The 144,179-nt window shown below is 44.0% G+C and overlaps 3 protein-coding genes and 2 long non-coding RNA genes across 11 annotated transcripts; 2 read left to right on the top strand and 3 right to left on the bottom strand.

Moving 5' to 3' along the window:
- Positions 1-39,761: 39,761 nt before the first annotated feature.
- Positions 39,762-53,315, bottom strand: SPRYD7 (SPRY domain containing 7). Its single transcript, XM_006268327.4, has 5 exons — positions 53,129-53,315; positions 52,531-52,647; positions 50,929-51,095; positions 48,033-48,135; positions 39,762-40,790 (listed from the first exon to the last, which is right to left on the bottom strand). Exons 1-5 carry the CDS (start codon positions 53,232-53,234, stop codon positions 40,693-40,695), a joined length of 591 nt encoding a protein of 196 aa, XP_006268389.1. The 5' UTR covers positions 53,235-53,315; the 3' UTR covers positions 39,762-40,692.
- Positions 53,316-58,088: 4,773 nt separating this feature from the next.
- Positions 58,089-66,937, bottom strand: LOC132251586 (uncharacterized). Its single transcript, XR_009463608.1, has 3 exons — positions 65,294-66,937; positions 63,535-63,722; positions 58,089-62,524 (listed from the first exon to the last, which is right to left on the bottom strand). It is a non-coding gene; the product is annotated as an uncharacterized LOC132251586 (long non-coding RNA).
- A 106-nt stretch (positions 66,938-67,043) lies between these two features.
- TRIM13 (tripartite motif containing 13) lies at positions 67,044-82,719 on the top strand. Of its 6 annotated transcripts, XM_019491361.2 has the most exons (3): positions 67,044-67,239; positions 70,575-70,640; positions 81,487-82,719. In XM_019491361.2, exons 1-3 carry the CDS (start codon positions 67,213-67,215, stop codon positions 82,717-82,719), a joined length of 1,326 nt encoding a protein of 441 aa, XP_019346906.1. In that variant the 5' UTR covers positions 67,044-67,212. The 6 variants fall into 6 exon arrangements, with proteins under 6 accessions (XP_019346906.1, XP_006268390.2, XP_019346907.1 ...); XM_006268328.4 differs by lacking the exons at positions 67,044-67,239; positions 70,575-70,640 and adding an exon at positions 77,654-77,756; XM_019491362.2 differs by lacking the exons at positions 67,044-67,239; positions 70,575-70,640 and adding an exon at positions 77,774-78,068.
- A 1,975-nt stretch (positions 82,720-84,694) lies between these two features.
- On the top strand, positions 84,695-89,297 carry KCNRG (potassium channel regulator). The gene is made up of 2 exons (XM_019491366.2): positions 84,695-85,278; positions 87,512-89,297. The coding sequence occupies exons 1-2, from the start codon at positions 84,698-84,700 to the stop codon at positions 87,762-87,764; spliced, it is 834 nt and encodes a 277-aa protein (XP_019346911.1). The 5' UTR covers positions 84,695-84,697; the 3' UTR covers positions 87,765-89,297.
- A 37,763-nt stretch (positions 89,298-127,060) lies between these two features.
- On the bottom strand, positions 127,061-143,404 carry LOC102569969 (uncharacterized). 2 transcript variants are annotated; one of them, XR_002091442.2, is made up of 4 exons: positions 143,181-143,404; positions 138,433-138,525; positions 129,960-130,413; positions 127,061-127,739 (listed from the first exon to the last, which is right to left on the bottom strand). It is a non-coding gene; the product is annotated as an uncharacterized LOC102569969 (long non-coding RNA). The 2 variants fall into 2 exon arrangements; XR_002091441.2 differs by lacking the exon at positions 143,181-143,404 and adding an exon at positions 143,025-143,155.
- Between the last annotated feature and the right edge of the window lie 775 nt (positions 143,405-144,179).

A 144,179-nucleotide genomic window follows, 5' to 3' on the forward strand; every position in this document is an offset into this window, starting at 1 on the left:
AGGGATCTTGGAGTCATAGTTGACTCCAAGATGAACATGAGTCATCAGTGTGACAAAGTGATCAACAAGGCTAACTGCACTTTTTCATGCATTAACAGATACATGATAAACAGGTCCAGGGAGGTGATGCTTACCCTCTAGGTGGCACTGGTCAGGCCACAGTTGGAGTACTGTGTCCAGTTTTGGGCGCTGCACTTCAAGAGAGATGTGGAGAATCTTGAGAGGGTTCAGAGAAGACCACTCATATGGTTAGAGGCTTGCAGGCAAGGCCCTATGAGGAGAGACTGAGGGATCTAGATATCCAGCCTTCACAAGAGAAGGCTCAGACACAAGAGAAGGCTCAAAGATGATCTTGTGGCTGCCTATACATTCATCAGGGGAGGGCAGCAGGGACTAGGAGATGCTCTATTTACTAGGGCACTCCTTGGAGTAACTAGGAACAATGGCCACAAATTGACAGAGAGCAGATTTAGGTTGGACATCAGAAAGAACTTCTACACAATAAGGGTTGCCAGAATCTGGAATGGGCTTCCAAGAGACAGGGGGGAACCACCTCAAGGGGCCCTTCAGCCTGCAGGCTTACTTGCCCTTCAGCCTGCAGACTTACTTGCCCTGACCAGTCAAGATTCAAAGGATCAGTTTGGCAGCAGCTGACCTTCCTACTCAGCAGGGGTCCCCCCTGGGCTCCACCATACAGCAGTCAGCTCACACTGGGCTTTTCTAGAGCCCCAGAGATCATATACCCAGAAGCCCTTTACTTCACAGCCACTTCCTTGGGGCTTGGGACTATTAAAAACCTAGGTGACTGTGGCATCGATGCCTACACAGTCAAATGGATTGCAAATTGGCTGAAGGGTCATACTCAGAGGGTGGTGGTGGCCGGGTCATTTTCGACCTGGGGGGAAGTGGGCAGAGGAGTCCCCCAGGGCTTGGTCCTTGGACCCACACTGTTCAATTTCTTTATCAGTGATTTGGACGGCAGGGTGAAAAGCAATCTGTTCAAAATTGCTGATGATACTAAAATTTGGGGTGAGGTGGGCATGCTAGTAGGGAGGGAAAGACTGCAGCAAGACCTGGATAGGTTGCAGGGGTGAGCTAACAAAAACAGGATGCGTTTCAATACGGACAAGTGCAGGGTGCTGCACTTGGGCAGTAGTAACCGGCGGCACACTTATAAGATGGAAAACTCCCTTCTTGAGAGCACGGAGGCAGAAAGGGATCTTGGAGTCATCATTGACTCCAAGATGAACATGGGCCGACAATGCGAGGTCACAGTCGGCAGGGCTAACCGGACCTTATTGTGTATCTCAAGTAGGGCCAAGGAGGTGATCCTCCCCCTCTACGTGACACTGGTTAGGCCGCAGCTGGAGTACTGTGTCCAGTTCTGGGCGCCCCACTTCAAGAGTGATGTGGACAACATTGAGAGGGTCCAGAGGAGGGCCACCTGCATGATCTGGGGACAGTAGGGCAGACCCTACAACGAGAGGCTATGGGACCTGAACCTGTTCAGCCTTCACAAGAGAAGGCTGAGGGGGGACCTGGTGACCGTCTATAAACTCACTAGGGGGGGACCAGAAGGGTTTGGGGGAGACCTTGTTTCCCCTAGAGCCCCCTGGGATAACAAGGAATAACAACCACAAGTTGTTGGAAAGTAGGTTTAGATTAGACATCCGTAAAAAGTACTTCACAGTTAGGGCAGCTAGGATCTGGAACCAACTTCCAAGGGAAGTGGTGCTGGCTCCTACCCTGGGGGTCTTTAAGAAGCAGCTTGATGCCTACCTGACTGGGGTCACTTGAGCCCAGTTTTCCTCCTGCCCAGGCAGGGGGTCAGACTTGAAGATCTACAAGGTCCCTTCTCACCCTACTTCTATGATTCTATGACAGTGTCAAAGGCCTTGCTGAAGTCCAGAAAGACTACATCCATGGCGACACCTGCATCCAATGCTTTTGTGACCTGATCATAAAAGGCAATCAGGTTGGTCTGACATGACCTGCCCCTAATGAAACCGTGCTGGTTGCCCCTCAGCATCATCCCCGATGCCAGCCCATCACAGATGTTCTCCTTGATGATCTTCTCAAAGAGTTTCCCCAGGATTGAGGTAAGACTGATGGGCCTATAGTTGCCCGGGTCCTCCCTCCTCCCTTTTTTAAAGATGGGGACCACATTGGCTATCTTCCAATCATCTGGTACCTGGCCCAAGCACCACGAGCGCTCATAAAGCCGTGCCAAGGGCCCTGCAATAACTCCTGCTAGCTCCCTCAACACCCTAGGGTGGAGAGCAACTGGACCTGCTGATTTGAACACGTCCAGCCCCTCCAGGAGCACTCTAAACCTTAGGTCTGGAGGCGTTCCCCTCGAGTCCATCATGAATCACGGTGGGGGAGTCCCGGTCCCTGCACAAGAAAATGGAGGTGAAGTATTTGTTAAAGAGGTCTGCTTTCTCCTCTGACGCAACCACCAGATTGCCCAGCGCATCTTGCAGGGGCCCCACATTTCCCGGTGCCTTCTTCATCCTCCCTATACATTTGAAAAAGGACTTTTTATTATCTTTGATCTTGGACGCTAGTCCTAGCTCTATGTCTGCCTTAGCTTTCCTAACAGCCCCCCTACAGGCCTGAGCAGTGGAGGTATACTCTTCTTTGGAGATAGCCCCCCACTTCCACTGGGTGTACGCCACCTTTTTGGCAACCAGGCATTCCCAGATGTCCTTGGTGAGCCAGGGAAGCTTTTGGGCACTCTTGCCCCCCTTGCTTCTTATTGGGATCATCATCCCTTGGGCCCTGAGTATCATCTCCTTAAGGAACAACCACTCATCTTGGGCACTGAGTTCCCCTGCCCTCGAGAACCTCAGCGCCTCTCCCACCAATCTCCTCAACTCGTTGAAGTTGGCCCTCTTGAAGTCTAGAGCTACTGCCTTGCTGCAGGCCCTTGTCACCCTGTGCTGGATGATGAATTCCAGCAAGCGATGATCGCTATCACCCAGGTGGTCAAGGACCTGGGGCCCCCTTACCAGATCATCGCCTGTGGCCAGGACCAGGTCCAACAGGGCATTTCCTCTGGTGGGACTGTGCACCTCCTGGGTTAAGTGGAGGTCCTGCATCTCGGCCAGGAACCTCCTGGAACAGTCCGACCTGGCTGACTGCTCCTCCCAGCAGATGACCGGGTAATTTACATCACCCATGACGACTACATTCCTTGCCTTAAGTGCCTCTGCAAGCTGGCTCGAAAATTCCTGGTCCAGGTCCTCCCCTTGGTTGGGGGGGGGGGGGGGGGGATCTGTAGTAGACCCCCACCATTAAATCCCTCTCCCCACGACCCCCTTGTACCTTGACCCAAAGCACTTCAGCTTGCCCCTCCTCTGACCCCATTTTGCTGGCAGAGGATGTGTATTGCTCTTTGACATAGAGCACCACACCCCCTCCCTTCCTTCCTTTCTTCTCTATCCTGCCTGTAGAGCCTATAGCCCCTAATGCTAACTGCCCAGTTGTGGAATGAATCCCACCACGTTTCTGTAATCCCAACTATGTCTGGGTTTGAACTGGCTATTCTGAGGACGAGTTCCCCCTGTTTGTTCCCCATACTATGAGCATTGGTATACAGGCATTTAAGGCCTTGCATAGCTGCACGTGCCACCCCCCTATTAGGAAGACTATCTGGACCACTGTTTCTTACCTGGGCACTCCTTGCATGTGTCACCTGTCTTGCTTGGGTGGTGTCTCTACGTCTTCCTGCGGCCCCCTCTCCCGGCGAGTCTAGTTTAAAGCTCGCCATACGAGATCAGCCAACCTGGAAGAGAAGACACGCTTGCCTTTAGGAGAGAGGTGAAGCCCATTCCACTCCAGCAAGTCCCCCGCCTGAAAGCATGGGTCATTATCTAGGAACCCAAGGCCCGCCTGGTGGCACCAACTCCGTAAGCACCAGTTGACCTCGCCAGTGCAGGCCTCATGTCACCGTCCCTGCCTACTCAACGGAAGAAGAGAGGAGAATACCACTTGTGCCCCCGTCTCCTTAAGCTTGGCCCCCAAAGCCTCGAAGTCCTTCATAATGTGGTCAGGGTTTCCCCTGGCCACGTCATTCGTTCCCACGTGGATGACAACCATGGCGTACTGTTCTGCAGGTTGGATGTAGGCCAGAATCCTCTCCGTGATGTCCTGAACCCGAGCCCCAGGCATGAAGCAGACTTCCCGCGTCATGGGGCCAGGCCGGCAGATGGGACCTTCCAGCCCTCATAGGATGGAGTCTCCGATGATGAGGATCCGGTGTTTCTTCCTGCTGGTGTTCGATCTCTGCCCATTCCATGTCGCGTGGGGAGTGGCATTGTCCCTGCCGGAGGCATTTGCTCTGTCTTCCTCCGTCACAGCTGCCACGGCCTCAAACCTGTTCCCCAGGTGTACCTGGGGAGCTTCCACCACTCTAGGCTGAGCAGCTCTGGATCTGGACACCTTCTGCCACTCCTGCGTTGGACGCGTCTCCTGTGGGGGCTGTACAGTGGGTGACCGGGCCTGCAAAGAACAGAGATAAGCATCAATTACATCCTCTGCGTCCGTGATCCCCCTCAGCCTGGAGCTCCCTCACCTGCTCCTCCAGGGCCCCAAGCCGGGCACAGGAGGGACAGGCAGGGGGACCACCAGGCCCGCCCCACCCCCCACGACCCCACCGAACCCCCCCCACAGACAGGGGGGCAAGGGGCCGCCAACCCCGCCATGAGCTCCGTCTGGGTGGAGCCCATGGCAAGGCCCCTGGCAACGGTGCGCCACATCTGCACCACGTCTGCAGAGCTGTGTCTACTGCTTTTGCTTGCTAAAGGTGTCCCTCTGGGCTGCTACCTCGTGCCCGCCTTACGCGAACGCCAGCGCGTGCACTGTTCGCGCGTGGCTCGGAAGCACGGCTCACTGTTGGGCGAGCTAAGAGGGCTCCGAAGGACTTCCCCTTCGGATCTGCCTCAGCTGTGCTCTACACTCTGCCCCACTTATCTTAGGGGGAATCAGCTGTTGCTGCCCCCTCTGCTGTCTCCTTGGCTACTGCCGCTGCTGTTCGCCGCCTGCTGCTGCTGCCTCCGCTGCTAAGGTAAGGGGGCACACGTGCATGTGTGGCACACGTGCACCCTGCTCCCTCTGCTCCTGATCCCCAGTTCTTGGAGGATCAGGCTTAACCAAACCTTTTATTTGAACAATAAAACAACAGCCCTGCTATCAGAAAGCCATCCGGCTGCAGCTCACAGCAGAGTAAGTAAGAGAACGTCACCTTCTGCTGGAGGCCCTGGCAAGGGGGTACCAGTTACAGTCTGAGCTGTCTTCTCAGGTAATGAATTTCCACACTTGTCAGTGATATGAGCTTAGGGCTCCACATTAATTACATAATACAACAAAACATAATGTTGGACCTAAGGTCCACAACTTATCCAGTAAAATAAAACATAACATACAGAACAGCTAATCAGAGAGCAGGCACAAGGGCCGGCTACTATGCCCAGGTTAGTTGTCCTCCTAGGGCTGAAAAGCGCCCTTGTGTGGCCTATTTAACTACCAATGCAGAATACATCTTGGGATGTAACTTAAGACAAACACACAGCTGATACAGAGCATTGTCCTAGAGGCCTACACGTGCACAGAGGAAGCGACTGTTCCTGGGCCCAGGAACATCTAAGGTACAACCTTCCAGGGGGCCCTCTGAATCTCTTACATTGATCACTGATCTAGCAGCTGCAAGAACTACAAGTGCAAAAGCCTGGAAGAGAAGAGACACTCCTAAAACCACTAGTTTCAAAGTTTGGGAAGCTTTAGTAATGTAAAAGTTGTTCTATCAAGTTAGTATTCTATAGGAGAGAAGAAAAGATGCTTACTTAGAAATCTGGTGCAAATTGTTGGAATTTGCTAAAAAAGAAACTTTTCCTGCCTTCAAATCAGAAAGGTGGAGAAACTTTTTGAATGTTGAAAGAAAATATAAGTTCTATGAGCTAACACTTCAGAACAAATTTAGAATATATTGAAAATCTAAAAGCAGAGATGAGTAGAAGATTTGTATTATGCAGAGTTGAAATAGAGGGTTGAATTATTATATAGAAATGAAGAACCACAAAAGCTTAACATTAACTGAAACATAAAGGAACTCTCTGACTGACAGAAAGAGAAGAAAAGAAAACAGGACTCCTGTGGACATTGACTTGGGTTAAGGGAGCACTGTTGATGGAAGATAAACATCTATCTGTGTGTATGTTTTAGGGTAGTGGGAGCCAATCTGTTTTCAGTAGGCATGCCACAAATTAGCACCACCTCCTCCCTGAGTGCCACTCCAGTCCCCTTCCCCTGCTCAATGTGCTGCTCTGCTTTCTGCCTTGAATGCCTTTCCCCTGCTGCATACCAAGCACAGAGGCTGCTTGTGTCACATGGTGTAGGTTGCCCACCGCCCCATTTTAAGGGACTGGATAAATCTTTAAATGTTACATTTATTATTTAATAAGTTGGATTTGATAATAACTAAAGTTAAAAAAGAATGGAAACAAAAACTCCTTAAACAATATCCCAATGTAGCCTTGCCTGCTAAATGCATGCCCAAATAGGAAGGTCTTGCAGTGTTCCTAGAAGTTGTCCATGCTTGGACTTTGGCAGGCCTCAAAGGGGAAAGAGTTCCAGAGTTAAAGAGCAAGTGGTGGGAGTGAACTCCTGTGTGTTTTTGTCAAGCAAACTTGACCTGATGGCAGAAGGTTTCTCTTGGCTGACCTTAGGGATCAGGGTGGGGCAAAAGAGAGAAGGCAGTCCCTTTAATATGTAGGGCCCAGGTGATTCAGGCCTGCACCTTGAATTGCATCTGAAAAGCTACTGGGAGCCAGTGTAAACTCTGGAGCAGACTAAGTGCTGTTAAGCAGTGTTGTCCTCACAACCCACCCCTGTCAGGAGTTCTGTACCAGGTGCAGCTTCCAGATAGTTACCAAGGGCAGCCCTACATTGTAGGTGTCTAGGCTCTAGGTTACAAAATCATGGATGATGGTGGCCACATCCAGACCTGAAAGAAATGGTCACAGCCTTTTCACCAGATGTAGCTGGTAAAAAGCTCTCCTAGCCACTGTCTCCACCTGAAGATCCAGGTATAGCAGAGGATCCAGGAGCACCCCAAGGCTGTGAACCTGAGTGTCAAGGGAAGACTGAACCCTATCATTAATAGGTGTCCCAGGCCCTCCCCTCCTATCCCCTCACCCACCTGGCCAAGCAGTCTGCCCACCACTATTTCCTTGTTGTCAGCTTCAGTTGGTGCACTCATATCTGATCTACCTGGTACTGGGAAAGGACCAAGACTGCAGGGGCCCAGGTTAGATGAGAAAACAAGATAGAGCTGGGTATCATCAGCATGCTGATGGCACCTCTAACTAAGAGAATCTTTTGAGAGTACATTTATTCTTGTTAAAATTTGCTGAGTTTAAAAGTATAGAGAATCTCAGCACTGCTTTCTTACTTTAGTGGAATAGGTTTATGTTATCTTTTAGTTTTGTATAATGCTCTGAAAACATGTAAACACTATACAACTGCTGCAGTCAGTATTCTTATCCTATAACTGGAAGAGCTGGTGAACCAATAGGCTATGTGACCTTGGACAGATCCCCTTCTGTGCCAGCCACATCAGGGATGTGAACAGGGGAGATCTCTGACCTGCGTTAAAGTGGCAGAACTGCACTTTTACTGGGATATCTTGTGTCACTCTGGAGGGTCTTAATCTCATGATAAACCAGTTGAAAAAGTACACTTTTGCCAATATAGGCATGTGCAGACAAGATCACTTTTCTGACAGTACACCAGTGTAGCTATATACCATTAAACTCTCCATCTGTAGAATGGCCATGATAATGCTTCCTTTCTCTTGCCTTTCACCTCTTTTTGACTGAGCCAGGCATGTCAAATCCATCTTATGGAGAGGTCTAGATTCTCCTTGCATGTCTCCCATGGGCTAGGTTGTAAGTTTAGGTCTATACACTTCCTTCCTCCCACAGCAGATCTGCCAATAGAAGGTAGCAGAAATATCAAGTGTAGAGAATTACTATTATTATTGTTATTATTATTGTTGTTATTATTGTTCTGCCCTATGCAGAAAGGCTCGGAGTAATTCTTAGCCGTTATTAATTGTTGCAGGATTTTTCAGTAAGAAAATCAATTCCCTTGTAAGACTGTTTTAGTTTCTGCCCTTACTTTCTATTCTTTCCCTTCCATCTTTAAAATCTGTGGGGAAGATGGCACGGGACAGTGGTGGGAGTCTACTACAGAGCTCCCACCCAAAGTCAAGAGATTGACCAGGAGTTCACCTGGGAACTAGCTGAGGCCGCATGCTCCAGGACCACAGCTGTCATGGGTGACTTCAACCCAGACATCTCATGGGAGGATCACTCGGCAAAATCCAAGCGGTCGCAAAGCTTCCTATCGTGCATGGATGACCTCTACCTGATTCAAGAAGTCTATGGGCCAACAAAAGGTAAAGCGCTGCTTGACCTGGTACTGGCAACTAGGGATGACCTAATCAGCAACTTAGTGATCAATGGGAAGCTGGGTGACAGCGACCACGAGCTGATCACCTTCACCATCTGCTTTAAAGCTGGCAAGTCAGTCAGCAACACTGAAGTTTTTGACTTCAGGAAAGCTGACTTTGACAAGCTCAGGAGGCTTGTCAGTAAGGCCCTAAGGGACCACGACCCCAGGGGGAGGGGAGTTCAGGAAGAGTGGTTGCTCCTCAAGGGAGCAATCCTCAATGCACAAGCTAATTCTATTCCATCTCAGAGGAAAGGCAGCAAGAGGGCACAGCAGCCCCCCTGGCTCTGCAGGGATCTAGTAGACCTCCTGAGGCTAAAAAGAAAGGCCTACAAAGGATGGAGGACAGGATTCACCTCCAAGAAGGAATATTCTGCACTAGTCTGGTCCTACAGGGAGCAAACCAGGAAAGCCAAGGCTGCAACTGAACTCCAACTAGCCTTGAGCATCAAGGACAATAAAAAGTCCCTTTTCAGATATGTGGGGAGCCAGAGGAAAAGCAGGGGCAACATTGGACCCCTGCTGAACCAGATGGAACATCTGACAACTGACGCCCAGGAAAAAGCCAACCTATTAAATGGGAACTTTGCGTCGGTCTTTCATCAGTTCCACGGGACGCCCATGCCCACTACGGGATGGGGAGGTCCAGGTGAGGGAGATCCCCTGCCCTCCATCAATGCTGACCTCATGAAGGAACACCTTGAGAGGCTGGATACCTGCAAGTCAGCTGGCCCTGACAATCTACACCCCAGGGTACTCAAGGAGCTGGCGAGCATCATAGCCCAGCCCCTGGCATGGATCTTTAAGAACTTCTGGTGCTCTGGTGTAGTGTCCGAAGACTGGAAGAAGGCCAATGTGGTGCCTATCTTCAAGAAAGGGAGGAAAGTGGATCCAGAAAACTACAGACCCATCAGTCTGACCTCTATCCCGGGGAAGGTCTTAGAAAAGTTTATTAAAGAGGCCATTCTTAACAGACTGACTGACAGCAACATCCTGAGGGATAGCCAGCACGGGTTTGTTGCGGGTAGGTCTTGCTTGACCAATCTTATTTCCTTTTATGACAAGGTGACCTATCACCTGGACAAGGGAGAAGAGATTGATGTCCTAAATCTCAACTTCAAAAAAGTCTTCGATCTGGTATCCCATGATCACCTCTTGGTGAAACTGGCTACTGTGGCCTTGGCTCCACCACGATCCGCTGGCTGGGAAATTGGCTCCGTGGTTGGACCCAGAGGGTGGTAATTGATGGAAGTCAGTCACCATGGTGCCCTGTGACCAGTGGAGTCCTCCAGGGCTCTGTCCTTGGACCCGTATTGTTCAACATCTTTATTAACGATGCGGACATTGCAGTCAGAAGTGGACTGGCCAAGTTCGCCAATGACACCAAACTCTGAGGCAAAGCATCCACACCTGAGGACAGGAGGGCGATCCAGGCTCACCTGGACAGGCTCAGCAAATGGGCAGACGAGAACCTGATGGTGTTTAACACTGAAAAATGAAAGGTTCTCCACCTTGGGAAGAAAAACCTGCAGCATCCTTATAGGCTCGGCAGTGCTACGCTGGCGAGCACTATGGAAGAAAGAGACTTGGGGGTCATCACTGACCACAAGATGAACATGAGTCTTCAATGTGATCCTGCGGCTAGTAAAGCGAGCAAAACACTGGCTTGCATCCATAGATGCTTCTCAAGCAAATCCCAGGACGTCATTCTCCCCTTGTACTTGGCCTTGTTGAGGCCGCAGCTGGAGTACTGCGTCCAGTTTTGGGCCCCACAAATCAAAAAGGATGTGGAGAAGCTTGAGAGAGTCCAGAGAAGAGCCACGTGCATGATCAGAGGTCAGGAAAACAGACCTTATGATGACAGGCTGAGAGCTATGAGGCTCTTTAGCCTGGAAAAAAAGTGCAGGCTCAGGGGTGATCTGATGGCCACCTATAAGCTTATCAGGGGTGACCACCAGGATCTCGGGGAACGTTTGTTCACCAGAGCACCCTAAGGGATGACAAGGTCAAACGGTTATAAACAACTGCAAGACCTTTTCAGGCTGGACATAAGGTAAGCAACGAGAAGGCAAGAAATAAGGGGTCCCTTGGGACTCAGAGCGGGGGGGCAGCAAAGGCACCAGTTGCAGGGCTCAAGTGCCTATATACTAATGCTAGGAGCATGGGGAACAAGCAGGATGAACTAGCGCTCCTGCTTGCACAAAACACCTATAACTTAGTAGGGCTAATGGAAACCTGGTGGGATTCATCCCACGACTGGGCAGTACATATTGAGGGTTATAGATTGTACAGAAAGGACAGGGTGGGGAAAAATGGGGGAGGGGTTGCGCTCTGTGTCAGTGAGCAATATACATCGACCCTCATCAAGACGGAATCAAAGGATGAGGAAGTAGAAAGATTGTGGGTTAGGCTACATGGGGGGCAAGGAGAAAGGGATTTGGTGGTAGGGGTCTGCTACAGACCCCCACACCAAGGGGAAGAAATAGATTTGGTGCTCCTGAGGCAGCTCTCGTAGACCATAAAAGCTAAAGAGGCGGTAGTTATGGGGGACCTAAACTACCCAGACATCTGCTGGGAGACGCAGACGGCAAAGTCCCACCGTTCACGCAGGTTTCTAACCGGTGTACAGGACCTGCACCTGACACAGGAGGTACACGGTCCCACTAGGGGGAATGCCTTACTGGATCTGGTACTGGCAACGGGGGATGACATGGTAGGGGACCTACAGATCGGTAGCCATCTGGGGAACAGTGATCACCTAATAATAGAATTCACCATAAGACGTCGAGTGGGTAAGGTAACTAGTAGGGTGAAAGTGCTAGACTTTAGGAAAGCTGATTTCAATGAACTCAGGTGATTAGTCAAGGACGCACTGCAGAGTAGGAGTTTTGAAATGATGGGAGCCCAAGAAGGGTGGCTGTGCCTTAAGGAAACGATCCTTTGGGCACAAAGCAAGACGATCCCAATGCGAGGAAAAAGAGGGAAAGGGGCCAGGAGGCTTCCTTGGCTGACCAGAGAAATCCAGGGTAGCCTAAGGGCCAAAAGGGGAGCACATAAAAAGTGGAAACAGGGAGAGATCACCAAAGAGGAATATACCTCCTCTGCTCGCGCTTGTAGGGAGGCAGTTAGATGGGCCAAAGCTACCATGGAGCTGAGGATGGCATCCCAAGTAAAGGACAACAAGAAATTGTTTTTTAGATATATAGGGAGTAAAAGGAAGGCCCAGGGAGGAATAGGACCCCTGCTAAATGGGCAGAAGCAATTGGTGACAGACGGGGGGGACAAGGCTGAACTCCTCAACGAGTTCTTTGCCTCAGTGTTCCTAAGCGAGGGGCATGACAAGTCTCTCACTGGGGTTGTAGAGAGACAGCAGCAAGGCGCCAGACTACCATGCGTAGACCCTGAGATGGTGCAGAGTCACTTGGAAGAACTGGATGCCTTTAAGTCAGCAGGCCCGAATAAACTCCATCCGAGAGTGCTGAAGGCACTGGCCGACATCATTGCAGAGCCACTGGCGGGAATATTTGAACGCTCGTGGCACACGGAAAAAGTCCCGGAGGACTGGAAAAGGGCCAATGTGGTCCCCATCTTCAAGAAGGGGGGGAAGGAGGACCTGGGAAACTATAGGCCAGTCAGTCTCACCTCCATCCTTGGCAAAATCTTTGAAAAAATTATCAAGGCTCACATTTGTGAGAGCCCGGCAGGGCAAATTATGCTGAGGGGAAACCAGCACGGGTTTGTGGCAGGCAGATCGTGCCTGACCAATCTAGTCTCTTTTTATGACCAGGTTACGAAACACCTGGACACAGGAAGAGGGGTGGATGTCGTATACTTAGACTTCAGGAAGGCCTTCGATACAGTATCCCACCCCATACTGGTGAACAAGCTAAGAGGCTGTGACTTGGATGACTACACAGTCTGGTGGGTGGCGAATTGGCTGGAGGGTCGCACCCAGAGAGTCGTAGTGGATGGGTCGGTATCGACCTGGAAGGGTGTGGGCAGTGGGGTCCCGCAGGGCTCGGTCCTTGGACCGATACTCTTCAATGTCTTCATCAGCGACTTGGACGAGGGAGTGAGGTGTACTCTGTCCAAGTTTGCAGATGACACAAAGCTATGGGGAGAAGTGGACACACTGGAGGGCAGGGAACAGCTGCAAGCAGACCTGGACAGGTTGGACAAGTGGGCAGAAAACAACAGAATGCAGTTCAACAAGGAGAAATGCAAAGTGCTACACCTAGGGAGGAAAAATGTCCAGCACACCTACAGCCTAGGGAATGACCTGCTGGGTGGCACAGAAGTGGAAAGGGATCTTGGAGTCCTAGTGGACTCCAAGATGAACATGAGTCGGCAGTGTGACGAAACCATCAGAAAAGCCAATGGCACTTTATCGTGCATCAGCAGACGCATGACGAATAGATCCAAGGAGGTGATACTTCCCTTCTATCGGGCGCTGGTCAGACCGCAGTTGGAGTACTGCGTACAATTCTGGGCGCCGCACTTCAAGAGGGATGTGGATAACCTGGAGAGGGTTCAGAGAAGGGCCACTCATATGGTTAAGGGACTGCAGACCAAGCCCTACAAGGAAAGACTAGGGAAACTGGACCTTTTCAGCCTCCGCAAGAGAAGGTTGAGAGGCGACCTTGTGGCTGCCTATAAGCTCATCACAGGGGCACAGAAGGGAATTGGTGAGTGTTTACTCACCAAGGCACCCCCGGGGGTTACAAGAAATAATGGCCACAAGCTAGCAGAGAGCAGATTTATACTGGACATTAGGAAGAACTTCTTCACAGTTCGAGTGGCCAAGGTCTGGAACGGGCTCCCAAGGGAGGTGGTGCTCTCCCCTACCCTGGGGGTCTTCAAGAGGAGGTTAGATAAGCATCTAGCTGGGGTCATCTAGACCCAGCACTCTTTCCTGCCTATGCAGGGGGTCGGACTCGATGATCTATTGAGGTCCCTTCTGACCCTAACATCTATGAATCTATGAAGAATTTCTTTACTGTTCGAGCCCCCCAAGGTCTGGAATAGCCTGCCATTGGAGGTGGTTCAAGCACCTACATTGAACACCTTCAAGAGAAATTTGGATGTTTATCTTGCTGGGATCCTATGACCCTGGCTGACTTCCTGCCCCTGGGGCAGGGGGTTGGACTCAATGATCTTCCAAGGTCCCTTCCAGCCCTAATGTCTATGAAATCTGTTTTCAGGGCTTGTGTACACAGGTGGCCTGTGCTGAAGCAAAGCCAGTTGCATTGGTCTAAAACAGTGGTGCTGAACTTTTTGGTTCCATGCGCTAGATGAGGGGGGTGAGGACAGTCTACAGGCCAAATTGAGGCTGGAGTGCTGGGAGCGGGTCTTGGGACCTGGTAACAGCCCCTCCTGCTCCAGCATGCCAGGATTGGATCCTAGGGGCCCAGCACCACCCCATTGCACTCCCATCTGCCGAGACTGGTTCCTGAGGGACTCATGAAGATTCATCCCTGGGGGCCTGGCATTGCTCCTCCTGCCCAAGTGCACTGGGGTTGGGTCCTGGGGGCCTGGCACCACCCTATCTTGGCCCTCCACCTAGGGATTGGGCCCTGGAGCCTGGCATCTCCTCCTCCCAGCCTCCCATGCGTCAGGATGGGTCTCCAAGGCCTGGCACTGACTCTGCCCTGCCCTGCATGTACCCAATCCAGTACCCAATCCAGCATGGAGGGCCCAGGGCTCCCCATGGGTCTGGAAATCTGGCAGCGGGGAGGGTGCCACTGCTTTCCCTCCACCAAATTTCTGGACCCATGGGGATCCCTGCAGGCTGGATGACATAGGGCTGTGGACTGCATCTGGCCCACAGGCCAAGATAGATCACCCCAGCTTGAAAAGATATGTGTATATGGACAAATGTACTAGAGGTACACTGATATATCAGTTGTATATTGGATCAGCACTGATAAAAGGAAAACTAACTTTATCGTCTTTCAGCTTTGTTTGGCTGGTGTAGCCGATAATGTTCACTGATAAATATTACATGCCTTCTGGCCAGGGCCCCTGGACACCACATGAATGCACGCAGCTGCATACATGCACGTGGCCAGGAATGCAGCTGGGCAGCATGGAGAGCAGCAATCTGCAGGTAAGTCAGTGGAGAGGAAGGGACATGGGGGAGGGCGAGGGCACAGATCAAGGCCTCCACAGTGAGGAAGGCAGTGGGGCAGGGGCTGGGGGTGCTGCCCAGCAAGGGCAGTGAATGGGATCTGGGGCTGGGACGGGGAATAGGATGGAGCCATGGGAGGCTTTTCTAGGGGGTGGTGGGATGAGGGGGTGGCTCCTTATTGCTGCATGCACCCACTGTGGGAGGCATGGGGGAGCATGTGCCCCCTGCAATTTTGTGCATGGGGTAAATGCAGGCTGCTCACTGTGGGCTTGGGGCTGTCTGCCCTGCTGCCTTTGCCCTGGGGGCCCCACACTGGCTGCAAAGTCCCTGCCCACCTGGCAGCAGTGGAGGTGGCGAATTGTGCCTCCTGCTGCTGGGTGGGCAGGGGGCACATGGATAGTGCAGGGCCCCCAGGGCAAAGACACCAGGGTGAAGAAGCCCGGGCCCACAGCAAGCAGCCCATACCTACCCAAGCCCCGCTTGGCTCAGCTCCAGTTAAAAGCATCCCCTCACTTAAAAATGGTGGTGGCAGTGCTTAAATTAAAGCTCATTTGACAAGCTTTAGTTTAAGTGCCCCCAGTGCCATTTTTAAGTGCAGGGACACTGATCCCCTGGGTGAGCCACCCATGGCTCTGTCCTACTCTCTGCCCCTGTACCTGCCCCTGTCCCAATCCCTCTCTCACCGTGAGTCCCCAATCTGCTGCCCACATGCCCTTCCCTCCCCCACGCCCCTTCCCCTCCACAGTGTTAGCTGTGGGGAGCTGCTCTCCAAGGTGCTCGGCTGCATTCTTGTAAATCAGTTATCAGGCTGGTATTGGCTGATATGGCTGGTTAATAATTGGCTATTGGTATTGGCCAAAAAAATCTTTATCAGTGCACCCCTAAAATGTACCACAGGGTAAAAGGCAGCAGGGTTTGCTGTGCATCAGCTGTTCCACAATAATTGCCCATGTGCATTACCCTGTGGTAAATGTAAAATAATCTAAGGTAATTTACCCCTGTCTTATTGAGGTCGAAGAGGCAATGGACTAGCTCCTACTTACTTTGGAAGAACATGGACATAGGCAGTTACTGCAAAGATTTGGCACATGGCAAAGACCCTGTCCTCTTACTACATACTAGACACACCTATACAAGACGCTATGTTGCCGTAACGACAAGCTAGGTTGCTGTAGCTCATTGCTACAGCAATGTAGCATCAGCAGGCATGAATTGTGATGCCAACACTAGTGTGCAGTAGTGTGGAAAAAAACTCGTGTGGTGTTGGGACTGCACAGTAACATTAGTTACTGTGTTACTGTGCAGTCATTTAGCACTTGCTTAAGCAAGTACTTAATGTACTTGCAAGCAACTGCATGGACATAAGCAGCTACTGCAGATTGTACTTAAGCAAGTGCTTAATGACTGAATAGTAACAATTGTGCAGTCTGGCACACGTGAAGATGAGCCCAGGAAGGTTTTCAGATGTCCGTGCTTATGTCCCTACACTGCAGATTGCTCATATGGATATAATTGGCCATTTGCTCCAGGAATAACTTCTCATCAGAGCAAGATGCATTACAATATTGTTCACATGGTTCCATCTGTGCTGTGAAGTATTTTGGTATTCTGTCAGCTACCTTCCCCCGCTGTTTTGCATCTATTGCAACTAGCTGGCCTATTTACCCGAGATCACAGTAACCAGAAGCCACATCCCCATTGAAATACTGACATACAACCAAGTTACACCCCTGTGCTAATGTGCTCCAGGAATCAACATATCTACCAGGGACATGTCACTTTTTTTGGATAGCATTATGCTATGCTTGACCATCATACTTCCAGCTGGAAGCATGCTAAGGTCCTGGATCTCCTTGTCCTCTGAAGGGAGGCAAAGGTACAGGAAGTCCTAGTTTCTGAAAAAAAGAAACAGCATATTTGAGGATATTGCTATGGGAATGGCTAAAAAGAGTCACAACAGGACATCATTCCATGTTGCATATGTGCAAGAATTTGAAGGTGACCTGAAAGAAGGTTAAAGATAAAAAAAGATTTCCAGCTCTGTTTTACCCCATGTCCATCCTATGAAGAACAGGTTAGAGTTTTGGGATAGGATGCCAGCATAGACCCACACTTTGTCTCAGACATGGCTGACAAACAGAAGGACATAGTGAAGTGTAGCTGCATTCCACAAAGATACACATAACAGTCAGCAGCTCTTGGGTTTAGAGAAATCTGATCAAGACCCCATGTGGATGGAACTAGGCATAGGTGTCCCCATCCTTATTCCTGACCAGGCTCCTGCCCCTTCAGAGAAGACTGGTAAGCATTGTTGCATTTGCCTTTATTATAAATGCTTGATATTGCTGTTGTCAATATTGATATGGAGACCACCATCTCGGGTAATGTGACTTAGTGGCCTCTCTGACTCCTGTGCCCTTTCCCTCAGCTTCACAATTTCTCTCATTCTGTTCAAGAGAGTGATGCAACCACAGGCAGTGAAACTACAATAGTTATCCCATCAGTTGGCAACAGCTAGTCACAGCCTCGCTCCCTGCTTTCTTCCTCCATGTCCAGTTGTACCCTCCCAATCAAGCCAATCCATGACATGGCATGCTCAATATAGTGACCCTGTTACAGCTGGGTACTTGGCCAGCTGGGCCCCCAGTCTATGCCTTTTGCTCTAGTCCCAAACAGGCCAGACTTAAAAAGAAGAGCTTACTGTAGAAATGTGCTTTTTAAGAGATAAGCTTTCTATAGTTACATTACAAACAACTGACTATGGTTTGATTATGCAGGAAATCAATTCAGTTTGTTACAAGGACAAATCTCAACAAGGCATTTTCTGTTCACTGCATAACTCATCAAGGTGGGTTTTTTAAAGTAAAACCTTAGATTACAATACAGCAACCATAGTGCATAGGGTAAAAATAGTGTTTACAAACACTTAATTTGCAATGAGCTTTAGGTCATTTGAAAGACCGCATTAAGAGCACAGGAAACTGTCCTAAGAGGATAGAAAATGGGATTGCAACACAGACAGTTCTCTAGTAGGACTACCTTCTCCCTGGTTCCCATACAGGTGATTATGCCCTTTGAGAACATCAGAAAGCATAGTTCTGATGAACAGCAGCAATGTGTATCCTGCCGAGTTCTTCTTAGCTTTCATAAATAGGTAGTTTCTTTGCTGTGGCATCATAGATCAGAGAGACATTCTCTGATGCTAGGACTGCCTGCAAAGGCAGATGTGCAACCAGTAGCTTAGCCTCAGCAGAGTCATATCACTCGCACTTCTATCACCATCTCCAACCTGTGGAGGTGACTCCCAGAATCATGGCAGTTAACTCTGACACTGCCTCTCTGCCACTAAATCTCGGGACCTGTAGGGAGTTCTGCAGCCTGGATAACATAGTCCTGCATGCTGTATCACATTGGTGCGCAGGGTTATGCACTGGATCCAGCACATGGGGCTGGTATGGTCTGGTCCACCAGACTGCACCTGCAGGCTGATCCCACGCACTGACCCCATACTGGATCAGACTTGCAAACCGATCCTGTGTGTGGAATTCAGCCCATGGGCTGGCTCCGTGTTGTTCATCCAGCCCATGGGGCCGGATAGGTTGAGCACCACTGGCTTATACAAACTTAAAACAGAATAAACTATACCTGCAAATAACATTTTTTGCCAGTGTAAGTAGGCCTACGCTAAGGCTTTTGCTGGTATAGCAGTTGGTTATGTTTGAGTGAGTGTTTTACACTCTAACCAAAATAGCTCTCTAGGCAAATCATGACAAAACTATAAATAAAGCTTAATAACTGATCTGCACATGGTTTTCATGCTGGTATAACTGTCGGCTATAGGCATACTTTTTTATTGAAATAGTATACTGGTGCAACTCCTGATGTGGAAACAGCTATGCGGATATCCCCCTTCCTTTATGGGAATACGTTATATTGGTTTAAGGACTTTTAGACTAGTGTAATTGTACTTATAGCTGAGATGGAAGGAAAATGTATGGTAATAGCATAATTCAAATAGTACAATCTGTATGTAAACTAGGCCTAAGCATATTTGACAACAAAAGCAGTATGATCTTGTTAAATACGTTCAGTTTAATACGATTAGTCTAATTCTAGTTTGCCACTTTATATTAGAGGTAGCTTTTGTTGTTTTTAGCGATTCCTATTCAACTGAAATTTGATCAGTTCAGGTCAGATAATTCATGGCTTTTTTTTTTTTTTAATCCATGTTGAGAACTTCACATTTTTCTAGGTCAAGGAACATTACTTCATGCCTACATCTTCTATTTATAAAGGGAAGAAGAAGCAGCTGTACTGTATTTTCACGCATATATCCCGCAGGGTATATGTGATTTTACAAAAAAAAAAAAAAATGGATGGGTGCAAGCTATCGGTGGACTTTTTTTCCCCGTGGGGGGCTGGGGCCGGGGCGGGCTGCGCCACCTCCCTGCTGGGCCCAGGCAGGCTGGGCTGTGCCACTGCCATGGGGGCCAGGGCCAACTGCACCGCCTCAGGGGACCAGGGCTGGGGCCAGGGTGGGCTGGGCTGCACTGCACCACCTCCTCATTGGGCCCGGGTGGGCTGGGCTACGCCACCACCGCGGGGGCCACCATGGGCTGCGCCCCCTCCCCGCTGGGCCTGGGCAGGCCAGGCTGTGCCACCACTGCCGCGGGGGCCGGGTCCAGGGCAGGCTGGGCTGCGCCGCTGCCGCCGTGGGGTCTGCACCGCCTCCCCGCTGGGCCCAGGCAGGCCAGGCTGTGCCACCGCTGCTGCGGGGGCTGGGGCCAGGGCCAGGGCAGGCCAGGCTGTGCCACCACCGCCACGAGGGCCAGGACCAGGGCGGGCTGCGCCGCCCCTGCTGTGGGGGCCGGGGCCAGGGCAGGCCGGGCTGCGCCACCTCCCCGCTGGGCCCAGGCAGGCTGGGCTGCACCGCCTCCCCATGTATACGCCGCCATGGGGAACACACGCATGCAGTGTATACACGGACTTATTTACAAAAATACAATTTTCCATGGGTTATACGTGGGTGCGGCTTATACCCGTGGGCGGGGTATATGCGTGAAAATATGGTACTCCTCACTTGAAAGTAAGTAGAATATGACATAACATGAACTACACATATCTGGCTTATTAATTAACTACAATTATTTCCTCTCTACTGATTTGAAGAACATTTATGTTGAAAAAAAAATGTAAATGTTAAATTAGTGAAAGCAAAAAAGGAGGGACTTAAATGCTGGATAAAATTGTATCCCTTTAAAGGCATGAATTATGTTGAGGAAAGATTGTCAAACCTAGAAATAAACACTATTTTATTCTGTGGTGCTAAGAAGCCCAGGCAATATGACTCAGCAGAATAAAAGAGAGTTTGGCTTTGTAAAGCCTCTTTAATACTCAAAGGGCATGTCTACATGTGCTTTTACACATGCCAAAACTTAATACGCATTTGTCTAATTGTGCATTAAGACAGGTTAGGTTTGCACCTACACATGCACATGCTAAGGCGCCTTAACACAGTGTGTGAACTGACTTGGGACTAAAATTGGTCCCAAGTCAGTTGACATACACAGCGCCTTAATGTGCCTTAGTGCATCTACACATGCATTAAGATGCCTGCTTTTGCAGGTATCATATGTAGGCACAAATAGCCTAAAATTGCCATTTTTTAAGGTGCATTAAGGGCATGCATGGGTAGATGTGCACCCTTAATGCACCTTAAATTGGCACGTGTAGGCACACCCAATGTGTATGTCTCTCAGCACTTTATAAAATAATGAGTTAAATAATGGGAATGCATTTCCTGCACAGCCGAAGAGAATAGATATTTGTGCTCAGCAATAGCTTGCACGCTCAAAGATTAATGTCCCATGCATCTTTTAAACTATTAAACTATGGATTTAAGGGAAACACAGTATCTTGTGCGTGTCTTCTTCCCAAGGGTGAATTTCACCCTGAAAAGGCTCTAGTTGTAATAATAATAAAAATAATAATGCTTGCAGATCTGTGATTCTATGAGGGCTTTGCTATTGAAATACAGAAATTATTCTGATATACCCACCTATATTCATCACATAGGTAGTTACTTGGGGGTTTTTTTGTTATGAACTGAAGCACACAAATAGCAACCCATCTTGCTTTCTGTATTCCCCAAGCAATCCTGTTTGCATCTCCATTTGTAAATAGTATCCTTGTTTTCATCTACATTTTGACAAATATTTCTAATCACAGTTACTGAACTGTGATATTTATGGAAAAACATCCCTTCATAAATATCATGCAGTGCCACACTGGAATCTTAATTGGTAAACTCTGGTAGAAAGTGAAATATTACAAATTGAGTGATAGGTCTAATAAATCTGGGATCTTGGGAATACCTTGTCTTGGGGAAAGACTGACTTTCTTTTAATGAATTATCTGTTAAATGAACTTTGCACAATGCCTTTTAAAAACTAAAGGATGGTAAAAATCAACTAGTTTAGTAGTCCATAATTGAGCATAGACACAGTCTGAAGTGAATAAAATACCATGCTGAAGGAAAGAAATCTTAGCAAATGCTAATTCACACCTGTAAACTGCTGTGAATGGAGTAGTGATTGTAGCATTCTCTCTTCATCCTTCTTATCACCCATTAAGGCAACGAACAAACTTGTAGTGATAATGACTTAATAACCCATTGAGGAAGGCATTTAGTTGGAATTGAAGCAAGAGTGGAAAAAGAAGCAGGGACACATGATTTGATTCTTGAACTAGCAGCAAGAAACAGTTTGGTTGCATTGACCAGAAAAAAGTAGTTAGTTGTTTTGGCTTTGGCCATGTATTATAGAGCACAGTTCTGCCTTGGTAGCATAGCAGGTTGTAACTAACAACTGGTAGTTTTTCCCTGCAATAAACCAATTCTAAGTATGCTAAACCCTGCTAAGCTGCATGTGAAGCCAACATACTGTATTTTCTCAAATATGGTATGCACCTTTTCCCCAAAATTGGGGTGTATGTTTTAAAGGAAGCTGTTTTCTTTGTTGGAAAAGTAGCACTCCTGAAGACACTGCAGCTGAGCACTGTAGCATATGGCCAAAGCAGCAAGTGAGCTGCTGGTAATATCTTGATGAGGCCCATGATGTGAAAACAACACTTTATTTACAAGAACTTATCTAAAGAACTGCTTAACAGTAAAGAAGTAACTTTGCTTCTGCCTTTGAAGGGTTGGAGGCCTAGCTTTGGGTGACAGAGTATGTTCTCCTGGGAACATAAACTGTCCAGGAAGTGTGGCATTGTAGGAAACAGTCTGCCGCATCAGGAAGTTCCCAGTGCTACACTTTCTGGACGCTGTGTTCCCAAGAGGACTTACTCTATGACACATAGTCAGCCATGACTGGGAAAATCATTTTTTTGTACATTCTGTCTTCCAAAAATAGGGTGTGTTTTTTATTTGGGCAGGCGGTATATGAAAAAATACAGTATTGAGGGACATTACCAGGCTGCTGTTTCCAAAGATATAGTGGTGAAGCTTTCTGGTGGAGGTGAAATGTAGGGCTATGGTATAGGCCTTGGCTTTAGTATGTCACCTCCTTGAATGGTGTTTCAGACGGCTAGAGCCAACTTTAGGGGTACGAATTAATCGGTCGTCAGGCGGGCTGGTGGATGGAGAGGCGAGACACAGCGTATCAGTTTCAAAGACTATTTTACTTACGCTGCTGGTGGTCACGATGCAGGCTATGAGGTTGTTTACATAGTTACGGATAACAGAGGTAACGCAACGAGTCGACGAGACGAGTCCGTGGATGAAACGAGCATGCAAAGGAAAGGGGTACGTCAGGGCCGGTTGAAGACGGGGAGAAATTGGTGGTTGATCAGGCCGCCAATTCACTCCGTCACGTGTCCAGAGTTCTCCGAGGTCACTCTGCAGTGTGCTCAGAGGTCTCCAACTTGGGCGGAAGCTGCACGGACTTTTGTATGTTTAGAGTAGCCAATGACAGACTGCCAGGTGGGAATAGCTAATGAGGCAGAACGTGACCAAATTTTGGAGATAGGGGCAGTTGCTTAGGGTGGTTCTATTGTGGCAGGGTCACTTAACTGACTTGGTTATGACAAATGGTAGAAGGCAAACCAGTTAAATGCCCTTCTGACATAACTGTGTCCAGATGGGGGGTTTCTAGAAGAGCTCGCCCAGCTAGTTGGGGTTGATCTTTTTGCCCCTCTAGCAGACCTAGCTATATGAGCAAAACCTTGTAATATAGGCCAAACCTAAATGTTAAATATTAGCATTGACACTGGTATATCACATTCCTTTACTGGACCTAATTTCTCAGAAAGCCCAAGGATTCCTTATATAAAAGAGGCTCTCACTACAATTTGGGCCCACATTTTACAAAGCTTAGGGCAAGGCAGGCAATATAAGGCCCATGAGTCAGATCCGGCCCACCAGGCAATTGTATCCGGCCCATGGGTGGCCACCAACCAATTATATCCCACCCAGCCCACACATCTTTCACTTGGTGGAGTTCCAGGACCTGCATGGCAGGGAGCAGTGAAGGCAGCTGGCTCCATCATGCAGGGCTTCTGCTGGTAGCACACAAGTGCTAGGAGCTGCACATGCTCAGTGCGGAGCCCTGTGCGATAGAGGTGGCTGGTCTGGCTAGTCTCCTTCCCACCACATGCAGCACTGGTTGGAGCTGTGTGCCACCGGGTGGCAATGCTTATGAAGGATATGAGCGCCCTGAGTGACTGCCTGCTGCTGCTGGTGGAGTCTGTGCACCATTGGGGCGGGGGGGGGGGTAGTGCGTAGGGTGTGACAGCCAGAACCAGAGGGATTAATAAGCAATAATATGTGCTTCTTGGAGGCATTTGGTATTTTGCCTAAACAGGTAATATTAGTTAATATTAGCTTATAAGTTTGTAAACTGCAAATGTAACTTGTCTATCATAAGTTTAACAAAATGATAAATTAATTAACTGTTCATGGAACTGACTGGGCCCCATAGGCAAAGCTGTAGCTGTAAGATTAGCTGGCCTAATGGTTTTTTGCTCAGGGTTCAGCCTTAGTGATAAAAACTGGATCTAACTGTTTGGCACACCCAACACATTCCAGGAAAGCATATCCCAAGAAAGCATATTCAATTGAAGCCTAAAAGGAGTTGGGATTTAGGCGGAGCAATGTCAATTTCAAAACTAAAGGTGCTGCATCATAATTTGCTTATTGGATAAACCTGAGTCTGGGTAGTAACCTTTTATGATCATTTTAACACCTTTCAATCCCATAGGGTAACAGCTATAGGGCAACATTGTGAGAGGCCCTGAGGCCAACAGATTAACATAAGACTAGGTATAAAAAACACATGCATCAGGTAACCAGTAGGAAGAAGGGAACAGAACGGTCATTTCTGTCCCATGCCCGGACCCCAGACTCCCCGTGTGAGTGAGGATAGGATCCTGAGCAAGGGACCTACCCTGGTAATCCCTCTGACAGTGTCGATCATCAGGGACTCCTGACTTCACTGGAATCACTTGGTGCGCACCTGGCATTGAGGGACTATCGATAAGTTGCCAACCCATGTCTATTTGTTGTTTTGAACAGCCCAGTGTGGCTAATACCCTTGCAGTGCCCAGTTGGCCTGTGACAGATTGATCTATCTATCTGTTATTATTATCTGTTGTTATTATTTACTATTAGCTCTTTTATACTGCCTTATCTGCTTATCGCATTTATCTTTCTGTTAACTGTTGTGTGTGTGTAAGCTGTAATAAATTTGCCTTTATTCCACTCCCAGCTTTGCCTCCTCGATCTGAAACTGAATCAAACAGCCCAGTTGGCCTGTGACAGTAGGGCATACCCAGCCCCCCCACACCCCACAAATGCCACACACCCATACCCTGCCCCTACATATATACCCCCCAATATACCCTATTGCTCCCACACACACAGCCACCCTTCACAACCCCCCCACACATCCTCCACGCCACACCATACACTCCCCCAACCACATCCCACACCCCTATACACAATATGAGACTTTATTTTTTAGTTATTATGCAATAACCTCTATATACAGTACACAAACACAAATCATGGCAAAAATATTATTGTAATAAAATTAAAATATGTTATCGTAGATATTTGACTTTTAGCACAATTTGGTTTTTTTTCCTGTTTCCAAGATGGCAACCCTCCTTTCCCAAAAGGAGTATTTCTTGGGGGCAAGGGGAGGGACTTCCAGTGGCAACAGTTAGGGGCAGGACTTCCAGTCCCAAGATGGTGACCAGGGGGCAGGGTACCTGTCAAGGGGCAGGGCTACCCTTGTGGCCCTTGACAGCTCACCAAAACTCATTAAGTGGCCCTCCAGCTAAAATAATTGCCCACCCCTGGCTTAGGGAAATTCAGAACCAAAAATTCTTATCTCTAGCTTTAAAATTGATAACCCACCCCATTATCTCGCATTGCACATGCTTGTTCAGAACCAAGATGCTTCCACTTTCTTATTACAAGATCCTAAGTAATTATCTAGCATTTCTTAAATACTCCAAATAACCACATGTCACTTTGCACTAAATGAAGAATTGTGGCATGAGAGGCTTTCAGGGACAAGCAGAGATTTTTGCAGGGACAGAGTAAATAAATGACAAAATATTGCTAAACATATAGGAAGTGTCTATTTAAATTGGAAGAATTTAAACATGGATGGTCTCTTTCTATTAGTCTCATAGACAACATGAAGCTAGCATATTTAAATGGACTGTATATTTAAATGGACCATATATTCACTGATCTTTTGGATTAATTGACATACAAGGCAGTGGTGCTCAACATTCTGGCCTTGTAGGCTGGATGAGTGGCAGGTGATAGGTCCACATACTGGATCTAGGCTGGGCTTGGCACACAGGTTTAGTCCACAGATGAAAACTGTCAAGTGGAGCAATGCCATCTGGTCCACAAGGCTCCCTATGGGTCTGGAAATGTGGTGGTGAGAGAGCAGCGGCAGCGTTAATTGCCACAGTTCTGGATGCTGTGACAATTAATGCTGCCATTGCTTCCCCATTGCCAAATTTCCAGCTCTGTAGGGAGCCCTGTTTGCCAAATGACATGGCCCTATGGGCTGGATTCAGCCTCTGGACTAGAGGTTGAACACCACTGATATAAGGCACTAAACAGGTCTCCTCAATGACTGGTTCTGTACTTCTGCTCTATCAGTACTCATTACTCTATAATTTCTTAGTATAAGTTTTTTATTACAAAGACAACTGCCTTATTGCTCTTCCTAGTGACTAAACTAAGAAGCATTAACAATGCATGATTTCATTTACCCGTTATTCTTTAAGTAGTTAAGAGAAGATAGTCTTTTCCTCTAATTGAAGCATATTTCTTTAGCTTTGCAATTTCAAACCTGGCTACTCTGAGCTGGGTCAGTTTCTCCCATTGAAGCTATTCCACTTTGTATAAATAAATGAATATTAATTGAGCTGAAGAGAAAGTGACTCAATAACCCAGTTTTTAAGGCTCCCACCTGGCATTTAAGTTCAAGTTGCTGGTTTGAATGAAGTAGAGCAGGGATTTGAATTTGGCTCTCCCCATCAGTTGTGCTCTCTCCTGATCTTTATCTCCAAGTCCAAAATTGTCATCCTGGACCATAGAAACCTTTCCCAACAAGCTTTCTTGTAACTGATATGTCCTGCAAAACATTGTAGTTCCCACAATTTGACTTTTTTTGTCAGAAAACTATTTTATTGGAAAATTTTTGATCAGATATAGTCAACCCACCTCCCTGATGCCACCTACAGCTGAGCCCTGTGTATCTGAAGTCTGTACTGGAGGGAGCACTGGACAACCAAGGCCCTGTAGGATTTATCCTGACCTGACAGTACAGCTGAACCTCTATCACCTTTTCTCAGCAGCTTCTTCCACCAAAGTTGCAGGTGGGAATCCCTACAGCATCTCTCCAGAGACACAGCACTACTAGGGAATAAGGGGATGCCCCCAGTGGGCAGAACCAGTGTGGGACTCAAGGCCTCTATGCAGATGGCCCTGGCTTCCCTCAGATTTCCCAGGATGTACCAGCTATGAAGATAGGCCTGACACTTTTCCATGTGGGAGACAAGAGCAGGACAATGTGAGAGAAATGGTGGAGAGGTGTATTGCTCACAAGCACTATGCTGTGGCTTTGGATACAGTAGAGTTCAGGGTACCCTACAGAGATCTGGTCACTTGTTTGGTTAGAACAAGAGTTGGTGCACCAAGATATTCCTGTAGCCCTGTTCTGTAATTTATCCTTGCTTCTTTAGTATCACCAGCGTTCATGGCTTCTACAGTAGGCACAGTGCTGCCCAAGCTGCTGACATACTCACTAATCACCACCCTCTCCTGTTTTGTTTTGTTTTTATAAACCTCTTTGTGCTCCACAGTAAAGGAATGTGCACTGAATGGAGACACCCAGCCACTCATGCATAACCAAACCTGTCAGCTCTCGAAGATTCATTGCTTGCCTGTTTCTTTGTATTGTTAGAACCCATGGCAAAGCTTGCTGTGCGCTAGTCCCCTTCTCACCCATAAGCCCCTTTGCAACTACTGAAATCCCAGAACTACTTCCAAGGAGGAATTCAAAGCTTCCTTCAGGGTGGATTATAATAATTCCAAATGGATCTTGCTTTCCTTTCCCCAAACTGTATTTCAAAGATGAGCTCTTAAAACTATCAAACCTTTTTCACCCCAAAGGAAAGGTGGGTATTCAGCACTAGCTGAAGATGTGTTGACATCTTGAGCTAGTATGTAGCCACTTAAAAAAACTCAACTACAACTAAAATATTTGTGTCAGTGTTTTTAGCACAAATTATAAGTGCCCCATTCTGCCTCCTCCTGACATCAGTGATACAGTTTAGAACAGTGTTGCTCTAGCCCATGGAGCCCTATCATCCAGCCCCTGGGTTCCCCTTGAATCCGGAAATTTGGTTTTCACAGTTAATTGCCACAGCTCTGCCACCAAATGTCCAAGTCCTATGGGCCAGATGACATGGTCCCATATGCAGGGCCAAGGCTCTGGGCATGATCTGGCACAGAGCTTGAGCTGGTGTGTGGAGCCAGGGGCCAGAACTGGGGCCTAATCTGGTGTATGGGACTTGAACCAAGTGCCAGGTCAGCTCAACGTGCTGGACTGGGCCCCAGACAAGCTACCCACACCCACTAAATTGAGCCCAAAGACCAGATCTATCCTGTGGACTAACCCCACAACACTCATCTAGCTTGTGGGGCCAAAAGGCTGGGCTATGACATAATGCAAGCAGCTCAGGGTGTGCTCTGCCCCTTTAAACAAATCACCCTTCCCCCAGCACTACGGGCCTTGTAGGCCAAGGTATCTGGTGAGCTCCTGAAGTCCCTTAATCTTACCAGAAGCAGAATAGGCAATCAAGCCTCTTCACTTAGCTTCCTCTAGGAGAGCTTCTTCCCCCTTAGCTGCTGGCAGAAAAATGCCTGTCTGATCCCAGCCCTGGGGTTTATATATGCCCCAGGCCCTGCCTCTTCTGGTCAGCTGACCACCTGCAGGTGCGGGCTAATTCCCTCATTCCTGCACCATCTTCCCAGTAAACGCCTGGAGGTAGGTGTATTGCCACTGGGTGGTCACTCTGGGCAAGAGGAAGCCACACAGAGGGTAGAAGATTTTTTGTGGGCAGAGTTGGACTTCCAGGGCCCACAGGAAAGCTGGCAGCCTATGGGCTTGAGGAAACCAGGGCTCTGCAGCAAGCCAGCCTGGGCATCTAGGAAGACTTCAGATAGGGGCCATACATACCTCTGCCTCCCCCAAGGCTCCAAACAGGGAGTCTTCAAATGCAGGGCAAGGAGAAAATGGCCCCTTGGGGTGGCTCTGCAGCCTAGGCAGAGGAAATGCTTCCAATTGGAGAGAAAGGGCATAGATATTGAGACTACCCCCAGATGGACTGTGGCTACTCCCACACCTTGGTCTCGATGACAGAACAGGGGAACCCAGACTTGAGAGATTATGTAATTACAGTTCAGATTGGGAAACATCCAGGTGATATCCAGACTCATAGACTCAGGTTCCACATAAACCTTTGTGCATGCATGCTTTGTAAGTCTAATCAACATCGTAGTAGGCAATTGTGCATACGTTATGTGTATTCATGGGGGTACCTGGCCATACCCCATAGCATACCATTTGACCTACCCCATGGAGGTTGGGTGAGATTGGGGCTCGATGGCCAACTTAATCCAGCTGGCCCGGAGAATGGAGAAAGCCTAGGTAGACCCAAATCATAAAGAACCAGACCTTCAGGAAATATTTCCTTTTTTCATCCCTTAACTTTTTGGGCTGCAACCCCAGTCTCACTGAGAACAGAGATGGGCTAGGCAAAAAGCCCTTACCAGCCAGAGGAAATGCTCCAGAAAAGGAGTTGGGGTACAATGCAACCCAAAGGAGGTGAAGGATTGGGAGACCTCTGGCACACTAAGTAGGAAAAGTGTGAGATTTTATTCAGAATCAAAAGGAGGATCTGGTATATGCACTTCCGTATGTCCTGCCGGGACAGGTCAATGAAGCCATAGTAGGCGCATGTTTAGCAGCTTAGGACCACCACTTTTAGTTGTAGGGAGAGCTCCTGACAAGGGTGACCAAAAACAAGATCACCAGGCCCTGGCGGGCACAACTATTGGTCCCAAAGCAATATCATCACCAGGTGTTGAAACTGGCACGTGCCATTCCCTGAAGGGGCCACTTGAGGGTGGAGAAGACCCAAGAAAGGGTACTGGTGAGGTTCTTTTGGCCTGGAGTATACCAAGAGGTTAAAGAATATTGTCCATCCTGCCCTGAGTGCCAGCTGATTGGGGCTAGGCCTGCTAGTAAGTCCCCACTGGTGCTGTCTTGCTAGTTGATATACCATTTGAGCAGGTCAAGGTTGACTTGGTGGGATCACTGTGTAGCAGAAAGCCCCCTTTTCCTCTTGCCTGCATTTGCTCTCCCCTCTTTGGATATGTTTCTCTTTTTCTACCTTTTCTTCCTTCCTCTCTCTCTCACTTTAAGATAAGGAATTGTGTTTTAAAATTTGTGTGTGTGCATTTTGTATCTCCCCTTGTAGTTTGGTATTTTTATCTATTTGTGTGCCATGGCATTTGTAGCTTATATTTTATACTCCTCACCTTTCAACTTTCAACTAAATGTGTTTAGTTTCATAAGTAAGTTATACATTGTAACAATGTTAACAAGGGCAGGAATCAATCTGCCCTTCCCTGTATCAGGCTGGCCCCTGAAAGAGCGAGTGAATCAGTGATTGAATGTGTAACAAGGTAGCACACAGCAATTAACACCTGGAAGCTGCAGATCAGCCAACAGAAGAACTCAATAGAAGACAATGTAACAACCAGGAAAACTCTAAACATCACTGATCAAGGGCTAGAAGCCCTGGCCTGAGTTAATCAATGCCGGGGACCAACTTTTGGGCTGAGTATCTCCAGATCAACCGCTCCCAGAGCCCTATTCTAAATTCATCAACGGACTCCCAAACCTGCACATACATGCGGACGACCCCTGGGGCTGACAGATGCCGTCCAGTAGCCACCAAGCGGGGGGAAGTCCCACGAGGGTCAATGACCCCTGGACTGGGCAAACCTGAAAACTGGGGAGTCACCAAAGTCTGCCAGGGACAGATAAAAGGCAGTGAAAAGTGACCCTCAGTGGCGCCCTCTTGATCTCCAACTCGACCAGACCTGTCCAGCCAGAAGGACCAGCCGGCGACCCCTTTCTGGAAGATAACACCACACTGAAAGAAGCCTCAACGACAGACTCCAGCGCTTGTAGGATAGGTATACCTGACTCTGTAGCCTGCTACTGTGTGTGTGTGTGTGCATGCGCGTGTATATATGTGTGTGCATGTATATATGTGTGTGCATGTGTGTGGGGACCAGCCCCAAGGTTTATGATTACAGTATTTCAATCCGCCTAATAAACTAGAATTTTAAGGATCCCAAGTTGGACATTTGTAGCCAACAACTGTAGACCAGTTCAAGGGGGTCCAAGTTTATTTTGGTACTGGTGGACTATGCCACCTGCTACCCCAAGTTGGCCACATTCTGCTCAACCCCAGCACAAATGGTGGTCATGGAACTTTTATGGATTTTCTCCTAGGTAGGCACCCCTAAAAAAGGTTTTAGCAGACCAGGGTATGGCCTTCATGTCCCAGTTGCTATAGGAGGTCTGGGACTTGTTGAAAGTTCACCCCATAAGGACTTAAATATACCATCTCCAAATGGATGGACTGGTAGGAAGATTTAATCAAACACTGAAGATATTGTTGAGGAAGTTTGTCTCTGGGGAACTGTGAGAGTGGAACCAATTGCTACCCTACCAATTGTCTGCTGCATAAGAAGTTCCCCAGGTATTCACAGGCTTTTTGCAAGAGTCCTGGCAGGCCCAGGGGACAACCACCCAAAACATGGTTTGGTGCGTGTTGAAGCTGCAAGAAAGGTTAGACCTAGTAGGTGCCCTTGCAAGGAAAAATCTTGAGGCCACCCAACAGGGATAAGATAACAACAGCAATAAGCAAAAATGCTTGACTCCAGATCTATCAGCCAGGAGACAGAGGAGGGGAACAATAGCAGGACTCAAAGAGTGAGTTACTGACAGTGGCAAAGACCCTTCGAGGTCCTACGGAGGGCATGGCACATAAATTTTGAAGAGTGTCTGGTGGGTAAACAATGTGGGTCACAGGTCTACCATGTTAATTTGCTGAAACCCTATAAGGAGGAACCCTGCCTGGTATCTACATATCTACTAGAAACTGGCCTGGAGGTTCTGGGTCCCCTCCCAGATCCAATGGTGCACCTCAAGCTAGGGGAGACATTAACTCAGCAGATGGAACTAAAAACCCCCCTAGAGGAGTTTAAGGAGATGTTTAGTGGGAGTCCAGGTTAGACTACATTAATAGAACTCTGGATTATCATCAAGATGAGATGCACCATTCAAAAGGGATGCTCAAGGATCCCTCCCTGACTGAGGTAAATGGTAAGATGTGAAGTTAAGATGTTAGACTTGGGAGTGATCAAGGCAGTGAATGGAGTAGCTCAATTTTATTGGTACAAAACCCAACCACACCATCTGATTTTGCAAAGATAGACTTCTGCAAAATTAATACAGTTTCAGAATGCGACACTTGCCTGATGTCCCAAATAGATGAGATGGTGGAGGGAAAAGGTAATTCCAAGTACATAACTACCTTAGACTTGGTCAAGGGATACTAGCAAATCCCTCTGGATCTAGCATCTTGTGAAATTACAGCCTTCACGACACCTTGGGGGCTCTTCCACTTCAAAATGTTGCCCTTTGGGCTACAGAGAGCCCTAGCAACCTGTTAAAGGTTAATGGACAAAGTACTCTGCCCACACTGGGCATATGTGGGCACTTATTTTGATTACGTGGTCATATTTACCAATATATGGGCCAAACATCTCCAGAGGGTAGATGTGTTGAAGTCAACACGAACTGCAGGTCTGATGGTGAACCCAGGTAAGCGTCACCTGGGATATACAGAGACCAGGTACCTGGGTTATAAACTAGGCTACAGGAAAATCAGGCCCCTAGTGGACAAAGTAAAGAACCTGGTAGAACAGAGGTGGGCAAAATGTGGCCTGGGGGCCGGATGTGGCCCACCAGGCCATTCTATCTGGCCTGCAGGGTCCCTAAAAATTTTAGAAAATTAATATTTATCTGCCCTGGGCTGCCTGTCATGCAGCCCTCAACAGCTTGCCAAAACTCAGTAAGCGGTCCTCCGCCCAAAATAACTGCCCGCCCCTATGGTAGAAGCACCAGTGCCAACAACTAAAAAACATGTAAGATTGTTCTGGAGCCTAGCTAGCTACTACCAACATTTCATCCCATGGTTTGCAGCCATCACAGCTCCACTGACTGACCTGTTGAAGGAGCACCACAAAGGATATAGCGGTCACGCAAATGTGAGATGGCATTTGCAGCAGTAAAACAACTGCTATGAAGCGTGCCCATCTTGTGCAGCCCAGACTTGACAAAAGAATTTATATTATAGACAGATGGATGAGTGAGGCTTGGAGGGGGGTGCTCTCCCAAGAATTTGAAGATGGGGAACACCCCATTCTGTACCCAAGTAGGAAATGCATGCCTGGGGAACAGAAATATGCCATTATAGAGAAATGCCTGGCAATCATGTGGGCAGTCGAGGCCCTCTGATACTATCTCTTAGGGGCCCAGTTCCATTTGGTTACGGAACATACCCCTTTAACATGGCTTAATACATGTGGGAGACCAACTCCTAGTTGACAAGGTGGTATCTGTTTCTACAACCTTTCAGTTTTACAATACAGCACTGCCCTGGATCAGCACATGCAAATGTGGACTTCATCTCCCAAGGCGAGGGGAGGAAGTAGGGCTGAGAATGAAGAAAAGGAAGAATGTGCCCTGGACTCCTCTCTTGGGAGGGAGGAAGTGTAACTGGGCGTAGGCTACAGTGGCAAAAGAACAGCTATGAGTGGTTAAACGTGTTAAGCTGCCAGCTCAGGAGGGGGCCAGCTACAAGCAACAAGCCACTAACCAGAGAAAGTTAAAAGCTCCTGGGGGGTGAAACTGGGTGAGAGAAGGAAAGGGTGGTGCTAGAAGAGAGCACTGAGCTAAGCCACGGTGTCCTCTCTCTGGGTCCAAGGTAGAGCCACAACTGTGAGTTAACCCTTCATCAGTAGATACAGCTTTGAGTTGAGTACTTGTTTTTTTTGTTATGGACAGTGGTTTTCCTTGTGGGGACAAGTCTGCCCTATAAAATTAAGTAGTGAGAAATATCCTACTACACTCTTCAACTATATGTATATAAAGTAATATTCCTTCTTGACCTTCCCTGATAAGGGCTATAAAGTCTTATCAGATAAATCAAAGCTCCAGCTGCCTAGAACATACAATTTCAGATGGACAAAATATTTACATGCACGCACTGCAAATGGGTAGATATCATTCTGAATTTTCCTAAACAAACTAGAAAAAGAGTACAAATGTAAGTCAATTCCTTAGCTGATGCAAAGACAAAAAAAGAATGGCAAATGTGGATCTGGATAATTTGGAGATTTGTTCAATCCTCTGTCTGCCAATATTGGGTAGAAAAAAAATGCAGATGAATGCAAGTAAAAAGGAGCACTGGAACTTCTTATACCAGGAAATCCTTTTGTCATCCAGTCTCCATTTTCATTAACTGTCACTGTAAAAATTAGAATCAATAGAATAGTGTAAAAGCAGCTATGAGAATTCATCCAAGAAAGATTCAGGCATTCACATCAGTCATTCAGGATGCGTTTTCATTGTTTCTTGCATATAACTCTCTATTGTTCCCAGGGAAGTTTACAGAAATGGAAAAAAAAAATAATGTACATGAAGTATTAGTCACTTAAGCATTTGCATCTGAGGATTTAACACAATTATCTTTGAAGGCTGTTTTTTTCAGGCTTGAAAATAAGAAGCATTCATGTTATTTAAGAGACATGAATATATTTTTCTTGTCCAGTCTGTAGGCTGAAAAATGCCTGTATGAACCTTTCACTGAAGAGTAAATAAACTTTTAAAAATCAAAATTTGCTCCCAATTTACCAAAAGGAAAGAGGGTTAACCATCCAGTTTACCATTAACTGAATGAATTATTTACAGTGAACAGCTGTTTCAGGTCTAAACATGACTCTATATCCTATTTCCTAATATTAAACTCTTGCAACATTTGTCCTTGTCAACCTCTCTGCTTCTTAATCATTCATGACTTTATGGCGTCTACTTTGGATTTTAAGCTCTCTGTAACAGTACCCTCACTTTTTTATTTACCTGTGAAGTACAATCCACAACTACAGTACTAGCTAAATGCTGCTGATCTACCTGAAAACTGGATTATATCCCCTGACAGTCATTTCTATCACTGGAGACATGAAAATACAGATTTCAAATCTTGCTACCATGTATGTGATCTCAAGACCTGGAAAACGCACCATATTACAATATATAAATCATTACACACTACTGTAATAGGCTGCCCATGTCAGGGTACTAAAAGGTTAAGGAAATTATGGGTGCAAAGTTGAAAACCCTTAATATTTTCATTGGGAAACACACCTTTGCTACCAGTAAATACTCAGCTCATCTGCTGGTATTAATTTCACTAAATAAGATTCAGGGACCATTAGGAGTTGGGTTTTATTTTGACAATGAAATGATTTGCTATGAAAGACAGGTCAACTCACTTAATCTCCTAAAACCCGCTTAATAATCCTACAAAAAGTAGAAACTTTGTCATATTACTAAGGAAGAATAAGAATATCACAAGGCCAAAGCACGATTTGAAAGGAAGCTGGCAAGACACATAAAAGGCATTAAAAAGGAATATTTCAAGTATGTTAAAAGTAAAAGCAAGAAAAAAAACATAGGTCCCTTAAAGAATGCAGAAGGCAACCTAATTACGGATGACACAGAGAAACCTAAAGCCTTTTTTACTTCACTCTTCACAGATAGGGACAGCTATCAGATGATGATCACAGTTAGCAAAGATAGGAAAGGAAACAAACAGCCTAAAGTAGTAGAGAACAGGTTAGGGATTACTTAGAGAAGCTATATGCTTTCCAGTCAGCAGGGGTAAATGGGATGGTCCCAAGGGTACTGAAGGATTTGGCTAAGGTAATTTCACAGCCTTTGGCTATCCTCTTTGAGAGTTCATGGAGGTCATGTGAAGTCCCAGATAATTGGAAAATGACAAATACAGTGCCCATCTTAAAGAAAGGGAAGGGGAGGACCTGGAGAATTACAAGCCGGTCAACCTGACCTTGATATCTGGAAAGATCATGGTCCTCAAAGAATCCATTGTGAAACACCTAAAGGAAAACAAGGTGATCAGGAACAGCCTACATGGATTCACCAAGAGCAAGTCATGCCTGACCAACCTGATTTCCTTCTATGATAAGGTGACGGGCTCTATGGATGGAGGGAAAGAGCAATGGATGTACTATACCTTGTCTTTAGCACGGCTTTTGACAGTCTCCCACTTTCTTTAACAGCTAAGGAAATACAGACTACCAGACAAAAATACTGAGGTGGATACATAACTGGTTGGTTCATTGTGCTCAATGACTAGTCATCACTGGCTCAATATCTAGGTGGGAGGGTATCAAGTGGGGGTCCCCCAGGGTCTGTCCTGAGTCTGGTATCGTTTAATATCTTCATTAATTATTTGGATGAAGGGATCAAGTGCACACTTAGCAAATTTGCAGACACCACCATGTTGGGTGGAACTGCAAATACTCTGGGGGGTAAGGCTAGGATCCAAAATGACCTGGAGAGACCAGAGAAATGGTCTGCAATTAATCAGATGAAATTAAAAAAGGATAGAATAACTGCATACAGATTGGGGAATAACTGGGCTAGGCTGTAGTACTGCAGAGAAAGACCTGGGGGTTATAATAAACCATAAGCAAAATATGGTATTTACATATTTGAATACAAGACAAGGCTTTTTCCCCTAATCAGCATGAGGAAAAAGCCCCTTGTTGTCTTACGTTCACGTACAAGGAAACCTCATTAAATACATCATCTAGCAGTAAACTGCTGCCAAAAGCAGCACATGCTCAGTAATGGAAACCAACTATGAAGCTGAAAAAATGCAGCCAACACTGAGCATGACTATAAAACAAGTCATAGTGAACCACTATACTGCATACATTTCGACTTCCTTTTCATTGCAACAGTTAAGCTTGCATCTTTCCTTCCCATTTCCAACTATTCCTGTTTCTTCATCAGTCTTGAACATCTAGCACACATCATCAAACGAGGCCCCAACCAGTTCATCCAGAATCCCTCTGTTGCCCCCTCTGTCAGCCTGCTGTATATGCAGGGGCCTACCTAACTTTAGGAGGCAGCTGGCTGATTTCACAGACAGATCCCAGGGCTGACAGCCATTTTCGTGGGCTGAGCATGGTAGCCCCCCTCACGCTTCTGATTAGCTGAGGGGTCCACAGTGGCCCCATCCCTCCCCACTAAATGGCTGTGAGGGCTGTGCATCATATGGCCCCAGCCCTCACTGCTGATTAGTTGTGAGGGCTGTCCATCATGCAGCCGCAACCCTGGCTGTTGCTTGGGGGAGAGGAGCAGGACAGGACAGGCAGCCCTTTCAGCCAGTCAGTGGCAAAAGGGCAGCAGCTATCTTGCTGGGAGCCCCTCTCCCTCCTCCGACAGGCTGTGTGCCCGGGCCGCAGCAGCCGAGGACTGTTGGATGCTCAGAAGGAGCCCGCATTCTTTTTTCACAAGTTTTTATTTTCCATCAAACCTACCCAAATCACAAAGCTTGCCCGATTTCATGGAGCCCACCATTTTTCACGGAACCTGCCAGAATTTACGGTTTCCATGAAAATCACACAATCACGAACTCAGCAGGTCCCTATGTATATGATTGGTGTGGCCCTGCCCTTCATAAATTGGAGCTGAACCAGGTTACCCCACGCTTCCTCTGCATATACATTTTTGGAGGAGCCAAGACCCGTGACAAAAACACCCAGTTCGTGATGAGTGAGGGCTAATTAGTACATAGATCCTTTTTGTGTTGTGTGAGGAAAGAGGATCATATCTGGAACACACAAATATACTGAGCAGTGGTGAGCTGTGGGGTCACCAGTTCAAAATGCTGTTGACTAATGGGGCCCAGCCTGCTGACATCTATGCTAAATCACGAACCTTTTGGCTTTGGACTAATATCAAGTCTAGTTTATACTATAAGTAGGTACAAACATGTTGCTTAAAAGTGTGTTTCTGGAGTACTTGTGCTAAAACTTGCAGCAGTTTCAGAAGAGCATCAATTCTGGATGAATGAAGTCTATGGGTACTATATGCAAATTACTCCAGGTATATTTATTTCAAGGTCAGTGTTTTTAAATTTACTTCTCCCTTCCATGTGTTCAGGGAGGGTCTGACAGTGAGGGGGAGAAGAGGCTGCAGGGGGAAGAAGTCGTAGGGTGGGGGGGAGGCAGAGGGCAAGGGGGCCACCTGATCCCCCCCCCCCGATTTGTTTTCCATGCTGTAGTAGTGGAGAGGGGGAAAATACAAGGCAAACCTCCAATAATTATGTTCTATACCTGGAAAATTACAACAAATTTATAATTTTCCATATATAGAATCTAATTGGAGGGGGTCATTTATAGCCAGGGTGTCTTATATTCAAATAGATATGGTATGAGACAACAAGGTATTCTGTTTGGAAAAAAAAAAGCCAACAGCATACAGGGTTATATTAACAAGAGTGTCACTTTTAAATCAGAAGAAGGGATTCCTCTGCTTCTTTTAGCACTGGTGAGGCCTTAGCAAGAGCAATGTGTCCAGTTTTGGGCCCTATATATATCAAGAAGGATGTGGACAAACTGGAAAGAGTTCAGTAGGAGAGTAGCAGACACGATTAGAGGCCTACGAAGCATAAATGAGGAAAGGTTGAAAGAATTAGGTTTACTTAGGTTGGAGAAGAAAAGACCAAGGATTTTATAACAGTCTCCCAATACCTGAAGGGTTATTATAGAAAAGGATGGATATATACTGTCTTCTGGAGCTATAGGAGACAGGACTAGGAACAATGGACTCAAGCTGCAGCACAGGCAATTTAGGTTGGAGATTAGGTGGATTTTTTCTGACAATGACAGCAGACACAGGCTACACCTACAGAAGTTGTGGAATCTCCATCTCTGGAAATTTTCAAGAACAGGTTAGACAGATTCTTAACTGGGATGGTTTAAATAGGGATAATCCTTCCCTGAGCAGCAGGCTGCATTAGATGACCTTGTAAGGTCCCTTCCAGCCATACTTTCCTGTGATCCTATTCCTCAATTTCCTCACCTATAAAGTGTGATTAACATAACTCCTCTCCACTTTTGTTAAATACTCAGAGTGAAATTGTCATTTTGAGGTGAAAAGTGCAGTCCACATCTTGATAAATACATGCAAATTAAGTGTAATCACTCATTTATCTACATTACCTCACAATGTACTGGAATGTCTCTCACTTTGTGTCTGCAATGAGATGAACTGTTAAATACTTTGCAATAGAAGACAGCAGGATAGATAATTCTTTGCCCATTTAAAATACTGGGAAACTAACAATGTTTTCAACTGCAAGGGTAAGCTCTTTAAATCAGCTGTTAAACCAACAACAAATATAAATACTTATATTTACTGAAACATTTTAAAAATAGAACTTATCATTTTGAAGACAACTGCCTTTGTGCTTTCAAATAAGATCTAAATTCCCTGTTTGATTCTGTAGACTCAGGGAAAACAGCTTGTTGGTTGATTATTAAATATCCGCTAACATATTAAACACTAAGTTGTTTGCTCTCTTAAGTCTGATATAGTGATCAGAATTTCTAAAAATGTTTCTTGGGAAAAGGAAAAATAAATTGTTTCATTCCATACAAAATAACCTCATCTTCTTACTCCTTTGAGCTATTGCTTGAGATAGTATTCAAGATATGTCATTATAGAAAGAGGATCCATGCCTTTCCATTTCACATACAACCTCTTCACCACCTTAAAAACTCAGACTTTTTTTTTTTTTAGTTTCAAAAGTTGACAAATTTGATTACAGAAGCACTGTACTTGCTTCACCTGATATATAGAACGTAAGTTTCAGGAGAAGACCTTACCTGTTTTCACTCCAACCCCTGCAGAACAAATGCTCCTAATTTTATAGTATACTACTGAAGAGCTGACCTACCCTGCAGGTTGAGTTCTGCTTTATGCAATCATCTGCTATCACTTCAGTTTAGGTATTGGGAGAACTCAGGCGCTTGAGGAAAAAAAGGGTTCAGGAAAAAAGAAAGCTCAGGCACTTGAGGGCAGAAAGACCCTTTAAACAGATAGAAAAAGTTAGGAAATTAAAGGTTTAGAGAAAAATGTTTGTATTTGAAAACTTCAAAATAAAAGAAGCTGTTAAATATTTAACTAAGAGGTAAAGTACTCACTCAGTCACACAAATGCATTCACCAAATGGACAGCCAGAAAACCTTATTTCAAATTCTTAAAAACATACACATCAGGATACTGTAGAAAGATTTTCTTTACAAAAAATTATTAGAAAGTACACTGAATACATGACAAGAGAAAAAGCCATCTGAACTTTCATCTTTATAGTCATCATATTTCAGAACAGCCTCTCAACCATTTTATTCCTAGCTTCAGAAAAAAACCATTTAAATAAAATATTCCATAAAAGAATAATCTGATTTACAGTTTTGATGTAAAGCTTCATCATAATATCCAACACACTTTGTCTGCCACTGTATACATTAATCTTAATCAATCTGTACCTATTCTACCACCACAGAAACACAGCATGATGGTCTTTATAAATACATCTTCTAGTGTCCAGGGCTGTTTTTAAACAGTCAACAAAATAACACTTGCTCTATTATTAAAATGTGTTCTATTACTTGTCATATTCAAAGCAAATGAATAGCAAGGAAAATTATATAAATTATGAAACTTAGCTGTTTAAAAGAACCAAAAATGGGTAAATTACCTGTTTCAAAAAAAATTCTAGCTGCCAGTTACGTAGTCATACCATTAGTCATTGTGTTCAACAAGGACACTGCAATCCAAAATGAGAGACTATTAGCACAGTGTTGGGTTTTTTTGACAAATTACGTAACTTGTAGCTAGAAAGGGACTGGAAAAAAAATCACAACAGAACTACAAACCCAAGCTTTCATGTATAAGAATCATTTGTTTTACAAAGCACAAATTGAATTCAAAAGTTCATTTAATACTGTTTCACTTTTGCCCCTTGGTTTCCAGTTACAACAAACAAATCAGAAAAAAGTTGCTCCCAAACACTTTCTCACGTCACAAAACATTGTAAAAAGAAAACAAAACTAGCATTTGCAACAATTCTCTGGTGTTGCAGGTAACATACTGGTTCTGCTGACAACTATAACAGTACTTACTAAAAATACAGATGTGTTTCCTACAGATAATGTGAAGCTTTATTTAAGATAGCAAATGCTCTCTAACAGTGCAGGGTGCAAACTTTCAGTACGAAGACCTTCAGAAGATCTGCTGTTCAAAGAGTATCTTTTCAAACCCTGGTGGTGGAGTGTGATAGAATTCGCTGAACTGACAATCCAAAATAGCACTGTCATCAACTGCAGGACAGAGACAAAGGGAAAATATTTAGAGAAAGACATCTGTTAAGATGATATATTAATTTTATGAATGTATACACAAATTATGACTGAAACATAAAAGGTATCATCTAAAGCAGAGGTCAGCAACCCCTGGCACGCATGCTGAGCATGGCATGCAAGGCCATTTTGTTTGGCACACCACCGCCAGCCCAGGCTCTAAGCAGCTGCTGCCAGCCATGGAGCCCAGGCTGCTCCCAGCAGGCAGCTGGGACGCTGCAAGCCTTGCTGCAAGCAGACCAGGCTCAGTGGGCCGGCTGCAAAAAGCTGCTCCGGGCTCCGACATGTCGGCACTCTGGCACCTTCTAAGGTAGACACTGTGGTTTTTTCAGCACTCCAGCTAAAAGCATTGCCTACTCCTGATCTAAAGTATCAGTAACATCTACGAGTGGATCCAGGAGGGATGGTCACATCACCAATTGGTTGTGCAGTACATGTGCAATGAGCTTTCTGTGCTTACCAGAATATCAGTATGGCTCCTGCTAGAGCCATTATTTTGGCACAGCTCCAGAACTCAGATGGTAAAGCCCTCTCATTTCCTTGTCCCCCCTCCTTTGGACATTGCCAAATTTACCCCCTGGGTTCCAGAGCCATCCCAAAGCAGTGGCTCTGGAAGAAGCCATGCTGACAAGCTGTTAAGCTCAGAGAGCTGTGCATGCACTAGACAGCCAAAGATGGGTGCAACTGCTTTCCTATAATCTCTTAGATCCACTCTCAGTAACATCCACAAAGCAAAGATTATTTAATAAAGTTTCCTTGGCTGACCTGCAGAACAGCTGACAATATATCTGATAAGACTCAATCATGTTTCTTTTCTACCATTCACTTTAGTTTGCAAACAACCCCACTGAATCAGTGAGGATTTTGCCACTGGATGTCACTGGAAGTGCTAGCATGTTTTAAGAAAAGACTCCTCAATTTTTAGATTATTTCAATGTTTTGGAAATCTACAGCTCTTCAGCAGTAGTGGATGGACATAAATGATGCAGTCACCTACCCTGGAGGTTTTCAAGAAGAGACTGGGTAGTCACCTCGCTGGGATCACTTGACCCCAATTGTCTTCCTGCCTAGAGCAGAGGGGCTGGACCTGATTATCTGCAAGGTCCCTTCCAGCCCCTAACTATCTATGAATATGAAAATGAACCATCACCTTTATCACATGCTTCCTTTTCCCTTGATCTTGTGGGAGGTCTGAAGGGTTTTCATCTGTCTATACTAGTTGGTACCACACTATCTGTTCATGCTATGGTGACAGGCCCCTGACTTATATTTAGGCATAAGCAATTTAGCAATAAATTCATTTTTCAAAATAATATGACTCCCACAAATGAGACTTTCTGCCTAATTCCAGGTTGTTGTTGTTAACCTTAAAATCAGATTATAGTGGAAAGGCAGGGAGCTCATTAACTAAAGCAATGCTTTTATGTGCTGCTTTGGTGAACTGAGATATATATAGTGTAGCATTACCAGTTACAAAAGCAAGACTTTTAATGTACCACTTGAAGAAACATTCTTCTAAGCCACGCTTGATATATGATAGCAGTACTGTATCAAAGCAAAAAACTTCAACACACTACTTCGGTGGAGAAATTAAACATTCTGATAGTAAGATACTTATTTTCCTTCATAGCAGCCCTATATGAGTTCACCAGAACACTGTGCTCTCTTGTCTTGCTATTTATATACAAGTGCCTTCTGGAGAAAAAGAACTCTGAAGTTGATTTGGTGCATCTTCAGTTAAAACAAAAAATAAAAGTGACCACACTTTCTCTCTATAATGAGTTTCTTTTAAAAAAATCTCTAATTTTCTGATGTTAACCACTAACTAAGTTAAATAATTAAGAAACTTATTTCCCAACATGTAAATCCTTTCCCATGCTTAGGAACAAGTAACATTCAGTTATATATTCTACCATTTCTAATTTATATCATGGAAATGTCAACAAGCCCAATTTGCAAATCATCAGATGTTACAACAATAAATTAATCTATCTAATTCTCACAAGACTTTCTGCATTTTACGTCAACTCCTAAAGGATGATGACAAAAAGAGGGAGATATGGCATAAACATCACCTCACACTCAGGTACAGGCTCTACCAGGCTGGAATATGGAGTAGAAAACAGAGCCGAAGATTTCATAGACATTAGGGCTACAAGGGACCTCGGAAGATCATTGAGTCCAGCCCCCTGCCCCAGGGGCAAGAAGTCAGCAAGGATCATAGGATCCCAGCAAGATAAACGTCCAGATATCTTTTGAAGGCATTCAGAGTAGGTGCTTGAACCACCTCCAGCGGCAATGGCGAAGGGTCTGTGGGTGCTCGACCACCTGGGCAACAGTGATCATCGCCTGCTGGAATTAACCATCCAGCGCAAGGTGGCAAAGGCCTGCAGCAAGGCAGCAGCCCTGGACTTCACGAGGGCAGATTTCAATGAGGTAAGGAGCACAGTCGGGGAGGCATTGAGGTCCCGGAGGGGAGAGGAGTCGGGTGTCCAAGAAGAGCGGTCGTTCCTTAAGAAGACAATCTTCCAAGCCCAAAGGGAGGTAATCCCAACACGGATCAAAGGGGGCAAGAGAGTGCAAAAGCCCCCATGGCTCATCAAAAGCAAAAGGGAACGTCTCCTAGCTAAAAAGGAGGCGTATACCCAATGGAAGGGAGGGGCCATCACCAGGGAGGACTATACCTCTGTTGCTTGGGGCTGTAAGGGGGTGGTCAGGAAGGCCAAGGCGGAGATGGAACTGGGACTAGCTACCCGGATCAAGGACAATAAGAAGTCCTTTTTTAAATATATAGCGGGTAAAAAGAAGGTACCAGGTAACATGGGGCCTCTGCAAGAGCAAAGCTCTTTCTTTGCTTCCATTTTTCTGAGCAGGGACTGGGTCTCCCCCACCACCAGGACCCACATAGGACCCAGGGGAGGTGCACCCAGGCCTAGGGTCAGTGAGGACCTAGTCAGGGAACTTCTGGAGGGACTGGATGTATTTAAATCAGCTGGTCCTGACGATCTCCACCCCAGAGTACTAAGGGAATTAGCAGAGGTCATTGCAGGACCCCTGGCACAGCTTTACGAGCACTCATGGTGCTCTGGCATGGTGCCAGAGGACTGGAAAAGGGCCAATGTGGTTCCCATTTTCAAAAAGGGAGGAAGGAAGACCCAGGAAACTATAGGCCAGTCAGTTTTACCTCGATCCTGGGTAAGCTTTTTGAGAGAATTATCCTGGCGCATGTCCACCAGGGGCCAGCAGGGCAGATTATGCTTAGGGGCAACCAACATGGGTTCATTACAGGCAGGTCCTGTCAGACCAACCTCGCGGCCTTCTATGACCAGGTCACAAAATCCTTAGACACAGGTGTAGCAGTGGATGTAGTCTTTCTGGACTTTAGGAAGGCCTTTGACACTGTTTCATACCCCTTTCTCATTAAAAAAACTAGGAGACTGTGGTGTCGACACCTACATAGTCAAATGGGTCGCTAACTGCCTGGAGGGCTGCACCCAGAGAGTGGTGGTGGACGGGTCTTATTTGACCTGGAGGGATGCAGGCAGTGGGGTTCTGCAGGGCTCAGTCCTTGGGCCTGCACTGTTCAACATCTTCATCAGCGACTTAGACGAGGGGGTAAAAAGCACCCTGTCCAAATTCGCAGATGACACTAAGATGTGGGGAGAAGTGGGCGCGCTAGAAGGGAGGAATAGGCTGCAATCGGACCTAGACAGGTTACAGGGGTGGGTGGATGAGAACAGGATGGGTTTCAACACTGACAAGTGCAAGGTACTGCACCTGGGGAAGAAGAACCAGCAGCATACCTACAGGCTGGGGAACTCCCTTCTCGTCAGTGCACAGGCAGAAAAGGATCTTGGAGTCATTACTGATGCCAAAATGAACATGGGCCGACAGTGTGGGGACGTGGTCAGGAAGGCCAGCTGTACCTTGTCATGCATCCACAGATGCATCTCAAGCAGGTCCAAGGTGATCCTCCCCCTCTATATGACACTGGTCAGGCTGTAGTTGGAGTACTGTGTCCAGTTCTGGCCGCTGCACTTCAGGAGGGATGTGGACAACATGGAGACGGTCCAGAGGAGGGCCACCTTCATGATCAGGGGTCAGCATGGCAAGCCCTACAAGGAGAGGCTAAGGGACCTGAACCTGTTCAGCCTCCACAAGGGAAGGCTAGGTGGGGATCTAGTGGCCGTTTACAAACTAGTCAGGGAGGACCAGCAGGCATTGGGGGAGTCCCTGCTCCCCCAAGCACTACCAGGAGTGACTAGAAATAACGGTCACAAGCTGGCAGAAGGTAGATTCAGACTAGATATCAGGAGGCGCTACTTCACGGTCAGGGCAGCTAGGATCTGGAACCAACTTCCAAGAGAAGTGGTGCTGGCTCCTACCCTGGGGGTCTTTAAGAGGCTAGATGAACACCTTGCCGGGGTCGTTTTACCCTGGTACTCTTTCCTGCCATGGCAGGGGGTCGGACCCTACCAAATATAAAACTATGAAACAATCTTTTCCAAATCTTGGGGGCTCAGACACTAAACAAGTTCTTCCTTATGTCCAGCCTGAAACGGTCATGGAGGAGTTTATGACCATTTGACCTTGTCATCCTTTGGGGCGCTCTGCTGAACAGGCATTCCCCCAGATCCGGGTAAGCACCCCCGATTAACTTATAGGTGGCCACCAGATCATCCCTGAGCCTGCGCTTTTCCAGGCTGAAGAGTCCCATGGCTCTCAGCCTCTCTTCACAAGGCCTGCTTTCCTGACCTCTGATCATGTGCATGGCTCTCCTCTGGACCCTCTCAAGCTTCTCCACATCCTTTTTGAATTGTGGAGCCCAAAACTGGACGCAGTACTCCAGCTGCGGCCTCACCAAGGCCGAGTACAACAGGAAGATGATGTCCTGGGATTTACTTGAGAAGCATCTGTGGATGCAAGCAAGCGTTTTGCTTGCTTTACAAGCAGCAGTATCACATTGCAGGCTCATATTCATCTTGTGGTCAATCATGACCCCCAAGTCCCTTTCTTCCATAGTGCTAGCCAGGGTAGCACTGACGAGACTATAAGGATGTTGCAGGTTTTTCTTCCCAAGGTGGAGAACCTTGCATTTTTCAGTGTTAAACACCATCAGGTTCTCATCTGCCCATTTCTCAAGCCTATCAAGGTCAGCCTGGATCACCCTCCTGTCTTCAGTTGTGGAAGCTTTACCCCAGAGTTTGGGGTTATCAGCAAACTTGGCCAGTCCGCTTCTGATACCAATGTCCACATCATTAATGAAGATATTAAATAGTATAGACCCAAGGACAGAGACCTGGGGGACCCCACTGGTCACAGGGCACCACGATGATTGACTTCCATCAACCACCACTCTCTGGGTGATGTTAAAAGACATAAAATAAGCGAGGATCCCAAACCTATGATGCAACAAGTAGAGAGTTGTTTTAAGAAACATATTCTACTACCTAAATCCTCTCCACTGTGCTATGTATATTTACTTCTAAAACACGGGAAAGAGGAAATAGTTAGCTACTCCACAAAGTCTATTCTCCCACTTTACACCAGGGAGTTATTTTCTAGTTACAATTCTAAGAACATGATGGTAACACGAATAAAAATGGGGGAAAACATGTTTTTTTTGTATGTGTGTTACTGCATTTTTAACAGTGCCACCAAGTGGTAAAATAATATATCACAAGACAATATACGCTCTTGAATGGAATAAAACCATCTGGAAGGGAATAACCATCTTGAAGGGAATAAAGTGGTCAACGAATTTACAGCACTCAAAGCCACCAAAGAAAATCTAGACCATCTGATTCCTGCTTAGACACATTCTTAACAGATATTGTTCCTGAGTAGCTGCAGGAATGTTCCAACAATTCATTATGAAATATTTAATGAAATGAGTCATACCACATCTCACAAGTTAATGAGTTTGGCTTAGGTCAGTACTTACAAAAAATATTTCCACCCTAAATGCTATAGGCAGTAGTAGCTGTAGGAATCCACTGAGTGGCACTCTTCTCTTTTATTTTACAGCCACTTCTTAAGTATGGTGTGCACCATGCAAAGGAGTTACTGTCTTTCAGAGGAGATGTTAAATGGAATTCCTAGCTATCGGGGAGTTGCAATACCATGGAGTTTTACTGGAATGGGTTGTTAATAGTTCTTGGCCAAATCCCAACTTCCATAATTCATAAATAGTCTCTGAAATTGCCTATGAAGTACATAACTGGACATGGTATTTGCTTCCTGTTCAAAACTGTTGTGTTGATATATGCTGTCAAAACAATTTCTATGATTCACTTAAAAAATGGCTACATTTCAAGTGGTGAAGCAACTCCTATAGTGTTGGATATCACTTTTTTATAGCTGCAATAAATTGAAAGATGAAAAGTACTGCTATCTCATTTAAAGATAATATTTCTATAAAAAATAAAAATATAGACATTAAAAAAATTAAGGGATTTCTGTACTTATCAAGCATGTGTCCCTAAAGAGGTATAAATACATGCTTCAGAGAGAACTTGAACTAGTGGGTTAAGAATGTCCTTGTTTAACTTCATCTGTACTCATTGACTTGACAGTACATTTATACAGCAAGGTTTAACTAAACTCCAGTAACACCTCAATTTGTGGCCTGTGCATCCTTCAGTGGTGGTCCACATACAACTTGGGTCCTTGTTTCCAGTTGCTAAGCAACATTAAAAGCAGCTAAAAAGTTCCCAAGATACTTTCCTAACACTAACCCTCCCATGTAATGAACTGCTTTAGTTCCCACAGGATACTATTTGATAGCAACTGGATTGACATGTTGAAAGAGAAGGGATGGGTTTTTCAAGAGACAATACTACTGTTATTCACATGGGGTGTCTATAAGTGTGTTCCGCGTTGGAACAAACTTGAATCGAGTCTGCTCCACGTTCTAATTAGAATGCTGTAGCATTGCTGCAGCATCATGTGTATAAGCCCCCAAGGATTTAAAAATGGCTGCTGCGGTACTTTAACTAAAGCTTGTTGAATGAGCTTTAGTTGAAGCATCCCCAGTTCCATTTTTAAATGTGTGGAGGTTTAATACACATGGTACTGTGGTGTTTTAATTAGAATAACTATCTGGGAACCGCTCTAAGTAAAATGCCCCTCTCCACTCCTGAGCATGTGTATAGGCAGCCATGATGACCACATTGTGAAACAATATGAAAAACCCTGACTTACCATAAACAACAGGATATACAGTCCCTCTGATTCCTGAAGCTGGACAATGCATATTTTTTCCATTTAAATATACATTTAATTCTACATGGTCATATGTAATACCCTATAAAGCAAAATAGAGACTATTAATGCATGATCACCATCAAGCTTATATGCACAAAATTGCTTCAAGTATCCATTTTTACCGGTTTATCTTAACTAGCTAACAGCAGAGAATTTCAAGCACAGTGACATTAGCCAAGGCTTCTTTCAAAGAACTCACTTAACCATTGATAATTAAACAATGATACTTTCACTTGCAAATGCCAGAGGTTGTTGTACAATCACTGAATCAGGAAACACCATCGACAGCATGCAACTCACTTGACCAACTGCAATTAATCAACAAAAGTTCTGTATTGAATTTGCATGGTATTTTCTGAGATGCTGTGAGCAATTCTAATAGCTTTGAATAGTAAACAAATTTGCTAAGTGCTAACTGGTAATTATCAAAGAAATAAACTGAATTAATAAAAGAATTCGTTAAAAAAAAATGACATGCTCAGCTACCTTCACGGATGATAGACCATATTAAAAAACCCCTCTTGTAATCCATGCTCTGTGCCAACAACGACAGATGATCATTTGATATGCGGTACAAAAAACATGCACATTACAGAGAAGAAATTAAAACACAGAAAGGATCTGCCTCTGCTTTTGGCGTGGCTGAAACTGGCAATGTGCCTCATTATTCAGTACAAACTTAGAAACTCATTTTTGTGGCAAACAAAGTAAAAAGACAGTTATACAGTATGCATGAAGGTGTGGGAGTTAGTAAAATACTTGTTACTTAGTAACCTTTCTGTGTTTTAGCTTCAGAACCCCAAACTACACAGGTAGAGAGAGATTTGAAGAGACTACAATGGCAATGGCTTTCCTAAAAATCCCTTTAAGAATGGGATATTAAAACTTTGTAATTATCTAGCAATAGCCTTAATAAATGCATACTGCAAACAGCAGCACTCAGAAGAAAGGATAACAAATCAAAAAAGCTGGTGTTTTAGAAATGGTGTAAATCCTATTGCTCCCACGCATATCAGAAAAGATATTTCTGACAGGATGTAAAAAAATGGCAAGATAGCAGAGCCCCCTCCAAATATTCCGGATGACGTTAAAGATAGAAAGGCACTTGGCTGGGCTGGACAATATGACCTCATAAGGTCCCTTCCAGCCCTACTTTCCTATGATACCTACCAGTCATATTTTGGGGTGTGGGGGAGAGGAGGGGGTGAGAAAGGATATGGCATACATGCATATTTATAATTCCTTTAATTATTTGCTAGACTTTCCAGAATTTTTTTTCTCTGCAACCCCAGCCAAATTGCTTCTTTCTTCCTTAAACTCTGCCCCAGTTTAGCTAAAAATAATTCCTCCAATCCCATGAATCTTTGTCATAACTTTCCCCACAATGCTAAAAGAGGCATCCTCTCTATCAAAGTATATGGGAAAGAGATCTTAAGCTTAGCTTGGCACAATTTCATTTATATCTGCAGTGCATGCTGGAACATTGCTTGAGCTGGGAAGACCCATCTCAAATGGCTTGAGAGTCATCAGTTGGGTTTACAGACAAATAGAGCAACCCTAGCTACAATGGGACTGAAATGAAACAGTAGTGCCATTTTTCTTGAAAAGATCAACCCAATTCCCTTTAAAGGGCTGTAGTGGCAGAACAGTTAAGGTAGGGGTGGCAATTATTTGGGCTGGAGGGCCACTTAAGGAGTTTTAATGAGCTGTAAAGGACCGGGGGAAGGGAGGGGGCAGAAGTGCTGCCTGTGGAACCAGCATCCATCACAGGAACATATGGGGAGTGGACTGCAGCTCTGCCCCAGCCCCAGGCTGGAACCACCCCATGATCCCAAGCCCTCAGCCCCCATTCCCTGCCCACCTGCAGCCCTACCCCATCCACACAACCCAGGTAGCCCTGCCCACAGGGGTCAAAGGCCGGTCCCCACAGAGACCTTGTCTGCTCTCCTGCTCCATGTGGTGTCCCAGCAGTGTGTCCGGGGTGGACAGGTCAGGGTACCCAGGCAGTGGGGCCAGGTCCAGCAGCAAGAGACACTGGCAGAAACAGCCAGAAGTGAGAGAGCAGAACGAACCACGGTTCTGGGAGCTATTGGGAATGGAATCCGAGTCCAGGCTCCATGCTACCCTTGCCCAGCCCCACAGACTACAGCTCCCAGTGTGCCCAAGAGCCACGAGTGGGGTTATGGGACGTTGTGCTCTGTGCCAGGCAGCATCTCTGCACCCAGGTTGGTAGGACTGGCCACATGCCCCATGGCCTGGGCTGCCCCTCACACCTGGGCTAGGCAGGGCTGAGGGACCTGCAACGGGCCAGACAGAATCACTTGGTGGGTCAGATCTGGCCTGCGGGCCATATTTTGCCCACCCCTGACTTAAGGCATCTCACGCTGGCATGAGTTCAAGTCTCACATTGGGGCTGTGCCAAGAGTGTCTGCAGTCAACTCAGTTCTAAAAGGGTCTTCCCTGGTCATTTGATTGGGAAGTCAGAAGAGGCCTGATGCTAGCCAATCATACCTCTAAGATAGCCCAATGTGCCATCTAAGCTTCTTTTTTATTGCCTGTAGACTTACGTCATTGCTAACAAATCCCACTTCGGAAGAACACAGAAATATAGTGCTGAGCAATTTGAACAATGACAGTTTACATAAACACTGGTTACTTTACCTGCAGGAAAATTTGCCACCATACTGGCCACTACTCCAATACCCATCGGGCTCCTCTCCCTTTACTAACTCCTAGTTATTAGTTAATAATGGCTAATTTTCCAATATTTGTGTTCCTCCTTGAGTAGTGAATTAAACAGACTTTACTGTATATCAAACTGTGAGAAACTTACTACAACATCACCCTCCTGTGGAAGGCTGTTTGCTGGCAGCCTGTTCTTCTCCTCGTTGTTGTGGTAGAGAGCTCCATCATTCCTCATCACCAGACTATGCACATCTCGGCCAAGTGGAATTTGATTCAAGTTTGCTTTTTGGGTTGCAACGCCAATACCCCAAATCCCTTAAAACATAATATTGACATACTAAGTAAACTGTTACTAAATTCTTTTGAGATACCTCAGTGTGCCATAAAAACCAGCAATTTCATAGGTCAATTTTGTTTGAAAAGCATCAGCAATCACATCCACTATGTCGAGAGACTTAAACATATCCTTTCAGACAGAGCAGATTCCTAGTGTTTCTCTTTTACTAGAGATCAATACAAAAAGACATAGTGCAAGATCCTTACTCTGGTCCCTAGCTATGACAGGTAAAAGAGCTAGATGGCAGTTCTAGCCAAGTAAAGATTCCCAGGACACAAGAATGACAGAAGATAGCTAAAAGAATGCCTTCTGGAGATCCTTTGCAAGCCCTCGTGTAGAGAGCATATGGGCAGGTAGGGCTGCTGTACATCACACTATGGAGCTTCTCGGCCATGCTGCACTTTACATGGCAGTCAGCAGAAGCTGGTGTAACACAGCCTGATCAAGGCTCTCTAAATTATACTGGGACTGATCAACTCTTGGAGAAGCCCAGAACTGAGAAGGAACAAAAGGAGCTTAGAACCATCTCTCCTGGAGCTGCAAGCTCCATATTGCACAAAATCATTCCTTCAGTGGCCCAACCTACACAGATGTTCAAACTGAGGAGAATTTAGACACGTATTTAAAAAAACCCATCAACTACAGGGCGGCAATTTTCAGCAAATATTAGTGAGCAAACTGTGCCAGAAAAAAAAAGAGAGAACACTTAAAGGCATGTGTACACTGCTTCTGACCATGCTCAGGAGTAACCATCATGAAAATATGTCCTGTCCTCCCCCCAAACTCACTCCCACCTCATGCATGCCAAGTGGTGAAAAAAATGCAATGTAACAGGCGTTAGAGAGGCAATTGGTGCCAATATGAATGGCTGGGACTGATAATAGTACAAAGCAGACACCAAACAGCTACCGCATTACATTTTTTCAGCACTTGGCACCCATGGAACAGGAGCAAACAGAACATGTTTTTATACTGGCATTACCTAGCACAGCTGGAGGCAATACAAATATGCCTGGTGCCTCTACATGGTGTTTTATATGTTCAGGAGTGTATAAACATTAATTTAGCAGAGAGTAACTCTAAATTATGATTTCAAATATATATTACATCTACAGACAGAGCATGCAATTTGAATGCTTTAATATCTGCAACTCTATAATAAATGTACTTGCCGTTCTTTTTAAGTAGTAAAAGCACATTAGAAGGAAAAACCCCAACATGTCCTTCCTTACAAGATGGTCACTTGTTTTGTCGCTCCCTCCCCCCCGCAATTCTTTGATATTTCCAAAGTACAATATAGTTAGTATTATTACACTGACAATACAGAGATGGCATCCTTTTGTGGGCGTAGATCAAATGCCAATCAAGTTAAGCTTTTGAAGTCTCAAGCAATTTAAAATGTGACCAACTAACCTGTGGACTGGATTTTAAATTCAAAATAGCTCTTATTCTGATGCAAAGGCGCGTTGGCTAAACACCCCCCCGTGCCGCATATTCTTCTGCCGCTTTTGACAATGACGACGTCCGTTCCTGCACAGGGAGAGAAGAGGTCAAATGTCAAGTAAGCCATGCAGAAAGCAGCTCCTCCAAGCCCCTGAATAAGGACACCGCTGACACCACTTTCTCCTTCCCACCCTACACCAGGGCTTCCCTTTGGACCTCTGCTTCCCAGAGCCAGGGGAGCCCCCACGTGCCTCCTGGATCCTTGCTGGGGAAAAAAAGCACCAAAACATCGTTGGGGTTGGGAGCATTTCTCCCCTCGCCTCGTGGCTGGGCCCCACCACACCTCCTGCTCTGCCCTTCGGGGGAAGGCAGCTGCAACCGAGCTGAGAGACAGGCCTGCTCCCACCCAGCGAGCGGCTCTGCTGCTCTCCCCGCGCAGCTGGGGACTAGTCCCGGGGAGCTTTGTGCCCCTGGGTCCAGAAGAGACCCGCTCCCCGGGGTCCTCGCGGCTCAGGGCCGGGCCGGGGACCCTGGGGGACGCCCCGCGGCGCTGGCGCTGCCCACGCACCCATGCGCTGCGTGTCGAGCTGCACCGCGGGCATCTCCTTCAGCGGGATGTGCCCGGTGCCGCCGTCCCCGCACCAGCGCAGGCAGCACAACACTGACGCCGCCATCGCCGCCCCCTCAGCCGGGCCGGGCTTGCTGGACTGCGCCTCGCCGGGCTGGGCCGCGCCGCGCCACAAGGAGGAGGCTGCGTGCGGCGCCACCCCCTGGCGGCCGGAGGACTCGAGCGCGGGCAGAGGGCACCGGAGCTCGGGGCGGGGCGGGGCGGGGCGGGCGGCGGCGGGTTGGCTGCAGCGTGCGCTTCCCCCGGCCTGAGAGGAGCGGAGCCGGGCCCGGGGGGCTGGGCCGGGCTGTGGGGCCTGGCACCCGCCGCCTGCTGACTCAGACACTGATCCGGTCGTGCGCAGCAGGCCGAGGGGGCGGGTTCAGCCCGGCTGAGGCGCTACTTTGCTCTGGCAATGAAAAGCTTTGTGAACTGGGTGGGCGCCTATGTGTGTATGTGCCAGTATATACACACCCCATGTGTATGTAGGGGTGTAGGTTGTAGCCGTGTTGGTCTAAGGACACAGGCAGACAAGGTTCCTTGGGTGAATTTGATATCTTTTATTAGACCAACCCAAATGGTTGGAGAATGGTTATTAAGCGAGCTTTCGGGTTCAAAAACCCTTTGTCAAGCTAAGGAAGCTTCAGCAGTTGGTGCGTGCTCTTCCTGGATGGAATGTATGTATACACGCGTGTGTATGTCTTTGTATACACATGCGTATATATACGCACGTGTGTGTGTGTATCCACACTAGGGTTGGCCATCATTGAGGACATTCCGGTTTTCTGCTACTCTGTGCTCCATTGATATGAAACCTGATGCCTTTATGTCCTCTATTTTTTTCTCAAAGAGAAAAATAGAGGGCATATAGGCATCAGGTTTCGTCTCAGTAGAGGACAGAGGACAACTGGACTGTCCTTTATGATGGGCACCCTAATCCACACACACACATACACACCTCAGTTGGCAATGCTTTCCTTGTTACATATACATGTAAGTGTGCATAGGTACACACACACACACACACACACACACCTCAGTCAGTCTCTAAGGTGCAGATCTCCCCTGCCTTCTCTTTGCCTTCAGAGTCCCAGGGCAAACTAATGGCTCAGTTAGGCTGGTCCCAGCCATACTACAGAGGTGATTGTTGAGCACAACAGGATCTGGGGTCCTGTATACACACACACACACATGCATGCGAAAATACATGTGTGTGTATACACACACACACAGACATACATTTATACATATACATATATGTGTGTGCGCTCTCCCAGTTGACAATGCTCTCATCAGTCAAATTCCTCCTTTAGATTCATTTCGGCAATGCTCACAAGAAATAAGTTCATTGCTTAAACCAAAAGAAGAACTTGTAACTGAGTCACCTAGAAATACATATCCCTATATCATCTTCATACATAGCACAAGCTTTTCAGAGTTGAGGCTCATTTCATCAGATGCTGTGAAAGGGTGCACAGAGTTAGCTGTGTTTGTCTGAAGTCAAGTAGAAGGCAGAGTAAATTTGCTTCTTATACACCACGGATGAGCGAAATACAGCCCGCGGGCCAGATCCGACCCACCAAGAGATTCCATCCAGTCCATGGCGGATCCCTTGCCCCTGCCTGGTCCAGGGGTAGGGGGCAGCTTGGCCTGTGGTGTGTGCAGCCAGTCCCACCACCCCCAAGTACACAGCGGGACTGGGGCAGTGCAGCTGCTAGACTGGGCCCCAAGGCAGAGGCACTTAGGGAGTTTTGGGGTGGCAGGGGAGGGAGTGCTGACCTAGGCCATGACAGCTCACCAGGACTCCCTAAGTGGCCCTCAGGCCCAAATAATTGCCTACCTCTGCTATACACTAACCAAAGTGTTTGTGTGTATGTCTGTAGCCCATGCTTTCCTGGGGTGAAGCTCAATTGTTCAGATGCAGTGGAAGGAAGCTCAGAATTAGCCATGTTAGTCTGAAGTCAAGTAGAAGGCAGGGTGGACAATCAATGCTGGTTGTTCCATGGTCACACTGGCAGTCAGCATTAACAAAAGAGCCACCACGGTGCATGCACCTTGAGGTGAACTGTGGCAAATACACTCCAGTTCAGCAGAATTCAAGCTAGGCAACAGCTGCACCTTCCAGAAGGGGAATGATTAATTAACTCCTTAAAGCATGAAACAAAACCCATTCTGCTGACATGTCCTGTTAGGTGCTGCACGCAGGGGATAACATAACAAAGCAGCTTGTGGCTCAGGAATCCTGGATATTGGGCTGCTTGAAACTCAGTGCTTTAGAGCAGCTGTAGGGATCAGGAAGGAATGGCTGCGTTTGTAAATGTTGGTGTACAATTGCACAACAGCTAGGTGAGGTTTTGTGGCTGCTGGAGAAAGGAGGCAGGGTAGATATGCACCTTTTAGACTAACTGAAGAAGATATATATACAAGCTCTGTAGTGTTCATGTGAGTTCTTTGCTTGTTTGCGTCTCTCAGCGGTATCCCTCTCCCCACTTCCTCTCCCTCCTCTTTTCCCACCTTTTGTATTCAAATCACTAACTCCACTTTATACACTGCTCTGTGCTGTCCTGTCACAGCATCTGATGAAATTAACTTGATTTCACAAAAGCTTGTGCTCTCTATATATCTTTAGTTAATCTATAAGGTGCATATTTACCTTGCCTTCTGCTGCCTGACTTCAGACTAACGTGACTAGCTACCTCTTTCTACTGGAGAAAGGCCTAATCTAATATGGCAACTTCTAGGTAAATATTCTATGTACTTTAGTTTATATGGAACTCCAAGAGTTATTAAGAATTCCAGGAACATTCAGTTTTCCCCATGTATCTATTTCCCTTGCCAAGCATCTTGCTTTTTTAAAAAATACTTTCCCTTTACAAAGATTGTTCTCCCAGTTCTGGTCTAATAATTGACAACGTTCTCATCAGTCAAATTCCAGCTTTAGACTAATTTCTGCAATGCTAATGAGAACTTAATTCATTACTTAATCCAAAAGAAAAGCTTTTAACTGAATCACCAGAAATGCACATCATCATTTTACTAATCACATCATCTTACTAATGTAATCTTTGCCTTCCTTACCCTATCCCTTCCCTACTGATTGACATCTTCTTTCTTATTATGACACATTTAAAATTAGATTGTAAGCTCTTTGAAGCAAAGGCACTGTCTTTCTCTTTTTCTTGTAAAGTGCTTTGCATAAGCGTGGAAAATATAAAAATATTTGTTGTTCTCCTAAGTGTCTGGGATGTCATGAAATTAAAGACGTAAAAACATCTCATTCAGAAATTATCTTTCTTTTCATGGGAAGTAAAAATTTGAAAATATGTGAACAGTCTACCGTACATGTACCTCTTTCCTTTACAATCAAAAATAATATCTGAGTTTCTTGTGCACTTATTACAACACTGAACTTCTCAAGTCAAAAGTAATCAAAATGGATGACTAAAAAATATAAATAGAAATCATAGAAAATTAGGCTTGGAAGGGATCTCAGGAGGTCATCTACTCCAACCCCCTGTTCAAAGCAGGACCATCCCCAACTACATCATCCCAGTCAAGGCTTTGTCTAGTCAGGTTTTTAAAACCTCTAAGGATGCAGATTCCACCACCTCTCTGGGCAACCTGTTCCAGTGCTTTACTACCCTCCTAGTGAGAAAATTATCCCTAATGTCTAACCTAAACTTCCCTTGCTGCAACATGAGACCATTGCTCCTTGTTTTGTCATCTGTCATCACTGAAAACAGTCCAGCTTCATCCTCTTTTGAACTACCCTTCAGGTAGTTGAAGGCTGCTATTAAATCCTTCCTCATTCTTCTCTTCTCTAGACTAAATAAGGCCAGCTCCCTCAGTCTTTCCTCATAAGTCATGTCCCCCATCCCCCTCACCATTTTTGCTGCCCTCCAATTTGTCCACATCCTTTCTGTAGTCAGGGGCCAAAACTGAACACAGTACTCCAGATGTGGCTTCAACAGTGCTGAATAGGGGGAATGATCACTTCCCTTACAATAGCTTCTCCATCAACAACTTCAGTGACACGTGGCAAGAACTTGATGGCTGATAGGACAACAATATACAGCATGTGTTTCACGTTTTAAAATCATGCTCAGTATCCTCTCTACTATTTTTATATATAGTTTTTGGCAGATAGCAGGCATGGTGTCAATGAACTTTTAACAGCATTGTACTGGGCCATGTGAAAATGGAACCTTTCTTGGAATTCACTAGTCAGCTTTTGACTGCTCAGAATAACAACAACCACATTTATCTTCTTTTTTGCTCAAGAAAGTTAAAAAAAAAAATCAGACTCCTGAAGCAGAAAGGGGTCTAGAACCCAGCGGGAATGTTTTTAATCTTTGGGGGCCTTACATCTGTTTCTGCATTCCCTAAGAATTTGCTTTCCCTACTGTTTTTTTGTCTTTACCCACACATGCAAATTTGGTTCCATCTATACTACATTAAGCTACTGAGGAATCCAGTTACAAAACAGTACCACAAAACATTGTTGAAACATGATTCAGTCTTGTACTGGAGATATAACAGGATAGAACTATATTTTAGCCATGGTCTAAAGCCTAGAGGTTTTGGACCAGCATTGGCTTAATTAAAATAGTTTTATCTTTGTTAAACCCTAACACATAAATATGAGGGCCTGATTCAGTCCTGCTAGATGTGGGACTGATAGGAAGACTCAGGGAGGAGAGCATCACAACTTGAGTAAGATGATTTCAGCTTTGCTCTCTCAAAGCATCAGAGCCAGCCATCTTTACAACTAGTTTCTTTATGCTCACAGTGGTTCTCAACCTTTTTTAGCTTCAAGATACCCCTCATTCAGCTCAAAGCATACCATGTTGCCCTCGGAAAATGCCAGCTCTTAATTTTTTACTCAATTTTTATTACAAAAAATAACAGAGCAATTCTTCGCTTCCAAACAATTCAGAACACAGCAGACCAGAATGTTTTTAACACTACAAATTTCTATTTGAAATCTCTGGATTATTTTGGTGAATCCTGTATTCTGTTTGTACACCTAACAGCGCTAACACTGTATGGCACACCCCAAAGTACCTTTGAAAGATTGTCAAGGTGCACCAGGATGCTGTGGCACACTGGCTGAGAATCACTGGGAATGATGAACCACATGGCCTCATATTTCACAGCAGAAGAAACATCATAATGCAGGTACTTTGTTTAAAATAGCAGAATATTGAGAAAAGATAGAGTGTGATTCTACACCTTTGCATTTCCTATGTTACAGGCTTGCATTTCCTATGTATTTCCTATTCCTATGCACCTTTGCATTTCCTTTTACAGGCTTGGCTGACCACAAAAGGCCAGCTTGGCTGCTGGTCTGTCAGAGCAGTCGTTGGACATGCCAGCAGGCTACTTGACAGCCTGGAATAGCTGAAGTCCTCTAAACATTTCCCATCTCATCTGAGCTGTCCTTTGGTATGGATCTATGATACAGGCTGCTTAGAAGGCGGCACTGTAATTGTATGCACCGACCCGGCACTACACCTGTATGGAGATATTTTCTATTCCCACCTTGCTCCTCCCAAAAGGACATAAAAGGGCCTCAGCAAAACCTGCCCCACATCTCAGTTCATTTTACATAGACAAGCAAGGTTTCTTAAGATGATAGGATTTACAGTTGCTTAAATGATCTGGGTAGCTTGGTTTGATGGATCCAGTTGTTTTTTTAAATACCCCCATAATTTATCTCCCTTGATCAATATTAGTTCTAGGCACTTTAGGCCTTACTCTCATCACTTTTTCACTGACATAACTCCATTGATATCACTCAAGTTTATCTGATATACCCACATCTAGTGAGAAAAGAATTAGAACCAATCAAAACAATCTGAACAGACAGTAGAGAGAGCTGCGTGGAGGGGAAGAGGTGTGAGGGGGAGCTTGTGGGTGGGTGTAGGGGTGGGTGTAGGGTTTGTGGGGTGTGTAGGGGCTTGTGTGGGGTATAGGAGCTGTGGGGTTTGTGGCTAGGTATATGGTTGGGGAGGGTTGTGGGAGTGGTTTGGGGGTGTGGGGTTTGTGGGGAGATTGTGAGGGGATTGTGGGGGGGCATCATGTGGGTGGTGGGGGACTGCTCAGGAGGAGTGGGTTCCTCATCTGCCCCCTGCATAGCGAACAGCCCCCCCTTCCCCCTGCAGCCACAGCCAGCAGCAGGCTGTCAGAGAGCTCAGGGCCCACTACTGGCTGCGCTTGTCCATGGTGTGATGCAGACCCAGCTGCCTTAGACACAGTGCCACCTGTGCCACATGGCACGGGCCCAGTTTGGCCCAACCCAGGGGTGTGCACCTTTGACCAAGACCAAACCGCTCTTGCTTTCACCTAGGGTCCTGGCACTGCATGCAGAGGCTGCATGGCCTCGGGCTGGGCCAGGTCCTGCCTCCAAGTGCCCCATGAACCGTTGGGTCGGGCTGGCTCCCCGGAGCCAGGACCTGGCCTGACACAAGGGCATGCGGCCCCTATGTGCAGTGCTGGGGACCCTGGGTGACAGCAAGAGTGTCCACAGCCCTCCCACCCCCACGTCTCTACTTACCTGGGACAGTGCCTGGGTCCAAGACACTGCTGCAGCCTTGCCCTGCTCCTATTTACCCCAGCACACTGAGGCAGTGTGCTGGAGCAGCAGGTGAAGAGGGTAGGCATAGAGATGCTCTGGCCAGGTGACAGAGTGTCTCTTTGGAGTCTCTGGTTGCTTCAGGGCACACTCCAGGGTCATGCCCTGAGCCACTTTTTTCAGAGTGTTTTTGGTTTTTTTTTAATACCGGGATTTCCTGGTATCAAAATTAGAGTCCGTTCTGCAAATACACAGTATGGGGAACATTTTTTCATTCCTGGTGTGCCTCTTGCAGCATCTCAAACTGATTTGAGACACCGCAACAAGCATGTGCTCACTTATCTGCATGGGTGACTGGTGCCTTCTGAGATTCGGGGGGCACAGTTTAAGGGTGGCAGTATCGTAGCGAGCAGCAACCACCTGCAGAAGGCAGCACCAGTGGCGACCAATCTCAGAGGAGGCACGTGCCCCCACACCAGTCACCTACACTCGTCTGGATGCACCCAATATGGTTTTAGCCACTGACCTGCAGATAGTGAAAGGCACTAATTATCTCCAACAAATTTTATGTAGTCAACAACTGATGCTCAGTGATTTGCAGAGAGCTGGCCACTTAAAATGGTTTTCTTCAATAACGGGACAGTTTCCCTAATCAAGTCAGTACTCTACAAGGGACTACACAAAAAGATGCTTACCTGGAAATCTGTTGGAAATTTTTGGAATTTGCTAAAAAAAAAATAGATTTTTCTCCTGCCTCGAAACTGAAAAAATTGAGAAACGTTTTCTAATATTGAAGTGCAAGTTCTGTGGGCTTGCGAATTAATTTGGAATGATTCTGAGGTTTGGGGGGCGAGATGAGTGAAGGATAGTGGGGTGTGCATTGTGCAGAATTTTGTGGAGGAGGAGGTGGTGAATTATTGTGTACAGATGAGGAAACATGGAAGCTTACATTGACAGAGGTGTTGGGGAACTGTCAGGAACTTGGGGGGAAGAGGAAAGGAGCACAAGACTTCTGTGGATATTGATTTAAGTTGTGGTAGCATGTTGGGGGAAGATTGATATCTGTCTTTATGTATATTTTGGAGGATTGGATGTATTTTTTAATGTTGGATCTGTTTTTTTATTAAGTTTGATTTATTAATAAATGCAGTAAAAATGGTTTTCTTTAAAAGCCATATTTATCTTCAAACCACAATTTTGAGGAAACTGTGGTTTCACATAGCCTTCAGTTGATGTCTCTTTTTCTGGCATTTCATCTTGAGTACTCCTTTGACATTTCATTACATTATATAATAGAATGCAGCTAATGTAACTTTCATGTGATAAGAGTTCAATGTAATTTTAAAAATTTTTTGGACAGCAGACATCTTAGGGTTCTGATGAAATGTGCCAGTCATACCTAGACTCTCAGCTGAAGTCTGATATGAAATGCTGTCTCTCAACCCTGTTCCTAAAACAGGGATTGGATTTCAAGAGCAGCTTTAAAATATGTTTATTTAATTGTAATGCACTTATAGTTAGAGCCTATAAAGGGTTAGGGTCAAGGACCCAGGGGCTTGATAGCAAAGTAGGTAATATGTTGTGCATGGGTCCTAGAGAGGAGTTCAGGCCCACTCCAGACTTGGAACAAAGATTGGCCTAGGTGTAAATGAACGCTTTGCCATATAGGTTGTGGAATCAAAAGCAGCTCCACGTTATACTCATCATGTTCCCTTATATGCAAAGAAGTTGGCTTGCCTTAACCATGTTAGCTTGATGGCCTCTTAGTCTTAGGTGGAACTGACTCAATATAAGTATTAAGTGGGCATGTTTACGTGAGACACTTACTGCTTAGTTGACTAATTAGCTGCATAATAAATGTCTCAGTGGCTACATGTGCACACCTATTAGGCTATAGTAAACTAATTTACTCTGCAACAGAGTATGGGAATAGTACTTGTAAATATAAGTACTATCCTGCTGTGGAATAAAAATTCCACAGCAGTGCATGTGTAGACATTGGAGGGGCTGGCTGGTGTTGCACTTAAAATTGGGTTTTTAAACCTAGTACTCTAAGAGTTGACACAACACTTGTTAATGAATAGCAGACAGGCTTTCTTTAATAACTACTAGGGTTATGCATGTCACAACCCAAGGGTGTGATTTTGTGTGTGTGCGCTTTGGCACTGCTAAATTATTTCCCGCCACGAGGAGCTTTCTTTGCAGGGTGCATTTCTCAGTTGCAAAGAGAAAACCCCGGTGCAAAGGAGTTCCCGCCACCTGCATGCAAATTTGTGTCCCACTATTGGCCAGTTCTAAATTATTCCCACGTGGCGGCTAGCGATTGGCTTGCTAGCCATATAAGAGGCTTGAGCAGTTTCCGCCCAAGTTGGAGGATTCCACAACCACCTGGAGGACGAGGACTTCACGTCTTGTGAAGACCTCTAAGTGCTGCGGAGCCTATCGGACCCAGCGTGTATCTTGTGAAGGCTATAGGGGTCTGATCAACCTCTGGCCTCTCCCCGTCACCGAACGATCCCTCGACAAACCCCTTCCCTGCGCGCAAGTTCCACGGAGCCTAGCAAACTTTGCGTGAGTGTATCCAGAGCTCTGTCCGGGTTCGAGTCCTGCAGGTTTATCTTCCCGTTGCCGAAAACCCATTGCGACGTACCCTCGTGTCTTGCATCTTCCCGTCGCCGAAAACCCCTTGCGATGTACTCTCGTGCCTTGCAGGTTCGAGTTTTGTTTTGTTTCCTGTCTGTAACTGCAACTCAAGCAAGTTTTCCTGCCTGCACTGCGACCATCTACGGTGTAAGTAAAATAATCTTTAATCAACCGCTAAGCGTCCGTGCCTAATTCTAGTCTGCCGGCCTGCATTCCCCAACCCGCGTGCCAGGGCTGCTGGCCACAGCCCACCGTGCGCCCCCGAGGGCCTCGGACCGCTCCCAGCCCGCACAATGCGAAGCTTCAGTGGCCAAATCTCTGAATCCAAATCAAATCAGAGGACCCTTTAATCTCTCTGAATTGAATTGGAACCCTCCAAATCAATTCGGAAAGATTCGGCAGTTTGGACATGGACACAGCTTTAAATGTTTTTTTGACATACCTCTAGGTAGCGGGCTGTGATGCTGGGGCACACGGAGTGTCTCACATAAGCGCAGGGGGCTCCCCATTGTGCTTGGCAGCAGACCCAGAAGTGGACCAGAAGCACTTCTGGTCCACTTCTGGGTCTGCCCGAAAACACACTGGGGGGTCCCCCTGCACCCTCCCAGCTCGGCAACTGGTGCCTACTGGGTCTGGGGGGGCACCCAGGGTCCCCCCGTGGCTGATCTCTGAGCTGGGAGGGCACAGGGAAGCCCACCTGTGTGCTCCCCGGCAGACCCAGAAGTGGACCAGAAGTACTTTTGGTTCACTTCTGGGTTCACTGCCAAGAACATGGAGGGCCCCCCTCCCCCACACTCCTGTGGGACGCTTTATCTGCCCCAGCATCGCAGCGATCATGAGCCACGCTGGTACCTCAAGGTATGTAGAAACAACATTTAAAGCTGTGTCTATGTCTCAATCGCTCATTCTCCAGATCAGCATTGAATCTTCAGATTCAGATTCGGCTGAATCGAATCAGGGACAGTGATCCAAATCAACAAACCAAATCACTGTCCCTTATTCAGGCTGAATCTGAATCCAAATTGAATAGGGCCCACTTCGCACCCCTAATAACTACCAGCAAGCTACAAAACTAAATGACAGAAAAAGACTCCTAATATAAAATGAGCTATTAGTCCTTGTATTATCTTAGCTGCAAAGAGATCTTTACCCAATGTAGGCAGGAAGCAGTTCTTGTACACCCTCACAGCGTGGATCCTTCACTTGTTGGCTGGATGGCAGAATAGCTTCTTGGTCTTCCCTGGACTGCACACATCTTGCTGGCAGTTCTGTCTTGTTTTATACTGTTTAATTGTATAGCTTTAAAGCATTTTTCCTTGATAGCTGGCCAATTAAAGTCTGAACAAAACAGGGAGGAAAAGGGTGACCATCATATTACAATTGTTAAATTGCCTGGCTCCTGTTCTTAATTTGTCTAGATGTGAAGACTTGTGTTCCTCACAGCCACTGCAATTATAGGTCAATTACAGGTGATGGGCCTTGAGTGGTCAGACAGGATGCTTAAAGGCATTGGTTACCGGACCTGTCTTTGGGTATTTATATATCAATGGGGCAAATTTGCAATAGCTTGTACCAGTGATGTTTTGTTTACAAAACTCCAGACATACACTGAATGATTGAGACATTTGTAACACCTTAAACATTGGGTGACTGTTTTGATAAATGTGAGGATATACAGGACATTTTTCCTGCATTCAATGCACCTTTTACAGGTTTTGCTTGAAATGTATATTTAGTCTTTTGTCTTCTTTAGTTGTTAGTTCTATTTTAATATATATGTAGTTTCCTTGCCTTTAGTTACGCTGGCTCAGCCTTTCCCTCTGGCTTTCTAAGCTTGGAGATACACGTGATGAGTGTCAGGTCTCTGGCAACAATTTTAACCATCACTCTTATTATTTTATGGCATGGTTCTGGTATTGGGTACCTCAAGCTCCATTGTCTTGATGCCTAATGGGTTGCAAGCCATTAACAGAGTTTGATTTTCTTGTGGCAGTCTTGTCACCAAAATCCACTCTTACCCCAGCCATTGTCTTGCATTTTTGTGCAAGAGACACTGTCCAAGCCTTCACAGTTTTCATATCCTTCAGCTGGAGCACAAGGGTGTTTTAGTGCAGGGGCTGCTCACTAGCTAGCCTCATGCCAAAGCTCCCTCGTGCCCAATGCCAGTCCCTCTATAGCACTCTGAGCCAGGGAGAGCAGCCCAGGCTGGTAGGCTGACCCCTGGGCCACCCTGCCAGCTGGGGTTGCTCTGCCTTGGCTCAATGTGTTGCATATGAGTGGACTGCAGAGCTTATTGCTCTGGAGTTAATTGCTCCTTCAGGTACCTGGGAGCAATTAACTTCAGAGCAATAAACTCTGGGCTTATTCATGTGCAGTAATAGCATGTGTAGATGTGCCCAGTATGCTGCAGACTGGGATTATCCTTACATTTTTGAGAAGTATCTATGACATAAAGGTGTTTATTAATTTATCCTTATGTAGGGCCTCCTTACACCTATGGATAAGCAGCTACACAATTAGTAGGGGTCTGCTAAACTCAAGGCACCTGCTGACCGATTTTGGGCACAGATTGTTTGGTTGGCAGCCATTTTTGCAGGCTGAGTGTGATGTGGTCCCCCACACCTCTGATTGGCTGAGAGGTGGCCCCACCCTTCACTGGTGATTGGCTATGAGGGCTGTCCATCATGTGGCTCCAACCCTTGTCACCGACTGGCGAGAGGGAGCCAGCATTTTATTTTCAGTAAGTATATTTTTTTCAGGAAGCCTGCCAAATGCATGGAACCTGTGCTTCTTTGTGCACCCTCCTTTCCCCCCAAATTGTGGTTTCTATGAAAATCATTACATTGCTGTGAGAAAAAGAGACCAGGGCTAGAGAAAATCACCAAGGAACTTGCATGGGAAACACTCACTGCTGGTGCAGAGAATATAGCTGGAGCTGTGATGGGGCCAATGCGCTTCTGCAGTGCATGCTTCCTCCAGATTGGTGGATGGAGCACAAGGAGAAATATTTCTGGCCCTGGAGGGGGGCAGCCAGGGAAGGACCATAGCTGGTGGAGTGCAGAACTGCCAGAGGGTTTCTCAGCTGACGGTGACCCATGGCCAACTGTTGAAGGAAGCAGGTAAGCCAGCTGGCAAGGGTGGTTGGAGGACCACTAGCAGAGCCTCAGATACTTTGCAACATGGGATTGCCTGAGAACAGCCAGGTGAGGACTAAAGTGGCAGAGCCAAAGGCCAGCCAACAGCAGAGTGAGGAAGAGTGAGGGTGCAGCCCCCGCAAATGGGTCAATGAGTTGTCAGGGCACAGCCCAATTTGATTCTCGCTCTTCTTTTTGTGGGTTTTTTTTTTTTTGTTTTATGGTGTTTCTTTCTCATGGTAGGCCAAGGGAACAGCAGAAAGATCTGTGCCCTGCAAAAGTTAATTGACCTAACCTTGACTAGATAAGGCAGGGTAAGAACCCAGGTGAAATTTCTGAGTAGATTGGCCCAAGACCTGGGAGAGAATGTAATCCCAGTTGATGATCTGATGGATCCTTGGAGGACTTATTTAATTTAATAGACCCATGAGCTGGGAAGGATTTGATTCCATATTTGCCTCGGGTTTTTTTGAGCTTTCAGTGGACCCTTGGTGAGCTGATTTCATTTTGACAGACCCAAGAACCTGGGTAGTGAACTGATGGGAGGTTTGTTTTATTGACTTGAGAATGTTTTATTGACTTTATCTGAATTGAGGGACCCTGGGACTTATAAGGAATATGGAAGGCTGGTCTTTGTGAGCCCAAGTGAGTGAACATATCTCAAGAACTTTATTCGGTAAGCCAGCCAGCAATGGCCAGCAGTATATTTAGGTTAAACAAGATCCTAGCCCAAACGTGTATCATCAGGGATGATGTAAGGGAGGATGAGCCCCATGAAGCAAACCTCTGGGGGAAAATCTGGGAGAATGGTCACTCATCCTACACCCAACTCCCATCAAGACTTGGCAGGAGAGAAAAGAACATCTGAGAGAACCAGATGGTCTCAGCACTGCCTATCCCCAACAGCACACACAAATAAGAGGCTGGGCAGGCGTGGGCCTCTGCCTTATAATACCCACCACAACAATCACCATTTTGGTAGGTTCCTAACAATTAGTCCCACAGAAGTTAACTTGAGCTTGTTAGGTTGCCTATCACGTGCTGTGGGTATATGAAAACAAATGTTTAAACAGCAGATTTTAACAAAATGTATCAAGCAAATATTAAAACAGACTAGAAGACCTTTCCAGATGCAAAATGACCTCTATCTCTGCCTTACTCTGTTCCCAAATTCACCTTCCTCTTGAAAAATATGTGATTGGGAAACCAGACAAATCTTAATTCAGACCATAAGAATCACCACATTCACACTCTGGTGGACTAAAGGGGCAAACAGTTCTAGTTCATGGACTATTCACTGAAAATGCTTTGTTGCAAGCTTCCTGCTATTTGAATCATGGGGCTGTTATTTTGCATGCCTTAGTCTTAGCCCCACCCACTTTTCTGCACAAGCTTCCAGCCTGCAGCTGCTAAGAGATAAAGTGCATGTTAATACTTGAAAAAGTTGTCAGATCTGCTTTTGAGTCCACACAGAATACCTTGGAGGAGTGGTATGGTGTTCTTATGTATACTGCTCCTACTCATTCTCTCCCTCACGTGTTTTGTTGAAGCACCACACAACCATTTGGGAAAAATAGTGGTGCTGACCCTTTTGCAAAGCAATATCCTGGTGTCAAGGTGGGAGTGCTGATGTAGAGAAGTAAATATACCTTGGAATCCTTAAAACTCCAGCTCCTGAAAAACAGCAAAGTAAAATGTTGGTCAAGAGGAAGCAGAAATTGGTAAGGAAATAATTTATATGCTTGTGGGTTTTTTTGGGGGGGAGGGTGTTTTGCTTCTTTTGGAATGACAATGAAGTAACAATAATACAGTAACATATAAATATTTTTTGTGATGTTACAGCATGTTAGTTTATATACAGTTGATATTTTGCCACTGAAAGTATCGCAAGATTGCTAAAATGCAAAGAAAAGAAAAGCCACCCTCTGGAAAAAAAAATAATTCAGCTTCCAGATATGTTGGTTAATGGTCAGTGGTTGGCAAAGGAAGAGTTCATTCATCCTCTGTTTTCTGGGTGAAGGAGCGTGCCTTTCTTTATCAGCTGGTCATAGTTTTTAGGCCTCACCCATACTGGGAACTGAACGATGTCCTACAAGTTTAAACTTGTTTGTCAAACAGAATTTTAACATTATTTTCCTGAGTAGGGGCACCAGAGATATTTTTGTCTGTGAACTAAGGTTTAACCATGGAATAGCACTGTGCTATCAATCCTACTGTACTTCAAAGATTATAGTATTTTGAGTGCCACTAAAAGAAGGCTGTCCTACTGAGTTATTCTGTTCTGTAACACAGAGCTTAAATCTCAAAACAACCAGCTCACATCGAACCAACAGACTGGAGCCATGGCAAGGAACAGATGGGTTTTAATGAGATATACTTGAATTCATAGTTGAATAGGGGAGAGCTGCATACTAACTGGTTCTAGAGTCTGTAGCAAAGCATGATTAATAATTCCATTTTCAGAAATACAGTTCCTGTTCATGCTAGTTCTGAAGATTGTGCCTGAACCTTGCTAGCAGCAATTGCATGGACTTGATTTTCCACTAGTGTGCACCGTTAGTGAAAACTGGCTATTAAAATACTATTATATAGATTTAGTAACATTGTCATCCATTTTGCACAAAGGTAGATGACTATGTGAAGTGAAAGACACAGGAAAAACAACACTGAAAGTAGGCCTTTCACTTACTTCAGTGGTCATTGCATTAGGCCTATGGTTTTGAAATCTGCATAGAAAATCAGTTGAAAAATCAGGCTGTGCTTTTATTTTAGAAATCTTGTTTTAGCTGTACTCCCGTGAGAATTAATGTTCCCAAAGATGTCTGGTATTTTACATAGTTAATTTGACTTCTGCCAGATTATATTAGAAATTATATGTAAACATTAATTTTTTTGTTCCTGGTTTTACTGTTTGTTTTGGAAACCACTTCTCCTGTCTTGTTTCCTTGGTGTGGGAAAAATGAACTGTTGATGTCCTTTAATTAGCTGAAACAATAAAAGCTATTGCCCACTGCCCTGGGCCAGGTGAATTCAAGAAGGGTTTGCCTGAAGACTAACAGAAATGTCAGGAGGCAGAGCACTGATTTGTTTCAGCTGTGTTTGCTGTGTGGGTGTCAGAGACCAAGAGCAACTAGAATGCCAAAAGAAAGCTAGCAAGCAGGAGAAGTGGTGCACAGCCCTGGGAATAAGTCAAGAGATGCAGCTTCTTTTGGACAGAGAACTGGCAGGAAAGGGAAACTTGGGTTTCTAAACAAGGAAACTGCCTCTAGTTGTTTGCTTCTGCTGTGTGTACAGAAACTTTGTTATACATGCTTTGTAAATAAAAAGATTACACCAAAGAAAGACCTGAGTCTGTCATCAAGTTTTGCTTCTAACAGAAACAATCTGGCAAGGCCCTGAATACCCGTTAACTGCTTGGTCCAAAGGTTAACAATATAGAAAATAAGATAACATTATATTACTATTTAAAATTCTATACAAATACTAAAGTAGTTTCAATTTCAGACCCGGAAAACTGCAGCTAGCAATTTGAGTTGCTGATAATTGATATTTCCATCTTAAATGGAAAGTTTTCCCACAATTCACATTGGAAAAAGCAGCTTTTACAGAATGATAATGAGAAATTACTTCTTTTATGCACTTTCCCTCTTTTAAAAAGTAGCTGTTTTGGGGAATTTAACGTAATTCAGATGTATGTATTAAAAATATACTTCTAAATACAGAAATATGTATTTAGATAAATTAATACCTGTTAAAGTGTTAGATATGCAGAATCACTCATCATGATTTTTAACATGGTTGTCTCTTCATTTACTTGCTTTTGTGGTACCAGTGGATTTATTTTCATATTTAGCATCTTATGGCATGATTATAAAGTGGCTCAGATTATATCCCACTAACTAAGCATAGAGAGGACACTTTCTGTACAAAAGAGGGAGACTCAGGTTTGTTCAATGGGCATTGTTTCATCCCCTCCTTCTCTGGACTGCATACAGGCTTCTTGTTTAAACCAGGGATGCAAGCAAAATAAGGGCAGACTGGAGGTAGGGGATGAATCCCCAGTGGAGAAATTCCAGATAATGCAACCCTAGGAAGATAATGCAGCTGTAGGAAGCACACTATTTTTTGTTGAAGCTTTATCCAATGCATCCTGGAAGTGGCCTTGACTAAGGCAAGTCTCTGGTAAGCCAGTTTCAATTAAAATGTGCTGCCAGGGTGCCAGAAATAAGTCTGAAAAGTTTGGGGCTCTGCCTGGTTTGCACTAGTTCCCTGTAGATCACTATGTTGCAGGGGTGTAGGTTGTAGCCGTGTTGGTCTAAGGACATAGGCAGACAAGGTTCCTTGGGTGAATCTAATATCTTTTATTAGACCAACCCAATCTGCCAGACAACTGACTCCCCGGCCCAGCCTCTGGCTTCTTTACTTTTCATTCCATCCAGAGAGAGCACGCACCAACTGCTGAAACTTCCTTAGCCTGACGAAGGGTTTTTGAACCCAAAAGCTTGTTTAATAACTATTCTCCAACTATTTGGGTTGGTCTAATAAAAGATATCAGATTCACCTAAGGAACCTTGTCTGTAGATCACTATGCATTCCTTATGGGCTGTCAAGGTTTTAGAATTCGTCCTGCTGCAGGCACTCTCACTTTCAACAAAGCCATGACTTCAGTGCCTGATGTTACACTACAGGATGATCTCTGCTGGGGGAGGGGCTTCCCTCTTCTTTCACACCATTCTGTAGGATTTTCTGCAGGAAAGGATGGTTTGGGCCCTCAGTACCAAAATGTTTATTATTATAGTTGGCTTTGGCCATTTCTTGTAACACACATTGAAACAAATGATTGCATGGTAAAAAAATAATCACAGCTACTTGGTTAATTCTTTGCAAATTCTAACATCTGTATTTTGAATTAATGGATAACACTGCCATCCTGCAGCAGATTGAATTGGGACTCCACCCCCCAAAAACCAAGGTTCTCTTGGTTTCCTTTCCTTACTAGATAATTAAATATTGCTACAGACGTGATGACATATAAATACATATTTTCACTCCCCAGGATCTTCCCCAGAAACTTCAACTTTTGGCCACTCGTGATTCAGGAGGACCATCAGATCACTCAGAGGTGAGAACTGCAAGCTCTGTAGAAAGTTTTGATTGAAAAATGTATGTAAGCAATAAAAAGCTGTGAACAGAAACCTAGGTTAGATTGCACAGTGACTTGTTTATCATTAAGTTATCCCAGCTCTATTGCATATTATGTCAATAAACAGAGACATTGGTGATGCGTAGGGGGTGCACACAGGTGCATATGCACCCCCTGAGATTGGCTGCTGCTGGCAGTGCCTGTGGGCGGTTGCCACTCACCACCCCTCTCCCCTCCCCTCCCTGCTGACACTGTTGGTGGCGTTTGCGGGCAGTCACCAATTGCTGCTGGTGGAATTTGCAGGTGGTCACCGACTGATGGTTGGCACTCCCCATCCCTTCCCCTGCCCTGCTGCCGAGGCTGCCTGCGAGAGCTCCCCGCTTGCCGCTGCTACCTGTGGGTGGTCGCTGCGCCCCCCCAGCCTCTGGAGGCACACGTCATTCATGAACATAGGCAGAAGGTAGAGCAGGGTGGCACTTTAGAGACTAACTGGTTCAGAGAGGTTTTGTAGGAAGCAACGTACCTTGTTATCTGACAAAGTAGGTTGTAGCCTATTAAAAATCATACCTTTCAGAATCAATCTCCAAGCTGCCATCCTGCCCTAAACTTTTGCCTGATTTAAGATGGCTAACAACCTTTGGGTGTGCATGTGTGTATATAGAGAGATAAATTAGTAGAATCCATAAATTGTATTATTTACTTGCCAAGAGCATAGCCAGGTCCCAGCTGAGTCTTACCTTGCAATGCTTCCGATACAGACATTCTGCAACTGAGTTGTAAATGATGCTGTGGCTGATATGACCACACTCCCTGTCTGGCACCTATAGCTTTACAGAGGGAAGACCTGGTGGAGGGGCAGAAAGCCATTTGGAGCTTCTGCAGGGCCTTAATAAACAGGAAATGGTGCCACACTCCAAATTGTGTGTGTGTACACGAAGGAGCTGGTCAAGACTAGGGACAGCAGAAGCCAATTAATACCAGCCAAAGGGGCCTTGGGGTATAAAAAGGGATTAATAAATATTTTGCATTGAGATTTGTTTTCCTGATGTAAGTTAATGTGTTTTTCATAATGTATTTTTAGATATGTAGGGAATGTGATCCCCCTGTTGTAAGGAACCTCTGATTAAAGTGTTAATTATGTTAATCAGGGTGCTAAAGGTGGTATGTGGATAAATTCTTGGCTAGCCAAGCCAGGAAGGAAATTTGGTTTAGTTCAACTGGTTATTTATTGAGAAAAACCACAAACATAAATTGTAGAATGACAGCAATAACAAGGAATAAACAGATCAAGGGTAACAAGAGCAATAGGCAACAAGTCAAGTAGGGAAATGTGGAAGCGGGCTACAATAACAATACAGGGGGGTTGGTGTTTTACACTCTTGGTGGGACCAATGAACTGGTACTTGGAGACTTTGCTGGTCACTCCTTTGGTGGGGAGATCCAGAAATCCAAAGGTGAACTGGACACTCAGAATGGAGCCAACACACACAGCAGCACACTATCTCCTAGGCACACACAGGTGCTCATGCTGGCATGGAGGCACAGACACCCCACACCCCCTCACCACTGGGTCTGCTTTGGACCTGGAGTAGTCTCACCACTCTCCCAGAAACCGGGAACTTCACTAGCCAGCACTCAGACGGTGCTGACACATTTCTGTGGTATATTTGTATAACAAATGGAGCATGGCAACTCACTGTCTCACCATTAAACAATCCCATGTGAACGATACCAGTGGGTGGCGAATTGGCTAGAGGGTCGCACCCAGAGAGTCGTAGTGGATGGGTCGGTATTGACCTGGAAGGGTGTGGGCAGTGGAGTCCTGCAGGGCTCGGTCCTAGGACCGATACTCTTCAATGTCTTCATCAGCGACTTGGACGAGGGAGTGAAATGTACTCTGTCCAAGTTTGCAGATGACACAAAACTGTGGGGAGAAGTGGACACGCCGGAGGGTAGGGAACAACTACAAGCAGACCTGGACAGGTTGGACAAATGGGCAGAAAACAACAGAATGCAATTCAACAAGGAGAAATGCAAAGTGCTGCACCTAGGGAGGAAGAATGTCCAGCATACCTATTGCCTAGGAAATGACCTGCTTGATGGAATGGAAGCGGAAAGGGATCTTGGAGTCCTAGTGGACTCCAAGATGAACATGAGTCGCCAGTGTGACAAAGCCATCAGAAAAACTAATGGCACTCTATCGTGCATCAGCAGATGCATGGTGAACAGATCCAAGGAGGTAATACTTCCCCTCTATTGGGCGCTGGTCAGACCGCAGTTGGAATACTGCATTCAATTTTGGGCGGCACACTTCAAGAGAGATGTGGATAACCTGGAGAGGGTCCAGAGAAGGGCCACTCGTATGGTTAAGGGCTTGCAGGCCAAGCCCTATGAGGAGAGACTGGGGCACCTGGACCTCTTCAGCCTCCGCAAGAGAAGGTTGAGAGGCAACCTTGTGGCTGCCTATAAGTTCATCACGGGGGCACAGAAGGGAATTGGTGAGGTTTCATTCACCAAGGTGCCCCCAGGGGTTACAAGAAATAATGGCCACAAGCTAGCAGAGAGCAGATTTAGACTGGACATTAGGAAGAACTTCTTCACAGTTCGAGTGGCCAAGGTCTGGAATGGGATCCCAAGGAAGGTGGTGCTCTCCCCTACCCTGGGGGTCTTCAAGAGGAGGTTAGATAGGCATTTAGCTGGGGTCATCTAGACCCAGCACTCTTTCCTGCCTATGCAGGGGCTCGGACTCGATCTATTGAGGTCCATTCCGACCCTAGCATCTATGAATCTATGATACCTGCCAATCACTCAACTTGCAACAATCTTTGGCTCATGTCTCACTTTTACCTCAGGCATGTCACTCCATTCACCTGTCAGTCACTCTGTTTTTTCTCACCGCAACGTGGGGAACAAATAGGCATGCTCTCTTAACAAAAGTAGAATGTGGGGTTGAAAGTTGACTCTTTCCAGGCTTGTCCAAGCCTTGTTTCCACTACTCATGCTCAACAGGGCATTTAAAAATAAAAAATGACATCTGGGGTCTACACCTCCTCATCCTGAAAAAGCAAGTGTAAAACTAAGGTGCATCTTCTACACCAAAGCATTGTAATGAAAAATAGTTGAAATCATTATAATTAGAATTTGGCCAAAATTCAATCAACTTTATGTTAACGAGTCTTTTTTTATGTTTTTATCCTTTTTGAAGGGATGCATGTTATACATTGGTTTATATTATGCATGGAACATATGGTTATGAACAAGGAAATCAGCTGTTTGATCAACTGTATAGGTGGGAGAGATGTTGGACAAGCTTTTGGGCACAAAATGCCCTGAGCTTGAAAACTTTTTCACCATATCTCAAAGTAACACAGTGGTTCCAATAAAAAGATATAATAACAAACCTCTGCCTCATACATTATTTCCTGGACAATTATGGCTACAACAACACTCCAACATTTACTTTGGAAGCAGAGTTAAGATGATGCTTAGTGCTTTAAAAAATGCTACTCCTATAAAAGAACAAGAACAAAATGGGATAGAAAAAACAGATAGCTTTGCTTGATAGAAATAAAAATGGAGTTCAACTTCACACTTGTCCTTCACACTTCTCTGAGATTAGTTTTGGCTGGGAATAACCCCATGAATCGAATGAATGAAGTGACTGCAGGAAATTAATGAAGACAACATAAGAAACTGAATATACTAATTTTAGTATTGAATTTGATGCAGGGTTTCACATAATCTTACTCATAAATAAATGCTTATTGGTTTGGATGTGAGCACTGGGACTAATTGAAGGACCAGAAAGAAAAGGTAATGGCCATCACTTTTCTCTATGTTAACACAACTTTCCAAACATCTAGTTGACAGGCTCCCCTAGGCAGAAGTAGGACTCCATCCTGCTTCTTCTCCAGCTATGGTCAGGGTTTTTAGGGGAAATAAGCAACCTTGTTTTCCTGTAGCTAAGCCCCTAATTGAATCAGCCCTCCAAGGAAGAACACACCCATCACTTTGGAGAGGCATATGGAGAGGCATCTGGCATAATTTTCATTTTAATGAGCCTGGGTCACTAAATGATTCTTATGTGGATGACTCTGAAAGGAGTGCCCAGGAACAGTGAGCAGTTGCATAGCTCAGGAGGATCGCTCCCTGCTTATGTTGCATCAGAAATCAGTGGGTGCATAGAGGGCATCAGCTGCACTCAGTCTTACATGGCAGAATTAAGAAACAGTAGAATTCTATAACTGTGTCCCATCAAAATAAAAATATGCTTGCTGCTCTCATTTCCCTTTTTTGGATGTGTACTTGAATGACTAGATTAGGAACTCTAAAAGCTATAATCATCTCATATTTCTAAGCAGTACACTCAGTCATAACAGTTAAGGGGGTTTCCTTGGTTCTCAGAAAAATAAAACAGAGGGCAAAGGAATATCAAATGGAGACTTGTGTTTCAGATTTAGTTGATATTGACTTGCTTGTTTCCTGGGACTGTGGAAAGGGGTGGTATGTGTGCAGGTTGAGCAAATCTTTACCCTGGAACATCAATGCTTCAGAGGAAACAGTTGGCAAAAACCCTCCCCCCCATTTCCATTTGCAGAGATGTTGCCCTGAAGAGTTAAATTGTATGGGAGATTATAAACATTGTAAACAAATAGAGGTGCTCCCTAACTGGCTTTTGCTGCTTGCATTTTGTGTATGCATTAAAAAACAAAGATCTAGTTGTGCGTACATTCCTCTATCAAGATGCTGAGGAACATCTTACTCTGACTGTGACTTGGTAGATCTTCCAGTGAGGTTGTGAAGAACTTCCTTAAATTAAATGTCTTAAATCTCATTTAATTTAATTCCTCCAGTCCTTGTCTTTTAGTCATGCAAACTAAAGGAATTCAAGGCAGTATTATTCTGCTATCCTCCATTTCAGTGGACCTAAAACAAATTGGCTTATTATAGGCACTGTTGTTTAATCTTAAACTAGATGAGCTGTGTAGGTAGTACTGGTGACATTTGGCAAAAGCCATCAAACAAGACCAAAAGGTTTGAAGCTGCATACTGAATTTGTCCCCATGCTGGTGCAGAGTATGTGGCATGGATGGAGGAGCCAGTGGCTTGTGATTGTCTAGAGCTATAATTCTGGGGTCAGGCTAACTTTGTACTAGTGACTTGGGCTAAGTACAGACATTAAAAAAGTGGGAGGCCAAATGGATTCAATCTTTGCAGGTTAAATAGATTGAACTACATAGATTGAACCAATAAGTAAACTACATAGATTGAATGGATAAGCAAGCTCCCTTGGGTTTGGTTTGGCACTGACTGTGATACTGTTAAGTGTCTGGGGTTTTAACTAATACTTAATAGATAAGTTTTCTTAACTATTGTGTTTGTCCCCCTCCCCCTTAAATAAACCCTGTTACAGTTTGCAACTGGGGAAGTTTTGTTAATTTTGGTGCGCCCAGTTAAAGTTTATTTCCCAAGCTTTTGGGGGGAGGGGCTTGAATCAAAAAGGAAAGTTCAAGGAAAGCTCATGATTTTTTAACTTAGTCCTTGTTACTGTGGTCCAGCACCTGGCAGAAGGGTTCTGTTTCACACAGCGTGTCATGCAAGTGTGGAGCTCATTGCCATCAGAGGTTGTGGAAGCTGACAGTTTAGCCAGGTTCAAAAAGGGATTGGACACATTATTGTAGGAAAGGGGCTCAGTAGCTCTTAAGCGTGGGAGTTAAGGATACAGCCTCTGAATCTAGACCTTAAATGCTGGAGGCTGCAAGTGGGAGAGGAACAGTGGGGAAAAAACCCTGGTTATACCCAGTTCACTCTCCCTTTCAGCATCTACCCACTGCCTCAGTGTGACATGGGATCCTAGCCAAGATGGATCTATGGTTTGACCTGGTAAATGGTAGTGCTTATGTACTACTAGCCAATTGCCGGTCAAGAATGACAGGGGGGAGTGGGCAGAGATGGAGCCCCACACCTCCCTTTCCCCCCTGCCCCATCTGGGCCTGCTCCCCCTTTGCTCCTGCTGCTTGGGGTCTGGGCCCACTCCTCCCCTGTTTGTCAGCCAATTAGAGCACAAATAAAGTGTTATGGACAGTCAGATTAAGGTTTTTATAATATTAGATTTAGAGGAGTGAAGTTTTGGAATGGTTTTCTGGACAGAGCAGTGAGGGTAAAGACCCCAGGTGGCTCCCTGTCAAACTTGACAAGATCTGGGACGCACACTTTGATAGAACAAGGGGATGCCTGGGTCAACAATCAGTTTTTGTGGTATGTGGATTAAAGTTTTGCAAATCCCCATGCTAGAGCTGAGAGATTTTTTTTGTGAGGGAGGTACCTACTAATCCCATGCCTAAATCCTTCTGCTGTAGGAAGGCGTATGTTTTCCCTCATGAATACTAACTGGCTTCTGTTTTCTTTCCACCTTTCTCTGGAGGTTGTCAGCCACAGGCGATTGGGGGTTTCAATGGCGTGTCCCAGTGCTCTAAAGCCCTCTTGGGTCTTGTCTCTTTAGGGTCCTGTTAATTGCTAGATTTGGGTTCAGGAAGACGTTCTCCCCCACGTCAGGCTGGCAAATGCTGTGCAGGACCCTGGCTTCCCTGTGTCACGAGGCACAGCCCTGTACCTCCGAGCCTTAATTTAGTTGAACAAGTTCTCTGTCATCGCAGCCTCCGCGGTGCCCCTCGTCTCTCATGCTGTTTCCCAGGCACACTGAGGCGGGAGAGCAGGAGAGGGCTGCGAGTGGATGATGTTGAGGCCTCTCTGGGTAAATGGTTGCCCCTGAGAGCAGGGGTTTGGGTCCTGCGGCTTCTACCGCCTTGGGAAGGGGCCAGCTCCTCGGGTCCGTCACCCCCACGGCGCTTTCGGAAGCAGAGTCCCTTGGAGACCTCGCAGGCCCCGGGGTGCCGCTGCGGCCGGGAGCGGGGTTCGCCTGCAGCAGCTGGGCCGGGACGTAGCTCCACCCCCCAGTGCCCGGCAAGGGCGGGGCGGCGGCGGAGGAGGGAGGGCTGCTCCTGCTCCTGCTCTCCCGGGTGCAGCAGGCGGCGGCCGCGCTGAGCTGAGCTCCCGCCGCCGGGGCGGGGGGCAGAGCTGGCTCCGGCAGCACAGGTGGGTGCTGGCCGGGGCCTGGCGTGCTGCACGTGTGCGGCCGGGGCTAGGCGAGCTCGCGCCGGCCCCTCCCCTGCTGCCGGTCTCCGCCGCTGGGCCGGGCCGGGCCTGGGGCCCGCGGTGCGCTGGCGGCGGCTGCCCGGTGGCCTCGCTGAGAAGGCGCCGTAGGCGCCGGGCCCTGCCCCGGGACACGTGCCGCGCGCTGCACGGTGCTGGGTGCGGAGGCCCCGGCCAGGCGCCGCTGGCTCCTGGGCTCCCCTTTCCCAGATGCCTTGGCCCCAAGGCCGCGCCGACAGCGGGATCTTCGCTGCTGTGAGTCGATGCTCCGAGGAGCTGGCTTGATCCGCCGGGGGGGAGCCACCTCGAAACCCCTCTGCCCCCTTTCCCCAAAACCTTGGTGTCGCTCGGAACAGCCTCAGGGCCGGCTCCTGTGAGTAAATACAGCTGCATGCAGGGCAGGGAGACATAGTGCACCAGTGGTCCCTTAGAGCTACTATGCCCCTATGCAGGTAAAAGCATTTACAACCAACTCTAATTTCTCAGGTGTTTCTAGCTTCCCAAGAGTGTCCTGTTGTGGTCTTGTATTGCGCATTGGCAATTCTGACCGTAGACTCATCTCTCTTCCTCAAGGGTTGGTCCTACTCTGTTTGACTGGTTTCCATCTGCTTGGACACCGAAAGTGCCAGGGATTCAGGGACAAGGGCCGTGGCTAGTGAGAGGGCCTGTTTTAGGGTGCAAGCAGTGAAGCAACATTTTTTTTTTTTTTTGTTCTTTAAAAGGCCTGTCTGAATGTAGTAAGTTGCCACCAATGAGACTTGCCTCTTGTCTTATTTGGAAAAGCTTGGTTTTGGAGTAAGTGGTGGAAATGTGTGTGATGTGAAGTATTTTGTAATTCTGTATTCCCTTGCTTTTAATTTTGGATAGATGTCGCCTTATCTAGTAGCAGATGCATCACCCTTGACCTAGCTCACAAGTGGTATAGCCAGCCTGTGGGGCACATGACAGACAGGGCAGAGCACAGGGAAGGAAGTGGGAAGCAGCTGATCAGGCAGGGAGCACAGGGCTGGGAGCTGAAAGATCGGGCAGGGGGAGAAGATAGGAGTGGCACACCTGCCACAAGCTGGGTGAACTTGTGACCTCAGATGAAGCTAGAACAGGGGCTGGCAATTGTTTCAGGCAGAGGGCCGCTTACTGAGTTTTGGCAGGCCATTGAGGGCCACATGACAGGCAGCCAGGGGCAGATAAATATTAATTTTCTAACTTTTTTAGGGGCCCCGCAGGCCAGATAGAATGGCCTGGCATACCGCATTTTACCCGCCCCTGAGCTTCAACTTACAGCGTGGAATTAGATCAGTGGTTCTCCGCTGGAGCGTTGTGGTATTTTGGGGTGCCGTCAGCCCCTTCCAAAGATGCCACAACGTGGGTGCTACAAACAGTCAGGCTGGCCTGCTTTTGGTTGATCAGAAAACTCTAATGTAGGTAGAATTGTCCAGCAGCTCCCTAGCTGAGAGTGACTGTTGGAAGTGAAGGCAGTACAGCATCGATTCTCAACCAGTGGTGCTGCCAAATTCAAAAAGGTTGTGGAGAGGTTGTGGATTTCTAGATGTTTAATTTTTCTGCATTTTAGCAGAGCAGATGGGGGGGGCTTCATGCTCAGTGAAATATGGAGGTTAGGGAGGGGTAGTCAAAATACTCTGCATCTCATTCTGCTGCTTTGGCATCAGAAATTGTCAGAAAAGGGAATGGAAGAGAAGCAACGCTCTGGCTCCTGGAAGGAGGAGTGAGTGATGTTTCAAATTAACTTACTAGCAGAAGACTCACAGAAAATGGAGTCCCTGTGTGGGATCCAGGGACAACATTCTGAGGAGGCTTTAACTAACTGAGAATAGACTTCTTCCTGGGGTTTTGCCCCAGACTTTGCTATCCTGCCTCAGCTCAAAAGGTTTAGTTCTCTGTCTGAGGAGAAACCTAGTAATTTTCTTATCCATGATCCTGACCTAAAGTGAAGAGGGGCATTTTGCCTGAAAGCCTATTTAACATTCTTCTAACTATACAGTTGGTCCAATAAAGGGTGTCACCAAAAAATCTCCTTGCTTTTTGCATGATTGTAAGAAGCCTGTATTAGAAAACTGTCTGTTACATATGTCTAGCACATGGCCCAGTGAGCTGGATTTCTAACTGAGGCCTCTGTGCGCTAATACAATACAAATAAGTTATCCCAAGAACAGCATGATACATCCTGATGATTCCTCAGGTTCCACTAAAAAAATTACAGTAATTAAGTTGAATGTTGAGAGACTGGATCTGAAAATACAGGACATGTATTTGTCTGTACATACTTTGTCTCTATGAGCAGGAGAGGGTAGCTTTTTTTTTTTTTTTTTAATTGCTGTGATTTTTCAGGGATCATCTGTAAGTTGTTCTTTGAAATATTTCAGCTGTGCACTGAATATCCCAACAGGAAGGTGAAGGGCATTCACTCGGTTACTGAATACTATGTGAAGGTGTGGAAGAGAATAAGGTTAAACAAATACTGAATGGCCTTTGTTCTTGTGTGTGGGGAGGAAATGCTGATGCGTCACTTTTTCTAGTCCCCTTCATTGCTTTCCCACCTCTTTACCAAGTAGTGTTACATTTTGAATGGAAATGCTGTTGGATTTGGTGAAGAAAAATATGATAGCTTCTGACTGAATCTTAGTGTGTGTGGTCTTTCCCATGCTAATCTGATGTATTTTGTGAAATTCCAACCTATGGATGGTGCATCAGTGCAGTGACGAGGCTTAAGTCTTGAAATATTAGTACTGTAATAATTTTCAACTGATAGCAAAGATCATTGCTGGATTTGTCTAACATTCCTTGGCATAAATAATTAATTGTTATTCTAAGACTGTAAAAGTGGTTTTGTCTTAACACTAGGCAGTTTTTTATGTTTGCCATCTGGTGGTCTGGTACCAGAACACACAACTACTTTATAGCCATATAGCCGTATAGACTGGTTGTGTATACACACCTAGCTGAGATGCCACTGTAAAGGGATTTAAAAAAGCGCATTCTTTCTCATTAAACCAGGCGAGTTACACTGAGGATTGGTCTTTACAAGGGGTTCCCAAACTGTGGTACCTGTACCGCTGGGGGTATGCAAGACACATCTGCAGGGTATGTTGGAGAAATTGTGTAATAGTGATTTAATTTTAATTTTCAATAATCAGTGGTGATTTCAGTTTTCAATAATCAGCATTTAAGGGGTTAAAATATAAAATGTGTGCTGATAGGGGTACACTGGCAGCTGGTAAATTTGGAAGGGGTATGCAGTAAGAGAAACTTTGAGAACCTCTGGTCTATATCACTACTCTCTTTTCCCCCCCTCCCCCAACAAAACTATATTGGTTGAAAATAACTGTTAGCTCTGCTGGGTGAACCTCTTATGTGAAATGCATCAATGCTGGCAGAAAAGGACTTTGTTGTTCAGCTTGTATCATTTAGGAGGGTATTATAAGTAAGCTGTTAATAAAAACCCTTTTGACGTGCAACATATCTCCACTAGGGGGCTCTGCCAACAAAACTAATAGCTGCAGGGCCCCTATAATGTAGATAAGCCCATTGCTTGTCTGGAGTGGAAATAGCTCTTGTATAGGTTGCTGAAATCTTTCACATTTGAGGGTTTTTTTGTTGAGGGGAGATGGGAATGTATTTGGGAAAGTAGTTTTAATACCTGTTTTTCTCTTCATAGGATATGATGGAGCTCCTAGAGGAAGATCTGACCTGTCCCATTTGCTGTAGCTTGTTTGATGATCCTCGGGTTCTACCCTGTTCACACAACTTCTGCAAGAAGTGTTTGGAAGGGATATTAGAGGGGAATGTCCGGAACGTGCTTTGGAGACCATCTCTTTTCAAGTGCCCTACCTGTCGGAAGGAGACACCTGTCACAGGAGTCAACAGTTTGCAAGTCAACTATTCCCTAAAAGGCATTGTGGAGAAGTATAACAAAATCAAGGTAACTCCTAAAATGCCTGTGTGTAAGGTGCACAGTGGGCAACCCCTCAACATTTTTTGCCGGACAGACATGCAGCTGATTTGTGGGGTCTGTGCTACTCGAGGTGATCACACAAAGCATGTGTTTTGTTCTATTGAAGAAGCGTATTCTCAGGAGAAGCGTGCATTTGAAACCCTTTTTCAGGGCTTTGAAACATGGCGTTGTGGAGATGCACTTTCCCGGCTGGACACTTTAGAAACAAGCAAGAGGAAAGCTCTGCAAATGCTGACAAGGGATTCGGACAGAGTGAAAGAGTTCTTTGAGAAGCTGCAGCACACGCTGGAGCAGAAAAGAAATGAGATTCTGTCTGACTTTGAGACCATGAAGCTTGCTGTGATGCAGGCCTACGACCCAGAAATCAATAAACTGAACACCATTCTGCAAGAACAGCGAATGGTTTTTAACATTGCAGAGGCCTTTAAGGATGTATCTGAGCCCATTATATTTTTGCAGCAGATGCAGGAGTTTAGGGAGAAAATTAAAGTGATTAAAGAAACCCCTCTGCCTTGTTGTAATGTACACATCAGCCATACCATGAAGGCCTTTGATACCAGCCAGTGGAATGGTGTGAAACTAGAAGATGTGGACAAACTTTCTTTGCCTCAGGAAAACAGCATGCTTAATTTCAAGATTCATTCTATGTTTTCACGTAAACTTATAGTATCTTTCCTGATTTTCTTGCTTATCATAGCAGTTATCAGAATGCCCTTTTTGGAGTCTGTTGTTGACAACATCCAGTACTGGAAGACTCGACTCTTTACAATTGGCTCATACTATTTGGCAGATACTGTGGAGATAGCAGACCATGCAGTCTTTTACTGGGAACAAATGACAGATGGAGCTTCACTCCTAAGAGAAAAGTGTAAAAGTTATACACTAGTAGTGCTGGATAATGTTGCACAATTTGTGTGCAAATATAAACTATTATGAAGTCCACTGCCAAAGTCCAACATTCACATTCCCAAGAAGTAACAACTATGGTGCAAAAAAATTAATCATGTATAATTACATTTTTTTTAAGCCCTAACTGCTGATGGAAGTGTTTGAGATTTTGAAATGTGTCTGAAGAGACTAATACTGTTCCTGTGGTTTGAGCACAGATAGGCTGGAAAGGGAACCTGAACTTTGAGGGAAAAAACACTGGTTCTGAGCACTTATATCAAAGACACTTTTAGAAATAACACACTTCAACACTAATTAATGTACTGTCTTTCTCCTACCGAAACTAGGACCAAACTAACAGCATATATTGTCTAATCTGCTAATAGTTCTGTAGAATACAAATTAATATGGTTTGTGGTAAAAGATACTCCTCCCTAAAATGAATTTTGAGTGAGGGAAAATTCTTTGAAACTAGGAAAGATGTCTCTGATTTGAAAGAGTATTAGTCTGTAAATTTTGTGCAAGACTGACTACTTATTGCAAAACACTGAGTTCATTAATGAACACTTTGGACATCTTCAGTTAGAAAGAGGTTAAATGTTGCTGAAGCATAGACTGACTGCTTAGGCAGTCACTGAAATTATCCTGTGTTCTCAAAATATAAAGAGTAATCAAAGTATTGGAAGTTGCTCATAGCGTTTATGTAGAAAATGTTTTCAGATCATGAATCTTGAACAAATTGCAGTAACAAAAAGAAGTTAATAGAGATACGTGGAGGAGAATGAGCTGCGAGCTGGTAATCTCTGCTCTGCAGTGAAACTTACTTTTTCAGTTGCATGGTCCTGTCGAGATACTTGACTTCTCTGACAGGCATAAAGCTGCATTATTTTCTCTTTGTTAGAGCTATGTTTTAAAATCTTGTATTTTAAAGAGTAGCCCTAATGGAATGCCCTCAGAGGTATGATAGACTGCACCTTGTCCTAGGAGTAGGACTTGAATATCTACTTGTTAAATACAGTATAGTGTGACCTCTCTTTCAATTATTTTCACTACCACAGAGAGGAGGAAAGGACAGCTGGAGCTCGTGTTTAAAGATTGGAGCTTCCATTATGATCTCAACCATCAGAAAGTGAGTCTCTCTGAAACACAATCTTCCCAGCAGTGCTAGGATTATGGACAGAGGAGCTACTCTTCCCTGTCTCCCCACATTTGCTTTTCATAACTCCATTAGCTGGAGGGGGGAAGGGGAGCTTCCTTGGAACTTATATGATGACATGAACAATGTTGGTCTTGGTGCTTAGGAACTTCTTACCTTCAGGGTAGATCGTACTCCCCCTTATCGTTTCATTAGCTTCCACGTAGCTTATATCAGGGATGAATGGAGTCCAGTGAGTTTTCATGCCTTAACTCCTAGGATAACTCTATATGTAATTAAATGGTACATTTTACATACAGAGATACAATATATTCCACGCAAAACATTTGTTACAGAAAAATTTGGATCATAAGCATTTATTGAAATACATGATTTTTTTTTTTTTTTTTTTTTTTTTTGGAATGACTTTCATTTTGGAGAGCATGACCTTGCATTCTTTACATTTGGAGTACATTTACATTCTCCTTTAGCAGAGGGTCACATGCAGTTGAAATGTGTGAAAATAGAAGAAAGTTCTGTGCTAGCAGTTTACAGATTTATATTGAGTGCCCAAAATTTTGGGTTATTCTTTGGCTTCTATTAAGAATTTTAGGATCTGGGATTATCAGTGAATTGTTTCAGCCCTTGGAAGCTATGTGTGTGTGTTTAATTCAGATTCCAGGAGTTAAAGTTGCTAAGCAACCAAGGCCTGCAAACAAGCCATATAGTAGATTGTATTTACAACTCTGTTGTCTGGGAATCCTCTCTCTGCTCCACAATTCGCCTTAAGCAGGCACTGAGATCACTAAACGGTACTAACAGTGGTTTGCAGTTCAAGAATAATCTGATTTGGATGACATAGGGCAGAGCGTTAAGAACTCTGAGACAAATATGAGCAATCAAGACGTGGTTGTTTTGAATGTGGGAGGCATGACATTTACAACATGGGCTCCTACCCTGCAGCAGTTCCCAGAGTCTAGGTTAGCACGGATGTTGAATGGCAGTGACCGTGATTTCAGACTGATGAATGGGCAGTTCTTTGTGGATAGAGATGGAGTTCTGTTTAGTTACATCTTGGACTTCTTGAGGACTCTTCAGCTGTCACTGCCCACTAACTTCTCCGACTATCAGAGGCTACAAAGAGAAGCAGATTTCTATGAACTCAACTCCTTGGCTGAAATCCTGAGCCAGGAAAACTTGCTAAAGCCAAGACTAGAGATATTGGAAGTTCGCTTCTTGCTCCAGGAAACTCAGGCTTTTATACGGATCTTTGGTTCTTGCAGCAGCACTATTGAAGAACTGGCTGGGCGGATCAGTATGTTTACAGAGCAGCAATTGGGACAGGGCTGGCACAATAACTCTTTCCCTCCCCAGAGGCCCCTAAATCCAGTTCCTCTGGAAAGACCTTCTCATCATGACCTGGTTTTTCAATGTGGCACAGACTACTCTGTTGCTGACCAGCTTGTGACAAGGTATTCTTCTCGGCATGGCTCCTTGGCATGTTCATGAAACACATGCTAGTAAAACTTTAAAAAAAATAGACTATTGGATAAGCACCTGAAAGCTCAGAGATCAGTTTTCTATCTTCCTGGTTTATGTGAGCTTCTCCCAATACTGACATGTCTTTGATTTGTAACTTCTGATGTACTGATCTGCACTTTTTGATAATTTTTCTTTTAAAAAAACCACCCAAAACAACAACTGATATTTTAATTTGTTTCTCTAATTAATTTGATAGTTTACCTCTTATTCCTCATTCTTTCTATATTATTGATGTGACTGATTCAATGAGAGGCTTAAGAGTGCTGGTAATGCCACTAGATTTTAAAGACTGGAAACCATTGAAAAGCATGAAGTTAAAGACAGTATGGGATAGAACTATTTGCCAATTCTCTGGCTAGTTCTCATGCCCTTTAAACAATGTCTTTGGTGTTCTGGTATTCCAAAGATCATGTCAGAATGCATTTGCTGTTTGTGTAGTTAGTCATCATAATGTGATTGAAAATTTAAGTTAATCACTGAAGATGTTCCCTGTTGGCCGAAATGATTTAGTGATCATGGGGAGAGAAATACCATGTTTTCTTGTAGGAGAGTTTGTTAACTTAGGAGGCAGGTTACACTTTTAATGAGGAAACTGACTTGTCTCCTCAATGTGGTTGCTAAGAGTCTTTTGATGTGGTCTAGTACAAGTTTTGAAAACTACAAAATGAGTTGAAGTTAACACATGCTTCTCAGCACAAGGGGGTAGCATCTTTAGTGCCTGTAACCCACAAGCTTGGAAAATAGAAGTAAATGGAGAATTTGCCCACAAGAAGCTCATCCAAGATAAATATGGAATAAGCTGTTGGGGAAATGGAAGTAAAACGGCTACAAACATGTTAGTCCTCTACACTTCCTTGCGGAGAAAGGGAGAACTAAATGAGAAATGGGCATGAAAAACAAAAGTAGACTTGAGATACCAAACTTCTCTATTCCAAAACTGTAGAGTTTGTTCTTCAACAAAAAACTCTATGAGGCTGATGTTCTTGAAGCTTAGAAGCCTGGTCCTGTTTTTTATTAAAATCAGTGTCAAATCACTGACTTCTGTGCTAGTAGCATCAGGCTCTAATTATTAAATTTTATAATGGCTTTTAGAAACTCTTAATAGACGACTCTGTTATATAACTAGACTGTCTCTGTACAAGAAAATAAGAATCTAGTATGTCTTCTTCCCTGGCTCTGCGAACATCTGAAATTATATAGAAACTTCACTGGAATTACTTCAGTAGGGTTGTTCTCTATGAACTAAACAATCCAAGGAATGCTGGGTTAAACACTTTTTCATTGAGGTTAATTGAGTAAATTCAAGTAGAATTTGGCTTTCTCACATAGCATTTGAGAGATGTCACTTATGCCATGCCTTTATACTTTCTTATAATATTAAAGGATTTTTTTTTAAGTTATGGTAACTTTAAAATGAGAAGTGTTCTTTCCTCTAATCTGTTCTCTCTTGACTTTGTAAAACTTGTTTCCTTTGCAATAGAAGAAAAAGTAGATTAATCAAACGAGTCAACTTTTTAACTTGTCTACTTCATTTCTATTTCATCAAGCTTTTCTTCATGGTGGCATGGATTCTGTTCATCTTTTAACAGTCTTTGTGGACCTTTGTACTTCATGGACTATAGAGCAGTTAGTTCTGTCTGTCAGTTTATGGTCCTTTTGTAACAATATTTTTACCTGACTTTTCTTTGAAGTGTCTGCATTTTAAAAACTGTACCTTATACTTAATAAAATTACTTGATTTAATGTGAAAATCATTTTCATAGTTGTTACCATAAAAGCTGTCATACAAGACAATTTGGCAATAAATGTCACCTTCTGTGAGAGATTGCTGTTATTGGAAAAAAAACCCTGTTTCACAGGCCTTGCCATAGTATGAAGATTCTTATCCGAGTTGTAGCATGATATGAATCATGTATTCAGTTCTCCATTAAATGAAAATTAGAGGGTTTTTTAATTTTGTAAAGTAACTGGACAAACTGAAAAATACTCATGTTCTGAGGGAAAGAATAGTCTTTTCTCAAAACACATTAATGTCAAATATTGTGTAGATGTACAGTGGCTAGCTGTGGTGAATTTCATCATCTGAGAGTTTGGCCTGTTAAACTTTTTTCATTCTGCAAGAAGTCTTTTAACTTACCACAACTACATTTTCTCTCACTTTAGGTATGTTTCCATAAAACCTGATGCTAGGAAGCTGATTAATGGAACTAATGTATTAGGCCTGCTTGTTGACACTTTACTTAAAGAAGGATTTCATCTGGTAAGCACCAGAACTGTCTCCAGTGAAGAAAAAGTTGAATGCTACAGCTTTGACAGGATGAAGAGAGCAGAAGGCCTTGCTATCACTGTCAGCCAAAACCCAGAAAGTGCTGGTATAGCACAGATAAAGAGAAGCCAAGTGCAGAAACGGAAATAAAATCTCTCCTTTAGCTTTGCTACTGCCCTTTTAAAAAGGGGAAGGGGGGTGTGTTTGTGTGTGGGTGTACGCATTAATAATAATTCTTTTGCTATTCAGGGAGGTAACAAAAATATTTTGGAGGGAGGGGAAGAGTAGTTTTCTTTTTCCTCTGCTTTTTACTTTTTCAGCAGAGACTATCAGCTGTAAAGAAACTTTTAAATATGACAATAGCAGGAGAACTAATAATAGACAAATTCAACAGAATCACTCTTTTTCCTTTACAGCATGTTATATAAATGGTTGGAGAAATGTAAATCTAAATGATCTATTCTAAAAAAATTAGATCATCTAATCTGAATTATATTTCTGCCTGCAAAAAGAACATCCATGTTGCTATGCATTTTTACAAACATTTTTGCAGTTAGTTGAAATCAATATAATTGTGACATTGCAAATGATGCCCTAGTCCCACTTCCTGTATGTGGTGTAGTAAAACTACCACTGACACACTGTATATAACCGATCTTCGCTCTGGATAGTGCCTCAAGAGGAGCTATTAATCTGTCTTCCAGTACCATGAGCTTATTTATTATGGTCATACTGAAAAATGCCTGCCAGGTAATGTATGGGAGGCCCTGATAGAAGATCAATTAATTAGCTTTCCATTTATAGAAGGGAAGAGAGACCACATAGCTATTCAGAAGGAGGCAAGCTAGAATAATTATACAAGTAAAATAATTCAAAGACCCTTTTTGGTACCTACAAAGGGTAAAATATTGTTTTTACCAAGTCACCTTCACTGGTTTTTACTTCTTCACTTTCCAGGGCACCAAGGGATCAGATTATATCAGAATTTAGCCTCTCGTAGCTTTTAATTTATGATGGCATGTGATAGCCCTGGGATTGCAAGACAGTGGCAGGTTCTAGGTCCATCTGTTTCTCCCACCTTCATGAAATGGCCATCATGTATAATTAGTGCCACTATCCCTTTAATTCTTCCTTTCTGATGTGTACCTGTGCCGTGGGATGTGTGCGAAGGTGGATGAGTTGCTAAGGATGTCATATTTTTATGACAGTGATGCGAAAGAGTTGCATCATGGAATAGGATCCAGCCCAGTAAGTTGCTACAGCTAAGAGGAGGACGTTATCAAGTCTCTAAGAAATCAAAGACTGTTGGATAGTCATGTCTATCTGTTTCCTACAATATAAGGTTTCCTGAAGACTGCAACCTATACTTTTGAATATTACATTAACTGTTTCTTATGGACATAATCATGTAAGAGGCCCAGTAACAATATCAAGATATATATAGAAGGCATACATAGCAATCCCTCATGGGGGAGGAAAAAATATATGGATTTAAGATGGTATTTGAGCATTATAATCAAAACAGTACCTTTATAAATGACAACCAAGTGTCAACTGAGATGTCACTTCATAATTTGTGTGATGGAAAATACGATGCTGATTCATGTACTGCAGAAACCCTGGTAATATTTTTATTATTTTATAAGTTATTTTGAAAAAATAAAGGCAAGCTATGAATCAGTCCTTTTGCCTGCTCCCTTCTGGATTCTTATCCTACTTCTTGATCTACTTTTCCATGATCCAAAGAGTTCAGTTTAAAGTATGTAGTAGCTATTTTCCTAATGCAGCTTTTTGGCTAGTGATAGTGTTCTGAGTCTTCTGAATATTTCTGTGAACCTCTCATAGCAGTTAGGTTTTATTCAGTACAAACCTAGTATTGTGTACATAGTGGGCATGTCTACACGTGCACTTTAATGTGCAACAGCCTATTTTAATGCACATTAATTAAATAGTTTAATTAAAATAGGGTAATGTGAATTAAATGTCATTTGAAAACTGCTTTTTAGTTAATGTGCATTAAGACTGGGTAATGTGCATTTTCCTAGTACCTCACAACGGAGGTACTAAATTTAATGTGCATTAACTAAAGTGTGTTAACGTATGTATAGGTGTGCCCAGTGTCTCTCATACAGGGGAACGTGGTAATGAGGGTTGCAAGCTTGCAGGTGAGAAATGGGTACGCTTCACAGGGTCAGAATTAAGAACATGTTTAAAGATTTGCAAAATGAAGATCTTTGTATGTTTCAATTATTGCTTACTCTTACTCCTCCAACAGCAATGTGTTTATCAGTTTCTTCTGTTGTGTGTGTAACTGCATGAATTATTGACTGATTGTTACACATATTTTGTTATACTATTTTTTAATTGATAGCTGCTAAAATTTTGTATGTGTGTAAAAAGAAAACATTATTTGAAATTGAGAAATTTTACTTAGAAAGTACCTCAACCATGTATGTTGAAGAATGTAGCCTTAGCTGTTGCATGGAGACATAAGGTTATATTAAGATTTCTTGAAAGATTGCAGCTTTCTAAGCTGTTCTGTGCAGAGTGATGGCATTAGGCCAGTGAGGGACAACCCTTTTGGCATGTCACAAATTAGCTTCTCTAACCTGAGGACTGTATGTCAGTTGGAAATAAGACTGAGCTGAAATCATGCTGCTCTGCTGACAAGCAGCTATAATAGCACCACCTTACTAATGGGACCTGCTCCTTCTTGGTCCAGTTCACCTTTATCATGTACCTTGTGTAGTCACTTAGAGCAGTGTAAAGTGCTATCTGGTTAGAATGCTACTGTTCTACTCCAACTTTACAATGGTCTGAATGATACTGCAAAGTAGAGGGCAATGGTGAATAGTACCCTGCGTATATATTCAGCCTTATTCTTACTGATTTTTTTCCCCCCTCCATCCCCTTCTAGTCCCAAATAAATGATGATGTTGCACCAGAGAGCCCAGCTCACAGGCCATAGGTTGCTGACCCCTGCCGTAGATAAAAGTGAGTATGGCCTACAGAACTTTATGTTAAGTGCTGCCGACAGGAAAGAGAATGGCACCTGATTATGAGGCTAAGGTGACTTTATAAAATCCTACTAGTCAGAAATGTTTACTTGCAAGCTCAGCACTTTCATACATAGATCTTGGAGACAGCAAAAGCATGTCATTACACAGTGCAATTCCTATGGTTGGTTTTTCGGAGTGAAGCTATGTTAAGCGAGCTGGTCATGCTCTTGCATACATCAGCATTAGGAAATTCTACCACTCCGATGTTCTGGTCTGGTGTCCCATCTTCTATTTCTAGTTAATGAATTGCATTTAATGTAATTGCATGTGAATAGGACTTTGAGCTTCTCTATTTTTGTATTTCTTCTTTGGTCATCTTACCCACTGGTCCTTAAATCCCTTTCCCGTGAGGGTGAGAGATCTGCTGTATAAGCTGCAATGTCCCTAAGGCTTCAAGAGATGATCATCATGTGTGTAATTAGTGACACTTTCTTCCTTTAATTCTCTCTTGACTAGCAAATGAGTTATTTAAAAGGGCTCTTGAACAAAATGGCCAGTGTAGCTGTGGACCTGGGCTGGCTTCCAGCTGAGTGTTTGAAGCAATTTTGCTTCTGCTTCTTAAAAAATCATCAGGACACGAGGCAGTAAAGGAAACTAAAAAGTGAGAGAATGGGAGGCAATCGGCTACTCTTGCAGTAGACAGATTAGAGAAATGGTAATGACTTGCTCCTAGATAGACGATGATGCATTCTTTAACCTTTTTACAGCTCTCCTTTCCTTTTTAAATTCTCACTTCCATCTTGTTCTTTTTTAATTGGAACCTGGCTAGCACATTAGGCAAGGTTCTCAAGGGGCTTTACCACTGATTAGTAGGTTATGATGTCTCTGACAAAAGTAGGCCAGCATTATTTCCCCTATAGGCAGTTAATTCTTGTTCTACAAATTGTTGCTCTTGGGCTCTTGTATGGAAGAGGCAATCTTCTAAAGTTCTTGTTCTTCCCTTTTGGAGTGGCTTCTCTGCTGCTTTCACAAACAGTAAGCTGTTGATGTCAGGATGGGGAGAATTTGATGCGATACACTCTTAAAATAACTGCATTTCCCATGGGAGCTCTCTAAGTGGTGGTTTCAAGCAAAATTCCTGAAGGGCTTTCATTCTTTAATACACTTTGTGTTTTTATTATTACATTAGATGCTCTATGGTCTATGTGCATGACATTCTGTAATGGATTTTTTGTAAAGTACTTTTGTTTGACTTGGGAAAAGAAATGTCTTTATCTGGGTGTGGTGGCCTTGGTACTGGAAACTTACCTTTCTATATGGTTCTGAAGCATTTTCATTTGCCCGCATAACTGAACCGTATAAACATAAGGAACATCAGGCTGTGGTCTGTCTGGTACATGAGTAATTAATAAAAGCTGGGCAAAAGAATGATGCTGTGATAGTTGCCTCCTCTCTCTACTCCTACGCATATGCAAATAGAGGTTGGAACATCTTGCTTCTATAAACTAGATTTTTAAGAACTTTCCTTTTCCTTCTGTCTTTGGTTACTCTCAATTTATGATGCTCAGAAACAGAGCTGAGGGAGCTTGACCTGTGCCTCTCTGTACTTGAAAGGGAAAGAGGTGAGGTGTGCATTATTGGTTGATGGAAGTGTGCAGCTAGGGAATATTACTGAATTTACTTTTTACCTGTAAATACTAGAAGTAAACTAGAAGTCCATCTAAAGTCACAGGAAAGACTACTTAATTCTGGAATATTAAGTAGACTTGTTCCTGGATTGCTGGAAAGTGATACTGAATAGTTGTGGGAAAGCAGGTTGAAAACCTAACTCATTGCATCTCATCTTTCCCCTATTATTTGTACTGAACAGTTGTAGCTGCTAGACTTCAACTTGACAGGCTTCCCTCCAACAATAAACCATAATGAAAATTATCTACAGTAATATTTAAAGGAAAAAAGAAAACAGTGCATCAATAAGAAATCTAGGTCTCCAACAGATATTATATTGATGTGTTATCAGATGCTACTGAAGCTAAGTGAATCATGTCCAGGGATGGGGAACTCCCTGCTCTGAGGACAGTGTCTAACGATTGCATCTTCAGCACCAATCCAGAGAAGGGAATATTTCTGGACTTTGATCCTTGTGCATCTTCAGCAACCCAGCTAACTCTATCAATTCAATGTGATTCACATAAAAGTTTAGAAGCTTGTAGAGCTACTAGTGGTTCTGACACTTGAGACTGCTTTTCCTGCAACAGAGAGGTCATAATAATAGAATATTGCACTGCGACACAACAGATTTACCAGCAACAATCTGATTAGAGTTGAGTTGACTGCTGAAATGCTGAAAGTCGTGAATATTCTCAGATGAGTTGGTGGGGTATGAATCATCAAGCATTACATAAATCTGACTTCTATTTAAAAACTTAAATGTTGCTTCTCAAGAAAACCAGAAGAAATTCCGGTTGAAATAATATGGCAAATAATTTAGGGACTTGTGACTGTTCAGTATATACAATCATCTGCGTGGTCCAATCTCTCTTCCCATTGCTGTGGTTGAAATATGATGGTTTGCATAGTAGATAGCTCCTTCTGGAACAATGGGTATAACCCCAAAGCAAATCCTCAGTTCAGGTGGAAACACCATGTGATCCTACTCCTGTTAATTATTTTGTTTCTTTACTTCTCCAAAGTACTGGCTATTACAATACTCAGCTGCCTGTCTGAACCGTTTTTGAGACTCAAATGCTATGGCATTATCTACCGCATCATGATTCTTCACTGGAAAAGTAACAGTAGATAACTCTTCCTGCTGAAGAAGTTGCTCATCTCTGCCCCTGGTGTAACCTCATTGGCTGTGTCTATTGCCACAGAACATTATGACTGAAGGTGTTTGAATTCACTGGACCCCTTGAAGGGTCAGTGAAGCTTGGATTTATTGTAATAATTTTACTAAGTGTATAAAATATGCAGAGAGCTGTGGTGTGGCCTATCCTGAATCACTTCTATAGAATTTCAAGAACTACTGTTTCATGAGGGGACAAACACAAACTGTGCAGAGAAATTTATTTTTCACCTGCAGCTCTGATCATGTTCTTGATGCATCATCAATGGGCTTGACCTGTTTTGGAAGGTAAACTTCTCTTCCTGATGCTCTGGGTGGAGATCTGTGTCACAACTGAATAGCTGACATTGGTTTACCATAACAAGGCTTTACAGACATCATTAAGCTTATGGGCTAGTGGCCAAGAAAATGAGTTCCAGGGGTCTCTAGTCTTTTGAGCTCTTCAGCTATAGTGATCTCCTACATCAGGTCTTGCTGTATCTAGATCTAGATATGAAGGACTTTCTGGAGAAGATTGTCTGCCCTCTTAGGCAAAACAGCATTCCATAAGGAGTGGAGGGAGCCATTCCTCTTGAGAGTAATGGGTAGATGCAAGGAATGAACATTTTCCAGTGCCGCTATGGGAGAGGGTGCTGGGTTCAGTTACTGGAGGTGGTATGCTAGAACAAAAGTTCTGGTACTGAGGAAACAGTTTTGTCTTTGAATGCTAGGTATACTTTTGGTGCTGAACTGAGTTCACTTGGGACCAAAGTTCAAGGTAGCCAGCCTCTCCGATGATCTACAGGACATTGGTACCACAATTACCGCTGCTAGAGTAGTTGACACTGAGGTGATTACTTTAAATGTCATTACTACTGAAGAATCTTGGCTCATGGAAAGAGTACCAGGAGATACTGGAGATAACTGAATCTGCTTCTAGGTCCATGGGTGCTCTAGACCTTGGAAAGTCCTAAGGATTTATAGATTCTTGATGATGGACTAGGATCAGGAGAACGGTGTCTGCTGGCAGATCTTTTTCTCCGCCCTGCCTCTAACTGGAGTTCACTTTGATAGTGACTGAACAGTGAAGGAGCATTTTTTTGGATCTCTTGTCTGATGTTTCTGGGTCAGAGGCTAGGTGTGTGGATCATGCAAGGAAAAACTCTTGAAACAAGATTCTCTTGCTTATTTAGCTGTCTGAAAAAAAGCTACAAGTAGCATACTTGCCTGGGATACATATTGTATCCCTCACCAGGACAAATAAGGGGTCTTATATGGACATTATTTAATGGCATCACTTTTTTTGTCAGAACAGATGAGTTTTGAATACTGGGGCTGCTGATGACATCAGTACTTCTCTCACAGACGTGCGGGCCGGGAGTGATCCGGGCCATTTTTTGCGCCGCGCGGGCTGTGGCCAGCAGCCCGGGCATGCTGGATCGGAGAAAACAGGCGACGCGCTAGAATTAGTCATGGACGCTTAGTGGTTGATTCAAGATTGTTTACTTACACCGAAGATGGTCACGGTGTAGGCTGGACAGTTTCCCAGGCACAGCTCCGATTTAAATCCTCGTTTGAGGACTACGACAAGCTCGGGTCTCTCCCATGGAGTTGTTGAGGCTCCGTGGATCCTTTTGCGTGCAGGGAGAGGGATACGTCGAGGATTGTGAACGGCGACGGGGAGAGGCTAGAGGCTGATCAGACCTCTGTTGCCTGCTTGAAATGTGCTGGGTCCGATAGGCTCCGCAGCGCTTAGAGATCTTTACACAGCGTGAAGGTCCCTCCTCCTGGTGTTCGTGGAGTCCTCCAACTTGGGCGGAAACCACTCAAGCTTTTTATATGGCTAGCAAGCCAATTACTAGCCGCCACGTGTGAATAATTTCACGCAAGCCAATAATGGGGCTCAAATTATCATACAAATGGCGGGAACTCTTTGCAACGAGCATTTCTTAACTGCAAAGAAGAAATGCACACTGCAAAGAAAGCTACAAATTGGCGGGAAAATAATTCAGTGACGCCGAAGCGCACACAAAACAAAAAATCACACCCTTGGGTTGTGACAACAGAAAGCTTCAAACAAGAAGAAGAAAAGCTTTAAGTTGCTAAACTATGCACTTAGTTAACAGGTAATATATAGAGAATCAATGCATAAAAAGGCTAAAGAGAACTTTTTACTGTAATCAAAGTGGTAAGAAGGAATGAAGGAGTAACTGGGCTTACTTAGCTCCTTGCTAGAGCAGAGTCAGTCAGAGCACATCTATTACCTCAATACATACTGCTGGCCAAAAATCTCCAGCCACTGTGTTGCATTTTTGGTAGGCATGCATAATGTGTATTGCAACTACTGATAATCACCTTGAAGAATCAAATATTAAGATTTCTTTGTAAATTATTAAGACTTTGTTTGACATTTGAATCAAGAAAACTTTTAGTTTGTCCTTAGAGGACAGGAAACGGATTGCACTAAACTTCTAATTTTGCCAAACAATTGATTTGTTTTCAACATAGAAGGTGATGGAGGGAAATTTCTGTCCCAAGGACATGCTTTCTGAGAAATCAGGGTAGGTGTGACAGACCTGGAAGTCTCTAAAGGCACGTCCAGATGAGTGTGCATGTGCCTCTTGCAGCATCTCAAATCCCTTTGAGATTGCAAGAAGCATGTGCGGGATCAAAAAATGTTCCCTGGGCTGCAAATTTGCAGTGCAGGGGCAAAATTAAATCCCTGGATATCCAGGGGTCAAAAAAAGCCCTGGGGGGAAAAAAGGGGATGGGGCAACTGGAGGCTCAGTCCTCCACAGAGATGTTCTAGTAGCCAGCCAGAGCATATCTATGGCTGGCCCATGCCCCAGTGCTGAAGCACACTGTCTATCCATGCAGGGCAAGCAGTGGTGCAGGCTGCAGAGACCTGGACCTGGCTTCATGCCAGGTAAATAGGGGGTTGTGGGGCTCGAGAAGGGGGAGAGGGGACCATGGAGGCGGGTCACTTGGCCTCAGCTGCTGTTCGTTCCCCCATCCCTCGCTCACTGTCCTGCCTAGCCCCCCTTCCCCCCACTCACCAGCAGCAGCATGCCACAGCCCCCCTGTGGGGTTGGGGGGTGGGCAGCAGGCCTTGGCCCCAGCTGCCTGGCACCCATACTGCCACATCACATGGGTGCAGCTCAGCTTGGTAGGGTGCTCCGCTCTGTCTTAGACCTCTGGGCTGCTCAGGCATAGCAGCGCTGAGCCCCAGGTGACAGCCACAGCACCAAGCTTCCAAACAGTGTGTGGCCCCCTGCTGAGCTGGGCCACACCTGCATGATGCAACAGCTGCAGTATGGGTGTTAGGTGGCCAGGACGAGCCCTCCTGCTCCCTGCCATGTGAGGGGGCTGTGCCATGAGGTCCTGAGTGGCCCCAACAGCAGCTGCTGCTGCTGCTGGTAAGCTGTGGGTAGTGCAAGAGGCTGGAGTCAGGTAGGAGAACCACTGGGGGGCGGGAGGGGCAGAAGCTGAGAGAGGGAGTGATCAGAAGCCTGGAGCCAATTAGGAGAATCCCTGAATCGTCTCCAGCCTCCGGATCACTCCCCCTGCTCATCTCCAGCCTCCAGAGGACTGGAGACAGAGCAGAACTAGCAGGGGGCTGGAGATGATCAGGAGAATGAGCAGGGGACTGGAGATGAGCTAAAGACATTCTGCTCATTCCCCTGCTTGTCTCTAGCCTCCCCAGGCTGGAGATGACCAGGGGAACAAGCAGGAGGCTGAAGATGAGCAGGAGACCTTCCCCTGCTGTCTCCAGCCTCCTGCTCATTCTCCTGCTCTTTTCCAGCCTGACCAGCACAGGGCTGGGAGAGGCTGTAGCCCCTGGGGCGGGTGCTGGGACCCTGCAGGCAGGGTAGTCCATGTGCTGGGGGCGGGAGACTGTGTGGGGTAGGGGACCCACCCCTCCTAAGGAGCCCCCACACCCACAGTCCCCCCACACCTACCCACACACTGACCCATATCCCTCCCACCCCCATCCTGCAAACCCCACATCTCCCCATCTCACACCCACCACGTGATAAGGAAAGCAAAAGCAAACATTAAAACATATATTTAGAATTTATTTTATTATGATGCTAGAGACACTGGTAGGCTTCTAAATTGCTTTAACATTGTAAATATAGCAATAAAACATTGCCCATCTGATCAATCCCCCTCTCTCTCACTCACTTTTGTTCTAATTGTGGAAGAATGTGGATTTTTGGGGTATTTTAAAAAGCAAATTTGGGATGTTGCTTCAGCAGTCTAGCTGACACAAGGGGCTAGTGTCCCCAGATACCAAGTGGTTGGGCCTCAGAAGCTCCTGAAGGCAGGTAGCCCTGAGCTGCTGGCCAGGGCAGGTTTTTCTACTGCTGGGGCCAGGCTCTAGCTCCCCCTGGCTGCAGATGTGGGAGAAACCAAATAGGTTTATTTTGCCCCTAGGGCACAATTTGCTCCACAACAAAATGCATGTCTGGGCACGTATGCTGAAGCAAAAAGCCCCGGCTCAAATTTGCACCACTTCTATTTGAGCTGTTGCAAATGCATGTGCTTGCATGTGTGTCTTCACCCTAAGAAGTTGTGTCCAGAACCTTTCTAGCTGTAGACAAGTTGCATCACAGCTTGAGGAAACCAAGGAGCATGTAGTGTATTCACTACCGTACTATAGAGAATGCCTCTTTATTCTGGCTTTGTCTACCCATTGAAGCTAAGTGACTGAGGCAAGTAATGCAAGATACATGGAGCTAGAGCAAACTGCTACTGCTGTAAGCAAGTAAAACTGCCCTGCACATACATCTGGTTCCACCAGGTGCATGTGGGGCAAAACCAGGAAGCAGCAGTGACAGAAGATTGTACTCTGCCTCCCTTCGGTTAGTCTGATGGAGAATTTTATTATAAGTTTGTTCTTGAGAGGGAGAGCTAGACAAGTGAGGAAACAGTGGGGTGGTGTTGGGGACTAAGCCATTGCCAGTTGCTTTGGGAAGGGGAACCCAGAAACACTCTGGAAAACACCAGGGGACATGCTTGGGGGAAAAACGTAATATAAGCAGGAGCATCCCTTCCTGCTGCAACCTCTTGCTGGTCCAGCTCTGTATGCATCCCATGGAAACAGGTGCCAGGGGACAGTGTCAACAGGTGATTGCAGTGTGCTAGCCTGAGAAATTTTATTGCATAAGAGAGACAGTGTGGATGTATATGGGCTGCAATAAGCATATAAATGTGACAAAGAGTATGCAAGTGAGGCACTTAATTAAATCTTTTGCTCCCCAGTCCTGTTTCTGATGAAGGTGGCTTGGTATTAATTGGTCCGCACATAGTGCCACTCTCATTAATTGCAATACTTTGACATTCCCTGAACCTGCTTATCATTTTTACCCTTGTGCTTAGAGCAGTGGTTCTCCCTTAGTGGCACCGTGGAGATAAAACTTTCTCACTCTGGAGATAGATTTATTTCCAGGCTGCTGCGCCACCATCTGGTGAGCACACCCAGTTGGCTCTCTCTCACTGCACACCTAGTAAATTCTAGGTTTGCAGGCTGTGGCAAGAGGGGGTGCTCCTGCCTGCATCAAGCTTAGGTTCAGGAAGAATTTGCTGATATGTGGAGCAGTTAGATCCTAGAACTGAGACATGACAAGGTACCTTTGGTTAACTTCTGGGTTCAGCTCACCAAGCAATATTCCAACATTTCAAACAAAGCTGTAAAAATCTTGCTGTAATTTTCAATGCTGTATTTATGCAAATTGAGTTTCTCTGTTTTAACCAACACAGAAAGAGAGAGTCTTCTGTCAGTGGAACAGGAAATGGGAGCCTTTCTTGAATTCAGCCACAAATTCAAGATATTTGCAAGAACTACCAGGCTTAATAGTTTCAGTTGCATTATAATATGGTTATTCATTCTGCATGTTTTTCCAATTTGTTTAAGTTTCCAGTTTTTTAAAAAAACCCATAGTAATAAATTCATCTTTGAAATGGAGTGCTATTAAATTTAGAAAAGTTATATAGGGATGCCACAAGTCAAAAAAAGTTGAAAACTACTGAACTAAGAAAACAAAATGAAGATTAACAGTTCAGGCTTATACTCAAGGGCTGCTTCCAGATGAGCATGGATATTCTATCCCTGGAGACAAGTAGCAGCAGCTCACTTTATGCTGCTTAGTTGTCTCTGGGGAACACTTGTGCCACATGCCCTCTTGTGCATGGCAGGTTACCCTGGGTGGGGTTGGGAGGCTGGCCCTAGCAGCCTTTTCTGGGGTCTTGGGGGCCAAGGAAGCTGCAGCTACATCACTGCTGAAGCTGGGAGCCTGGCCGGCAGCTGGAGTGTGGCTCTGGCCAGCCAGACTCTGGTTTTCGGCAGTGTGTGCTGCCTCCACATGTACCTCTGCTTTTTTTCTGCATTTTTTTTTTTTTTTGACCCTGGAATCTCCCCAGGTCAACATCTCCCCCCCCCCCCACAGCACTGCAAGGTAGTAGTGTGGGAAACACCTGAATTGTGTGGTATGTGGTGCCACAGACAAGTCTGCAGTATGGACTTGGCCAAGGAGTTGCCACCCTGGTTTCTGGTCTGTTTCTAGGCCTTTTTTCTCTATGTTTACATTAGTTATTGGATAAAATACACAATAGGGTGAGGAGCTGGGAACAACCTGGGATTCCTGCCATCCCCTTCCCAATGAGTACCCTAACCAGGGGGCTGCTATCAGGCTCCATCTTGTACCTGCTTTCCTGTCATTACAAAACTTGTACAACTTCAAGAGGAGGGGAGAAATGTGCCCTCCCCCAATCTAAGAGGGCCTGATGGTTCAAGGTGCTCTCCTAGGATGCAGGAAATGTGCATTTAAACCCAGATTTCCTAACTCCTGGGCAAATACTTGAACCACTAAGCTAAAGATTCATAAAAACTGAGTTGGCTATTCCTTCCCCTTCTTTTGTCTTTTAAAAAGACAGAGTAAGACCGTCTTATTCTCAAAGAAAATATTGAGGTTAATAGGTTCAGGAAGGGATTTTGGGCTGTGAATTCAGATCTTGCAAAGGCCTCCAACTTGGGTGTGCTGGCTGTTATGAATCCCAAACCAAGGCACCTACATCTTTTATATTCACTGTAAGGAAACTTTGGTGCCATCTCAGGGTAGTGATTTTCACTCGGGTTCCAGGCACCAGGAGTTATCACACCCAGAGTGCATCTACATGAGATGTTTACTGTGTAGTGGACTAATAAGCTGTGCAGTAAACGTCTTGGCATCAATGTGTGCCCCTATTAGGCTGCAGTATGCTAATTTACTCTGCAGCAGGAGACTATTCTGCTGCAGAGTAAAAAACTGCAAAAGCACATGTGCAGATGCTGGAGGGGCTGGCTGGGACATGAGGGTGCTTCAGTGTGGGGGATGCCTGCTGGCTAGTCCCATGCTGAAGCACCCTTGTGCCCCAGCCAGCCCTTCCGCAGCATGCTGAGCTGGGGGGAGTAGCCTCTGGCTGGCAGGATGATCCCTGGGTCCTGTCAGATGGGGCTGCTCTGCCCTGGCTCAATGTGCTGTGTATGAATAAACTGGAGCTTATTGCTCCTGGGTGCACGTTCAAACAGCATTTATTCATGTGCTGTAACTGCATGTGTAGCTGCGCCCCCCCCCCCCCCAAGTTCCTTTTGAGAACCTAGCCCTCAGTGGTTAACATTATGACATTAACTTTGTACTTTCTGAAGCTTCACAGGGGTTCACTTATACACTACAGATGGAAGAAAAAAAGTAGAGATTTTAAGTGACTTGCCCAAGCTCAAAGAAAATTTGTGCCACAGCTAGAAACTGAAGGCAGGTTGCCTAATCTAATTTCCTGTCTCAGTCTTTGTACTCTAGGTGGCTTAGATAAGGAGCAAACACAATTTCTTTCTTCATCTGTTATATATAGGTTGGATTTTCTGATAATCAGCATTAGACTAAACTCTGCTGCTGAGGTCAGCGATGTGTTCTGTAGTTTAAAACCTACTTTAAGTTACCATGAAACATGATGCATTCGGGAACTTTCATTGAGGCAATACGCTTCTCCACTTTCAACTTAGCTATGCCTTCTAGGAACAAAAATGTATCTGCCCTGAAGAGTGCAGTCAGTGCTCTGTCTGTATAACGTGAATAAAGACAAGCCTTTAAAGAACAGAAGCCTAAATGTTCACTAGTCACCTATGATTGTGTGTCAATTTGCAGAAAATAAGGTCTCTTTGGGCACATACAAATTGAGGCACTCCAAATCACTTGTCCCTTTGGAAAACTCAAGCATGAATCTCTCTGGCAGTCTGCCATCTAGAAGTGCACAAACTGAGAACAGTCAACTCAGGAGAAAGCTGGGTTTATAAAGAGCTAAGCTGCACAATGAAGCAGCAGCTGACTTAGGGAGAGGTAAGAACCAACAAAATATTTCCTTGGAAATGAAGTTTCTTGTTCAAGAGTAGGATGCCTTGGAATCACTCAGCAGTGTCAGAGATGAAAGCAAAATATTGAGTTTTCAGTAGTCCAGCATAGGCTTCAGCTTCCAGTAATTGTTTTACTTCAACTTTGAGGAAGGTAGCATTTGCTGAAAGTTTGTCTGTCAGGGCTGTCCATACGGTGGCCTTAGGACTGCATATGAACCCCTAGGCCCTATCTCTCCACTGTTTCCCCACTGCTGTGGCTGCTACTAAAGCAAGGCGCTCTTCACTCCTCCTCCCTCCCTCAGCTTTTGTATCATCCTCTTGCCCCAAGGGGCAGGGAAGCACAGTCTACAGTATCTGGGAAACCTATGGCACAGTGCATTGGGGGGGAGCTGAGTGGCATTCCTGTGTGTGCAGTGCAGCAGGAGGGAAGAGAAGGTGTGATACCTATGGGCACGTTAGTGCAGCCCCTGACCACTTAGGAGTTGGACAGCCCTGGTCTATATGAATGTCTTCTTTAGTACTGTAAGGACTAAATACTGTTCTCTATCTTCATGTCTTAAGAGTGAGCTTTAATATATCCTTTGGGAGTTTGATAGCAGGGTCTACATTTAAATTGACAAAGGAATCTTAAATTGCTGTCTTAGAGACAATGGGGCAGGCTTTTACTCATAGTTTGTACAACAAACAAAAGTCTTGGATTGTAAGCACTTGAGACAGGTGAATCTAGAAGCTCATGCAATCAACAGGTAGCTTTCTGGCTACATGACAGCATGAATATTTAAGTTAAATCTTAGAATTGTAGAAAAATCAGGGTTGGAAGGGACCTCAGGAGGTTATCTAGTCCAACCTACTGCTCAAAGCAGGATCATCCTGAACTATATCATCCCAGCCAAGGCTTTGTCTAGTTGGGTCTTAAAAGCCTCCAAACACAACATTTGGTACATCAAGTTTTGCAGCAATACCTACACATCATTGGCAGAGCCAGCTGTCATTAATAAATCAGTTCCATAAATGCAGTTATTTCCTCATCTTTGCCTGAGAGCACCTTGTTTGTGTTACAGTGGAATTGCATCTTACGTGGGGGTTGGGTTCTAAAGTGAGCACGTAAGTTGAAAATCGCGTATAGTCAAAATTACCCTTGAAAATCCCTTAAATCGCCCGTACTGGGGGGTCGTCAGGGGCTTGATGTCGATCCAGGAGACGATGGGCCAGGCTTGGGTGATGGAGAGTGAGTCGTAGATTAAGTGGTTAGCTCTGGTTCAGCTCAAGTTGATTGCATAGGCTCATCTGCTGCTGGTTATTTTTTCTTGAAAAACATGGTGATTGGCAAGTGTCACTGTTTCTTGAGCTGCTCAAACATTTCTTGGTACGGTCTCAAATCGTCCATAATACTACGTGTGATTTTGAGGCTTTGTTCCATGGAGGGATCGTATTCAGAAATTAAATCATTCAAGTGTTTTGCTGCTTGCAACACTTCAACAAATTTATGAAGATTCCAACTTGCTGGCTTTTCCTGTTTGTCATCATCATCGTCTTCTGTAGACAATTTTATTGGTTCCTCTAACTCTTTGTTAGTCAATATTTCTCTATGGCCCTCAATTAATTCTTCAATTTCTTCCTCGAGGATGTCGACGAAGCCATCACCACCCACTTGGCTCATCACCTTAGCAGTTATTGGAGCACTTGATGCCATGGCTTGACGAATTTCTCTCTCGAATCTTGATGGCACGGATGCTAGATTTGTTGCGGCCATATTTACGTGCCATGTTGGAGACCGACATACTCTCTCTCAATAAGTCCAACACAGCCAGTTTTTCTGCCAGTGCTGTTTCTTTGGTTGAGCACCAGATGAAGTAGTTGGCTTGCGCTTAGGGGCCATGTTGTATGAAAAATACGTAGCTTTAAACACTAGATTCACACTCAGTGTGGTGAGATGCTCACACTATGAGAGGTGGGAACTCATTGAGTGGAATGGCGGGCGGAATCGCCTGCACTATTTAAATTGTTATTTTTCTCTTTTTTTGCCGAGCGCATATAGTTGAATTTGCGTAAGTTAAATGCATGTATGATGCAACTCCACTGTACTTGTCTCTAAATACCATGTTTCAAAAACGTGGCAACAATTACTCATTTGAGAAATTAAAAGTTTGCAGTATTTCATACCATTAATTCTTGAGAGAGATGAATGGCATAACACAGCTATTTGGGAGTGTTAAGAAGTCGTACACAGTTCTATTGTGCTTATATTGCCCACGTACATTAATCCTTTGTTGAAGAAAGGAGGTATAACTAAAATATTCTTATTCCCTTCCCCAACTCATTTTTCCTAATCTCTCTTGCTGTTCTCCTCAAGGCCATATATTACATTGTTTGGAAAAAGTCTAATGGAACTCGCATCAAATAAAAGTGAAAAACATCCAGGGGTTTGTTTTAATGGTGGATTTACCACTTTACAAACCACAAAAACCAAATTTGTCACCGTTTCCCTTGAAGGTAATGCACTGCTACCAAGGTACATAACTTTTTATTGGATATTTGTGATTTTAACTATTACTTCCATAGATGGGGAGGTTAGGATAGCAAACAACGGAGAGGCATAAAGAAGGGTACTTTGGGCACTTATACATGAGCAGCATGCCTGCTCTAACACACTGTAATTACAGAGCGTCAGAGCAGACTCGATTAATCAATTAATTGAGTCTGCTGGAGCATGGTAATTACTGCTTGCCAGCAGACTCCAGTGTCCTGTGTATCAGCATCCCTGCACTTAAAAATGATGGCAGGGGCACTTTATTTAAGCTTGTTTGATAAGCTTTAGATAAAGCGCCTCCACTGCCGTTTTTAAGCATGGGGAAGCTGATACATGAGTTGTTCCGGGCACTTTAATTAGAGCAGATCTCAGAGCTGCTTAAATTAAAGCACCCTCCTTCTCACACTCCTGAAGCACATGTATAAGCATTTGTGCCCAAAAGCTTGTCCAACATCTCTCCCAACTATACAGTTGATGGTATATCACAAAGAAACCCCCAACACCTTGGCCCCTTATGCACCACCTCAACCATCACAGCTATACCACCACTCACCTCCTATTACAAAAGAATGACTAAGTTAGGTCATAGCATGTCTAATTGCTACTTATGAGTATATTAATTCCTTTCTTAAGAGTTGAAGTCAGTGAGTATTTTTAGCTGTACAATTTGAGTATTTGTTTCACTGCTAAGATTTATAAAAAACCCAGCATGCATTTGATTATTATTTAAACCCATGACTTAAACTAGTGAAACAAAGATCACGTTTTAAAATTCTATCTGTTTAAAGTTAGATAAGGAAATAGAGGGCCATCCTCAGTGTACTATGCAAGGAAACTGAAGACTTAGGGTAAACATTTGCAACTGATTTGTTTAGCAACTAACAGAAAACAAGGTGCCTAACTGCAGGTACATCAGACATAAAGGGTGCTGACAGAAGTGACATTTGTTGTGTGACTGGCCCCCTGAAAGCCTTGTACAGCCATGCCGTGACACACGTGCATGGTTGCTGATCACTTTAAAAGTGGCTGATCGCATGACAAATTAATCTTCATCTAATGAGGGATCAGATGAAGGCACTCCAAAGCAGAGCGAGCGCCTTAGGCAACTTCTGCAATCCCAACACGCGGCTGGGGTGGGGTGGGGGGGAAAAAAAAAAAAATCAATGCAACTTCTGCAATCCCTGCCCCTAGTCCTGTCTGCAGGGAGGAGGGATGGAGAGGGAGCTGTGGGCTGGGGTTTGCCCATCCTGAGCTGGAGAGGGGCAGGTGGATTGAAACCCCGCCACCTCAGGGCCCCTCCCACCCCCTCTAGCTCAGTCTGGGCAAACCCCAGCCTGCAGCTCCCTCCTCTTCCCCCATGCTCCCTCTCTTCTTGCAGACAGCGACAGCACCAGAACTGGGGTGGTAGGCAGGGCTAGGGGCTGCAGGTAGGCAGCTCCTCCACTGAATTGGCTCATTCCCTCCCTCCCCTGAACCCATCAGCAAATGTCTATTGGGTCAGGGGGTTAGGAGGCTGGCATCGCTCTAACTCTTGGCGCTTTCTGTAAAGCACCATGAGTTAGAGTGGGGAGCTGCATGTCTGTCAGCGCCCAAAGGCTCTCTGCTCCATAATTCTGAAAACCAATGAACAGGTGAATTCTCCAAAACAAGTTGATTACTTTATATCTCAGAGGGTGATCCAGCATTAGTCATTTGTTGCCACCCCATAGTTGGGCCCATCTATACTACAAAATAGAGCTGTGTCATAGATATTTGTTAAGTTACTGTATTTACTCAAAACCAAGACTACTTTGAATTCAAGATAACACCCTAATCATTATCTTCTATACATGGAAAATTAAAAAAATTAACATTTATACATTTCCATATATATCATCCAATTATTGGAGGGTTTTCTTTAATTTGTTCCCCCACCCACTGCAGTGGCAGGGAGGCAAGTAGCAGTGGGTGAGCAAGTGGCCTGCCCTGCTGGACCTAGTTCCCCCTTCCCCATTGCTGCCTGCTCCCTCCTGCAGTGCCTTCCCTTCCCTCACTCCCATTCACTTGTCTTCTCTGCACCTTGCCCAAGAAACATGGTAACTCCAGCTCTCCCTGGCCAGGCAGCAGTAGTTGTAGGCATGACAAGCTCCAACACAGGAGCTGCCTGTCGGGATGGGGGCCAAAGCCACCATGTGCTCTGTGCCCTGGGCTAGAGTGGGGCTGGAGCTGCAAATCCAACCCTGAGCTTGGATCAGGGCTGAAGCCACAGCATACCCCCCTATACATCCCCCCCCCTACAGCCTCTCTACCTCTCCTGTGTTGAATGGGGGAACCACCCCCACACCCCCCCAAAAAAAGAAAAACAAAAACTTGTCTTGGATTTGAGTAAATATGCTATTTTGGGGTCTTCTTTCATCACAGTTCCTTTATGCAGTAGAAAACTTAAAAGCATTAGTGTTGCTGTGGCTCTACTTGCAGTGTAGCCCCAGAGCTGAGGAAACTGTTAGGCATGTCTTCCTGCTCTGTGCCAAAATTGTGTAAACAGTTCTACTAGGAATTCACCAACTTGCAACTTTCCAGCTAATGCCATGGGAGTGACAGAGAGGTTAATAACAGCCTGTATAGACAGTTGCTATGTATAGTTCTTTGATTAGATATCATCATTCTTGCCAGAGCAGGGACATTATGAAACACCTTCAGAACCACTTTAGTTCATAGATTCATAGATGTTAGGGTCGGAAGGGACCTCAATAGATCATCGAGTCCGACCCCCTGCATAAGCAGGAAAGAGTGCTGGGTCTAGATGACCCCAGCTAGATACTCATCTAACCTCCTCTTGAAGACCCCCAGGGTAGGGGAGAGCACCACCTCCCTTGGGAGCCCGTTCCAGACCTTGGCCACTCGAACTGTGAAGGTCTTCCTAATGTCCAGTCTAAATCTGCTCTCTGCTAGCTTGTGGCCATTGTTTCTTGTAACCCCCAGGGGTGCCTTGGTGAATAAATACTCACCAATTCCCTTCTGTGCCCCTGCGATGAACTTATAGGCAGCCACAAGGTCGCCTCTCAACCTTCTCTTGCGGAGGCTGAAAAGGTCCAGTTTCTCTAGTCTCTCCTCGTAGGGCTTGGTCTGCAGGCCCTTGACCATTCAAGTTGCCCTTCTCTGGACCCTCTCCAGGTTATCCGCATCCTTCTTGAAGTGTGGCGCCCAGAATTGCATGCAGTATTCTAACTGCGGTCTGACCAGCGCCCTATAGAGGGGAAGTATCAACTCCTTGGACCTATTCGTCATGCATCTGCTGATGCACGATAAAGTGCCATTGGCTTTTCTGATGGCTTCGTCACACTGCCGGCTCATGTTCATCTTGGAGTCCACTAGGACTCCAAGATCCCTTTCCACCTCTGTGCCACCCAGCAGGTCATTCCCTAGGCTGTAGGTGTGCTGGACATTTTTCCTCCCTAGGTGCAGCACTTTGCATTTCTCCTTGTTGAACTGCATCCTGTTGTTTTCTGCCCACTTGTCCAACCTATCCAGGTCTGCCTGCAGCTGTTCCCTGCCCTCTGGCGTGTCCACTTCTCCCCATAGCTTTGTGTCATCTGCAAACTTGGACAGAGTACATTTGACTCCCTCGTCCAAGTCACTGATGAAGACATTAAAGAGTATCGGTCCAAGGACCGAGCCCTGCGGGACCCCACTGCCCACACCCTTCCAGGTCGAGACTGACCCATCCACCACGACTCTTTGGGTGCGACCCTCTAGCCAATTCGCCACCCACCGGACTGTGTAGTCATCCACATCACAGCCTCTTAACTTGTTCACCAGTATGGGGTGGGATACCGTATCGAAGGCCTTCCTGAAGTCTAAGTATACGACATCCACCCCTCTTCCTGTGTCCAGGTGTTTCGTAACCTGGTCATAGAAAGAGACTAGATTGGTCAGGCACGATCTGCCTGCCACAAACCCGTGCTGGTTTCCCCTCAGCATAATTTGCCCTGCCGGGCTCTCACAAATGTGAGCCTTGAAAATTTTTTCAAAGACTTTACCAAGGATGGAGGTGAGACTGACTGGCCTATAGTTGCCCGGGTCCTCCTTCCTCCCCTTCTTGAAAATGGGGACCATGTTAGCCCTTTTCCAGTCCTCCGGGACTTGGCCCATGCGCCATGAGCATTCGAATATTCCTGCCAGTGGCTCTGCAATGATGTCGGCCAGTGCCTTCAGCACCCTCGGATGGAGCTCATCCGGGCCTGCCGACTTAAAGGCATCCAGTTCTTCCAAGTGACTCTGCACCACCTCAGGATCTACATATGGAAGTCTGGCACCTTGCTGCTGCCTCTCTACAACCACAGTGAGAGACTTGTCCTGCCCCTCACTTAGGAACACTGAGGCAAAGAACTCATTGAGGAGTTCAGCCTTGTCCCCCCTGTCTGTCACCAATTGTTTCTGCCCATTTAGCAGGGGTCCTATTCCTCCCTGGGCCTTCCTTTTACTCCCAATATATCTAAAAAACAATTTCTTGTTGTCTTTTACTTGGGTTGCCATCCTCAGCTCCATGGTAGCTTTGGCCCACCTAACTGCCTCCCTACAAGCACGAGCAGAGGAGGTATATTCATCTTTAGTGATCTCACCCTGTTTCCACTTTTTATGTGCTCCCCTTTTGGCCCTTAGGCTGCCCTGGATTTCTCTGGTCAGCCATGGAAGCCTCCTGGCCCCTTTCCATTTTTTGCCTCGCTCAGGGATCGTCTTGCTTTGTGCCCGAAGGATCGTTTCCTTAAGGCACAGCCACCCTTCTTGGGCTCCCGTCCCTTCAAAACTCCTACTCTGCAGTGTGTCCTTGACTAATCGCCTGAGTGCATTGAGATCAGCTTTCCTAAAGTCTAGCACTTTCACCCTACTAGTTACCTTACCCACTACAGACTAGTTAGGATAGTCTGCTAAACAATTAGCCTTTAGACCTAGCAACCCAGTTCTATGGGCAATGAAATTAGGCCCAAATAAAAGGTTCTTCAGGGCTTTGAGTCCATCTTAGAGCTGTGTGAAGCTTCAGTAGCTGATTCAATTTGGAGGAGATTCAGCCTGACTTGGGGACCGAATCCACGAATCCAAATCGAATCAGGAGACCAAGTAAAAGCTCTGAATCAATTTGAAGTATCTGAATCAATTTGGAAAAGCTTCAGGAAAAGATTCGGCTGATTCAGAGATTCGGCCATAGAATAAACAGGCAGCTGACAGCTGCCTCCAGCTGGTAAGTCTGTTGGGTTTGTGGGTCGAAGGGAAGGGGCATGGGGGAAGGAGGGATTGGGGCTGGGACAAGCTGTCCAGCCGGGCTGGAGAGGCACATTATGCAGGGGCAGCAGCACGGGGAGCAGGGGCTCTGCCCTGCTGCCACTTGCCCAGCCAGGGTGGGGGAGGTGGGATGCGGATGTAGCTCACTCTGGGAGGAAGGGGGCAAGTGGTAGCAGGGCATGCCCCCCGCTCCCAGCACTGCTGCACCCACATCCCACCCCCCTCCCCCCACCCAGCTGGCAAGCGGTGGCAGGGCAGAGCCCCTGCTCTCAGTGCTGATGCAGGCATGGTAGCACTGGGAGTGGGGGCTATGTCCTATTGCTGCCTGGAGTGAGTCCCTTTGCACCAGCTGGGCAAGCAGCAGCAGGGCAGAGCCCCTGTGGCTCCCCCCCTCCCCGCCAGGGCAGAGGCAGGCACAGCCAGAGGAGCCACAGGAGACTCCCCTATGGCTGCCCTGCCCGGCTCAATCCCTCACTCAGCCCAGCCTCCTGGCACTTGCAAAAACGCCCCACACTCACTGGCTCTGGCAGCCAGGATTAGGGCTTCTGAGGGCTTATGGCAGAGCCTCCCCTGCTTGGCACCTGCATGGCAACTGCCCCACGGTGCAGGTGCAGTGCAGCTCGGCAGGGTGCTGCACGGTCTGGGAGCTGGAGCCACTGGGGCTGAGCGCTGCCAGACTCTGGGTGACTGTTGCAGCTGCCCAGCTCCCAAGCGAATCGAACCAGGGGCTGGGGAATTGAACATGGAGCTGGGGATATGAACTGGTTTAATTTCCCCAGCTCTCTGTTTGATTTGCCTGGGACCTGGGGCAGCTCCATGCGTCACCCGGAGCCTGACAGCGCTCAGTCCCAGTGGCCCCAGCTCCCAGACAGCATGCAGTGCCTTGCTGAGCCACGCTGCACCCACCCCATGGGGCAGCTACCATGTAGGTGTCAGGCAGGGGGGACAAACCCCGCTGCTCTGTGCTGCACAGTGGGGCTCTGCCACCAGTGCCTAGAAGCCCTGATCGCCGCTCTTGCAGCTGGTGAGTGCAGGGCTTTTTCTTTTTTAAAGTGCCAGGAGGCTGGGCTGGGCAGCCATGGGGGCTTCTTCTGTGGCTCCCTCAGCCCAGGGAGAGGCTCTCCTTGGCTGATCCGAATCACCGAATCTCTCTGAATCAGTGCCAAGTCTTTTGAAGCTGATTTGGCTGAATTGATTCAGGACACTGTCGATTCAGAATCACTGTCCTCTGAACTGGCCAAATCCGAATCAAATAATTCCCTATTCGCACAGGCCTAGTCCATCTTTATTCTTCCAAAGGCATTAAATACCAAAAGACAACTTATCCTGCCAATACTGTGTATTCAAGAAAGTTTTGATAAATAAGCAATTCCTTCACCAGCAGAGGAAGAACACACTGGTTTCGGACTAGCTAATGTAATAGAGAATTGAAGTATAGTCTCACTCTTTAAAAAAATCATGAGGCATGATTTAGAAAACTTAGATGTTCCTTCTATTGAAGTATCTGCTGCTTGAATTTTGCCTTCCTTAGGCAGCAGAGAATTAAGTAAAGACTTCAATAGAGAGCTGTACTCTTGCTTCTGCTGTAGGAATGTATATGAGTATACATTTCATTAGTGCACTGCAGAAGTATTAGCTGAACATTCAGGGCTTTTACATAAATGAGAGGCAAAGAAAATTTTAAGATCCATGAAACCCATACAACTCTGTGAACTTTGTGGGGGAAGAGGGAAGCATTCAGATTAGATTAAGGTTTCTCAACCCCCTGTCCATAGGCCTGATTTGGCTCTTGGTGCTATGTCATCTTGCCCAGAGGGGCTCTTGATGGATCTGCAGGGAGTCCTGTGGGCTGTGGCCCTGCCTGCTACATACTAATTCAACATACTGGGGTGATGCATGGTCCAATACAGACCACAGCCTGGCCTGTCCATTCATTTAGCTTACAAGGCCAAAATTGTGGGTACCATTGATTAGGCCAGTATTTCTCAACCCATGGGTTGCAAGAATATTTGAAATGGTCATGAGAAAGCCCCAGAAAAACATGGGAAAGTATGGGTTTCCCCTTGCAGGCTGGCAGCATTCCAGCCTGCAAGCAGCTGCTTGGGGATATTGGAGAAAGTGGGCACACATTCATCTAAACATGGCTGGCATGCAGCTGGGCAGGGTGGTGGGAGCAGCCCCAGCAGCTTGGTGCAGGTAAGTCTATGGGTAGCGGGGGTTGAATGCCCAGGGCTTGAGGACTGTGTGGAGGGGGGCAGGTGCCTACCAGCAGTGCAGAAAGGTGATCATGTGCCAAGGCTGCAAGAGGGGCAGAGGGGAGGATGTCTGCCTCTTTAGCAGGGGAATGGGGCAGCAGGGAGCTGCATGGTTGGCCTAGCAGCACAGAGCAGGCACCCATAGTTGTAGGGGCAGGACAGCCAGGAGATGCTGCTCAGCAGGGGAAGGGGCTGTGACCAGGCTGCCAGGTATGGCGTGGGAACCCCAGCCTAGGGCCGGGAGTGGTGCTAGAGGCCTCTCCATCTTTTCTCCAGCCCGTGCTGGAGCCAGATTCACTTCACTGAGGGCCATGAGCCAGAGCCACTGTGCTCTGGCCCAAGTGGGCCAGGGGCCCCCTTCTGGCAGGGCTGGGGGGTGGGGAAAGGGGACTGTGTTGGGAGAGGGCACTGGCAGCACCAGAGTAGGGGACTGTGGGTCGGAATTGGCCATAGATCTTTACAAATGGGTCCCAGTACAAAAAAATTTGAGAACCACTGGATTAGGCAGAAAGAATGTTTATGTGATGAAATGACAAGTGAAGAAAGAATAAAGGTTTGTTTAAAATATTGTGCAGATTGGTATTGATAAGTTTGAGGTATTCCAATAATGCTTGAATGCAAGTGATGTCAGAGGTGCTAGACACTGCACAACTTTGAGGCTGTAATTCTGCAAAAAATTATTTAGTTTTCATGTTTTTGAAAACCTTGTTATCAGTTCTGCCTTTCTTGTATGCATACCAGCTTCTGGCTTATTTACTATTCATTCCATCCCAGAAGAGCACACACCAACTGCAGATATTTCCTCAGCCTGGCAAAGGGTTTTTAAGCCCAAAAGCTTGCTAAGAAAAAAAAATTCCAACTATTTAAGTTGGTTTAATAAAAGATATCAGGTTCACCCAAAGAACCTTGTCTGCTTATGTCCTTAGACCAACATGACTACAACCTAAACCCTTGTTCTCAGTTGTCATTTCATTATTGTAGTGGTTTCAGAATTTTTCAGTAATAAAACCAACATTTTAATGTATTTCTGGACCTTTATTGAAACGTAATTATAAAAAAACTAGACAGAAGCATGGAAAGAGTCCATGGAAGATGCCACAAACAACTTCTTCCTTAAACAGCAAGAACTCTTCAGAGTTTTTGCAGTTTTGCTTAACTCTCACCAGTGGCTAGAAACTGCTTAGAAAATAGAAGATTACGGATCTTTTGTCCTTTAAATCTGAACTGTCTTATCTCCTTCCAGTAAGTAATCAAACCAGACACTCCAGACTAAGATGCTCCAAAATAGATAAACAATGCTGCTGCTAATACTGATGTTATCCTTTATGAATGAATTTAGGAAATAATTCTACAAGCGTTTCAATATTGTTTTACATCACTTATTTTTATCAACATAAAGCTCTCAGAAAACATGGTAAAATACAGCATCAATATTTATTGGACAAACACCCAGCACTCATAGCTGGAATGAACTAATGAAGGTAGGAAGATGAGGTCACCATGTTTTCTTCATTATTCTCTTAAATCTCTATAGATCAAATGTTTCTTTCAGATACGTATAGAACTCCTTCCTCCCCATCCCACAACTTTAGGAGGGAATGAGGGTTAACATATACATCAGATTAAGATTTGGCTTCAAGAAGATCACTAGATTTCATATCTTTATGCAAAGGATCATTGAGTTAAACTAGAAAAGGAGCAGTTGGCAACTGCTTACAACTTCAGATGTATTGTTATTTGTTGGGATCTGTATGCATTTGTTCAACAGTTCAGAAATGTTATGTTTATAAAGCTGGACAAAACCATGAAAAGAATTGATGCAGATGCCACAAACAGCCCCTCCCCAAAACAGCAAACTCTTTAGGAACAGTGGGAACCAGCCTTTGTTACATGTACCACAGCCTGCCTGATGATTCACTCCCGCTGCCCAATTAGCCCCTCTGTCTGCTCTCTGCCTAAATCTGGGACTGTGCTGCCCATTCCCTCCCTGATCTGCTGTGTGCCACACAGTAGCTTGCTCATGCCACTTATAGCACACATGCCATAGGTTGGCTACCCTTCCTTTAGAGGATGTGAGCTGGAAGATAAAAGCTTGTGACAGCATGACAGGAATGAAACCTGCTGCAAAATCCTCAGCTGGTTACTTCTACCAGAGGAGAGCTTTTTTTTTTTTTTTTTTTAAATTATTATTTAGTATCCACCAAGATATGGAAATGACAACTGAGGAAGAGTTTAAAAGGGGAAATTTCGATGTTTCCCAAGTTGCATGCCATAAATAAATATGGAACTATTTTCAGAAACAGTGGCTGTATGAGATACTGACTGCACAGTAGTAACGAGCTACTCAGTCAGCATCATCTAAAAGCTGCCTGGCGATGCTACTGCACAGTAACTCTGGTTATTGTGCAGTCATTTAGTACTTGTGTATGCAAGTACTAAATGACTTCAGTAATGACTGAGCTGTCAGCGTCTCATGTAGACACTGCCTGTTTTTCAAAGTTTACTACAAAAAGTTCTGAAAACATGAAGAACAAGGACCAACTATGTCCTGCACATAGTAGGAAGTAATTCTGCACTTTTATAAAAGTGCAATATTATTCATAACAAATTAACAGTTGAACTTACCCATTCTTTTACATTTCAGTTCAATTTTTGGCTCAATATGCATGTGAAGCATTTGCCACAGTGCAGCATCTTTGTAAAAGCTAATATTCATGTTTGAGCTTCTCTTTGTCATATTTAATTTATAAAAACAGATCTAGCTGTCTGTTAAATACTTGTAAGATAACAGAATAGACTGAGAGCAGGACAGGCTGGAGTGTTGTGGGGTGATGGTGGAGGAATAAAAAGCCCATCAAGGGACTTGGGTAGCTTTTTCACTAGAGACATTTCAAGCTGTCAAACAGCAAGAAAAACCAATCTGAAGTCTGTCCTATACTTTATTTACTGCATAGCATTCAACAACTACTCTGAAGATAGAATTAGTAGGGGGTTTCTCATCAATCACACTTGTGGAGGTTTCTCATCTCTATAACGAGTGCCTCACAGCTATTAACAAATGTATAGCTGGGGTCATCTAGACCCAGCACTCTTTCCTGCTTATGCAGGGGGTCGGACTCGATGATCTATTGAGGTCCCTTCTGACCCTAACATCTATGAATCTATTTTTATATTACTCCATGCAATTATCAAGCACAAGATGACCATGATTTTTTTTAGGTTTATAATTGGTCTTAATTTGCATGAAGTTTCATAGGGTATTAAAAACTGCATCTGACTGAAGCTGGATGGGAGCCTTGATGCACCAAAAAAACAATTAGAAGGAAAAAGCATACTTGGTATCTTGGGTTAAGCTGTCAAAGCCATGCAAACAACCTATAAAACCAAAAGCATACAAATGTCTAGGACCAACTTTTTAGCTTAGTATATGTGCAAATGCAGAACGTATCCCCAATTCTGGGAGCCCAGACAGAAATATTAAGACACTGAATTTACATGAAAAAGCTAATCTACAGCTGACTTATCAAGCGCTTTGGAAGAAAGGAGTATTTGGAAAAGGCAAGTCACTTACGTAGTGACCCTCTTAGACAAGGATTCATATGAAAATTCTTACGGCAAAAAAAAAAAATAAACAAGCCTCCTGTGGCAAGTATAACAGATGGGCACAGAAAAAACAGCACATTGCTTTTAGGAGAAACCCCATTGGGAAAGCTGCCTAATTCTGAGCCAGGTACCATATGTACACTGGGCAGAGTCTCATATTACAACGTTTAAAAATCCATAGATTTATTTTGGAAGTTAAAGTTAATTATTGTAATTTAACTAAATACTTATTTTTTAAACTAATCAAAAAATTATACCGAACTGCTTAATAATACACCAGGGTGGTCAAACTTGCTTACCCTCCCTGCCACAAACCAAAATCTTGACACAGCCCAGAGCCACGGGACAAAACTTTTGGGATGTACATGCCCCAGAGTCAGTGATCTGTACATAGTACTTAAGCTCAAAATACTTTACTCTTAAGTGACCACCCCTGTAATAGATAATGTATACTGAGTATTTAATGATAATGAAAAATAATTCTAAGATTAGGCCAGCCTTCCCCTAGGCAAACTGAGTTTAGTCATCATTAGACATCCATTGGGCCAGTTTAACCAGTTCAGGCCCATGGATGGGCAATGTGATTTGCCCTGGTGCAGCATGTCTGTTTGAAACTGTGCATGGTAAAAACATACAAACTGTGGCTTATGAAAACAGCTTTATTTAATCTACACTGGGGTTTTGCACCTGTACAATTGAACCAATGGCAGGCTAATGAAGCTTAAGCTTGGGACAGATCCCTAGTGTAGATAAGCCTGTTTTATTTGTAAGTATATGCACAATTTATGCTTTAAGTGGTAGAACATTATTCTTTGAGGATATGTATGTTTTTAATAGTTAAATAGTATAGGGCTAATAAAATTAGATCTTGCCAGCAATGCTGAGTCATGATAATGAAGAATAAGTTCTTAAAGGAAACACTTTCAGATCATAACCATCTAAAATTAGTGACATTTACATAACCCTTAGAGTCTACATTTGACTCACCAACACAGTTACAAGTTGCGTGTAAGAAAAAGAGACCCAGGTAATTTCCATTCATATAGAACCAGGTTTCAGTTGTCTCAATGAAAAGGTTCCTCTGTAGAAAAAAGTTTAGTGGAGGATGGAAAAGGGGGGAAGAGGAAGGAAGTCAACGTGCAAATAATTATATAGGAAAAAATTCTAAAGTTTGTTTAAAAAAATATGCTTGTAGCCAATATAATTTGAGAAATTTTAGAATTAATGGTTTAGGATTAGTGTTCCCTGGACAATTTCATTCATTCAGCTTCATTTTTATCTATATATTACCAAAACAAACACTTGGCTAAATATAATTTTTGATTTGCATCATATATTGAAATATATTACTCTGACAGTATTTTACTTTACTAAGCTTTAAGTGATGGAAATTATACACCAATTTACATTTGTGTAATAATGTGCATTTACTTGCAACAAATTTCAGTTTCATAGTTGGTAGGGTCAAAAGGGACCTGAGCAGATCATCAAGTCCGACCCCCTGCCATAGCAGGAAAGAATACTGGGGTCAAACAACCCCGGCAAGGTGTTTATCCAGCCTCCTCTTAAAGACCCCCAGAGTAGAAGCCAGCACCACCTCTCTTGGAAGTTGGTTCCAGATCCTAGCCGCCCTGACTGTGAAGTAGAGCCTCCTGATATCTAGCCTGAATCTACCCTCTGCCACCTTGTGGCCATTATTTCTAGTTACTCCTGGTAGTGCTCGGGGGAACAGGGACCCCCAATGCCTGCTGGTCCCCTCTGACCAGTTTGTAAACAGCCACTAGATCCCCTCTCAGCCTTCTCTTGTGGAAGCTGAACAGGTTCAAGTCCCTTAACCTCTCCTTGTAGGGCCTGCCATGCTGACTCCTGATCATGTGGGTGGCTCTCCTCTGGACCCTCCACGTTGTCCACATCCCTCCTGAAGTGTGGTGCCCAGAACTGGACGCAGTACTCCCAAAAGCAGCCTGACCAGTGTCATATAGGGGAGGATCATCTCCTTGGACCTGCTTGAGATGCATCTGTGGATGCATGACAAGGTATAGTTGGCCTTCCTGACCCCGCCCCCACACTGTCGGCCCATGTTCATTTTGGAATCAACAATGGCACCAAGATCCTTTTCTGCCTCCGCACTGATGAGAAGGGAATTCCCCAGCCTGTAGGTATGCTGCTGGTTCTTCCTCCCCAGGTGCAGTACCTTGCACTTGTCAGTATTGAAACCCAGCCTGTTTTCATCCACCCACCCCTGTAACCTGTCTAGGTCCGATTGCAGCCTATTCCTCCCTTCTAGTGTGCCCACTTCTCCCCACAACTTAGTGTCGTCTGTGAATTTGAACAGGGTGCTTTTTACCCCCCTCGTCCAAGTCGCTGATGAAGATGTTGAACAGTGCAGGCCTGAGGACCGAGCCCTGAGGAACCCCACTGCCTACATCCCTCCAGGTCAAATAAGACCCATCCACCACCACTCTCTGGGTGTGGTCCACCAGCCAGTTACTGACCCATTCGACTGTGTAGGTGTCGACGCCACAGTCTCCTAGATTTTTTAATGAGAACCGGGTGAGAGACACTGTCGAAGGCCTTCCTGAAGTCCAGAAAGACTATGTTCACTGCTACCCCCTGCATACAAGCATTTTGTAACCTGGTCATAGAAGGCCACCAGGTTGGTCTGACAGGACCTACCTCTAAATGAACCCGTGTTGATTGCCCCTAAGCATAATCTCCCCTGCTGGCCCCTCGTGGACATGTGCCAGGATAATTCTCTCAAAAAGCTTACCCAGGATCGAGGTACAACTAACTGGCCTATAGTTTCCTGGGTCCTCCTTCCTCCCTTTGTGACTATTCCTTTAAATTCAGCAGTCATACAGAGAAAAAAAACAAACTAAAAAAGATAGACATTTTAGATTTACTATTTGGTATGATGTGGTGCTAAAACTGGTAATAATGAACAATCTAAACAGAATAAAAAAAGGTATAAGAGTAGAGTTCATGAACTGAGAGCATGAATAAAGACTGCTCTGAGAAGTCAGAAAGATCAATGTACTCCCCTTCCCTATGACTCATTTGCAGACAGGCCAAACTTACTTCAGCAGCACAGTTAATACTGGAGATATTTACAGAATCTTAACACCAATATTTACGTGCTGCTAAGGTACGATTGACATCATGATCATGAGTCTAATTAATAAATGACATTTCACTTCAGGAAGATGAAACCCTTGTATTTTTGAGGCAGCACAATATGGCCTGCACCTTTTCAAAATCCACAAACCATTATGTGCTGCTACGTTAGGCCAAGGTATCTACTAAACATCAAGGAAAGAAAGACATTAGTTGCAAGGCAAACCCTGTATTTTCTTTTAAAGTTAAATATTAGTTCTAAATTAATAACATTAGCTATTTTAATACAAGAATGCAAATTCTTTATTAGATGTCTCATTTGAACATATGTGGTGTATTATTTACAGAGGGGGTAATTTTTAGACCTTTCTGTGAAGTTAGCACATGAGCTTTATGGTTCAAATTTCAGAAGCTTGTCTACCTGAAAGCTGTAAATAGTTCTCCTCTGCACAGAGGCACCAAATTACAATTTCCAGTGTACAAACGTCAGTTAGTTTTGGCATTAGAAGAATTTAAAGAAAACAGAACACGTATTCTCCATTCTAGCTTTCCCTTGAATGGAGATCTTTGATGTTGTTATTATCTTACCATTCATACAAGATATTCGGAGATGGGAGGGGCATAAAAAGAAAAAGGATAGTGGCAGCTCAAGTCAAATTAGCTCAAGTCAAATTAGAATTCAGACTCTCACCCCAGCTTGGTTTATACTAGAAAAGGTTTATTATAGATATACTGGCAAACCTGTTTGGCACAGGCACCACTTACACTGGTTTCCCAAAGGAAATACATTGACAGAAACATTTTTAAATGTAGACCATAAGACTTTTTGTAGTATATTTATTGTGTGTGTGTGTGTGTGTGTGTGTATGTGTGTACACACACACACATATATTAATTACTCACACGCCTGCACACACACAAAACCCATGAACAGTATTAGCATATTGTCAAAGGTTTCTAATGTATACCTAACCCAAGTCCTTCAATTCATTGCACTGAACCTCAAAGGTAACTTGTGATGGACTGATCCATGCGTAGAGAGCTTTTTCTTTCTATTTACAGAAAAAGGTTGGGTTTTTTTTTTGGGGGGGGGGAGGGAGGGAGGTGGAGGTGGGAAGGGGCAGAAGGTGGGTAGGAGGTGTGCTATTTCCTTTCCCATTTAGCCTTAAGAAGGTGCATCTACACATACAATTAAAAACTCCAGAGCACTTCTCCCAGACTGAACTTCTCCCTGGAGCAGCATCTACACGTGCACCTGGAACAGCAGCAGTTTGAGCTGGGGTGGAGCATGCCTGAGCTGGCAGTAGGCTCCGGGGGTCAGCCCTGGGCTCCAAGTGGTGGCACTGAGCAGCGGAGGGGTTGGCTGGGGAACAAGGGTGACAAATGTGTGGAGCCATGTGGCTAGGTGACTGCCAGGAGTCTGGACCCCTGCCTGGTCACCATCTACACATGCGTTTCAGTGGAGTTAAGTACTGTCCCCAGAAATACTATCCTATGGCAGAGTAAATTAGTTTACTGCACCCTAACACCAGTGCACACGTAGACTACGACATTTTACTATGGAGCTAATTAGTCAACTGCAGTAATGCACATGTGTAGATTCACTTAGAGGGCATTAGATTTACATTAAACTTTTGCTGATATCACTAGGTTGATTAGGGAATGCAATATTTATCCCAAAGCAGTTATGCTGGTAAAAGCCTCAGTAACTGAAAATCCATGTATATTGGCATGAAAATGCTTGTACTGTTTGGAAAACTGGCAAAACCATAAGAAGGGTTACTGTGGTAAGTGCACACACATGCACATACTCTACACTAGGAGAATTTAAGTATAATCACTGGACTGATTATATGTAATAATCTGAATGCTTAGAGTTAAACTAGAAAACCTTTACAATGTAGGCCTTACAATCAATTTTCATTCAGGAATGCTTATTTGCCCAGGTGTCTAAAAATTTAACTTTTTTTTCTGGCTAGTACCAACAATGCATTTAGTTAGATGCAGTATTTTCCTCATGATGATTGTTCGTGTATCAACATTGTTTTTTGCTCTTTGAGCACTCTTATGCTTTGTGTATTGATGCTATTATACTCCTTTTCCACATGCCAGTATTCCATTATTTGGGCCATTCCCTTTCAATACAAAAGGAGTAAACAGGATCATACAGAATTTGTAGGAATACATGCTGTTAACTTTGATGCTCGTTTCCCATCAGCTCAGACAACTGAAACAGAAGTTTCAATTTTGGGTTTTTGTTTAACACCTAGTTTCTCTATGTGCTAGTGGACTAGGACAGTGCTGCATTATTAATGCACATATTACAAGCCTTTTTTGTTGGATTTATAATGTCTGTTCCTTCTCAAAACAAAGGTAGGGGTTAAACTTGATCTCGGTGTTCCTTAAAAGCTACCCTGAAGTGGGCGTTAATTAAGGGGGGAGGGGGGGGAAGAGGCAGATCCAGTTCTTAAGGATATTTGCAGCTTAAATTTTATGAACTTAAAGTATTATGCATATACAAAAATGAGAGATTCCACTAAAGAAGAATTAAAAAAGTTAAGGAATTATATAATTTAAAAGTAACCTGTCACCATTATAGCAATGATATACTGCTCTACAGCTCAGACTTAAGTTTGGTGAATGAACTGAATGTGGTAACTTAACAGAAACTGAACCACAGCCATGCTAGACAGAAAAAAAAGTAAGAATACTGACTTCTAATTAATATGAGAAAACTGAGTAAGATCTTTAATTTACCTTTGTGACAACAGTTGTAAAATACTCTAAAATGCATCTCTTACAGAGCAATTTTCATAGGAGGCTAATAGACTATTACAGTCCATATGTAAATTAGTCCAACCTCTTCAAGTTAAACAGGCACAATTATTCAAGAGCAAACTTTTTCATCCAATCTAAGTTCTCCCCTACCTCCAAATCTATTGCTAAAACTCATCTCAAAATAAACCCAATTAGCAATTTGGGTGATTTTCTCTATGTAGTGTGGGTGTCTGCATTGATGTAACTAATTTTTAGGATGGAATTAAGGTTTAGTTTATCATTAGTAAGTCAGTGTACTTCAAATTTTGTCAAAACATAGACCCACCCTCTTTAAGAAAAACAGGTGGCCCATGAAAATTTCTCTTCATAATCACACAGACCACTTCCCCTTCCAGACATGGAAACACCAGACTGGGGAAGCTCTAGCAACAGTTCATAAGGAAGACTTATGAATGGAGCAGATCCTCAAGGAATCCATTTCTAAACACTTGGAGGAGAAAAAGTTGATTAGGAACAGTCAGCATGAATTCACCATGGCCAAGCCATGCTTGACCAACCTGATAGCTTTCTATAATGAGTTGACTGGCTCTGTGGATGTGGAGAGACCGGTGGATGGGGTGTAACTTGATTTTAGTGAGGCTTCTGATACAGTCTCTCACATTCTCACAGGCAAGCTAAGGAAGTATGGGCTGGATGAATGGACTGGGCTGGGTGTCAAGTGGATAGAAAACTGGCTGGAGCATTGGGCTCAGAGAGTAGTAATCAATGGCTCGATATTTAGTGGGCAGCCAGTATCGAGGGGAGTGCCCAAGGGGTCAGTCCTGGGGCCAGTTTTGTTCAATGTCTTTATTAACAACCTGGAAGATAGCAGAGCGCACCCTCAGCAAGGCTGCAGATGACACCGAGCTGGGGGGAGTAGTAGATATGCTAGAGGGTAGGGCTAGGATTCAGAGTGACCCAGACAAATCAGAGGATTGGGCCAAAAGCAAGTATAAAGAGGATTGGGCCAGGATAAGTACAAAGTCCTGCACTTAGGACAGAACAATCCCATGCACCAGTACAGGCTGGGGGTTGACTAGCTGGACAGCAGCTCTGCAGAAAAGGACCTGGGGGTTATAATAAGCCGAATAAGCCAGCAGTGTGCCCTTGTTGCCAAGGTGGCTAATGGCATCCTGGGCTGCATTGGTAGGAGTGTTCCCAGCAGATCAAGGGAAGTGATTACTCCCCTCTATTCTGTACTGGTGAGGCCACATCTGGACTGCTGTATTCAGTTTTGGGCCCCCACCACAGAAAGGATGTAGACAAAACAGAGTCCAGCAGAGGGCAACAAAATGATGAGGGGGCTGGGGGACATGACTGATGAGGAAAGACCAAGGGAACCTGGGCTGATTTAGTCTAGAGGAGACTGAGCAGGGATTTAATAGCAGCCTTCAACTACCTGAAGGGTGGTTCCAAAGAGGATGGAGCTAAACCGTTCTCAGTGGTGGCAGATGATGGAAAAAGGAGCAAGTCTCAACTTGTAGCAAGGGAAGTTTAGGTTAGATATTAGGACGAATTTTCTCACTAGGAGGGTAGTAAAACACTAGAACAGGTTACCCAGAGAGGTGGTGGAAGCTCCATCCCTGGAGGTTTTCAAACCCTGACTAGACGAAGTTTTGGCTGTGATGATCCTGCTTTGAGCAGGGGGTTGGACTAGGTGATCTCCTGAGGTTCCTTCCAACCTTAACTTCCTAGGATTCTAATAAGGTGCCTACTTTTAGTTTCTATCATTGCAATTTAGTTACCGAAAATACGGAGGTGAAACAGCCACAGCCTGGTTCTACAGAACACTTGCTCATGGTCTGTTGATCAACTGGAGAGCCACCTAAATTAAGAGTAAAAAGAAGTAGTGTTACATAAAGCCATATGGTAGAACTCAGTAATTCTGTTTAAAAAGTGCCTGAACATTTGGAAATGCACAATCACTGTATACTAGATAAATTTAATTTTTTTTTCCACTACTATTTAAAAATCAAGCTTTTTTCATCCAATAAAAGTTCTCTCCTATCTCCAAGGACTTTTCTTAGCCTATGTTTAAATGTGGCTTAAATTAAACCCAATTAACAATTTGGGTTGAGGTAACCATATACTTCTGACATTAATGTGCCTTGTACAATTTACTGAATGAGTTGCACCAGAGGTGCTCAACCTGCAGCCTGTGAAGCCTTAGAATTCAGTCTGCAGGTCTTCCCATGGGTCAGGAAAATTTGGCAGCAGGGAAGCAGTGGCCCTTAATACAGCCACATTCCATACCCTGCCAAATTCCCAAACCCCAAGCCCCACACAGCCTGTTGGAGCCAGACTCCATCCCCTCCCCTGCAGGACCAGGCCATGCTGCTTGGGTCCCCCACAACCACCCAGCCAGGTTGGAGCCGGGCCACGCCATACCCCTCTTCCCTTCAATGGGGCCAGGCTACCCCCTGCCCCCCTCTGCATGGTTGAATGGTGCCCAACATACCTGCCCCAGGCACTGGATGACAAGCATTGGCTAGATCCAGCACATGGGCAGATGGGGCACTGTCCATCTGGCCTGGGGAGGTGGGGGAGGAGGCGAGTTACACTCTTGAGCAAAAGCCAATATTTGCAGATTGGTTGGAATGAAGGTTATCTGGAGGCCCATCTACAAAAGATGGAGGAGCTGACTAATCAGCTCTGCAGTAGAACACCACCAGCTACACACGTAGAGCCATTAGGATGGAGTAAACTAATCAGCTCCACTGTAGGATAATACTGCCACACAAGTACTATCCTACCATGGAGTTAGTTACGCTGCCACAATGCAGGGGTAGATACACCTTGGTCATCTGATTTCAAGTCTTTATTGGAATGGTGCACAGTATTTAAAATCTGTGCCACATATGCAGGATAAGTGGTCTTAGCCTACTGACAGATGTTTATTTAAAAGCACAATGGGATTTGATCCATAGTCCCAACTATCATGCCTCCTGCCATACCACGTGTGTGCAACACAATGTGCAATTTTGGGATTAGATCCCAACCATGCCCTACTTGCCAGCGCAGGGAGAAAGCATGTTAGGGTCAGGACTGCACTGGGGTCATGATCCCAGGCTTCCCCTGCACTGGCAAGTTGGAAGTCAGATAGCAGCCAATCAGCTGATTGTTAGTTGGCTCTTGGATGGCACTGGGGCTTTAACTAGCCAAGGTGTGGTTCCCAGATCCAGATGGTGATCAGCTAATTATTGGCTGGTAGGGATCACGCCTGAGCCAGTTAGAGACCTTGGTGCAGTCCTAACCCTGCCACACGTTTGATTTAAGGTGCAACAAAAACTAGCCACAAAAATATTACACACTTCTTATGCAATATTTTTGTGGCTGGATTTCCTTTTTGTGGCACCATTAATTGCCTGATCACGTGGATGGGTAACTATTCAAGACATGATTAAAAGACGGTCTTAAATATAAAGTTTTCCAGGGGCTTTTGAAGGCACTTCCTAAATTTCTGAAGGGGTCCACAAATGAAAAAAAAAAAAAAAAAAAGGTTGAAAACCACTGTCTTAGATGTTTGTGTAGCTGGTGTCATAGAAAAAAAGTACTGAACTAATCTGATGTATGCAGTGCATGCTGTGGATGCCTAATGCTCATTTGAGTACATGAAAACCCTCAAGACTAGTTGTTGTCATACAGAAGATAAAAGGCACATGGGTTGGAAGGTTGTTTTATGAATCAAAGTGTCATTATGTAGGCATGCTGAAATTGGTTGGAATAGCTTAATACTGTATTTCCATATATTTAAACATTTTTTAACTGTAATCTTTAAACTAAGGTTGCCTGCTCTGAATTTGAATCTAGTGAAACAAAATTAAATAACTTCTCTCTTTTAGGACACTGATACAGTATTATCTTAGATATGCTTAACCTCTTTGTTTCTCTCTCTCTCTCTTCAAGGAAATGGTCTGCAATCAGTTGAAGTATCAACATGATTTCTAGGTCAGGTAGAACTTACAAGGTGCAACAAGATCTGGGTATTAACAAAGCTTGTGCACGGAACAACAACAACAACAACAATCAAGGTTCTCTGGTTTTGAAGTTAAGGCTTACAAGATCCTTTTCTAGAGGCCTATGAGTACACTGTATCTTAGGTATGCAATAAGGCAAAAACCTGCATGTGAACACTTGTTATCTATACCGATTTTCTCTGTTCAAAAGCATGCATACAAAATTAAATTCCAGGATCAAAAGAAATAAGCCACTTTACAAATTCCATAAAGTTGCCCAACGCTAGGTTTCTATACCCTGTGTTTTGAAGGACTCCCCCTCACACCCCCCCGGCCATATATAAATACCTAAGCTAGCATAAAATGACTGTTCTAGACGTGTCATCGGCAATCTTTTCAGGTTGCAGGCTGAAATGATCCCAGCTCAGGGTCATTCCAGGTGACGGGCTATAGATTGCTAACCCCTGTTCTAGCAGAAATAATGTTCCTCTTAAAGGAACTAAGTTTCTAGGCCTTTTTTATTTTTTTTGAAAACTAGAAAAGGCTGTTAAGAAAAAACAAAACCAAACAATGTTTTCTGAAAGTTTTTCTAAAACCACACATGGATCCTAGAAATGATTTGCTGATTCACATGCTATTTTGCCAAAAGATTCCCCTCTGGCTACAGGATAAAGAGGCAAAACTTCCAAGTATGCGGAACTTTTCCTGAGGAATAAGGGGAAAAGTAAACAGTTTGGGTACAAGCTTTTAGTTTTCGTTGTCTGAAAAAACATGATTTGGTAGAAATGAAGACTGTAGATCAGGGGTGGGCAAAATGCATCCCGTCAGGCCATTCTATCTGGCCCATGGGACCCTTAAAAAGTTTAGAGAATTAATATTTATCTGCCCTGGCTGCCTGTCATGAGGCCCTCGATGGCTTGCCAAAACTCAGTAAGTGGCCCTCCACTAGAAATAATTGCCCGCCCCTGCTGTAGAGAATGTTCAAGCTTTTCTTCTTTTCCACCTGGTGGGTGGCAATATATACCAGCTCAAATGATCAACAGAACACATCCACAGTACGGACTTGTTTGCCCACCTGGCTGTTTTTACTGAAAATGGTTTCCTCATTAGTCAAAGCATTTCATATTACCTATTTCTGTAATATATAAAACCTTAAGTGAAAATTCTTCTTTTCCCAGTAAAACTCACTTGAGCAACATCTGACTTTTTCTAGCACCCAATGGACACAACCACACTATGGCCACATGCAGATGAGTGTGGTTGTGCAGTATGTGACACCACAGATCCTTCTGTCGTGCAACACACCATGCATTTAGGTATTCTCCATCCTGCTACTTTGCAGTGTGCGGGGGCAGGGGGAGTTTGACCCCAGGAAATCCTGGGGTCAAAAAATTGTGGGGAAAAAAAGCAGGGTGACATGTGGCAGTAGGCTGGTCAGTGGAGCCATGCTCCAGCTGCTGTCCAGGTTTCTAGCTGCAGGAGTGCTGCAGCTGTAGCTTTCCTGGTTCCTAGGACCCCAAGTAAGGCTACTGGCCCCAGTCTCCCCTATCCCACCCAGGGTAAACCACCATGCGCCAGAGTGTGTGGCACAAGTAGCAGCAGCACTGCTACTTGTCTGTGGGGGAATCAAACATCCACGCTCATCTGGATGTGGCCTACAAAGGAACTGGGAATATAACTCAGCAAGGGTCAAATCTGACTTGGTCTTTTAATTTGATACTTTATTGGAATCCGATCAAAATTCTAAAAAAGCAAAGCAGACTTTCAGAATATTCTTCCTCCCTACCCCCAAAATGCTATGCAAGTGAACGAACTTGATATTTATAGTCCTTCTATAAAACAACTAAGATGAAATAAAATTGGTCTTTAGCAAAGAACATTGAATCAAGCCCAAGAGTCAAGTCTTTTTTTCGGCGTGGCTTTTAGAGATTCTAGGACCAGGGTATTAGTACAATGACATAAGAGTCCAAGCAAAACCAGCCAGTCTGTGTTTCATTAACTTGTCAGACTCTAGACCAATGCATTTCTTCTACGTTCTAAAAGAAGATGGCCTTTTTGGACACAGCCATCCATATCAGAGATAAATGGTGTTATTTTTTTCTTTTATGACCCAATGAAATCACACCAATTACTTCCTTTTTAGTAAGTGCCTGAAACATGGTAAGGCCAGACATTATTTGTACCTAAATATTTAGCAAACCAGGACATGGGTACAGAAGCTCACTAGACCACAACAGAGGAACAATAATTGTCATTTTTGCTGTTCTTGGGAATGTATTGTACTTGGCGCTCTTAATTTGTCATTGAAGCAGAAGTTTCAGATGTTCTTTAGGAAGACGATTCTTAATTACATTCACTTGGATTTCCATTCCGTGGTAGCTGTGAATACACAGAGAAAACAGCTTAGCTGAACTACTACTGGCTTCAAAGCCTTTTTTTATTTTGTAGTTGAACATCTGTGGGCAGGATATTAGATTCTAAAGTGTGTGTAAAACCCGAGGATTTTTTCACAGGCTCCGTTTGAGAAGCCGCTACCCAATACTTCTACAATTTTCCAAGGCAGTCAATATTGGTTGCTAATCCAGTATGTAAAAGTCACCTTTGAATCTCTAGTCTAGAGTGACCTAGGTAGAATCCAAATTTTTTTTTTTAGTTTTGTCAACAGAAAAGAATTTATCATCCCTATGCATTACAAAGAACAGAGATACCAAACATTTCCTGCTATTCCACATTAGACCAGGTATTTAATAACAGGCTTAAAATGAAACCTTTAACAATTAATCAAAATACCATAAAGAGTTGATATATCAAAGAAAAGAAATACAGTTTAATACCTAAAGCAGGGGAATAGAAATTTAGTCCCATTCTAGTCCCAACTCTGCCAAACATTTAGTAAGCATCTACAAACCTAAGAGTACAGGAAGGCCATTATACTCTTCCTGTTTTGACTATTAAGAGTTGATATACCTTTTTTTCTTTTAAAGAAAGAAGTTAACTATCCATGCTAATCATCTACTGTATTTATTCAAAGAGATGACAGTGTGTCCCCCACCCCGCAATTGGCTCCATAGGAAAATGGCACTGGGCTGGAGATACTGCAGTACCAGGTCAGCACTGGAAGGGCCAGCTTTGACACCCCTACATTTGATCTTGATGGATACCACAAAGATAGGTTAGTGCAGCTCATTTGAATAAGACACATGCTACTGGCCCATTAAATGCAATCCACCTCACTGTTGGCACTTTTTCCAAGTCATGGTGAGCCACAACTAACTGCATACAGTTTACTCAGAATCCCTCTGTTGCACCCTCTCAGCCTGGGGCATTATATATGATTAATGTGGTCCACACTCCACATGGTGAAGCCAGACTAGGCTGCCCTGTGCCTTATCTGCACATCAATTTTTGAAGCATCTCATGACTTATGACTGGAACCAAGTGTTCTTGTCATAAGTGAAGGGTAATTAGCACATGGGCCCTTTATGGATGTGTGGTGGGGAGGGGAAGAAGGTCTATCTGGAGTATATACACATACTGAGCAATGGGATAACCATGGAGGGCAGGGCCACCCTAATCTTATGTGCCAGACTGAGAGAGGGCACAACTGAGGGATTCTGGGTGAACTGTATGCAATGCCATAGGGCCCAGCTTGATGAACTAAGATAAATCATAAACTGTTTGGGCTTTGGACTAATACCATGCATAGTTAATACTAGATATAAGTAGTGTTGCTCAAAACTGTGTTTGTGAAACTTGTGCCAAAACTTGCAGCAGTTTCAAAAAAAGGTTACATGCATCAATTCTGGATGAGCCAAGTGCCTAGGTGCTATATGAAAATTGCTATAGCTCTGTTTAAATTTCAAGGTTATTGTTTTCAAAGTTGTTCCGCACTTCCACAAGCTCTGGGACAGCAGGGTCTGACAGTAAGGAGGAGAAGGGGCTACCAAGGAAAAAGGTGGATGCAAGCACAGAGCAAACGGCTACCTGATCCCCCATATTTCTTCTCTCTGTTGTAGCAGGGAAAGGGACAAATTCAAGGCAAACCTCTAATAATTAAAGACACTATACCTGGAAAATCATTACAAGTGTATACATTTTCCATATATAGACTCTAATTATTGGGGTGGGGGGTCGTCTTATAAGTCAGTCATCTATTTGCTTAATACCATATTTGAGTAAATACTCTATTAAGCAAATAGCAGTTTTCTTCTTGGAGGAGCTTCCTTACTCCTAAGCTATACAAAGTGGTTCTCTGACTCAACTGAATTGTATATCATGTTTCACGCATCAGAAAGGGTGTATGTACAAGGGAAAGGAGAGAATCACTTTCACACGTGAAAAATGAGAATAGTATTTACCGACCTCAAGGGTACTGGAGAGGTAAACTGATTCTATTAGTAATTTACTCTAACAGTTCAAAATGTCATCATTTATTAAATAAGACTTGGAAAAAAGAGACAAATTTTCAAAAACAGATAATTCTGCCCCCAAGTTAATAGCAGGAAGCCCATTTTGAGTCAGACTAGGAATGAAAAGATTAACTCAGTTGGAACACAGACAAAAAGATTAAGGTAAGTTTGGAAAATTCAAAGAACTTACCTTATTACCTTCAAAATAGATTTCTTGCATTTTTGAATGGAAGCATATTCTTTTGATCTTATTCTGCATCACAAATCTCAAGGTGGCTCCTCCCCATTTTAAACTTTAGATTCTAGAACAATCTTATTTGCTGGTTTCCGAATTAAATTAAGTGTAAGAACACCTTACATTATACTATGTTTTTCCTATAAATACAGAAGGCCCAGGCCTACAGTGTGAGGCACCACATGTCTTTTTGGAGATGACTCTTCTTCCTCATCTTCCAAGAATTACTGGCAAAGTAATTTCTGTTCACCCAATTGTCCTTGTGGTGAACAGAAGCCCACAAGTTAGGAGTTGACGTAAACTGGCAGATTTCCCTTTCCAGTTCTGAGTCAGATGTATCATCTTTTTGTCAAGGGGTGGGAAGATACTGCCAAAATAATCTCTTCTTCAGAGTGCCAAATGAATGTACCTGTTTACAGACAGAACAGAATAATAGTGTAATATTGGTCTGTAGAGCATTACTGCAATTTATTCTTGGACCTTCAATATTTCTCACAAATATTCAACAGATAAAACCCTAAAAAGATATACTCAAGATATATTAATAGAACCATCCATATCTGACTGTATAATGCCAGGACAGGAATCAAACTGGTAACAAAAAGAAGGAGTGGTGTTATTTTAACTGAAGTGGTATGAAAATACTAGTTCTCCCACTGGTAGCTTCTCACCTGTCTTCTGGCAATTGAGTAAGTCTCCAAACTCTATCAACACTTGAAGATGTGCTCACTTTTAGATATGAGAGTAGTCCAGCTGGAATATTTACATGCATGAAAGCAAAAGCATTTGCAAGGGCCTACACTACCAATTTACACAGGAGGAGGAAACAAAGCAAAAAATTCAGAGATCACTAAAAACACTGCAAGATATTAAAAAATAACTCCCTAGAAGCAGAAAACCTACACATACTTTTGAATAAACTAAACAACACATAAATGAAAAAGAAAAGCTAATAGAGCATATGGCACGTTAACAAGTTAAAATTTCTGCTTTCATTTTTTGTCGTTTCATGAAAGTCGGTTATTGTTGGATGTTATTTTGTGCGATGACCTAATTTCCATTCTGAAGCTCCAATATTGGTTAAGATGTCTGGTGCAACGTGACTATTAGACTACGTATAGGTAGTCTCATTTATCAGGAGCTGGTGATCAGACCTGCAGAAAATGACAAAATGACCTTGGATATTTCACAGGGTTCTAGAGACATGGGGAGAGCTGTTCTCCAGAACACATTATTTGCAAAGTGCTGTTCTAGAGTCCCTAAGCAAGATAATAGAAAATTAGGGTTAGAAGGGACATCAGGAAGAGGCTCAGGAAACCATGTGGCATCTGTCAGAAGAAGCAACTTTTGAGCTGTCAGCCTGTAGATTATCCAAAGAGTTTTTTGCTGCAGAAAGCTCCGGTGCTTCTTCTTGTTCAGATAAATTATTTGACCCCAGCAGTCTTTCCTACCCAGAGCAGGGCGGCTGGACCCAATGATCTCATGAGATCCCTTCAAGCCCTAAATTTCTGTGAATCTGTGTGAATCTTAGTCCAACCCCCTGCTCAAAGCAGGCCCATCCCCAACTAGATCATCCCAGCTAAGGCTTTGTCTAGCTGGGTCTTAAAAACTCTTAAGTATGGAGATTTCACAACCCCTCTGGGTAGCTTGTTTCAGTGCTTTACTACCCTCCCAGTGAAAATTCCCCCCCCCCCCCCAAATATGTAACCTAAACTTCCTTTGCTGCAACTTGAGACTACTGCTTTTTGTTCCGTCATCTGCCACCACTGAGAACAGGTTAGCTCCATCCTCTTTGGAACCACCCTTCAGGTAGTTGAAGGCTACTATTAAATCCCCGCTCAGTCTCCTTTTCTCTGGACTAAATAAGCCCAGCTCCCTCAGCCTCTCCTCATAAGTCATATCTCCCAGCCCCCTCACTATTTTTGCTACCCTCCGCTGGACTCTCTCCAATTTGTCCACATCTTTTCTGTGGTGGGGGACTGAACACTAGACACAGTACTCCAGATGTGGCCTCACCTGTGCTAAATAGAGGGGAAGAAACACTTCCCCTGATATTCTGGCAATGCTCCTACAAATGTAACCCAGTATGCTGTTAGCCTTCTTTGCAATATGGGCACATGTCAGCTCATATTCAGCTTACTGTCTACCCCAGGTACTTTTTTGCAGAGGTACTGCTTAGCCAGTTGGTCCCAATCTTGTAGCAGTCTGTGGGATTGTTCCATTCTAAGTGCAGGACTTTGCACTTGTCCTTATTGAACATCATGAGATTTCTTTTGGTCTAATCCTCCAATTTGTTAGTCTCTCTGAATCTTAACTCTACCCTCCAACATATCTACTACTCTCCTCAGCTTGGTGTCATCTGCAGACTTGTTGAGGGTGCACTCCATACCATCTTCCAGATCACTGATGAGCAGTTCCAGATCATTGATACTAAGCAGTTCATTACACAGCAAGATAAAATGCACAAAAATAACCTGACAGTCTCTCCATCTCTCAAATCTTTAATATCAAAACACCTTACTGAAGGCTTATATTATGACTTAAATCTTCACAAAGTGTTTACTGTATACATTTTCTAAAAATATTAGCTCCACTTAATTATGTAATAAGCTATTAATGGGTACATCTATAAAGATGTTATGTCTGGTTCACTAGCCTTGGTTTTTAAAAATAACTGCGCTTGCTTATAATTTTACAACATTTTGCTCTTTTTTTTAGTTATTAGTGCAGCTGGTGTGAATAAGTTAGAAAGGGTCAAGAATAATCATTTCTTGGGTATTGATAGGCTAAGGCCAATTTAAAACATGTTTGCTCACAACATACTTTGCTTTTTATCCATATTTAATCATAAAAGCCACTGCATTTAGATACATCTATACTAGCATCTCACCACATGAAAATCCATACCTTTAAGATGACAGTTGAATGGTCTAATACAGAGACAAAGCTAACCACACTGAGCAAGTTATGCCTACTGGGGCAGGTAGAGACTTTTTTTAACTGGAATCCAGAGAAAAGCAAATTCCTATGGAATAAAGGTGAAGTCCTTTACTAGTTAGCAAAACTCTCAAATGTGATGAAATGCTGTGCTGAATAGGAAAGATCTGTAAAATACATTTATAAGTGACAAGTTCTAAGTAGTTTTCTATATAATGGAAAATTGGTCACACAGATCACTAAGAAAATTATATTATTCTGCAGTCTAAAACTGTGTGTGCGCACACATGCATGTAATTATAGCCAACATGTTAAGTTACTATCTTCATACCAGAATCATCAATCTGGCATGTGGGTTTGACAAACTGAATATTACACAAAAAAACTGGGAAAATTTACTTACTTCCTAAATGGAATGATTTTAAATGAAAGTATACATGTCAAGGCATTTGTACTTATTATGTTAACTGTTCATACACTAGTATCAAATTCTCAAATAAAATCTGTAGAAGTATCAATTTGAAAAAGATGAGCAAGTTTTAGTATCAAAATCATTGTACCTGTGACACCATAGGTGAAATCAGAACCTAGAGAAAGTGACTAGTATAAAGCTGGAACACTGTCTTCCACCACTGATGCTCTAGAACAAATTATTCTCCAAGCGGTAATTCAAGAGTCTGAGTTGTAGATTAAGATCTAAATTTTAATCCTGGCTGTAGCATTGGGGGGAGGGAGGGGGGGGGAAGGAAACACAGCAGGTCTCTCCCCATAGTCGTATTTCAAATGATATTTGTATCTCCCACTGATGTGAACAAAGAGAAACTAATTTTGGAATCACATCTATATTTTTACTAATCAAAGTAACAAGCCAAATGTATTTAATAACCCCAGCTATCTACACCAGAGAAATATATATAAGTAATGCAAGAAATCCTGGTGCAGGCCTTTGTTTCAAGAACATCTGTGTGACTCAAAACTACAACCTCCAATTAATATTTTCTCCACCTACTGGCCAAAACACCTTATTTGGATGGACTTGTGGTAAAAATCTCTACAAATACTGTCTAGAAATAGCAAGCAAAGCAGCTACAGCAATGTGTTAAGCAAAATCATTTCCCCTTTTTCTGAAGGCCTTCTGTAAATTGGGGGGGGGGGGGGGGGGGGGGGGAAGGACATGAAGAGATAATTCCATTCTGATCATCAGGAATCTGTCTGTACATGATAGTGCTAATCCTGTCATCATTACATTACAAGGAATTTGAATGTTTTGTGTGTATGTTTTCTGCTGGGGAGATGAAGGGTCTTATAAGGAAGCATCTTGAGAAATAGGTTACCCTCCTTTTCAAAGCTCCCTTTCCTGGAAGATATATGGGATATCTTACACTGCAGGGCATCTGGGAGAACTGTGCTTCTCCATATGCTAACAATCTAGAGACTGCATCACCTGCCCGATTTAAAGGGCAATCCCCCCTGCCCCCCTTGCGATTTAGTGAGCAACTCCAAGTCAAATCCTGTGATTTTCTCAATTTGCTACAAAATTTCCTCACATATGGCATCATTTGGGACATTTAATATATTAGACATGGTACCTTTAAGTATGAAAAATAAAAGTCAGTTGAAGCAGTCAACATGATTATGGTTTTACAATTATTTTCATGGATATTAACAACATTAATCCTTGCCACTTAGACCCAGTAATTTCACTGAACTCAAAATCACCATTAACAACAAAGGCCAATGAATTAAAAAAAAAAACAAAAACAACAAAAATATTCACAAACCTTACTTAAGAGCAAATTCTTAAAGGTTAGTGAGTTCAAGTCATAGTGTAAAATATTTTTAGTAATATGCACTTTTTACTTGCATTGAAATAGCATTTTTTAAAAAAAGCTGTTTTACTTTAAAATAGTATGAAATAGCGAGACAAAGATTAAGACATTCGAGAATAATTCAATTACGAAAGAAATGGTTTCCTTTTAAAATACTGCAAGCAAACATTTAGAGAAATAAGAGACTGAAAAAGAATTCCCTCAGAAAATAAGTTATTCACATTATTCACTCAAAAATACTTCAGACTAACGTGACTAACTGCCTTTCTTTAAAAATAATTGAAGTATCTGAATATTTCAAATAAACTTAAAGTTAGTGTGTATTAATAGTACATTACTCAAACACAGTAGTCAATCAGCTGTCTCTTCAACCACACCTTCAAACTAATATGTTTTAAAACTGACAAGCAAGGGATCCAACTGAAACAAGGTAGATTAATACACTATTCACTCTGTTCTGCTGATATTTAAGTGAAATCTGATCACAAAAAACAAAAACAGAACTTCTTAATCCATAAAATTGTTTTTGAAGCATTTTTGCTAAGTTTTGTGGTAAAAATAAAACCTGACAAGCGAGCCACTCCCCACTTTCCAAAAGCTTTTGGGTAAAAGAACAAAGATTTAAATGTAAAGAATTAATATTTTTAATGAATCATTAAATGTGATTATTTTTCAGTGTGCTGATTCTTAAAAAATGTTGTGTTGGGAGAAAAGGAGGAAGAATTAAGTATAAAGTGGGTCAGATGTAAAATTAACACATCTAGCATGCAATAGTTTACATTAAAATAGTAGTAAGGCTCAACCCAGTTTAAACAGAAACCAGAAAATTCAGTTATTATAGATTCCAAAATTAAAGTGCGTCTTGACTAAGATGTCATAGGGTTTTCAAACAGTTGATGATTTTACATGCATGGTTAAAGAGTAGGCACAAATTAAATAGCTGTATATCTCCTTCAGGGAAATTATTTAAGTTAACTTTGAAAAGCAAAAGAAGCCTTTAAAGAAAACAGAGTTGACACAGTAATCTGGAACAGCTCTTTTAGAGCAGTTATAATCTATTATATAAGCATGTGTTGTCAGCTCTCAAAACTATTGTTTACCCAACAAAATCTGTATGGTCGTGTGTATAAACCTAAAGTATGAATGATAAAAAATGCCTAAGAAAAGTTACTTTGCTAGAGTTTTACCCTTGCATATATCTTAGGTATTTTTATCCATTCTAAACTCATTATTGTTCAATAATGCAGAGTGATTTAAGTAGATAAAGTATACAATTTGTAAGTCATACCAAAATTTTAACTACATGGCCCTGCAGTCCTCATTTATGCTAAGCTTTCAATACAGCCACATGAGATTTCCTTAAGTAAGGATTGCAATAGTGGAACCTAAGTGAGAGAAAAAGCACAAATCTCAAAAAAAATTTCAAATGCACTTTGGGGTGGCAAAACAGACATGCTTAAGTTTCACTAAGGAAAAGTTTTAGAGCAAACCAACACCTGAAAAGTGATTTTTCTAATGAAAGCTGACAACTACTGACCTCAAGATAGTTCTTAACATATTTATTTTATTAAAAGGAAAAATGTTGCGATTACAAATATATTAAATTAGAGGAAATTAATTATTTTGAAAAAAAATACAAAAGAAAAAAAAGATTGGAAATACCAAGGTCATGATCCTGCAAATCCTTACTCATACAAATGAGTTATTAGGACTATTTGTGTATTTAAGGGTATCCAGAATTAGGCCCTAAATTTACAATAATCCTTGGAATTTATAGTTTAAATCTATAATTTTCCAGCAAAATATTGCATTAGAGATGCCCTCAGTTTGTATCAGACCAAGGAATACTCCATCAAGCTTTCAATCTTTTAAATATTTCACTTGGGAGAGTTTAATACTTTTGCCTTGCAATATACTCCTGATTTTCATTAACAAGATTGAACAGCTTTTGTCCGGGGGTGGGGGGGAAGAAAGTATAAAAAAACCCAAAAACCTGCAAAAATATTATGCAAGGCCCTCATTCTTACAGAACCAGAAAGTCAAATTATTCATAATGTTACAGTATCTACACCAAGACAAAAAAAGTTGTGAAGAACTTGTAAGATTAAAAACCATGGTACATCAAGCTTAATTTCAAGGTAATGTGTGTATGTATATGTTTAAAAAAAAAATAAGTCACAAGAAAATTGTTACTTTTCTTACTTAAAAAAAAATTAAAGTAGTTCTTTCTCGCCACAAAATAAATTAGGGATATGGTCTAAGTTTTATTAAAAGCAAAGTTACCCTGTATTCCAATAATATCAAGATTTTATATTGTGTACTCAAAGTTTTGAATTTCATACCTGATAATTGTGTGCAGCAGACAAGTTCCTTACAAAATTGTAATACTATAAAGGAATATTTTCTATGCAGTTTTCAAGAAAAAAAAATTGTCCAAGTTACTATATGACAGAAGGTATAGTAATGGCAAGAGCTAGCAATCTTTCACAGAGATCTGAACTCAGCTACAGAGCAAGGATAAGTGATGAGTTTATGTATAAATGAATTTGTAGATTTTTTTAAAGGTATTATCAGCAAATATATGGGCCATCTAAAATTTTTGTTTTACAAAATATATAGCTTCTACCTTGCTAGAATTATTTCATACAAAATATGTACATTTAAAAGCAGTAAATCTTGATGAAAGATAAAAACTGGAGACGCACCGAATTCTGAGTTTACTGATGTCACCGTTTGTTCATAAAATTAGTTGTTGCCACAATACACTTTATGAAAGATAAGAATCTTAAAATTCCTGTTCTGTTTAGTGTTTAAACACATTTATTTGATCTTAGTATAATTATATTTAAAAATTTTAGGTATTTATTTTAATAGTTAGCTGAGATTATTCATATGCCAATAGATAGGTCTGTATTACTTGGAATAGATTTCTCATTTTCAACCAAATTAGCATTCTTACTGAAGAAGGACTTGTGAGATGAGTATGGTATATTCTATGCATATTATTAAATTATTTATTGTTTTACTCCATACAATTGGTGTATTTATTGAAAAAATACCTAAAATAAATTAAATTTCTGACTATATTTTCCTGGGTGGTGGCCTTTAAAAAAAGACAATTTTGCATGTTCTATGCTGCTGCTTTACTTGTCAAATGGCCAATTAATAATATCTTTTTAAATAAATTTTGCAGAGTACATTGAAATGCACCCAACTGGTTCTCTATTATTCTCTTTAATACACCCTGCTGATAATAGAATAGTTACTTAAAAATAAACAATATATCGTCCATACTCCCCCCCTCCCCAAGAACAGCAGCTTTCAGTTGGAGCAATTTCCAGTATAAGACTATGAGAACAACACTATATGGAGAATGTATGCAACTCCAATGATCAAGGCTGTTGCAAACTCAGCTTTTTGTACATATTTTGGCCACTTAACACATAGCCTGTCTTCAGAAGGAAATGGAGACTAAATAAAAAAAGTCTTTAAAAACTTTACAGAGTGAGTGTAAAGAAGAATAACTTGTACAAACAAAAAAAATCTTTAACTACCTCAGCAAAACAGGGTCATTTTGAATAAGCCAGAGAACCTCCATTACTACACACATTTAAAAAACAAAAAACCATATGCAATAAGGGGTATGTTAATACAATATATACCATACTTATACTGCATCAGCTTTTCAGAGAGAATTTTTCAATCACAGAAGTAAGTTGTTCTCCAGAATCAGCTCTCTATTGAAAGGTCAAAACCTGCAATAAAAATGTCATGTATTATAACATATTTCCAACACCCAGAGTTTCATGGTCGATCCCCAAACATAGATGTAGGTCATCAAATTGACCCTCACTTTGTCTGCATTACAGGAAACCCTAATTTTAAAAATACTCTTTTTTTTTTGCCTAACTGACTTGATTAGGAACACCTGTGATATGCTTCTTTATTATCAGAAACCTTCTGAAACAAATCAGATTAACATGTTTCTGCTTTCATTCTCCCTGTAACATTTTTGCAGAAGTGTGAGGAGGGAGAGAAAGATTAGGAGGGGAAAAAAACTAACTTAAAAACTATTTAAATAATTATTGTGTGCATGCTAACTCTGATAGCTCTAAAAATATGCTACGGACTGTTAAAGTGTTTACCATGTGCTGCTTTCTTTAAAAAGTTTTAACCCGTTTTTCCCAAGATATCAGTAGCATCATCAACATGTTAGTGAGGAGTAACTGTATTATGCATATAAGCTATTTTACACCATATTGAATAATATTCTTCTGTCATCATAATACCATACATTTTGACGGAAAATATATTTGGTGGATAAAAATAAGGAAAAACCTAATAATAGAAGGTCACTTTCAAGTATCTACAGAAGGAAGCAATACATTCAAGGAGCAAAATTATCCGATTATTTTTTTGTAGCATCAGTACTATGTGCTTTGACAAGATACACCCTAAGTCTATTAAATAAGCAGCAGCTGTCCTGATCTTGTCACCTGCTTAGAAAATATTTTCAATAGGATTTGCTTTTTACTCCTTAATTGTATTTTCAAAATTCATTAAAGACAGCAACTGTATCATTTAATAAACAAGGTTACTTTTATTGTAAAAAATAAATTTTCTTTACTTCTAGGTCCCTTTCTTCCAACATGTCTTCCCTATTTCCACCCTCTTAAGAACAAAACTTGAAAATGATCCAAAGCCACATAAAATAATTTATTTGGTAAAAAATTTCCCTCAAGTTTTTATACTAATATTTAACATATTAAAATATAAACACAAATTTAAAATCTTAAGTTTGAAACTTAATATTATGAAAACATGTTAAATCATAATCAGGGTAATTATTTTTTCCCTTGGAAACAAATCAAATCCAATTAAGCATTTCATATTAGAATACAAATTAGTGGGCATGTGAGTTAATTCTATAGGTTTATTAATGATATTTTCAGAGTGCAAACACTTATTTCTGAACACTTTAGAACCTAAATAGTCAAGGTAGGTTCCCCCCACTCACACCCAATAGTGGTTCTTTAGATATTAACGAGGACCAACAGCCACTGCTATTTTTCATTTTCAGGTAATATGAGAATGTCTTGATTTATTTTGCTAAAATATTTACTAAGATTTCAGAAGAGTTACCCATAACTATCTATACATTCTAATTGTGTATTTACACAGCAATAAAAGGGGGCATGCTTGTACTGTATATTTAGCTAACTGCTGAAATTTGAAAGCATCTATGATTAAAGAAAGCCTTTATAAATGTATTGTTTTCCATAAAGGTAGATATAGTAAGCTACAATTAGATGAAAAATATTAATTAAAAAAGTTAAAAATAGTAAATAAATAAATAAATAAATATGCTGAAGAACTGAAGTTTCATTGTTCTTCCCTAATCTCTATGCAAGACTACTGGAAAGCCACACACACACACAACAAACAAACAACCCCCCCCACCCTGACTAAATTATTTATTACAGACCCATCAGATCTCTAATAGACAGCTTCCAAAATATTTCTGTTATGCAAATTAGATTTTTTAAAAAGTTTACTATAAAGGGTTAAACATCAATACATGTATTGATTTAAATGCTATTAAAAACAGAAACAGAAGATTTCAAACCAAGCCAATTCTAGCCATCTCCCAAATACATTTTATTACCCAGAAATAGGGATTTCCCATGATGGCTTCCTTTTTAAACCCAAGTAGATCTATGGTATCTACAATATGTATTAAGACAGCAGATACCTTGCAAACCTATAGAGCTAGTGTCAATGTCAGAGCAATAAATAAATAATGTTGGTTTGTTGACTGAAGTAAAGATAAAATACAAAAAGGCAATCAGTTTCTCTCTTGCCATTCCTTCAATATGTGTGGGTGATATTTCTAATGTAAAATACATTACTATTTCAGTCAAGAAAAATAGGTAACTTTACTCTAAACTACAGCATTTCTAGAAGAATCACAGAAACATAATAAAACCATCTACGATAACATAAAATTATATGGTTTGTTCAAATAAAATATTCTAAAATGTACTGCTTGTAAGACAGAACATTCTGATGAGGAGTCTAGTGCTATATATTAGGTATTTAGAAGTTGCAGTGATATGCATACAGAATATTTGCAAAGTATATTTATTATTCTGTCCAAAACAAGCTATTTTCTATTTCTAAAACTGTACTATAAAAACCCATTTTAACTAGGGCACAATACACCTAAACTTCACTCTCTATGGTTTCCAAATACACCCAAAAATAAATCTTAGATGCACTCTACCTTTGACAGTCTGTGATGAAATGAGTAATGAATGTAAGTTACTAGAATGATTAGTAACTAGTGAGGGGGGGAGGGGAGGGAAGGGGAAGACTACATCTAAGAAAGCAAATACCTGCAGCATACACATGAAGTATAATGTTAAAAGTTCCCCAGTTCCTTTTAATATAATGCTTCCCCAAGCAGATAGCAAAGAATAGTAAATTGCTATAAGAGCAAGTGCTTCAACACTATTCTTCCCATATAAATTTAAACTATGCACATAGAGACACACAAAACACTACCAAAAAATTGATACACCTGTTAGAATAGCCTTAGGACATCCAAAATGGATAAAACATACACCTTTCCTAGAATGTGTGTAGGCAGGGAGTATGCATGCACTTTAAGCTGTATATAACTACATGTTCTGACACATCGCCATACAGTTAATTAAGGATATCAAAACTATTTGTTCAGAAATAAGATTTCCTCCTAGCTCTGCATTTCAGATAGAACAGTATAAGTCCCAATCCTAAAGAAAAACAATAGAAAAAAAAGGAAAAAAAAATAGAAAAAAAAAATCCAACCAAAGAAGATAGGGCATAGTGTAACTTTAATATTTAGTAGGTGTATGCTCCACCTTAAAAATGCCATCACAGTACATTTTAAATGTAATACCAGCCACATTCAGGCACACGTGCACACTGCTCCAAGTTACAAAAAAAAAAATTATATATATAAAAAATAAATAAATCAGAAGTTCCTTTAAACTTTGGTCGATTTACACTTACAAGAGAGCTTGTACTTCTCGGAAGTCTTCAATGCAACTTACAGTCTTTAAGAAGACAACTGTAGTTTATTTGAAATGTCTTTCTGAAAGCCAAGATAGCCCAACAGGCTTAATAGAAACAAATTAATAAAAACTGTATTGATTAGGTTTCATGATAAAGTGTAGCAATCTATGGTCATAAGCGGGTAATTTCAACTTGCATTCGTCTCTCTAATGGTAATACAGATGCTTAGAGCCAGAAATTCACGGTTATTTCCTCAAAAAGTAACTCTGTTTAAGGGCAAGTAAGCATCAGTTAAACAAGGTGAAAAATGCAATCAGTTCTTCCAGGTTCTGTTTAGAAAAATATCACTTTGTTTATACAGTCAAATAAGGAGGAAATCAAATATCAGGTAAAATAAGTTACCTGCATATCCAATGTCTACTGATATCCAATTGTCTCCTGCTTTTTTTTTGCCACACCCACTTTTATATAGTTACAAAATATGGGCATGGTGAAGTTAAGAAAATGCAGCCACAAAGGGTAATTGTTTGATGTAGTCAAATACATAATAAATACAAGTTTAATTATTTAAAAAACAGATGGAAATGATGTATCCTCTGTATATTATGTCCATGACTGTCAAAGACTGACAATGCATACGCACCTGTACAGTACTAACTTACATTTTCTAAATGAATTGAGTCAGGACAGTTATTTCCCTGAAAGTGAAACTCAGTCTTTGCAAGTTTTCTTCCACTGAAAAGCTTTTAAAATACTTATATTTTAAAAGCACAGGCTCAGCTACATAATAAATAAAATCTTTGTACACATTCCCACACCATGTTAAAAAAAGTTTATTAAAAAACAAACAAGCCAATAGTCCAGTAGCAATCATGTAAACTGGAAGAAATAAGTCCAAAACTTCAGCAAGTTCCCAGCAATATCACAACTTCAATGATTAAACTGAATTTTCTGTCTACCAGGAAATAAAACTTCACAGAGAAGTTAAGGCACTGGAGCTGAGAAAAGGACTGTGTGAGATGAATTAAAAAAAAAAAAAAAAAAAAAAAAAAAAAAAAAAAAAGAGAGAGAGAAAAAGAAAAGGAAAAGAGAAAAACCGGAAAAAAGACAAGCCGCATCCCCCTCCCCCCCAGGTCCAAAGGCTTCTCAGAAGAAAGTCTTCTTAAACTATTGTACTCCTCCGTTACACAGAAAGTACCTTGAATCACAACGCAGCAGTGAACAGGCTGGAAATGCGAAGTTTTTGCATTTCACTTTAAGACCACAAGCTTTCAGCCGTGGACACAGAGATCCTTCCTGCAGCACTTCTGCACCCCAACTCTGCCCTAGGTCCCTCCTACGTGGTTCACTTAACTCGTTCGTGGCGGAGAGGAGGGTGCGAAGCGAAACGCACGCGCTGCTGGCACGCAGCCGAGGGGACGGATCCGCGGGGCGTGTGCGCGCGGGGGGGGAGCGGAGAAATCCTCTGACCCAGCGCAATTTTCAAGTCTCAGCACCGCGCCCGGGGGCGGGGGAGGGGCAGGAGCTGGGCCGGTGTTTTCTGACCTGGCACCTCCGCGAGGGCCCGCGCTGCCACGGGCGGGAGGGAGGCGCGCCCAAGGCGAGCGGGGACAGTGCAAAAAGACTGGGGGGGCGGGAATATCCATACGCCTTCCTGCCTCCGGGCGCCGAAAGCGAACGGGGAAGTAGGAAGAGGAATAGAAAAGTAGCGCGGGCGCCGCTATCCGGGAAGCAGCCGGCCTGCCCCCCCCGCACCCAGATGCCTGGCGGGTGCGCAGCTCGGCCTTGGCCCCGGCGGGGTTAAGCGGCGCCGCGGAGAAAGCGCGGGGTGTCACCTCCCGCCACAGCCCCGCCGGGCCGGAGGGAGGCGGCTGCTGCGGAGCACAAGCGCCGCAGCCCGAGCCCCGGCGGGGAAACGGCCACCAAAGAAAAAAAAAAAGGGGGGGGGAGAAAAAAGGAGGGAGAGGAGAGCGGCGAGGCCAATGACAAGCCGCGCCCGCCGCGGGTGACAGAGACACCAGCCTGGGGCGGAGGAGGAGGAGGCTGCGAGCGGCCACGAGCGGCCACATCTGGCAGCCGCTGCCGCCGACGGGAGCGGACTCGGCGCTGGGGACGGGGAGGGGCAGCGGCAGCACCTCCACCTCGGCCGGCCCCGGCATGCAGTCCTCGCCCGGGGCCCCGCCACTCCGCGCTGGGCCGCGCCGGGGTGCGGAGCAGCTGAGCCGCCGCCGAGGAACCGGCGGGCGCGGGGAGCGGCCCGGCCCCCGACCGGGGAGGCGGCTGAAGTGCGGGCCGAACCCGGCGGGGGGCACAAACCTGCTGCCTCTACGGGGGGAGGGGGCGAGGCAGCAGC

This window comes from Alligator mississippiensis, chromosome 1 (genome assembly GCF_030867095.1).
Source record: "Alligator mississippiensis isolate rAllMis1 chromosome 1, rAllMis1, whole genome shotgun sequence".
NCBI classification, from domain to species: domain Eukaryota; kingdom Metazoa; phylum Chordata; order Crocodylia; family Alligatoridae; genus Alligator; species Alligator mississippiensis.

What these genes read in the sequence shown, in the direction of transcription:
- SPRYD7 (XM_006268327.4), bottom strand. Translation starts at nt 53,234, where the DNA reads ATGGCGGCGTCAGTGTTGTGCTGCCTGCGCTGGTGCGGGGACGGCGGC. An exon ending in ATTTAAAATCCAGTCCACAG is followed by an intron (nt 51,096 to 52,530) that starts GTTAGTTGGTCA and finishes TTATGTTTTAAG; the next exon opens with GGATTTGGGGTATTGGCGTT. An exon ending in TGTATATCCTGTTGTTTATG is followed by an intron (nt 40,791 to 48,032) that starts GTAAGTCAGGGT and finishes TCTGTCCTGCAG; the next exon opens with TTGATGACAGTGCTATTTTG.
- TRIM13 (XM_019491361.2), top strand. Translation starts at nt 67,213, where the DNA reads ATGTTGGTCAAGAGGAAGCAGAAATTG. An exon ending in TCAAGAGGAAGCAGAAATTG is followed by an intron (nt 67,240 to 70,574) that starts GTAAGGAAATAA and finishes TTCACTCCCCAG; the next exon opens with GATCTTCCCCAGAAACTTCA. An exon ending in GACCATCAGATCACTCAGAG is followed by an intron (nt 70,641 to 81,486) that starts GTGAGAACTGCA and finishes TTCTCTTCATAG; the next exon opens with GATATGATGGAGCTCCTAGA.
- KCNRG (XM_019491366.2), top strand. Translation starts at nt 84,698, where the DNA reads ATGAGCAATCAAGACGTGGTTGTTTTGAATGTGGGAGGCATGACATTT. An exon ending in GCTGACCAGCTTGTGACAAG is followed by an intron (nt 85,279 to 87,511) that starts GTATTCTTCTCG and finishes CTCTCACTTTAG; the next exon opens with GTATGTTTCCATAAAACCTG.